Source organism: Chanos chanos, chromosome 15, assembly GCF_902362185.1.
Source record: "Chanos chanos chromosome 15, fChaCha1.1, whole genome shotgun sequence".
Taxonomy (NCBI): Eukaryota; Metazoa; Chordata; class Actinopteri; order Gonorynchiformes; family Chanidae; genus Chanos; species Chanos chanos.
This window is the reverse complement of record NC_044509.1, coordinates 15098062-15241256: the sequence shown is the minus strand read 5'-3', so window position 1 is coordinate 15241256 and position 143195 is coordinate 15098062. Positions and strand designations below refer to the sequence as shown.

Genomic DNA, 143195 nt, shown 5'->3' with positions numbered 1-143195 from the left:
TCTAGTAAAGAGAATTTCATGCAAAGTGCCAAAGTACCGCTGGATTCCTTGGGTCAAGGCAAGTTTAAGGCACTCATGAGCTCATTATCTGCCATATTAGATTTTCCACCATACTGGATTTTATCAAAAAGTGATTTTTCGCTGCTCTTCACCAAATTTGGCACGGATGATGTTCAGACCAAGCCTCACAAAAGTTATCCAATGGATTTTTGATTTCAAAAGCGTTCGTCCATCACAGCCGATCGAATTTGGTGGCAAAGTCGCCAAACAGGAAGTGAGCTCATATTTTAGCAATGCTTTGATGTATCAACACCAGACTTGGTGCACTGACTCAAAACTCCGTCCAAAGGGAGTCCAGAAAAAATTGCCCCATTTTACCACTCGGGGGTGCCATAATAGGAAAAAACATGTTTTTGTTCATTACTCTTCACATGGTTGGTCTAAAGTCATGACTGTCATTTGAAGTCATGCCTTTGTGGATGCTGAGGTCTGGACATGTTGCCATTTCGTGCTGTGCAATTGTATTCGATGGCAAAGCCGGCAAACAGGAAGTAAGGCGATTTCCTAGAATTATACAGTAAAAAGTAGTGAAATTTGGCACATTGATTAGGACTCCTACCCTGATTCTATCCCGAAAGTTTCATATCTGCCCATAAAGCACTCTAGTGCCACCAACAGGTCAAAGCTGGAGGCACATTCACACATGACTCTTTTGAAGGATATGAGGAAAATTCAAAAATGAGGTGATGCTGGATTCTTTGCGTCAAACCGTAGTCATTGCAATCAATGATGTCAATTTCTGCCACAATGGATTTTCTGCGATTTTGGTTTTTATAAAAATTGGGGGGGTTTCACGGCTCCTTAGACAAACTTTGTCCAATCTTCACCAAATCTGCAAAAGATCGTCTTCAGACTGAGCCTCACAAAAGTTATCAGATGGATTTTTGATTTTCCAAAACATTCAGCCATAACAGCCAATCGAAATCGGCAGCAAAACCGCCAAACAGGAAGTGAGCCCATATCTCAGCAATTTTTTGATGTATCTACACTAAACTTCGGGGCCTGACTCAAGACCTCACCTAAGAGGAGTCCACAAAGAAATTGCCCAATTTCACCACTTGGGGGCACTTTTATGAGGAAAAAGATGGTTTTGCTCATTATTCTTTGCATCTTTGGTCTAAAATCATGATTGTTATTTCAATTCATACCTGTTTTGATCCTGAAGTCTGCACACCAATTCAACTATTACTACAGCATGCTTTGCCCCCTCATTGCTGCTTGCAGCTATATTGGAAAATGTAATTGAAATGACATAAAAGATAAATACTATGTTTTCATGGTGGTGAAATCAGTAAATATTTCTGTCAGTCCTGATGGGGTTGTTTTTTGCACACAATTCCATGGCTACTTCCTTAATGAGTACTGTGGCCTACAAACACCAGTTAGCATATTCAGTGAGAGGATTTAAGGGGAGTGGCGTTCCATCTGAAAAAAAGTACATAAAAATGCCAGGACTGTCAACAGTCTACAGATTTGCTGCAAGTGCACCAAACAATCTTTCGTCCCAAATACCTTTTGGGTTTTCTTCTTAAAGGTAGTGTCTCATGTTTTGATTTGCAATTTACAATTTAGCATTTGGCAGACGCTTTTAGCCAAAGCGACTTACAATCAGTGCAATCGTGATTTGTTTGAGTTACACCTGATATTTTGTAAAAGATAGTAATATAATGAACTCGATGTACTAATGATGTGTAGTTTTGCTTTTGCTATTTTTTTTTTTTTTGTAGTCTGGTTTGGAGAAAATTCTTTTGTTAGAAAGGTTGTATTTATTCAAAACCAGTACTTTGATAACACTGTTAAAAAAAATACATAGACTATACTGCAACAACAGTCTGTTGACAATTTTTAATGTCTTGCTTCACTGTTGTATTTATCTTTTTCAGCTGTTTAACGCTGACAGAAAATGAATCCAGGAAATGACACAGGTGTAAGAGTACAACAGTTTACAATTATAGGTTTTGACCATTTATCTCATCAAAAGCTTCTTGGATGTCTCATCCTCATATCTTATTTCCTTACATTGTTGACCAGTGGAACAAACATATGCCTCATTTTAACAGAGAGACGTTTACACAGACCCATGTATATTCTCATATGCAATTTAGCACTTGTGGATATCATGTTCACTACAAGCGCCAGTACAACAATGATTTCAGTTCTCCTTGCTGAGATTAAAACGATTTCTTACTACTCCTGTTTTTCAAGAATGTACGCTTACCATCTCGGTGATATTACAGAATGTTTGGCATTGTCATTGATGGCTGTGGATCGTTTGGTTGCTATCAGCCTCCCATTAAGATACCACAGCATTCTCACAAATTCACGTATATTCATGCTCATTGCACTCACATGGCTTATTGCTATATGTGTCATGATACCCCCAGGCCTCGTTGCTGATAATCTTCCCTACTGTCAACCAATAATCAGATATGTGTTTTGTGACTACCCTGCAATGGTGAGGGCTGCGTGTGCAGATCCAGAACAATCATTTGGGGTATCAACAATAATAGGTGTATGGGTTCTATGTGGACAACTTCCATTTGTCTTTTTAACATATGTCAAAATTGCACACACTGTTCTAAGATTGCCAAATAAGGAAAGTCAGGGACAGATGTTCAAAACATGCACTTCTCATGTTATAGCAGTCTCCTGTTACTTTTTACCGAAAGTAGTATCTGGACTGTTAACCAGAGTAGGTGTCAGACTTAATCTAACTGAGCGGAATGCTGTCATCATTCTGTCCACAATGATTCCCTCACTCGTTAACCCAGTAGTTTATTGTTTAAGGACTAAAGAAATCAGAACACAGTTGCTGAAAACATTGTCCAAGTTCAATTATATTATGCCAGTCAAGTGATGATTTAGTTTTGATTTTTTGTGTTGATCACTAACCGTAATGTTAAACATTTGCTATGCAAGCATTGATCTACTTTTGGAAAGGCGAGGTGTCTTCACTCCCCCTATGAAATTAAATATATGAAATCCAGCTCAACCTAGTTGATTTGCCTGGCGGTTTGTACTACAACATTTCACTCCAAATCAGTAGCAAACACACACACACACACACACATTTTTTTTAGTTTTCAGGTTTCACAGTTTTAAATATTTTCTCCCCCCAATGTAGTGAGCCTCTGAAAATCAGCACATCTTCCACCTTCTGATGTAGATTTGGCTTGGCTGCATGAAGGCTCATGGCAAGGAAGGAATCGCCAAGTGTTAGGGCAAAAAAGCAGTATTGTAATAGATATTTCCTTTTCTGTCTTTTTTTTGTTGTTGTTGAAATGTGATGAATTATGATGAATATTAATAGAACCTATAATTTCATGTAATATAGTTTTTTTATGAAAACCTGTTTTGTTGAACCTGTTTTAATATATTTTAGTCTTCAATTTAAATCTTCTGATCTCCTGTTATCAGTAAAAATATCTTGAGGAGTAAAGTAAAACACTGCACTGAATGGCTTATGACTCATGTCACTGATTGTGAGAGAAGTCTCCTTTTAAAGGTTTAAAGGTTTCCTTTTAAAAGTAATAGCTGCAAATAAGTGCATTTCCTTTGAGGGCCTGTTGAGTTTTGTCCAAGCATGTGAATTTGTTCCACTTACGTAACAAGTAGAAGATAATAATAAGATCCACATGTATGTACCTTTTATGTACCTTGGTTGTGTCACAAACTGAGGGATATGCTGGATGTGTGTGAGGACAAGCTCAGTGTATATTAGACTTGGAAGATGGAGTAGAGCGGACCAGGGAGAAGAACAGAAAATAATCAGGATATACACACTTAACAGAGGAATTTCCAAAGCTTTCAGACTTAGGGGTCATCACAGACTTCTAGTAAAGACAATTTCACACAAAGTACCAAAGGAAAATGAAGAGTGTTTATTAGGGCTGGGTACCGAACTTCGATTATGGCACCGACTGAATTGCTTCAATACTATGGAGTATCGAAAAATGCCTTATCATTCAGTACCAAATTTCGATATCTAAGGAGTAAATCTTATCAGCGTCAGTGCACCAATAAGTATGCGTCACATTGTGGGTATAAAAATGTCTAAGGGTGTCTTCACATGTAGCGTCTTTTTTTTCTTTTTTTTTAATGAAACACGCTGGCCACACCTATTTTTCAGGTAGAAAGAAACACTGGCAGCATTTGTTCCAAAAAGCAGTTGAGAGCGTCCACTGTACAAGCATCTCCATGGGAACATCACACATGTGGAGACCCACAGTATTTCCCTGTATTAGCCTGTCACTGTACAGGTGCCCTGTTGATACAGGAGATCCCATCTGATAGGGCTGAATGTTCAATTAAATGACCACAAATCATTTGTTTTGGTAACACATCAGTCTTCTGCATGTCTGACAAGGTAAAATATATTGCCCTAACTTTACCAAATTTGCAGCATCTGTTTCCATAAAGCTTTAGATATATTGCAAAATGTAACTGAAATGACATAAACGATAAATGCTATGTTTTCATAGTGGTGACATAAGCAAATATTTCTATCAGTCCTGATGGGGTTGTTTTTTGCACATGACTACTTGTTTAATGAGTACTGTGGCCTAAAATCAACGGCCAGCTTATTCAATGAGAGGGTTAAAGGGGAGTGGCATTCCATCCGAAAACACACATAAAAATGCCAGGACTCTCAGCAATCTACAGATTTGCTGCAAGTGCACCAAATACTTGATAAAGGTAATATCTCATGCTTTGGTTCATTTGAAATACACCAGACATTTTGTAAAAGATAACATAATGAACACGATGTATTAATGATGTATAGTTTTGCTTTTTCTTTTTTTTTCTTTTTTTTTTCTTTTTTTGCAACCTGGTTTGTAGAAAATTCTTTCTTAGAAAGCTTGCGTGTATTCGGAGCCAGTACACTGATAACTCGAAATACGAAATACATAGACTATACTGCAATCACACAGTCTTTTGATGATTTTTAATGTCTGGCTTCACTGTTGTATTTATCTCTTTCAGCTGTTTAACGCTGACAGAAAATGAATCCAGGAAATGACACAGGTGTAAGAGTACAACAGTTTACAATTATAGGTTTTGACCATTTATCCAATCAGAAACTTCTTGGATGTCTCATCCTCATATCTTATTTCCTTACATTGTTGACCAGTGGAACAAATATATGCCTCATTTTAACAGAGAGACGTTTACATAGACCCATGTATATTCTCATATGCAATTTAGCACTTGTGGATATCATGTTCACTACAAGCGCCAGTACAACAATGATTTCAGTTCTCCTTGCTGAGATTAAAACGATTTCTTACTACTCCTGTATTTCAAGAATGTACGCTTACCATCTTGGTGATATGACAGAATGTTTGGCATTGTCATTGATGGCTGTGGATCGTTTGGTTGCTATCAGCCTCCCATTAAGATACCACAGCATTCTCACAAATTCACGTATATTCATGCTCATTGCACTCACATGGCTTATTGCTATATGTGCTATGATACCCCTGGGCCTCATTGCTGATAATCTTCCCTACTGTCAGCCAATTATCAGATATGTGTTTTGTGACTACGCTGCAATGGTGAGGGCTGCATGTGCAGATCCAGAACAATCATTTGGGGTATCAACAATACTAGGTATATGGCTTCTATGTGGACAACTTCCATTTGTCTTTTTAACATATGTCAAAATTGCACACACTGTTCTAAGATTGCCAAATAAGGAAAGTCAGGGACAAATGTTCAAAACATGCACTTCTCATGTTATAGCAGTCTCCTGTTACTTTATACCGAAAGTAGTATCTGGACTGTTAACCAGAGTAGGTGTCAGACTTAATCTAACTGAGCGGAATGCTGTAGTCATTCTGTCCACAATGATTCCCTCACTCGTTAACCCAGTAGTTTACTGTTTAAGAACTAAAGAAATCAGAACACAGTTGCTGAAAACATTGTCCAAGTTCAATTATATTATGCCAGTCAAGTGATGATTTAGTAGGATCTTCTGTATCGATTGCTTTTTTAATTTTCGTCCTGCCAAAGTAGATCAGCGCTTGCATTGCAAAGTGTCTCCACTTCCCCCTTCCACTGTGGAATCCAATTCAGTCTGGTTGATTTTACTGTCTGTTGTACTACAATGTTTCACACCATTTTAACAGTTGTTCCCCCCTCCAAACCGTGTAGTTTTCACAATTCCAAATATTTGCTCCTTTCCCCTCTCAAAACAAGCACATCTTCCACTTCTTGACATAGATTTAACTTCGCTCCACTTTCACTGTCATGAGCCTTAATGCAGTCAAGTGTTAGGATGAAAAAACAGTATTTTACTTAATGCATTATAATTTCCTGGTAATAGATATGTCATTCTTTTCTGTTTTCTTTGTAATGTGACAAATTTGAATGAATATTAATATCAACTGTAATTTCCTCTAACACAATCCTTTTATTATGGAAACCTGTTTTGTTGAGCTTGTTTTTATATATTTCAATATTTGATTCAAAACGTCTGATCTGTTGTTATCAATAAAGTTATCCTGAGGAGTAAAGTGAAACAGTCTATTGCATGGTTTATGACTGCCACTGATTGTGAGGGTCAAAGGTTGGGTATTAGTTACAACTAAGTTCATTTCCTTTGGGGGTCACTTGAGTTTTATCTGGGCACATGGATTTGTTCCACTTATGTAAGAAGAACAAGATCCACAAGTATTTACCTTTTACCTTCTTTGGTACGTATTTTTCCTATTTCAGGATTCATACTGTTTGATTTTGCCTGTTAAGTTTTGTTTTTCCTCATTAGCTTAGAATAGCCACAATAAAATGCAGTTCCCTCCAAAAGCATTATGATAAGGATGAGTTAAGTAGACTACATAAAATGAACAATGAGACCACTAGCTAAATTTCACATGCTGCTTTTTCGAGTGTATTCTTTAAGTTTTAGGGAGGATTTTTTACCCATTTTCTCCCAAATTGACGGATAAAAAAAAAAGTCCAGTGTTCTTCACAACAACCTCACCAGCTGATAGTAGTATTGTGACTGGAAATCTGAAGCCCAGCATGGGGCACCATATAATTTAATCTAACCCTAACCCTAACCACAATATTTCAGTGCACATGAGTTAATCTTAAGTGTGTGCACTGTGGCTTCCCATGACTTCTTTATTCACAAGGAAAACTATTGTATCACAGTTAAATGCATGTTACCTGTCACCAACAGTAAGAGCAGCTGTCATAAAGAAGGCAAGTCACTGCTAATCCTCAGGTCATAAAATAATAAGATCCCCTTTCAAATTATTTTAGTAAAGCTGAAGACCATATATCATGATTGTAAATTAGACATCTATAGCACTTTACAGATAGGTAATTATAGGGTAACGATATGGTAATACTATGGTAATGAGTTGTACTTATCCATAAATTAAATGGTAATTTTCTAGTTGTTACTAAATAATAAGTCAGTAATTTAAGGAGTAACAAGTCAGTAATAAAATAGTAAAATAATGGCAATGAGTTGAAATTATCCATAAATTAAATGTTTCCTAGTTATTTTCCTAGTTGTTACTAAATACATCAGTAATTATCAGGGTAATAAGTCAGTAATAAAAACGTTTAAAAAATGGTAACAAGTTAATAATTATAATTTATTTAATTACCTTAATTATCTGTGAATAAAATATTAGTTTTCCAGTCATTACTAAATAATTATTAACTGTTGCAATAATAACTGAGTATTACTAAACAATTCGCCAGTAATTGTTGCATAATTTTTACATTTTTAGGTCTTAAACATTCAGCTCTTACAGCATAATGTCTGATTAACCAACATTTCACACTAATTCTTCCAAATACCCATAGGGTTTCAAGCCATGAGGGTTATTACCCCAAAACAAATTAAGTACTTCTGCTGAAACTATGCGGTATCAGGGCTATAAAATACTAATTTACCTGTTTCCACTTTGTTTCTTACCTGTTATGTCTTTAAATGGTCAGGTGAAGCATGAAGTACAAACACAGTAATGGACTGTAATTCCAGTGAAATTAAATGGTATTGGAGCTGTAAAATGCAAACTTACTTCTTTCCATCTTGTTTCTCTGTTATTGCATCACATGTCAGGTGATGGCATCAGAGTTCTCCAAAATGGTGTGGGAAGTTGCATCGAAAATATAATTAATTAGTGCATTACAATCATCTAGTGTTATTATATTACTTTTAGATATAGGCCTACCTACAGACAAGTGTTGTTACCCAATGAGGTAAATAAACTGATATTACATGAAATCAGCGCTGGAAAATGCAACATCACATGTTCCCATTGTGTTACCTGGTAACAAGACAGTGTTACACTATTATGAAATCACACCATACATCTCTTTGTACAACCTGTTTATCTTTCCTTGGAGATAGATTATCTTTCCTTGGCGTTAGAAAAAGGAACACCACTATACACAATAATACGCTAGAATAATGACAATATTTAATAAAATGCTACTGAGCAGATTTCATAATTCTTACTTTTCAAACTATTATTTCTTTCCCCTGTGGAGAACTGCAGCAGATGTTCTGCAGAATTTGCACAGTGAGGGAAAACCAACAAACCAACCAAAAACAGCATTTTTAATAATAAAGCTACAAGCTCTTATTTTACATGCAGGTATGCATTATGTCACATTTCTTATTATTGATTGTTTTCTGACTTTGAATGTTCGGATTAATTTGGATTCTCACATCTGTATCTCAAAATGAATCATACTTCATATTTCCAGGAGTTGACCAAGAACACCATTCCTATGTTCCTTGGCCAACCAATAGCGCCATGCTATGAATGCCAGATTGTCCCTCAGTGTTTTAACAGTGATATTGCCTCTTTAATGGTATACATCCCTTTTGTAGGTTCTCCATGCTCTTTCATGACGCTGGGTGTGAACACCAGTTCTAGGATGCACAAAAAACCTACAATGGTTGACTTGGTAGTGGATGAAGCCTTCTTGCTGAAGTCTGTATGCAGGCCAGGAGTCACTAAGAGTTGTGCTTGCTGGCCTGACATCTTCTGATGATTGGAATAAGGTGTGGTGCACCTCTTCATTGGACAAACTTTAAGATTGGCCATCTGCATCTCCCTTTCACCTTCAGCATTTCAAAGACCCAACCTCGCCTTCTCCAAGTTGCCCCAAAGCATCCATGTGCATCTTGAAATATTTAATAGGACTCTGTGAGATTGTTTCATAGATTATGCTGTCATACAAGGCTGTTATTGGCAACTACATAATCCAGTGATTAATTTATTCAAAGTTCCAACATAACCAAAACAAAATGTGAGAGCCTTACCTTTCTCTTATGGCAGAATTTGCTTTTGTCTAAACTGACAGTTTAGACAATTACAATATATTCAAATTTACCAATTCAAATTTCCCAATTCAGAACTTCACAGCAAAGGACCTGAGTTTGCTAACTGTTGGCCTGAGCTGATTGTTAACTGGACCAGAAGTGTTCAAGATTGTAGTGGCTACAACATATCCTCCATGGTGACTACATGTATAAATATACATACATGCATACATACTAACATGGCAATGGTATACATAAGTTGTGGTTAATGGCTTGCAATGAATATTAGACTGAGTACTAATATCACTTAGCAATTATCATAACCTTACTTGAGAATCAGAACCTAGTTAAAATACAGTTTCTCTGGACAGCTTTTTTTATAGTTCAGCACTCTGAACACTGAACCTAGAAACTACTCAAAACAAGTCTTCATTAGCATGAACATTTATTAAATAGCAGCATTAGAGTCACAAGTGCAATAATACTCTTAAAATTCAGTTCTCTTAGATAATTGTTATGTGCACTGTGCATTTTGTTTTTTCTTGTTTTCCTCCCCGTTTCGCCTGTGTCTTGTTTTCCTCTCTCTCTCTCTCTCTCTCTCTCTCTCTCTCTCTTCTCTCGCTGTACTCTCCTTACGCAGGTATCCAGCTGCAGCGCAAAGCAGCTGTCAGTCTTCATCTGGCCTGGTGTTGCATCCTGTCTCCTTGATTCAGCCCAGCCAGCCAGAGTGCCCCTTCCAGGCCTGGCCAAGCAGAGACGGAGCGCTCAAATTTAAAGATGTCGGATTTGAAGTGTGCAGATTTCAATCTCACTTTGACCCTTCATTCTTTTGTGTTTTTGCTATTTACAAACTTGTCGTTACCACGTTTGTCTGTGTATCATTTTCTGACTTCGTTTTCTGAATTGTGTCTCGGCTTGTTTACATTTGGTTACCGTGGGAAGAGAGCAGGTGGGGGATCCCCATGGTAATTTATCACTTTGTATAGGGGTTGTGTTAGATGCGGGTGCCACTTTTGTATGTTTTGTTCTTTTAGGTTGTCAGGGAAGTTAGGTTTCCTTTGGCTCTGCCACCTTTTTGTTTTGTAGATAAGTGTGTGTGTTTTGGTGAAGGTATTTAGGGTGTTTTGTTTGCTTGGTTCTTTTCGTGGACATCGTCTGTTCTCTCCCCCCCCCTTTTTCCCTTGTATGTTTGTTATTGTAAATATTCTGTATATATCTGTAAATATAGTTTTGTACATACTATTAATATATCACACATTTTCCTTGTACATTGCTCCCGTGTCTGTGTTTTCGTTGCACTGTCCCAAGCTAGCACTGGTGGTGGAATTCTTTTATGCTGCATCCCTTATCAATACCCCTGGACACCATATCACACCTGGGACATAACATAAATTGGGGGCTCATCTGGGATATTGTTCCCCAAGCCCAGGATATTTCTTTCTCTTTGAATTGTTTGTCTTATTTTCCGCCCCGTATTTGTTTGTTTGTTTTTGTGGCCTTGCACGTTTGTGCACTTGCGTTTCTATGCCTAGTGGACGGTGTGTCAGTGGTGGGAGCAATGCCCCAGTTTAGTGTTGAGTTCCTCAGTAACCCCACTGTGGAACGGCTAGATACGTGCTGTAAGGATGATCTTTTGTTGCTAGCTGAGCATTCTAGCATTGCAGTTGGGAGGCAGGTATTGAAGAACATTATTAGGCTCTCTGTGTTTTAAGGTCTGGAGGAGCGGGGAGTGTATGCGCTGGATGCACCTGCACATGCTGCCTCTCCCACCATGGACTCTGCCCCAGTTGCTCAACAGGTTCTGCCTGGGTTTGATGTCAGCAAACATATTAATTTGGTGCCGCCTTCCCATGAATCTGAAGTTGATTGTTATTTCAGTGCCTTTGAGCGCATTGCAGCTTCACTGCAATGGCCTAAAGAGGTCTGGCCCTTATTGCTGCAGTGCAAATTTGTAGGTAAGGCACATGAGGTTTGTTTTGCACTTTCACTGGCCCAGGGCCTGCAGTATGACACTGTTAAGGCAGCTGTACAGCATCGATATGAGTTGGTGCCTAAGGCTTATAGGCAGCGGTTTAGGAGCCATAAGAAGTCAGTGAGTCAGATGTTTGTTCAGTTGGCTAGAGAGAAGGGTATTCTCTTCAGTAAGCGGTGTGTGTCAAGCAAGGTGTCTGATTTTGCAACTCTTCATGAGCTAGTCCTCTTGGAGGAATTAAAGAATTGTTTGCCTGAGCGTATGGCTTCGTATTTAAATGAACAGAGAGTGCAGTCATTGTCTCAAGCAGCTGTGTTGGCAGATGAGTTTAGCTCAACACACAAGACTGTGTTCATGTCTGCTCGTGCCCCAACTCAGAGCAATGAGAAACCACCCACAGTCACCAAATCTCAGAATGAGAAACAGTCCCGTTCCAAAGCTGATTGGAAATGTTTTTATTGTCATGAAGCAGGTCATGTAATTGCCGACTGTCTGAGTTTAAAATACAAACAGCAACGACAATAGTCGGACTATTCTAATAGCGTGGGTCTGGTTAAAATGGTCCTTGAACAGTCTAGTCACTGTTAATCCCACCCCTGACACTAGCTATACTCCTTTTCTGTGGAAAAGGTTCATGTCAAAATCTGGCAAACTGGAGGAGCGGAAACTCATGGTCATGCTGCATAATACTGGTGCAGCTCAATCATTTATATACTCTGACACGCTAGATTTCGCAGAGGAAATCGTTGGGTCATATGTCCTGGTGCAGGATATTGAGATGGGCCGTCTAAGGGTTCCACCGCACACAATTTACTTGCAGTCTGACTTTGTTAATGATTTTGTCAAGATGAGGGTAAGACCATCACTGCCTTAATTTTGGGGAATGCCCTGGCAGGTGGTAAGGTGCCACCTTTACCAGAGGTGACTGCTATGCACGCGGAGCAGCCCCAGGCTGATGGGCTTGCTCATGAGTTTCCTGCTGTGTTTTCTGCTTCTGTAATGACTTGTGCTCAGTCCCACAAACATCACAACCCTGTCGATCTGTTTGATTCATTCCTTGCCTCCTCTGATCAAAACACGGTTTTGGTGGTATCACCAGTTGCGGACTCTGTGATAAAATGTCTTAAAGATCATGCTGAGTCTGTTGTTAGAAGGGATGAAGATTTTAAGCTGCCGAACACCCATGAGCAGCTTATAGCAGCCCAACGTGCAGATCTCTCTCTCGCTTTGTGTTTGTCTGCTATGGGAGAGTCCGAAACTATACATAGCAAACCAAGTGTTTATTTCATTGAGAAAGGTTTACTTATGCAAACGTAGTCACCAGCAGTATCTGATGACTCAGGGTGGAACACGGTTTTTCAGATTGTGGTGCTGACAGAGTGCTGACAATATGTTTTACAGTTAATGTATGATCATTACCTTGCAGGACTCTGAGATGTCACTAAGACTTACAGCCGTATGCTGCAGCATTTCTTTTGGCCTGGTATGAAGTCTGCGGTGGCTGACTACTGTCGAACCAGTCCTGCTTACCAGTTTATGGGTAAACCAAACCAGACAATTCCCCCTGCGCCTCTGTCCCCCATACTAGTGATAGGAGAACCACATGAGCATGTGCTGATTGATTGCGTGGGCCCCTTTCCTAAAACCAAGTCCAGTAATCAGTACTTGTTAATGGTCATGTGTGCTGCTACCCGATATCCCGAGGGATTTCCTCTACATACGATTACTGCCCCTGTCATAGTCAAAGCACTAATGCAGTTCTTTGCCACATTTGGCAAATTTCGTGTAATCTGATCAAGGCACAAACTTTTTGTCCAAAGTGTTCGTGCAGGTTATGCAAACGCTCTCTGTCAATCATAAGGTTTCGTGTGTTTATCACCCAGAATCACAGGTATTTGGGCATTCCTTGAGAGGTCCTCTGAAGCTCCTCAAAGAGCAACTGTTAAGTGATACCCCAAAGTCCCTGTTCAACATACTGGACTATGTTAGTGAGTGGCTTCACTCTGCCTGCCTGTACACTAATAAATTTTTGTCTTCTTGCAGACAGCAAGGAAAGCCTGCCACAACCAGAGAGCGGTGCCACACTGTTTTAGCCCTGGGGACCAAGTTTTGGTATTGTTACTGATCCCTGGTTCAGCTTTGCAAGCTGGTTTTTCTGGCCCTTATGCGGTGGACTGTAAGCTCTTTGAAACGGACTATATAATTCGGACGCCTAACCGAAAGACTTGTGTGTGCCACATGAACATGTTGAAGCCCTATCATGTTCGTGGCCAGGTTCCGGGAGCTCCGTATTCAGAGGCAAAAGCTAAGGTGAATACGGCCTGATTCCTTCCCTCTGCCACATATGGAGGATTGCATCGACAGAGTTGGGTTTGCGAAGTTTCTAAGTCAACTCGACCTGTTAAAAGGGTACTGGCAGGTTCTGTTAACTTCCGTGCTGCTGAGATCTCTGCCTTTGTTATGCCTCACCATTTTCTTTAGTACTCAGTTATGGCATTTGCAAAATGCAAATGCTTCGGCTCCATTTCAGCTACTGATGACTGTTGTTTTCAAGGGGGTACTGAACTGCGAAGCTTACTTAGATGACGCAGTAGTGTATTCTGCTGATTTGCAGATGCACATATAAGTACTTCGTTTAGATTTTAGTCACTTAAACTGTGCTTCCCTGACTCATAATTTGGCCAAATGTGAATTTGATAGTTGGCAAAGCTCAAGTATGTCAGGAGGTTGCCACAGTAGAGCCCATCCGATGATTCCCCGTGCCCGAGATGAGACGACAACTCATCAGGGTAGCAGTTCTCGAGATCAAACAGAATTTTTGCCTTCACTGATTGCACTGCCACCAGGTCCTTCGCACAGAGCAGCTGGTGCTATCGGGTATTTATCAAATTCCTTTACCTGAAAACAGTGCACCACTTAACTAGAGGTCTTCCACCACGCCTGGCATGATAGCCTGACGGATTATAAGCGTGTCCTCTCCACAGCCAGAGATGGTAAAAGTAAAAGAAGAAGTACTTTTGCTAAAAAAAGTACTCTAAGTAGAGTTAAACTGAGAAGCGTTTTTGTAAAGTGTAAGTTATTTTAACTCTTCCTAGAGTGATTTTTTTAGCAAAAGTACTTCTACTTTTACTTTTGCCATCTCTGTCCACAGCTAAATCCACTTACTACTCGACAATCATTAACCTTAACCAAAATAACCCCAGGCTCCTTTTTGTCACCGTATCTAAACTAACCCAGAATCACTCACCTCAGTCAAGCCCTTTTGCAGCAAACGATTTTCTTGAATTTTTTGTCACAATCCAACCTGGTCCTTCCACTGTTTAGCCATGTTTTCCCTCTCTCCTGTTTGTGCCCTGCTTCTGGGTTCCGCTCCAGGTTTTTGCAGCTACACCTATCACCAGCTTTGTCTCAACACACCTGTTAACTATCACCTCATTAGACTGTTTTAAAAGCCATGTCTCACCCATTCAGTGCTTGCCAGATTATCTTGTCTGTTCACTGGAGATTTTCTAGCCTTTTCATGAATATTCTGATTCTTGTTCCTGTTTTTGACTACTGCCTGTTTTTTGGATTTTTGCTCGTCTTGTTCTTTTGGTTTTTGGTGATTGCCTGGAATGTTTTGCTCTCCTTGTCTGTAACCTGTACCTGCTCACTTTGATTACTGCTTTGCTCTCCTGTACCTCTGTTTTTTGTATTGGACTGATCTCTAGTTTTTTTTAAACTCTGCCTGGACTCTAACCATGTTTTTGCCTGATCCCCATTTTTCCAGTCTGTGAATTGACTGTGGATTCTGCCTGCCATCTTCTGTGTTTGTTTTTTGATCATTAAAATTTCACCTTTTGAACTCTTGCCTCAGTCTGCTTTTGGGTTCAAACGCCATGTCCCAGGCTTCACAGGCCATGACATTTCTCTTGCAAAAAAATAGACTTAATTCATGGTTATATTCAAAATGATCTATCAAATCAGCGTACCTGCACACTCTCAATCACTGCACCAGACATTAATCAGGATGTGCACTGTTTAACCTAATTTAATCCTATCCCTTTAGGCATGCTATCCAAATTGGTGCACTCTGCTAAACCAGCCCCTTGCCTACTTGAACACCTACCTACTAAACCTTTTCATAGGGCTTTTCTCTGTCCTCGACCTAACAGTGCTTAACCTTCCAAATGTGTCACTTGAATCTGGTGTTTTACCTTCCGCTTCTAAAACAGCTGTAATCAGGCGTTTACTTAAAAAAATTAACCTTGACCCTGAAGCCTTAAATAATTACAGGCTGATTTCTGATCTCCCGTTTCTTTCAAAAGTAACTGAAAAAATGTAACTGATCAGCTTATAGCCTATATGTCCTCCAACAATCTGTTTGAAGTGTTTCAGTCAGGTGTCAGGTTCATTCTACTGAAACCACACTTACTAAAGTGATTAATGATCTTTTGTTAGCTATGGACACTGGTGCTACCTCCATTTTTATCCTGCTTTATCTGAGTGCAGCATTTGACACAATCTATCACACCATATTGTTGAAGTGCCTGGAAAATCAAATCAGTATTCATGGCTTGGTGCTTTCTTGGTTTAAATCTTATCTCTCAAAGAGAAAACAGTGTGTCAACTATAATAATGTGACCTCTGAGTACTGTTAGCTTGACTACAGTGTTCCTCAGGGGTCGGTCCTTGGCGGGGAAAAAGAAAAAAAAAACACGATGCTGCGAGCAAGCGTCAGGCACAAGCGCTATGCTAGCACCAGAAAAGTACTGTGCCCACCGAGTCATTCACCGCTACTGCAGTGGTAAATGCATAGACGCAGGGGGACGGGGTTTTTTTCCATTGGACTGGGTCTATCGCCATACAGTTTTTTTTTCGTTAATGAGAAGCCAGTTATATGTTATCTAATGTGCACTCAATATTTCTGTCATTCAAATTCAATAAAACTCATTAATTGTGTATACTGCAGTCTAGGTTGTCGATTTCTTTTGCCGCAGTAATGGTATTTTTTTCCCCTTTTGGAGGTATTTAAAAGGTCTTAAAAGTCATTAAATTTGTACTTAAAAATGTGCAGCTATCCTGGTTAGTCATAAACAACAGCTCTTAGCTGCTATGCCGTCGGCTGGCTTACGTCACTTCAGCGTTCCTACTGGCGGTGCGAATGCAAACAGAAAAAAAGCCCTAGAACGTATGTAGTTCTAAGGGAAGCTCCCCAGGGGGTAGTTCCTGTCAAATGAGACCCTAGAACTGTTTGGTCTGAAAGTCCCTAATATTGCAACCATAACTTCTTACCGTTTTTCCGAAGTTACACATGATAGCCCCACTTGGCAAAAAGAGATCCTCCGGGACGAGGATCCTAACAATGGAAGCGAGCCTCCGCGGAAAAGCAGGAAGAGGAAACACCAAGGAAAATGGGCCAGAACCCAAAACAGACTGCAAGCGAGTGCACACCGTCCACCCCTGCCTGATATCGTATTTGCTAATGTTCAGGCCGTGGATAACAAGCTGGGCGATATCAGGGCCCGGGTCTGCTTCCAAAGGGACATGTGGGACTGCAACATCCTTTGTTTCACTGAGGCATGGCTCTCCCCTGCGGTGCCAGATCATGCCGTTCGACCAGCTGAAACATTCTGTGTTTCGCATGGAGCAGACAGAGGAATCTGGCAAATCTAAAGGTGGTAAAGTATGTTTCATGACCAACAACAACAACTGGTGTGATCCGAGGAATGTTTCAGCTATAAAGCCACCTCTCTCCTGGCTTTTGGTAAGGCTGACTACGTCACCATCTTTCTCATACCGGAATACAAACAAAGGCTTAGGCAGGAAGCCCATGTAACAAGGGAGATCAGATGCTGGTCTGCCCAGTCAGAGGCTACACTTCAGGATGCACTGAGTGACGTGACCTGGGACATGTTCTGGGAGAGCTCTGATAGCGTCGCCATGTCTACAGAAATGGTGACGTGTTTCATGTCCAAGTTGATAGAAGATATCTTGCCCATGGTGACTGTGAAGGTCTTTCCCAACCAGAAACTGTGGGTTGATAAAACTATCTGCAAGACTCTGAAAGCATGCACCACCGGCTCAACTCTAGGGACATGACACCGTACAAAGCAGCGTCTTACAAGCTCAGACAAGTGGCTAAAAGGCAGTGCAGGGATAAAGTGTAGGTTCAATTCATAGTACAATTGTTATACACCTTTACCTTCTGCACTGTGCATCTTGTTTACACATTTCCACTGTTTACTCCTGTATATAGTCTCTGTTATCATTTATATTTTTATACTGATTCTCTGTTACCTATATGTACCTTTTTATATTTTTTATCTCCTATTTGATTTTAATTTTACACTGATATTTAGCCTTTAGCTTTCACTCCATGTATATAGTTTATATTATTATTTATTATTTTATATTGTTTTTTTTCTGTTACTTTACCTGTGTGTAGCTTTATTTATTTTTTTCTTCTTTTTTCTCTTCTCTTCTTTAGTTAATTTTATACTGATATTTAGCTTCACGTCTACTAGGGTTTGTCAGGGTTGTTGCAATTCTTTTCACTGCTGATGTACTTGTACAAGTATGTAACACAAATATCTTGAATCTGTTAAGGGCTGGATGTCTTCAAGTTTCCTGATGCTTAATACAGGCAAGACTGAAATGCTGATCATTGGTCCCCCTATTCATAAATATCTTTTTAGTGATCTTATCCTTAATTTTGACAGCTGCACCATCTCTCAAAACTCTATAGCTAAAAACCTTGTGATTTTTGACTGTGGTCTCTTGCTAGTCACTGCTAGTCACTCATCAAAAACACAACCAAAACTGCCTTTTATCACCTCTGTGATATCGCTAAAATTAGGTCCATGCTAAATATGGCTGATGCAGAAACAATTGTTCACACATTTGTCACGTCTCTCCTTGGTTACTGCAATGGTCTGTTCTCTGGTCTGCCTACCTCTAGTACCAAAAGTCTTCAGCTGGTCCAGAATGCTGCTGCCAGAATCCTGACCAGAACAAAGAAGTTTGACCACATTACACCTGTACTGGCTTCCCTTCATTGGCTCCCAATTCAGTGACTTAATTGGAACCTACACCCCCACCCCCCAAGCCCTGCATCCTGTGCTCTCAAGGTTGTTCCAAGAGTCAAAAAGAAGTCCGCTGGCTACTGAACCTTTTCCTACCGTTCTCCCTTCCTCTGGAATGGTATACCTACAGAAATTAGGGAGGCAAACTCTCTTGATACCGTCAAAAAAAACCTAAAAACTTATCTGTTTTCTCTAACTTATGGATAATATAATAAGGATTTCACCATTGAAGGAGGCTCTGTCCATGCTTGTAGGCTGTCCTGTCATAGTTCAGTTTAGTTTCTGCTGGTTTAGATGTCTCTCACAGTTTCTCCCTACTCTCTTTCCCCTTTACTTTATGTCTCTCCTCTGTCTTTGTGAGTGGATGTCTGTGTCTTGTTGCACAGATGTGGCGCCCATCTTTAGGTCTGTGGCTTGACTTTGTCCCCATGACTTTTGGTCCCTGGTTCTGCTCGCCCTGCGTGGCCCTGCTCCTTCTACGCCTTCCACGGCCATTAGCTTTGCTGTGTTAATGCATCTATCCACTACATTCTTTATTTACATTATTAAGTCCTTATACCCCAATAATGCTCTCCTTTTCCCCCCTCATCTTCTCCGTGTGTATGTCTCTTATGCTTGAGTATGAGTGTGGCTGTCTTCCTCCCAGATGTGCCCCGCCCCCTCCCCCAACCCATTTCCCCATCCTCTTCATCTCTTCCCTGTCATTCTCCTCTTAGTAGTCATCCCCCTCCCTCTGGCTGGTGTGGCGACTTCGTGACTGGTCATCGTGCTGTGCTGCTGTGGCTGTGTCGCCTGCCATGGTCATAGCCCCATGCTGCTTTTGTCATCTTATTTTGTCTGCTAGTGTGTTTTTTTTTTTCATTATGACTATATTGTTTTTAATTGCTCACTGGATCGACACCTTTTGCACACCTGTCTAACCATGAAAGGGTCTCCTCTCTCTGTGGTCCTTCTCAAGATTTCTGGGTTTTTTAGGGGGAGTTTTTTCTTGCCCACTATGAGGATTAAGTCAGGGGGTGCCATCCTGTTTCGTTTGTTATAAAGCCCTTTTGAGACCATAAACAGTGATATTGGGCTTTAAATAAACTTGAACTTGACCTTGACTTAGGAATCTAAATAACTGAATCATTGTTCTCACTGTCCTTTTCTGTGCCTAATCCCCAGTGCAGCTCCTCATGTAATGTGAATAGACACGTCAAAAACATAGACATGCCCTTCCCTATCGAAAGCATCCTCCACCTCAGCACAAAGTATATAAAACAGGGTCTGAGTACCTGTGTGACCATTCCTTCATCATTCAGAGCATAACTGTATACAGTAAGGTACATCTTGTTCCTAAGATTACAGATTTCTTTGTAACCTGTTGTAAATGGGGGGAGGGCAGATCTGTATAATCTACGCTGTACCTTAAGTGTTGACCTGATGTGAACTAATTGTCCATTTCATTATTGCTTCATCGTTGTCTTTTTTAACATGATAAAAAAAAATCAGTGATGCTCTCAGGGAAAATAATGCAGTAACTAAAATGTGGATTATTTAAAAATCGCAAGGATGGTAAACGTGTTGTACCACTAAGTAAGCAATTGTAATATGCTTTAACACATATGATCTCTGAATCTTTCCAGCATGCTAAAGGAGAATGGGACCACCACCATCACAGAGTTTATCATTGTGGGTTTCCCGGGACTCCACTCCGACTACTATGGTCTTGTTTCAGTCACTTTGTTCCTCATATATGTAACCTCAGTGACAGGAAATTTGCTTCTGATGGGACTTTTTGTGTTCAGCCGCAGCTTTCGGAAGCCAATGTACATAATCATGGTTAGTCTTGCTTTGGCCGATATTAGTTTCTGCACTGTGACTCTACCCAAGATAATTGCCCGGTACTGGTTTGATGCAGGAGCGATTCCCTTCCAAGTATGCTTCTTTCAGAGGTACCTGGTGCATTATTTTGGTACCCTGACCTCTTTTATCATGATGATTATGGCTCTAGATCGATACGTTGCCATCTGTCACCCGCTTAGATACCCCTCGATGATGACAAATCGCATTATGGCGATTCTCAATGTTTTGGCCTGGGTCTTTGCTGTGGTCCCACCTACCATCACGACGGTACAAGCCTATGAGTTGCCCTACTGTGGGCCAAACAGGATCATCCACTGCTACTGCGAGTCAATCTCCATCTCAGCCCTGGCGTGCGCCGGCAGCAGCGTGCACAGGGTCGTGTCCCTTTCTACTGCCCTGTTAGTGCTTCTCGGCCCTCTCTCTTTCATCATCTTTTCGTACGGCTGCATTATCGTGTCGGTGCTGCGAATAGCCAGCTCTCACGGCCGCTGGAAAACGTTCTCCACCTGCAGTTCGCAGCTGAGCATCATTTCCCTTTACTACGTGCCCCGGTGCTTCGTCTACATAACTGCACTGGGGGGTTTTAAGATGAGCGCCGACTTCCGCATTCTCCTCGTGCTGTTCTACAGCATTTTCCCACCTCTAGTCAATCCTTTTATTTACTGTTTTCGCAACCAGGAGATCAGACAGAGACTGGGGAGATGGGTGAGGCGACAGCAGGCTGTTTCACAGAAGCCAATTATTCATTCTGTTTCCCAATGAGAGATGCCAAAAGTACTCTCTCCTGCACTCAGGTTCAGATGTCCTTAAAAGATCTGTTAAAAGACATTCACAGGCCTAAACTCTGTAAATGTGGCAGTAATATTGTTTGTGTCTCATGTTAAATGTGTCCATTTGCAATGGATGATATTTGCCTTATCGGGCGTAAACCATGTACTTCGGATTATATTTCTTGTTCAAATATATGCTGTTCAAATTGATACTTAGGCATTACCAAACCCTTTAACATGTATTTTCATTTTTGTCACTGGTCAGAATCAAAGTGTTGTGGTGAATAAGTCATAAAAATAAATATTTTCATCTCTGAACATACGGTTCATCCATAGTGTGTGCGGTCTGTTTTTACGCATTTTATGTTCTATAAGCATACTCACCTTCACTGTGTCTTCACATTAATAAAAGTGCATGCACGCGCGCACACACACACACACACACACACACACACAGAATTATTTTGCTCAGATAACAGTTACATGTACTTCAAGGTAAATATGCTGTAGGAAAAGGTACATCAGGAAAATCCTGAATAGAAATGTATATTCCAGTGTGTGTGTGTGTGTGTGTGTGCACGCAAACATATATACATGTGTGTGTATAGAGGCAGCCCTTTACCAACTGTACATTTTATATTGACATGTTGTTACATTAAAACAGTATTCCATTGATAAGATTAAGTTTCTCTCATGGAATATTGCCGTGTGAAATTTTACTGCTTGAAAAAAACAAGGAACATAAACAGATTCTCTGTGTCAATGATTATTTTTGCATTTGACAAAAACACAGAGGAGGAACATGGAAAGTATGATAATTAATCTTTTCATGAGAGCAATGCACACTTAAGGATTTGGAATTCTAGCTCTGTTGCCCAAAAAGAGATCATTTTCCTGCAGCATGTTTCAGAAAAGAATGTAACGGGGAAAACTGGCTCATCAATTCCTGAAGGCAGTTTTTTCCATGAACATGTAGTATTACCATCTTATTTGAACTTATTAGTGAATCAGTACAAAAATCATGTTGCAAACTATCTTGCCGAGTTTCCAGCAGTTCTTCATTAGGCTATTTGTGAAAGTGAAATGGGTTTGTCAGCATAAGTGTAAATAGTAGGCTAATGTTCTTTTATGCCGCTAATTAATTCTTCAAGACTTTCCTATAACAATCTATAACCATAATAATTAGAGCCTGACCAACATTGGATTTTTCAGACAGATACCATTAATGATATATCAGGCTATATTCTTTTTTTTTACGCTGCTGTTGAATGCATTTAATACTTCATGACTGCAGTCATGTCATATCGAGGACTTGGGACTTTAGGATTACACACACGTTTGAGAGAGAAACTAGATAACTTTGTTTGGCTACCAAGCCATGTTAGATACTTGTTCAGCTCACAATTATTTACGTGTCCCCTCTTGTTTTAATAACTACAGTAACTACAGACATGCGAGTGGCAGATATATACTTACCATTGCTTCATTTAGGGCATTACTGATAAACAGGGCATTACTTTGCTTTGTTGGTAACCTAATTTAGCAATTGACAGCGTTATAAGCTGCTGTAAGCGATGTTACCAGAGAAAAAATTTAGAAGAGACAAGGGAAAAATGACAGGACCGTTGTTTGTTTGCTCGCTAGAACTACCACGATAAACCTACAATCAAGTCTGTCAACAGCTTAGTCCACACCACTCAGCTACCATAACATTAAACGTAATTTTGATGTTTGACTGACTGTACAGGCTTTCATGTTACTGCAGCAAAGCCAAGTATGGCTGACATGAATGTCATAACATGGTTATAGGATCCATCTTTCGTCTCTTCTGGAATTGTCATTTATTGGCAGTTATAAACACTGATACCAATTTATCAGCAATTAGCTCATATCAGATGATAATATCGGCATGCCAATCTATCGGTTGCGCTCTAATAATAATTATATGAATTTCATGACAGTGCTTTGACAAATTTTACTGAATCGTAATGATCCCTGATGTGTGCCTAACTCTTTTGTTCCTTGAAAGAAAGTGAAGATATGTCAAGAAGCCTAAGTATAACCACCTTGTCCTTCATTTCTTGTAAAACAATCCCAGATTAATTTCCACTGACTGCTAGAAAGCAAGACAAGTAAGTCATACACCTAGAACCAGAGGAGCTTGCACAAACCTCCACTGTCTGTTATACCAGCGTTACCCTGCCAAAACGTTGTTTGTCCCTGTCTCTCCTCTGCCACCCAAAATTTGTATTTTGGATACACACCTATGGACAGCACAGTTGAGCCAACAAACAGGGCAGACTTGAAATGGGCAGGAGGAAGTGATACAAGTCATGCTATGTAGTGGAATTATTCTAACCGCAGTTAGAAACTATTCATAAGTAGAGCTAACCTAGCTACCTTGCCCAGTGTTGTAGAGATAGATGGTTAAGCACAGGCAAATGATGGACCAATTTAATGATTCCCTGACCAGGAATGGACTGGCCCCATGTCTTTAGGTGACTGAGGTCGCAGTGAGGAAACAGCAGACTTTTAGGTTCTATGGGTCTTGTTGAGGTGGCAGGTCATATCAGCTCTGCTTTGGACATTCCTGGGATAATAAGGAACCAGAAAGTGAGGTTAGCTTCTGCATTGTCATGAGGTTCCACAATGTTCAAAGGCTTTATGGGCTACAAGCCACAAGTGGAGCTCATATTTCTTTTACGTCCTTACCGTGTTGTTTACTCCAGTGTGTCCATATGAACATGCCAGTATCATACACCGAGTGACCGTCCAGTAGGTGTACCACAAGTCATTTCGTTGAGTCACTATCCACAAGTTCGTCTATGCCTGAAAGGGAAAAACATATTGCCCAGTATTTAACTAATTTTGTGACAGCTGTTTGCATAAAGCTTCAGAATAATGCTCCAAGTAAACACTACACAGGCATGTGGCTTTTCGTTTCTCAAATTCTGTGGCCGACTAAAGTTGTCATTCATGAACTATTCATTATGTGTGAATGAATTTTTTAAGTGAACAAACTGATCTAGCTCACTTCAGTGCACCAGTTTGTTCCTTCAGTTTTCTAAATTCTTCGTCACTCGTTAACAGTTGACATGACGTCTCTGGTGACTTTTTTATGCTTCCTTTTAGAGGATTGATCCTAACATGAACAAATGGCCTTTCAGGGGCGGACTGTATTTTTCAGCGTACCATGTTATTGGCTGCAAGAATTTACTGAATGCAAGTCCCCAAATGACGACCTGACATTTAATGTAGTGGAATCCAACGAATCCTTCGAGTCATAAAAAATCCTTGCAAGGAACATAGGCTATCACTCATTTAGCATCTTGTTGGGCTCAGTGAACTGAATCAGCTCGTTCGCAAACACTCACTCACTGAATGAAACAGGGGCATCTAGCTTATGAAAATACAATTTTGATTGTAAAAAGGTTGTAGCGACTGATAATGTAATAACTGCGCATAATGTAATAAATGCGCATAATGTAATTAAAGAATGTAATAAACACTCATAATTTAATAACATGCCTATAATGTAATAAAAATATTGATTACATAATGTAACATGTTTTTGCGCATAATGTAATACATTATTACATTGTGCCAATTACTGCATTATAAAGTGAATAACAGTTGTTTTAGTGACTTATGTAATAACTTCAATGCATAATGTAATAAAATATTAAAGTATAAATTGAGGAGCAATAAAACATTTTTAAATGTGATGAACTGGTAAAATATAAGTTTCACTTTTTACAGTGTTGACTGAAAGGACTGGACAATTAAGGTACTGCTGTTTCAGTATTGCTGCTTGATGATATTTAAAGTTCTAATAGCCTGTTTTTCAAGGCAGTTTAGAGCAGGGCCATAACCATAATACACAACATAATAACTGTCCCCTCATTGTCAGAATTTCTTGTGCTATTCAGCAACAGTCAGTCAAGAATGATCATCCAAAAGAATCGACTGCATTGGAGTCAAAAAATAGTTTGATTTTTAGAGAAAGACGTGGTGGAACACTGCTTGTCATTGCCAGTTTTCTCTGAGTCTGCCAATCATAAAAGAGGAAGCGGGATTTTTGACAGAATAGGCTGTCTTTTATCACTTATCCCAAATAAGTCAGATGAATTGGATGATTATTCTATCCGACTGATTTGTTATTTTATTGGACATTAAAGTGTAATATCAGAGAAACCGGTAAGCTAGCACCCTACACAACACAAAACGTCTGGACCAGGTCACGATGGTAGCAGGCTGAGAAGGGCAGCCCAGACATTCCTTCCCCCCGACCACATCCACCAGCTCCTCCTGGGGATCCCAAGTCGTTCTCAGGCCTGCCGAGATATATAATCCTCCCAGCATATTCTGGGTCTGCACCGGGGTCTCCTTCCAGTTGGTTGTGCCTAGAACACCTCCAGAGGGAGGCACCCAGGAAGCATCCTGACTAGATGCCCAAACCACCTCAACTGGCTCCTTTCAATGCACAGGAGAAGTGGCTCTACTTCAAGCTCTTCCCAGATGTCTGAGCTCCACATCCTATCCCTAAGGGTGCGCCCAGCCACCCTGCAGAGGAAATTCATCAAAACTGTCACCTCCAGCAATCAGTGTGCTTGTATCCACGATCTCATTCTTTCAGAGCTCGTGACCATAGATGAGGTTTGGAACAAAGAATGACTGGTAAATTGAGAGCTTTGCCTTTTGGGTCAACTCCCTCTTAACCAAGATGGTCTGGTACAACAACTGTATGACTGCCATCTGCTGTTCCACAGCCAGGGTGAAATCCACGCTGTTCCTCTTGAATCCGAGGTTCGACAATCAGCCAGTCTCCTTTCTGACACCCTGGAGTAAGCTTTCCCAGGGAGACTGAACAGTGAGAGACCCCAATAATTGAAGCATACTCTCCAGTCCCCCTTTTTAAAAATGGGAACCACCACCCCAATCTGCTACTCCACAGGAACTGTCCCTGGCCTCCATGCAGCATTGAAGGGACGTGTCAGCCATGACAGCCCAACAATATCCAGAGCCAAGATTTTAACTCAAGATTTTACTTCCACAACCATCATCACTGCAGCTATTTTGGCCTCCCAATACCTCTCAGCCAATTCCGGAGTCCCCCAAGCTAGCCAAGTCCCAAAGGCCTCCTTCTGTAGCCTGACGGCCTCCCTCATCGATGGCATTCACCACCAGGTCCTTGGGTTGCTGCCGCGACAGGCACCGACGACCATCTGGCCACAGCTCAAAGCTGCTGCTTCAACAATGGAGGCTTTGAACAGGGTCCATTTGAACTCCATGCCCCCAACCTCCCTTGGGATGAGGGAGAAGCTCCTCTGGGAGTGTGAGTTGAAGACCCTCTGGACAGGGTCCTCAGCCAGACGTTCTCAGTTCACCCTCACTACGCACTTGGGTTTACCAGGTCTATCTAGCAGCCTCCCTCTCCATCTGCTCCAACTCACCACCAGGTGGTGATCAGTTGACCGCTCTTCCCCTCTCTTCACCCGAGTGTCTAGAACATATGGCCACAGGTCTGATGAGACGACTTCAAAGTCAATCATCGACTGCTGGCCTAAGGAGCTCTGGTACAAGGTACACTTGTGAGCTGCCTTATGTTTGAACATGGTGTTTGTTATGGACAATCCATGACTTGCACAGAAGTCCAACAACAAAGCTCATCGGCGTGTATGCCATCACAGCAGTCAGAGATTTCTCCCCTGCAACCTGAAGTTACAGTGAGGCGACCCTCTCATTTACCGGGACAAACTCCAACACAGTGGTGCTCAGTTAGGGGCTAACAACTAACCCCACACCTGCTCGCCACCTCTCACCCTGGGCAACTCTGGAGAAGGATAGAGTCCAGCCCCCATTCAGGAGTTTGGTTCCAGAGCCAAGGCTGTGTGTAGAAGTGAGCCCGACCATATCTAATCGGTATCACTCAACCTCCAGCACAAACTTCAGCTCCTTTCCCCCAGAGAGGTGATGTCTCATGTGCCAAAAGCCTGTTTCTGCACCATAAGCCCAGTCCACCAGGGCCTCCATCCCAACCCGCTATCCATGTGGCATCGCAGCCGGCCCTTATTTCTCCCCTCGCAGGTGGTGAGCCCACGGGAGGGTGGCCCCATGTGGCTCATTTGGGCTGAGCCCGGCCGGACTCCGTGTCAGGTCCAGCCACCAGGCACTCGCCTATGAGCTCCCCTGCCGGGTCTGGCTCCAGGAGGGGGCCCCAGTATCCCTATTCCAGGCGAGGATTGTTTGAAAGGTCTTCATGAATCGCTTTTTGTCTGTCCCCTCACCTGAGACCTCTTTGCCTTGATTGACCCTACCAGGAACTACGTGCTCCAGACAGCACAGCTCCCAGGGTCACAGGTGCACACAAACCCCTCCACCACAATAAGGTTGCGATTCCAGGAGGGGCAATTCTAATTTCCGTAGGAGGGGAAGTTCAAACTGAGTAACATAATTTAGTTGGAGGTAACGTTAGCTGGTTACCTAGCTATGTTCTGTGTGGCACATACACTAGGAAACTGTTACCCCATTGAAAAGTTGTTCAATAGTTAAGATTTCTAAGTCGACAAAAACATGAGTGTTAAATAATGAATAAAAAAAAATATATTCGATTGTCTGTCCTATTCTTTTTTCTCAAAACTGTCGCATGGCATTGACAATTCTGATTATTAAGCAGTATTTAAACATGTAACCAGGTAATATATTCATCTTTATAGTAATAACCTAGCTACTGCTGTGTTTCATAATGTTGCTTTTTCTACGATTGCGGAAAAGGGATTGTATTTGAAAAGTTGGAATTTTCTTAGAAAAAAAAATTAATAGAAATCATATTTATCTGTAGAAACTTCAGACTTGAATGGGGTAATTTAAGTGAGTGTGTAAATGTGTAATTGCCATAGTCTGTGTTAGCTAGAAATACTTTTGTTTTATCAGCTGAACAGCTAGTCAACAGTTTGCTATCAACACTAGAAATACACTTAGAAATGGTCATTAATACATTTAGAAATTTACATTTACATTTAGAGAATGATTTGGGCATTTTATGACATTATGCGTTCAAGTTATTACATAATTCACTAAAACAACTGTTACTCACTTCATAATGTAGTAACTGGCATATGGAGGGGTGGTGGCGGGCTTAGAAAAAAAAAAGTAGTAACTGGCATATAACGAAATAACGTTTTGCATAGTGCGCAAAAATGTTATGTTACGCAATCAACATTATTATTATGTTACAGGCATATTATTACATTACGTGTTTTAATTACATTTTTATTACATTATGCACAGTTATTACATTATAAGTTGCTTCAAAAGCACTATACAAATAAACTTGAACTTATGAACAATAGGACCTTTCACTGATTGAGACAGACTGTTTGAGTGTTGAGTGTGAAAAAAATGGTTCTTTTTGTAGTCACGAACAAAAGAACATATTGTCTCAAGACACAAAGTAGTCACTCAAGCAGTTTTCTGTATGTTATCTGTGCAATTCAGTATACCTATTGTTAAATAGTATCCAACACCTCAGTAGTAGGACAAGCCGGAACTTTCACTATACAAACCGGCAAATGAATCTCAGCGAACTAAACTTTTAGTTGAACAGATTCAAAAGATTCGCATGACTGAACAGATTCAAAAGAGGCAAGCCTGCCATCCCTACAGCCTGCACAGATCAGCTAGCTCATTGAATGAGAGGATTAAAGGGGAGTGGCGTTGCATCTAAAAAATCGCATAAAAACGCCTGTACTCTCAGATTGGTTAAAGATTTTTTGCAAGTACACTAAACGATCCATCGTCCCAAATATCTTGTGGGTTTTCGTTTTAATTCATGGTATTGGTAATATCTCATGCTTTTTTTTAAATTACACCTGACATTATGTAAAAAATAATAATATAACAAATACTATTTGGCAGAGATGTGCAAGTGTGCTTGTTCAAAGGCTTTCAGTACATTTTTTCTTTACAGGGCTTTGAGTAGTCTTCAGTAATCTGCTTTTTATGATATGAAATGAATTTATATACAGGCTCTTATATAGAGAGGCAAACTTTTTGGACAGTCATAGATATGTGTATTTATGGTTGTATTTTCTTTTTCAGGTTTTTATCGCTGTGACAGACCATGAATACTGCAAATGACACGGCTGTGCAAGTAACACAATTTACAATCACAGGCTTTGATCATTTGTCCAATCAAAAGCTTCTAGGGTCTCTCATCCTCATATCATATTTCCTTACATTGTTGACCAGTGGAACAAATTTTTGCCTCATAGTAGCTGATAGATGTTTACACAGACCCATGTATATTCTCATATGCAATTTAGCACTTGTGGATATCATGTTCACTACAAGCGCAAGTACAACAATGATTTCAGTTCTCCTTGCCGAGATTAAAACGATTTCTTACTACTCCTGTTTTTCAGGTATGTATACTTACCATCTCGGCGATATGACAGAATGTTTGGCATTGTCTTTGATGGCTGTGGATCGTTTGGTTGCTATCAGCCTCCCATTAAGATACCACAGCATTCTCACTAATTCACGCACATTCATGCTCATTGCACTCACGTGGCTTATTGCTATATGTGCTATGATACCCTTAGGCCTCATTGCGGATAATCTTCCCTACTGTCAGCCAATTATCGGATATGTGTTTTGTGACTTCGCTGCAATGGTGAGGGCTGCGTGTGCAGATCCAGAACAATCATTTGGGGTATCAACAATAATAGGTGTATGGTTTTTAGGTGGACAGTTTCCAATCATCCTGTTAACATATCTCAAGATTGTGTACACTGTTCTAAGATTGCCAAATAAGGAAAGTCAGGGACAAATGTTCAAAACATGCACTGCTCATGTTATAGCAGTCTCCTGTTACTATTTACCAAAAGTAGTAGGTGGACTGTTAACCAGAGTAGGTGTCAGACTTAATCTAACTGAGCGGAATGCTGTAGTCATTCTGTCCACAATGATTCCCTCACTCGTTAATGCAGTAGTTTATTGTTTAAGGACTAAAGAGATTAGAGTGCGACTACTGAAACTATTGTCAAACTTAAGTTATGTCACAAAAGTAAAATGATTCTGCCGTTTTGTCCTGCTCCCTTTATCTCTTTACCAAAGTAGATTGAAGCTTACAAAGTGTCTCAGCAAGGGTCTGTTTTTTCTTCTTAGGCAGATTATACTGTCTCACTTAAATTGGTCACTCCCAAAAATTTACCCCTGAAATAATCTCTGATCTTTTAAAGTCAGTAAGCACATCTTGTACTTTCAGAGAAATGTTACATCAAAGTCTTCCCCGAATTTTTTTTCTTTCTGTGTTATGAGTGGTCAAGTGTTAAAAATACAGTATTTTGCTGTCTATTTCCTGATAATAGAGGTTTCCTTTTTTCTTTTTCTTTTTTTTTTTTTTTTTTTTTTGAATGTTTTTGCACTAGTTAATAAAATTTGTTTTGATGTGTTGTGAGCATTTATATGTTGATTTATATTTGATTGAACAATATCTGATTCAAGACTTTTTCTCTTCTTTTATCAGTAAAGACATGATAAGTAGAAAAGGAAAATCAATATTTAAATATTGGATGACCTATGTCGCTGGATATGACAACACTTTATTTTAAATTTAAATTCATTAAGAAAATGAATACATTCTGCCTATGTGACAATACACACAGACTAACAAGAAATTACCTCATATTTACTTTGGTAGGTATTTCCCCAGTTTCCATATTCATTTGTCTTTTTGCTTTGCCTTGCCTTTTTCCTAATTGGCTTGGAACAGCCCACAGTCAAATAGAATTCCGTCCTAAAATATTGTGAAAGAGACAAGCAAAGTAAAGTACATAACATGAACAATCAGTCTTTTAGCTTTATTTTATATGCTGCCTTTATGATCCGATTTTTTAATGTTTGGGACATATTTTCAGCCCATTTTCTCCCTGTTTGACATGCCAAGTTTCCATATTATTTAAGATCCCCATCATGGCATGGCCCTGAGAAGTTGTACATGCATCTTCTAATACAGGCAAAACCAGCCAGCATCCCAGAAAACGTAGTGAACACTTATTCTTAGTGATATCCATCCCTGTCAGTCCCAAAGCTAAGATTAGAAGTCTGAACCCTTGTGCTGAAGTGCAGTGTAATTTACCATCACAATGTCCAAGTGCATTTAAGTTCATCTCAATCTTAAGGATGTGTACAGTGGCCTCACATGACTTGTTTCTTCACTAGCTTAACTAAAGTATCATACATTAAGTACATCCATATATTATCTATCACCAGTTTTGTGTTTTATTCATCAAATTAAAAAGGATTAATACAGAGAATGTAATTATCACAATTCTTTTGTTCAACCGACTGTTGAGAGTTTGCAGGAACTGCACAGCAAAGGGCCTAACTGAGTTTGCTAACTGTTGGCCTGAGCTGATAGTTAACTGAACCAGAACTGTTCAAGATTGTATGAGGAGGTTTAGTGGCTACAACATATCCTCCATGGTGACTACATGTATACATATACATACATACATACATACATACATACATACATACATACATACATACTAAGATGGCAATGGTATACATAAGTTGTGGTTAATGGCTTGCCGTCAATATTAGACAGAATACTAATATCACTTAGCAATTATCTTAATCTTATCTGAGAATCTAAACCCAGTTAAAATACACTCTGGACAACTCTATAGTTCGGCACCCTGAACCCTGAATCTAGAAACTATTCAAAATAATTCTTCATTAGCATGAACATTTATTAAACAGCAGCATTAGAGTCACAAGTGCAATAATACTCTTAAGATTCAATTCTCTTAGACAATGAAGTTCTAGATCACCACATTCAGGAAACTTGGGAATGGTTTATCACACATTCACAGAATAGACCCCAAAATGCCATCATTTATTATTGCTGTTCCTTTTGATCGACTAGCAACGTTAAACCATAAATGCTTGCTTTTCACCAGAGTAGCATTTCTGGAGATCAGACACAATTTTTGCCTTCATTGTGTGCACTGCTCCAGGTCCTTTGCAAAGAGCGGCTGGTGCTATTGAGTATCGAAGAAATTCCTTCACCTGTGAGTAAAAATATTTACTGCAAGTAATAACTATAATTAATGCACAGTCCTGCCAAGCCAGGGTGGTGCTTTTCAGAGCACTCAATTTATGTAAATTATATTTAACGAGACCAAACTGACTTATTTTAGGCTAGATCTACAACAAAATAGGCTTGTCCATTGAGGAAAGGGAGGACTATCCTCCCTAAAATTTCAGAGAAAAATAAACTTCAAAGAGAAAAATAAATATACGGAAATTGAACAGACTCATTTGTTAAAATACTGGTAATATAATTATTTTAACACTTCGAAGTTACAAAAATCATCTCCCCATGTCAAAATACCAACAGCACCCCCCTACTGCAATTGAAAATTACTGAACAGAGGTCCGACCTCCCCAAGTCTCCCACTGATGTTGATTATAAACGGTTGTTATCCCAGCGGCTGGTGAGTCCTGGCTTTTAACATGGGGGTGAATGGCAGTAAGGGAGGACAAACTTCCCTTTGGACGGGACTAGCGAAAGGCTCTGGATTTAGTGCCTAACATCAGTGAACCAATCAGCAGGGCTGACTGCACCCAGAGTTTTGAGGTAGGGGCTTATCAATGATATCATGCAAGATTCTTGTCTTGTGTCATTAGTCACACAGCAAGGATAAGAACTGTCGTGTTTAGCTGAAGTTTTTTCTGTTGAAAGCTAGCTTTGTTGATTTGTTATTAAAGCCACAATGGAAACAGAGGACTGTTGGAAAAATATTACTCTCCTTTAAGCTAACCACTGTAGTAACCATGATAAACAATGTAACCATAATGTATTCATTATTATAGGGGTGAATCAATGTAATCGTTTATATTAACAGCTATATAACTATACAATCCTTTGTATTGTAAGAAACATCAAGTTCTCTTTGTTCAGAAAGAAAAGGCCTGTGCGGCCCTATAGAGGACAGCATGTGAGATATGGTTGCCGTTTCTGCCAGAGTTTTGAGGTCAGTCATAATATATGGAAAGAGAACGGCGCCTCTGCCAGAGTATTGTGGTCAGTCATATTATATGGAGAAGGTGAAATATTCCTGGTTTGTGCTATATCTCGCTCCACCGCTTAGCAGGGCAGTAAATATGGTAAACGTAAGGGAACTAGACAATAATTACGATAAGAGGAGTCTGTGAAGATGGGCTGGTCGAGGTGCCCCACATACAAAGAGACAAAGTAATGTGTATCTTTTTTGAGAAAACGTGTATAAAGGCTGGTGCTTTGTGAGAAGGAGTCAGTCACTCCCCGGGACCTGACTCAGTTTGTTGTATGCCTTTTGAACTCTACAATAAACTTACACTGCATCTGACTCATTATTAGACTCCTATTGTTTTGTCTCAGAACAGGTATCGTGTGGCGTTGGGACTCAGTCTCATTTGGCCCAGGCTGAGAATTTCACCCACATTTGAGTGGCGAGCCAGCCAGGAGAGGCACGGGGAAGCCAACAGCTTGGACGGATCTGCTCCTTGGATCGACGGTGGCCACATACAAAAGGTAAGCAGAGCCTTTTTCCAAAATTCTGCATAAAATTGTCGAGATCAAGAGCAGTGGATCCGCCCGGGCCAAGGCATTATCTAGCCTCTCCTCTAAAAGAATCTAAATTATAGTAGAGTCCGATGCAGTAATTTGTGAATGTGAGATTGTGTGTGTGTGTGACTAACTTTTCTGTGTTGTTTAAGTAGAAGCTGTTTACACTGCATGTGCTGAGGGACCGGTGTATGGGAGAAGGTGTTTGTTTTTGTTTGAGTGCGCTTCCAGTAGAAGCTTGGTAGCTTCCCGAAGGGCTCTGGCTTGGTGTATACCGGGCGGGAGCAGATAGGGGGGCTATCCGCTGGAAGCGGACTTCCACCCGAGGCTGTTTGGGAGGTGACGTATTGCACGGTACCTGCCTCCCGGGCCTCATTCAAGCAGACTGGGGAAACCTTGCGGTGTTAACAACCAGTCTGCTTCGGTAAGTATCCAGCCCGCTGTGAGTCCCCTTGGGGCAACGCACACCAGAGGGTGGTCTGGGGCCAACAGACCTTAAATGGGGCCCAGTCTTCTATCGGTGATTAGCACCACTCACACAACAGCACACCTAAACACCATCCTGTGGATACCGCTCCCATTGTGTCGAGGAAGTGTATCAGTGGGAGGTCTGCACGGGCAGGAGAGGTGTAGATCAAATCTAGGTTAGCTAAGGGGCCCGCTTGGGACGGCAACCTAGTAGTCGCTAAGGGGCCTAAGGACGGCGACTTAGAATAACACCAGACTAGCTAAGGGGCCTGTTTAGGACAGCAGTCTGAGTAGTTATCAGAAGCTAGACTTGCTAAGGGGCCCAGTTGGGACGGCAGTCTAGCTGTCACTAAGAAGCTTATGAGACAGTGACGCTAAACAATAAAGAGAAAACAGAAAAAAACCCCAAAAAATGTATTGTATATATATGTGTATGTGTAGGCATGTGTATATGTGTGTGTGCGTATATACATGTGTATATATATATATATACTTATTTTATTTAGACTGACTAAGGGGCCTATTTAGGACAGCAGGACGTTGTCCATGTTTTATTAAATACGCCATTTCACTCAATGGACTACAGTGAGAAGGTTAGAGTCAAAGCAGCAGGGAGACCAGTTCCAAAAATTGAGATTACCAAACCAAATGGTAAGGTCGATGTGTTCAACAGGAGAGTCGACTTCTTTTTTCAAATGAATGCCCATGCACCCTCAGTAATTAGCTTAAACCTGGCACATCCCATTCACTCTAAGACTACAAATTATCAGTTTGAATTAGTATAACAATCTGTTTTCAAATTCTAGCAATTTGGCTTTAAAACAACAACATGCAGCAATTTACCACATTTTAGGTATATTTTTATTTGCAACTCTCTCTTTCGTAGTCTGTCAATTGGCATGACAGTAGGTCCAACATTAAGGCCCGTGCACACAGTCACAATAGTAGAATCTGCAAAAACATGGGACATTTATCATATTCATGTGCTTCACCACTGCATTGTCACTTCTCACTGCATTCACCATGTCCTGATGTGCAGAATGCATTTGTCCACATTCTCTGCAATGTGGTTTCCACTAAGCTCTGTGTGTGTGTGTGTGTGTGTGTGTGTGTGTGTGTGTGTGTGTGTGTGTGTGTGTGGTTTCACCACATAGCTCTATTTCACAGTTTTCTGTGATTAAATCTGCAGTCACATGTTCAGTGACATAAACATTGATGTCCAACATTGTCCATCCATTTGTCTTCAAAGCCACATCCCTGTTCTTAGGTAGGCCTTTCAAACTCTTGATGGTATTAGCATAGGTTTTCTTGTGCATGCTACCCCAGCTAGGAATGTGGGAGAGTGGGTTAAGTGAATAAATCTTTGAAAGGCTTCTGCATCTGTGATGTTTATCTGTCACAGATCCAGGTAAATAAATCCAGTTCGTTTTCTTGCAGTTTCTTCTTGTTGTGCAGCCGAGGCTGTTTCAAAGTCTCCTCTTACTCATTATGTTGGGGGGAGGGGCACGATACTGTAATGTAACATAAACCATGACTACATTTAAATGAATGGATTACCTGTGAAAATCTCATTTTATTACAAAAGGGCCAAATGAAGTTTTTACGTTTGTTCAAATAAAAGTAATTCCCTGAATGTTTATGAACAGAAAGTCATCAAGACTGAATAACTGAATCATTGTTCTCACTGTCCTTTTCTGTGCCTAATCCCCAGTGCAACTCCTCATGTAACGTCAACAGACACGTCAAAAACATAGACATGCCCTTCCCTATCGAAAGCATCCTCCACCTCAGCACAAAGTATATAAAACAGGGTCTGAGTACCTGTGTGACCATTCCTTCATCATTCAGAGCATAACTGTATACAGTAAGGTACATCTTGTTCCTGTTGTAAATAAAGGGAAAAAAGTAAAAACTCTGCATAATCTACAGTGTACCTTAAGTGTTGACCTGATGTGAACTAATTGTTCATTTCATTATTACCTCATTTTAACCTTTTTTAATGTAATAAAAAAAATCAGCGATGCTCTCGGGGGAAAATAATGCAGTAACTAAAATGTGGATTATTTAACAATTGCAAAGATGGTAAACGTGTTGTACTACTAAACTGGCTCTAGATGGATGTGGTAGCAAGCAATTGTAATATGCTTTAACACATATGATCTCTAAATTTCTTTCCAGCATGCTAAAGGAGAATGGGACCACCACCATCACAGAGTTTATCATTGTGGGTTTCCCGGGACTCCACTCCGACTACTATGGTCTTGTTTCAGTCACTTTGTTCCTCATATATGTAACCTCAGTGACAGGAAATTTGCTTCTGATGGGACTTTTTGTGTTCAGCCGCAGCTTTCGGAAGCCAATGTACATAATCATGGTTAATCTTGCCTTGGTTGATATTAGTTTCTGCACTGTGACTCTACCCAAGATAATTGCCCGGTACTGGTTTGATGCAGGAGCGATTCCCTTCCAAGTATGCTTCTTTCAGAGGTACCTGGTGCATTATTTTGGTACCCTGACCTCTTTTATCATGATGATTATGGCTCTAGATCGATACGTTGCCATCTGTCACCCGCTTAGATACCCCTCAATAATGACAAATCGCATTATGGCGGTTCTCAATGTTTTGGCCTGGGTTTTTGCTGTGGCCCCACCTACCATCACGACGGTACAAGCCTATGAGTTGCCCTACTGTGGGCCAAACAGGATCATCCACTGCTACTGCGAGTCAATCTCCATCTCAGCCCTGGCATGTGCCGGCAGCAGCGTGCACAGGGTCGTGTCTGTTTCCACCGCCCTGTTGGTGCTTCTCGGCCCTCTCTCTTTCATCATCTTTTCGTACGGCTGCATTATAGTGTCGGTGCTGCGAATAGCCAGCTCTCACGGCCGCTGGAAAACGTTCTCTACCTGCAGTTCGCAGCTGAGCATCATTTCCCTTTACTACGTGCCCCGTTGCTTCGTCTACATAACTTCGCTGGGGGGTTTTAAGATGAGCGCCGACTTCCGCATTCTCCTCGTGCTGTTCTACAGCATTTTTCCACCTCTAGTCAATCCTTTTATTTACTGTTTTCGCAACCAGGAGATCAGACAGAGACTGGGGAGATGGGTGAGGCGACAGCAGGCTGTTTCACAGAAGCCAATTATTCATTCTGTTTCCCAATGAGAGAGCACCAAAAATACTCTCTCCCGCACTCAGGTTCAGATGTCCTTAAAAGATCTGTACAAAGACACTCACAGGCCTAAATGTGGCAATAATATTTGTTTGTGTCTCATGTTAAATGTGCCCACATACAAGGAATAAGATGTGTGTTATCAGGCGTAAACCATGTAGTTTGGATTATCTCAAATACATGATGTTCAAATAGATACTTAGTGTGATAATTAATTAATCTTACTTAGGCGTTGCCAAAGCTTTTAACGTGGATTTTCATTTTTGTCACTGGTCAGAATCAAAGTGTTGTGGTGAATAAGTCATAAAAATAAATATTTTCGCCTCTGAAAATACGGTTCATCCACAGTGTGTGCTGTCTGTTTTTACGCAGAGATTTTATGTTCCATAAGCACATTCACCTTCACTGTGTCTTCACATTAATATGAAAATGTTAATTTATGAAAATGTTGAGTTAATACATGATTTCTTGTAATGGGTATGTACATGAGTGCATGCACACAGACACACACACACAGACACACACACACAGAATTATTTTAATCTGATAACAGTGACATGTACTTCAAGGTAAATATGCTATTGGGAAAGATACAAGTGGAAAAACCTGAATAGAAATGTATATTCGTGTGTGTGTGTGTGTGTGTGTGTGTGTGTGTGTGTCTGTGTGCATGCACTCATGTACATACTTACTAAATGAAATCATTTATTAATTCAATATTTTCACAAATTCCTTTTTTAATGTAAAGACACTGTGTGCGCACAAACAAATCTACTCAGTCCGCTACTGTGTGCACCACACTGTCTATCCTGTTGCACATACTGTGTGCACCACACTGTCTATGCTGTTGCACATACTGTGTGCACCACACTGTCTATGCTGTTGCACATACTGTGTGCACCACACTGTCAATGCTGTTGCACATACTGTTGCACATGCACTTTAAAATTGTTCCACTCAGGACTGTACATCCACTACACATTCTTATACTCCTTAACTCTTATATCTGTCTTATATTTTTATATTTCTACATTTCTGTACATTTCTATTTATTGCACATATATATACACACTCCTTTATATATCTCCTTATATTACCTTTATATTTACCTTTTATTGTTCTTTCATTATTATTATTTACCTGCTACATTTTGCAAGTTGAGCTGGCCCCGAGCCCAAGAATTTCATTACTGATAATGGTGGACATCATTGGTGGATTGTTATCTAGTAAATGACAATAAAACTTGAAACTTGAAAAAAATATATATATATGTGTGTGTGTGTGTGTGTGTGTGTGTGTGTGTGTGTGTGAGACAATTTATTATTTAGGTTTGTAATTTATCTCACTACATAAATATAAATTCACTATGCAAATGAATTTTTCATGTGAACAGTATGAAAAGAGCTTGAAAATGTTTGACAGGCTAAAGTTTGAACTCATTTTTTTTAGAATCTCTATGATCACACACACACACTGTCACAGTAAGTAGTGAATTTAACCCATCCTATACACACTGGCAGTGAGCACACATGCACGCACGCACACACACACACATGCACGCACACACACACACATGCACGCACACACACACACACACACATGCACACACGAGCGGTCACAAGCCCATATCATCAGGCCACGGCTGTTTTTTTGAAACGGCCTAATACTAATTATGTAATTTTAACGCTCTATAATGACACTGATCCTTACGGAATGTTATGGGACAGCCCTTTACCAACGGTACATTTTATATTGACATGTTGTAACATTAAAACAGTATTCCATCGATAAGATCGAGTTTCTCTTGGGGATATTGCTGTGTGAAATTGTACTGTTTGAAAATCTTTACATGAGAGCCACGCATGCGGTAGTCAGGTGGTCTCTCAGTGGGCCGCTGCACAACTTCTCAGTATATAAGGGGCAGGATTAAAGGGCAGAGGCACACTGAACCCTAAAAAGGGCACAGAGAGAGGTAAGGAGTTTGACCACTTTCGTTTTGACATGAGAGCAGCGCTCTGTCCTTACAATGATCTATAATATCATCTGTTCTTCTTCATAAGAGACTGTATTTTATTTGTTTGTTTGTTTGTTTGTTTATTTGCTTGTTTGTATATTTTTGGTTTTATTCATTGTAAATGCAGATGAGCTGAGGTTGGAGTTGATCAAAACGTCTTGTCTGCATAGATATATTCTCCATTCTGTTTCATGTGCAGTGACCCATCAATGATTTCAGTAATTAAAGATTAATTTTGCCTTTACAGGGAGCCTTAGGTATACATTTTCCCAAAGCTAGTCGTCAGTCTGCTTGTGGAAACACCTGGTGCAGCAGCTTATATTTAAATCTGACATTGTGGCACTGATTAAAAATAAACCATTTATTAATGATACTACCTAGAACATTTCTCACTAATCCTCCGAAAAACTTAATTTACAGCATGTTGCAGGACAACCAGACCATCGAAGTAACTGGTTCTACAGTAAAAGAATTTTTTGTTGTGGGCTTCCCTGGGCTTCAACCAGATTATTACCACCTGGTGGCTTCTCTTTTGTTCATCCTCTATATAGCAATAGTGGCAGGAAACACACTGCTAGTGGTACTGTTTGCGATCACGCCCAGTCTCCAGAAGCCCATGTATATCATCATGCTCAGCCTAGCCCTCTCTGACATAGGTTTCAGCACCGTGGCTCTGCCCAAGGTTGTCTCCAGATACTGGTTCGGCGACGGTTACACGCCCTTCCACGTCTGCCTCATGCAAAAGCAGTTCATCCACTACTTTGGCACCTTAAATTCTCTCATCATGATGACCATGTCCATGGATCGTTTTCTAGCCATCTGCTTTCCTCTAAGGTACCCCGTGCTTATGACCAACCGAACCATGGGTTTGCTCACCGGTTTTGCCTGGACCTCGTCCATGATCGCCCCCGGAATCACCACCATTCAGACCTCCCAGATGCCCTTCTGCGGGCCAAACCTGATCCTCCACTGCTACTGCGACACCTTCACCATGAACCGGCTCGCCTGCGCCGACGTCAGCGCGCAGAATTTGGTGTCTTTCTCAGTGGCCATGTTCGTGTTGCTTTTACCTTTCTCCTTCATCCTTTTCTCTTACATAAGCATCATAGTGGCCGTGGTGAAGATGTCTAACGCCCAGGCCCGGCGGAAGACCTTCTCCACGTGCGGGACGCAGGTGTGTATCATCAGTATTTATTACGTCCCTCGTTTCTTCGTGTACGCGATGCCGTACACGATGCCGTACGCGACTCTGAACGCCGACCAGCGAATTGCCCTCGCTCTGTTCTACAGTCTCCTGCCACCGCTGGTCAATCCAGTCATATACTGCTTCAGAACCAAAGAGATCAGGCAGATCTTTCTGCAGTGGATTCCGCAGAAAAATCTGACCGGTCACAAAGGCAACATTGTATCTATTACTCAGTGAGAGTGTGACGTGATCTCTAATATCACACACTTAGAACTGCTTCTCTTAGGCTCCAATAGTACTGGCAGAAAGCACTAAAGCAAACTCGCTGCTTTCAAATTTCTTTTCCAGGACATTTCTATTTGTAAGTGTGTGTGTGTGTGTGTGTGTGTGTGTGTGTGGTTGGGAGTAGGAAAAGAGGAATGGTGCTTAATATTTATAATATCCTAAAATTATATTTATAAAGTCTTAAAATTTACCTGACAAATTTTTAAAACACACTGACAAAATGAAATATACGAGGCCACAGTGGACTTCTTTTCTGGGGTCCAGAATGACATATTAAAACATGATATTTCTCTTATTGCATGTCAGTAAGTTTCTCTGGCAGCTAGGCCTGACAGTGTATCATTTAGGCTAAACATGTATGGTCTCACTCAATTGGGTCCATTTGTGTCTGTGTGTGTGTGTGTTTTGTCCAATTAGGAAGTTGAGAACTTTCATGAGATCAGATATTCTGCTGTGCCTAAACTTCTCTAAAACAAACGTTTATATTCCTCTGCCCCACCATTTAATATTCATCTTTGATTTCAGTGCTAACTGCACTTATTCACTCATTAAATGTTTCTTGGGAAACCTCATAAGGTAGCACAGGATATTTTCTTTATCCACAAGATGGCGCCAAATATATACAATTCTTTTGAATGGTGCTCAGGCAATTTTCATCATTTCAGTCATTTCACCTGTAATGGTGGGCTACCCAAAATCTGGTCCTGGGGTGCTTGAACTGCATTGGTTTTCACTCTTGCTTCGCAATTTGATGTTTATTTTTACCTGCAGTACAGATGTACGCACTTTTCAATCAGTCAGGGGGGTTTTCTGGTTGGTATGAAAACCAGCAGAACTCCAGGTCTGGGTTTAAGCAGTCCCACCATAGCATGCCTTGCTGTAGACATACTTTATGAAATTTATCACAGTCACACCTCTCCAGTTTGAAGCAAATCTATTCAGTTGCACTCTTCTCACCTTGACCCAAAGCTAGTTCCCTGTTTTGCAACGCATTTGAGTCTAGGATTTCTATTAGGCTGCTTTTCCAGTGAACATTTCTGAAAAGAAAACGGCTTTACTTTTACATGTAAGAGATCCTTATACGCTGCTTTGTCAGAAAGACTAAAATGAACCTGAGTAGATGTTTGTGAGATGTTGTTACAAAAACCGTTACACGTGTAATTAATTCCTCCCTCATCACGCTCACACACATTCAACTACATCATGCAACCACATTAATTATCCAGAAAGGAGATCCAGTTTCACCCACCATCCCCACCCACCCACCATTTTCAATACTGAGCGTCACTAAGATTCTTATGTGTTTGTGTTTGTGGAAAAAAAAACCAAACAATAAAATACAAAAAACGACAACAAATAAAAACGACATGCTCGCATGTTCAAAAAGAACATTGCATCCATTTGAGGAAAGTTCAGCATCATTATGAAACAAGGAAACACAAAACACAAAACAGGTTTTGGACCAAGAACTATGTTGTCTAAGCAGTCCAAACTCTGGATCACTGAGCTTTTTAGCAAGATACGTAACCTTATTTTCCAGGAAATAACACCCGCAAACCAAACTCAAAACAGACAAAACACGGACTCATGTGGGATACATGCTTGGAGTGTTTCAGATATAATGGCGGTTCCACCACTGCTGCTCCTGTTTAGAAATCTCTGCTTACTTATGACAAGATTTGACAAACATGTAACCCAAGCCAGAGAGCAATACCTGATACCAGCTTTCAGTGTGTTTTTGATGTTTCTTTGATTGATTGTTGGTTAGCTTGTTAGTTTGTTAGTTTGTTTGTTTGTTTGTTGCCGGTGACTTGCAGCTGTAAACATTTAAACAAGACAACACGAACATGAAATTCAATTCAATATTCTTTATTCAGTATATAGATGAATTCCATTTGTAGTTCTGAATTTTATTTTATTTTTTTAATTTTTTTTTTTTGGAAAGGGAAAAGCGTTAGTTTCTATTTACAATCAGCTTGAAAACATCAGCTCTGTACAGATTTAAACCCTGATCAAAATATGAGAAACACTCATGAGAGCTAGTGCTGTGTTACAAAGCATAAAGCAAAAAAACAAACCAGAAAAAATTATTATCAAATTTTGAACATTTAAAAAAAAAAATGAGAAGAAAGAAGAAAAGAGGATCTGAAGAAACACAGTACAATTTTTTTTTCCCCCCCCGATCATTAGGGGTTTTTGTTGCTATGAGTACATGACATTGTCAGTGTGTGACATTTCCAACTGCTAATATGCTAATGGTTTAGACAATCATACACAAAACACCAATATATATATCAATAAGATCTATAGTCAGGTTCTATATAAGAATCATAGTAAATATGCTCTACATATATTTAACCTTGGGGTATAATTTCCATTTGAAAAAAAAAAAAAAAACGTTATACAGACTTAAATGAAACAGCACATGCTTCAGTGTTGTGCAAATGAATGTAATTATGTAAAAGAAAAAACGAAAACTTCATTTCTCTATTTAGCCTTCAGACTTTCCTGACAGATTTTTTTTTCTTTACCGTCAGATTTTGACGGCATTACCAATACACCTTAAACCACGAAAAAAAAAATAAAAAATGCACACATCGTTCCTCCTTGATGAGGAGCAATTTAAAATGTCAATGATCAAGTTGAGCACAACACTGGTTGGTCAATAAAAATGCACTGACTGTCAAAATACAGCCACCAACGTTACCAAACAAACTGGCAACAAGTAGTATTTGTCAGTTTTGTTGGAATTTCCACAGGTGACAGAGTTAAGTCTACACCATGTCTGCCTCCACTCTAAGAACTGCACTCCCAGCGTGACGGACTACCCCTACAATGGGCACTTCAAGAGGCATACAGAGGTCAGCTTAAACTAAAACAAAGAAGAAAAGAAAAAAAAAAATTCTCATTTGCTTTGATCAGGCACATCAATGCTCATCAGCATCTGTTGTGGTGAAAACAACAAGGACAACAATTGATTGATTGATTGATTGATTGATTGATTGATTTAATCAGTGGTTAAAAGATTACTGTCGTGGCGTGAAAACGATGTCGTGGAAAAAAAAAACAAAAAAAAAAACACCACGGTGATGCAGACGTGTAACCACCGCGGGCACTGCCTGGCTTTTTGACGCGAGTGCCCTCTCCAGCTTCCAGAAGCACAGACGCCACACAAGGTGCCCTCGTTCAAACAGGAAAAGACGCTCTGACCTTTCAGAGTCCCTCAAACGGCCCGTCCACACCAGGTCAAACGGATCCTCGTTCGTCCGCTGCAGGCTGAGAGTCTGACCTTCTGACCTCCTCGAGATTACTCATATTTACTATGTGCAATTATGGAAAAAAAAAAAAAAAAAGAGGAAAAGAGTGCCTCTTCCATGTGCAAACTGACTGACAGGGGAGTGTGTGTGTGTGTGTGTGTGTGTGTGTGTGTGTGTGTGTGTGTGTGTGTGTGTGTGTCGGGGGCTGGTGTGTGTGTGTGTGTAACGGTGGTCTACCATCATCCCAAGGTCTACAGGTCAAACTTGTTCAGTGTTAAAACACAAATGAGAAGTACAGGGAGCATCTGCTTAATAACACAGCAATCCGTCTGCTTTTCTCTCTCTAAGGTGTCTCTGCCCTTCCTCGTCAAAGACTCTTTCCTCCTTGTGTGTGTGCGTGAGTGTGTGTGTGTGTGTGTGTGTGTGTGTGTGCATGTGTGTGTGTTCAGCAGCATGGGACAGACTACAGAGCACACTCATTTGGGAAGGGGAAAGGGGGGGAAGGGGGCCAAAGAGGGAGTATTTACAGAATCACACAGCAGTTACTCTCTCCAGTCTTCTCCCGGTTTCTCTGCCCTGCGAGGAAAACAGAGGACCTGACGGTCGTATCACAGTGGAAAAAGGCAAGACAGTCGTTCCAACAAGCACCTAACTAAATCTCTCCAAAATCTCTTCTTTAAAATGAATACAACTGTTCCAGAATTGCTTCAGAGATTAATAAACCACACAACCCCAATATATAAACATCAAAGTGCATTCATACATAACTACCGGGTTGAAAAAAAAAAAAAAAGACATTGTACAATATCTGTGACATGACTATGATCAATCCACCAGATTTGCATAATGGAGCGAACGCATGCAGAGTGCCATGGTAGCATGTTCACTTTAACGTGGCCCAGAGGGCAAGAGCTCCGGAGTGTGAGAAACTGTCACTGAAGGACAAAACCAGGAAAATAAATAAATAACGAAATAAAACGGTCACCTTGGGAATTTGGCTCCGGCAACGTCTCTCGGGCAACTAAATGCATCACCGTGGTCTTTCCGAGAGGCAGTTTTAACGCTGCGAGAAACAAGACAAAACACACACACAGACACGCACAGACACACAGAGAGAGAGAGAGAGAGAGAGAGAGAGAGAGAGCAGAGCTAGGCTGAGTATTATTTATGAAGCAACACATCAAGACAAGGCATTGAAAAAAAAAAAGTGGCAAAGACACTTTAAGGCGAAAATAAAGCCCCTGCTCTGGGAACGTCACATCAAAAAAAGCTTCATGACAGGGGAGCTGTGAAGGGATTTATTAGGAGAGGCCTGTGTGTGTATGTGTGTGTGTGTGTGTGTGTGTGTGTGTGAGGTGTGTGCCCATGTGTGTGTGTGTGTGTGTGTGTGTGTGTGTGAGACCGTGTGTGTGTGTGTGTGTGCGCGTGTGTGTGTGCGTGTCTGTGTCTGCGTGTGTGTGTGTGTGTGTGTGTGTGTGTGTGTCTGTGTGTGTGTGTGTGTATGTGTCTGTCTGTGTGTGCATGTGATGCGTCCTGACCTGCTCCACTGACTCCAGCTCTACTCACTGTGGCAAATTCAGTGAGCAGGCCTCTTTTGCTTTCCCACTCCAGATGGTGTCAGGCACCATTATGAAAACAGACATTTTATTGGCAAAGCCCGGGTATAGCCGTGAGTGACGTCATCCTGTGCCCGTGCAACACTGAGTTCTTTTCAGTTTTCACTTATTCACACTTGTTCACTCCTGGGAAAGGGCTCACCCCCCCCACCCCACACCCCAACCCTGATCCTGCCTTCCCCTCCAAACCCCCCCCCCCCAATAAAAAAGCTGAGAAACAGTCAAGCCCTCATGCAAAGCAAAAAGCCTGCCTGATCAGCCAAAAACCCCCTCTACATATTAATGTTCCTATTCACAAATCATTTTTTTCACAGCTATTCACACAACACACATTCAAAGCTTGTCTTCAAATCTGAGTTCACAGTGTATATAAAAGGAGAATATGGTTCAAAGCCAGTTCAAACTCAGGCACCCACAAAAGTCATTGAGAAATTCAAATGGGCCATGATCAGAAGAAGAGCGCCATTCTGAGAACTCGTTTCTCCTGCGCCAAGCCCAAATCGCACAAGTCCTCTTAATACCAAACAAATCAACGACTGGTGTTTTTCTCCCAGTTGTTTTCAAGTAACACAACCATTGACGCTCGACTGAGCATTCCCAGGATAGCGATCTCTCCGATCTAGAGAAAAACAATTACAGAATTTCACAAACAATCTGGCTTTCATCTCCGTAAGCAACAACACCCTTAAAACGCAGTCTACAAACCTAACACCTTATACGACCCCAGTATTACAGCACAATACAGATAGTCCCTTTAAACAACACCGTGAGCCTCGGGTATAGCACAGTAAGGGCCCAAACTCTGAGGCAGACAGGAAGCGGTGACTAACAGACAGACTTTGAGTGTCTTACTGTGTTGAAAGCTGCAGAGTTCTTGGGTTCTTGGCTTTCTTTGCCCCTGCGGCTTTAGACCCAGATGTTTGGAAACTGGGTGAAGGCACAGACTATCCTCTGTGAATAGATTCTAATGTCACCTCTTCTCTGGTCTGTGACACACTATGCCTGGTACTCTCTCTCTCTCTCACAAACTCACCTTCCTCCCCTCTCTCTCTCTGTTTCTCTGCCCACCTTGCTAACCACTGTCTGAGGAACAGCCAAACAAAAACAAGTGTGCTTCCTGTTCTTGCCCAAGTATTTCCTCTCCTCCCTGTTCTCCTCAAAGCGGGTCTGTCAGAGACACTGTAGCCTGACTGTTCATCTGCTCCCAGCGACACCACAGAAAAAGAAAAAAAAAAAAAAAAAAACTCACGCCTGTTCGAACTATAGCTCCCTCTCCATCCAAACCAGCTACTTCACACTCACGCTTTCCATTCGGATGGACTGAAATAAACCAGCTCTCCTGACCACGTGCTTTGCCAGTTTTTGACAGTTGCTACTTTCTAATTCCAAAGTTCTACTCGGCCAAAAAAAAGATTCCAAAACTTGGCTTCATTCTGAAACGGTAATTCTGAAGGTTTTGTAGAACTTGTAATTCCATAACAGAACATTTTAAATATGAGGTTCCCACTCAAGGAAGGGCTTTTGAGAACGTACCTCCTAGCGTCACGTTGCCGTGCAAGAAGCGTCCCTGGTAGATGAGCCTCAAAATATTCGGACTGCTGACCTGCTCCTCCTCCCAATCTGTACCACAACGGGGCAAAGAAAAAGGACAAAGAGAAGAGAGAAGGGCGTAAGTCACAACTCCATTTCTATTCCCTCATTTTCGGTCAGTGTAGTACGTCAGGCCGAAGAAGTTGTAGTCGCTGACCGACTAAAGAAGAAGTTTCAACCCTTCTATGGTCCATTTTACGTTCTGTTTCACCTCTGATGACACTACATATTACATCAGTGGAGAAATCTTCTCAGACACGCAGGTGAGGCTACGTGTCTTGCTCAAGGGCAGTCTTAACAAGCCATTCTCCCTAAAACCTGTTTAATATTCCCCCCGTGTCAGAAACTGGAACCACATCCCTCCAACAGCTGCTGGTCCTACACCCTTAAGCTACCGCTACCCCAGATGTCCAGATTCAGGCACTGTAGCAGCTGCTGTTTTTGGTTGGTGTATGAGGAAAAATGTGCAATTTATCCTGTAATGGACCTCAAGAAAAGCTCTCGGTGGAAAAGAGGGAGAGAAAAAGAGAAAAGAGACGTGAAGAAAGAGTTTGAGATGAAAGAAAGAAAAGTCTGGACACCATTTGTCCTTCCTAGACAGATGAAGCAAAAGCTTTGGAAAATTACTCCATGATTATTCTGTCCATCCGTGTGTGTGCGTCTGTGTGTGTGTGCGTGTGTGTGCGTGCGTGTGTGCGCGTGTGTGTGTATAATGGGCTCCAATCAGGTATACTAATGAGGTCGTTCAAGGTCGTGGCCTTGTGGTCGCTGAGTTTCAGAGAAGTCTGATCATTGCAGTACATGTCTCAGTTCAAAGCCCTTCCACACAAAAGGAAGAAACGATGAAAATGATTTCATGTTTACGTGCAGTCCATTTGGAATTACCCATTTGACTGTTATCTCTACAGACCTAGGACAAGATGGATGACAACAAAAACACAAAAGAATGTACGACACAGCTCTGAATCGCTGTAAAAATGACTCCTGATTGGTGACAAATTTGGACATTAATGTCTTTGAGGAGAGACTCACCCATTGGCCAGTTATCGTAAACGTGCTTGGCGATATCCGCGGCAGAGTCGTTGGGCGAGAACAGGAACTCTTTCGTCTTTCCGCTCACCAAGATGAGCCTCAGATTGATCTGGAACACAGACACGAAAGAGAGAAGGTCAAAGGTTAAAGAACCCAAACAGTCCGACCCAAAGAGCCCCGAAGCTCTTCCTTTTTTTTTTTGTTACGCCCCGTCTGTATTTTAAACTTCTCCAAACAAACACAATGTTCCCGGCTGTAACTTCTGTATACGGTGGAGCATGTCGAAGGCTGGCATTAAGTCTAACTTTGATACAAACAAATCTTTACTTTAGGCTATTCCCTTGCAATTTAATGTATTCTAAACACCAGCTAATACCACTTAATCTGCTATTCCTTGAAATTGGAAAAGAGAGGGAAAAGCTCTTTAACTGCTGTGCCGAGAGAGGCTAAAATTCACTCACGCTGTGTCAGACGGTAAAACACAAGTTGCATTTGTTCTTTATGACATGAGCGGTGGTCTTTTGAGATTTGGGACTTGACTTTTTTCTCCAGAAGAGTGTCACTTAGACATATACACACACACACACACACACACACACAAACAGGAAACCAGCACAATTACACACAAGCCAATTCCAAGCAGTTCAAACTACACGAGACTTGGATAGCGATCCTACACTTTTGAGTCGGGGGGGGGGGGGGGGACAATCTTTTTTGAGGCTTTTCATTCGAAAACCTGACATCAAAGGGCTTTTTTCATTCGTTTGTTTGTTTTGTTTGGGGTTTTTTTTTTTTTTTTGCAATTTTGTTTGCAGTTTTGTTTTGCTACACTGAGAGACGGTGGCTAGAGACCGGTGCCATCTCTCCAGCTTTCATCATTAGAGCGATGACAGCAAAGACTGACGGCGCATGAAATATTCATGATTGGTTTTAAACATTTCCAAGCATTCGCTCTTCAGGAATGAGTGGGTACACATCACAAACCAAATCTGCCGCGGAACAGCAGGGGCCGTTATAGACTCCGTCTCGTCTAATGAACGCTCGTCTCCGATGATCTCACGTCATTTCTCCGTGAATTCAAACAGTTTCAGATGATAAATTAAGTAGCGAGACGAGAGAGAGAGAAAATAAAAACATCAGGCGACGCATCTGTGAAACTATGGAAAAGACCGCTGGAGTATTTATGAAGAAGGGTTCACCAGAGGGGAGGAAAGCTCCATTAATATCCGTGTGTTGGTGTCTTTATTCTGCACTGTTCCTTTAAATGCGTGTGGACATAAGCCCCTGTGGCTGAGTAAGCGCGTGTTATTGAAAGTCCAGCGCACGTGTTTGACATTACGCGAGTGTGTTTCCATGTGCCTCGACTCTATAGGGCCAGTACACTGCCCCTCCTCCACAGTGCAAACACAAACACACACACACACACGCGTGCACGCACGCACTCACACACACACACACACACGCAGAGTCCCTGGGCCGTCTGGAGTGATGTAACAGCTCTAAAACCAGCGGATTGAAATAGAGATCCTCCTAAAGCACTTTATCAAATCAGATTAAAGCCAGGAGCCAGACCAGCACACACACACACACACAGAGAGAGAGAAAGAGAGAGAGAGAGAGAGAGAGAAAGAGAGAAAGAGAGAGAGAGAGAGAGAGAGAGAGAGAGAGAGAGAGAAAGATAGAAAGAGAGAGAGAGAGAGAAATCAAATACACAGTCTGAATTCAGCATGATTGCCATGCCATTACAGCGGCACAGACATCAAACCAGCCAATAGTCCACAGAACAGCCACAGAACAGCCAAACGTTCAAAGATGAGCCAAAAGTCCACAGAACAGCCGATATTTCACGGAAAAGCCAATACTTCACAAAACAGCCAAAAGTCCACAGGCCCTCAAAGTTTTAAATTATGTTTCTTTACCAATATACCCGGTCATAGACTTAGATGGCTGTAACAAAATCAACAATACTACTACCACTAACAAAAACAACAACAACAACAATAATTATAATATACAATTAAATATATTTAATACAATTAATACATGTGAGGACACATTCATTAATCCTAAAAAACTGAAAAATGTTTTAAGTTTTACACTCTTTGTAGAATGAAAGCCATGCATAAGGCTTATGCTCCACGGATCATTTTCTCATTTTACAGCGGTCTAGCTTAGTTTTGCTTTTTTTCTATCTCTCCAGTGGTTGGTCACATTAAGCAAGAAGCCGCAATACTATGTGGCATTTGTAAAGGTTGTTTATATCCAGTTCTGTTTTAAAAAAAAATTGCTTCAATGCTAAGGAAGTATCTCTCCGTGTTTTCAGCAACGGCAACTTGAGAGAGAGAGAGAAAGAGAATCCTGCTTGGATCCTCCCTAATTTACACTGTAATTGTTTAGACATTTACTGTTCACACGTATAAACATGCATCATCGTTCACACTGTCAAATTCTGTCACAGTTCGCGGAACGCTGGGCCGCACCAGACAACGGATCACGAGAAATAACACAAGGACAGCGGAGCACCTTCCAGTTACCATGGCAATGGCATGGTTAGTAGCTGCTGCACAGTGTGAATTTTGACCTAATATCACCTGCAGGCAAACACTTTTCCACTTCCAACCCCCACCATCTCTCTCTCTCTCTCTCTCACACACACACACACACACTTTTTCTCTCCACTTGTCTTCCCCTGCTCTGTACTCTGAAGGCAGCCTTCAGTGTGTTCTCTCAGTGACTACAAATGAGTTTTCACAGAGAGGTGAGGGAAATCGTCTCAATTTTATCTCACCATGAAAAACAAAATGGTGGTTACCGGGAAGGTGCAAAGCTACAGAGCGATCTAGCGTCGCAGCGTGTAACCTCTGGGCCCGCGTGAATGTTAGAGACAGGAAGTGTTTAACGGTAAGTCCTAATGGTACAGTGACGTGATGTGAACCTGCTCATCTCCCAGGACTGAGGTAAACTCCACAGGGAAACCTCATCTCCTCTACAGAGGGAAAAACACTTCATCACAGGGAAGATCTTCCCCATTATAATCCCAGAAGCATTCTCATCATTCTCCCAAACACAAAGACACACACACACACACAGACTGCAGACAAAACGTTCCTGAGGGTTTCTTGTACGACACATACAAACACACAGAGACACAGAGAAGTAAACAGGATCTCCGGTGACGGAAACTTGTCTGTGAAGCTGAAATGTGTGCAGTGCATCGTGGGAGGGGTCGCACGACCGAGGGTGTGATCTTTCACACCAGTGCCGTATTGGCACACCAGCTCCTCTGCTGGGGGCGGCTACACTTATTCATTTTGCAGACACTTTTATGCAAAGCAACTCCCAAGGTAGGCAGAATACAAATCAAGCATATAGCCATAAGGAGCTGTCTGTTGCATAAGTGTCAACACTGAAGTTAAGTATCAGACCAGATACAAATGCAAGAATGTTGAAGAAATTTAAGAAAGTGGTTCTTTACTGCTTCTCTGCTTACTGAGTTAAAACAGTTGCCAGTCTATATAGAGTGATACTGGCTGAAAATGAGAGAGGCCAGAGAAGAGAACAGAGGTGCACACAAAAAAAAAAAAAAAAAAAAAAAAGCAGCCACAACAAACGCTGACCGCAGCGGCCGCAGCGGCCGAGGTCTGGCTATCTGAGAACAGAGGGCTGGCGGATCGTTCCAGCAATGACATTTATGCAATACCAAACAGACAGGAGCAGGGGCCTTATGCAACTGCACATCAATAGAAAGCAATATTCCAAACTCTGCCCTCAGGCCAGGATTTCTTTCAATAAGTCCAACTGTCTGTTTTAGAGAGAGAGAGAGAGAGAGAGAGAGAGGGAGAGGAAATTGCTGCAGTCTCTGTGGTGATCTAGATGTTTGAATAAGTGAATTAAAGGAACATGACATTGAAACAGAACAGCTCACCTGTGCTGTGCTAACAAAACACTTGTCCTCAGTCATTCTTTCAGACTAATTAAGCCTATTGTTGGCTTGGTAGATGCAAACAACGATTTAAAGCTCAGCATGGTTAATCATGATAGCCCAGACAAAGCATCAAGTATATACAACACTGTGAATCTTTCACTCTCAGAGATCACATAATGGATTGCAAATGTTACTGTTGAACCGTACAAATTATAATGTAAACACGATCCTTACACATTCAAAATGAAACATCTGACCGGTATGCATTCGTTATTTCAAATTTAAGGATATTACAGGACTGTGAGGTTTTAAAGAAAAGCAGAAGCTTCTACCCGGAGGAAAAACAAAATGGGAAAAAAAAAAAAAACCAACGTGTTCCATACATTAGGAAAGAGAGACAAAATGGGGAAGCCAGAGAGTGAGTCAAGGATAGCAAGGGCAGAGAGAGAAAGGGAGAGGGGGAGAGAGAGAGAGAGAGAGAGAGAGAGAGAGAGAGAAAGGGAGAGGGGGAGAGAGAGAGAGAGAGAGAGAGAGAGAGAGAAGGCCTGGGAGAGAGCAGCTTGAAGCCCATGAGTGGTGATTGATGACGTCAGGACTCTCTCTGGAAGAGCTGTCATCTTAATTTATGCTCTGTGAACCTGCGCTTCCCAACGTGAACAAACTCAAGCATACAGCTCATATCCAATGGCTTTCCTCCTCATTCCAGTTCGGAGAACGTCTTCCAAACACGCCCCAAACAGCACCGTAAGCCAGAGAGAGAGGCGGCTTTTAAGACCTCAGCAGCTGAACAAGACACAGAATGTATGGACAATCTGACATTGATTTTCATTATATTACTAACAATATCGACGCAAATGAAACGATACAGTGATTAAAGACTAAATTATTTTATGATCAGTTCTTGTAGATTAAATGGTATCGCAAGGGGAATCGACATATTAAATGATCATTTGATCGGTAGTGATGGATTAACTGAGGGAGACGTTACGTAGCGATGCTATGTAATATTCATACACAGTCACGCTTGGCAGACGTTTTCATAAATCTGCAGGCTTTGGCTGTTATTAAACCAGCATCTGGCTTTCCCACTGTGCCTTCACACAGAGCTCCAACTCTCAGTAATATTTTTATGTTTTAAAAAAATTCTTAACTTTTCCATTAATTGAGCTGATTCCCTCTGTTAAGACCTGGCGTGTTCGGTCTCAGGCTCTGTTCACAGAAGCATGAACAAACAAATAAGAGTGACAAAATGAGGATGGTGAGGGGAGGTGGGGGGGGAGGGGGTCGTCATCCATCTTCCTCTGACAGCTCGCTCTCTCTCTCTCTCTCTGTCTCTCTCTCTGTGTGTGTGTGTGTGTGTCTTGACTCACACAGGCGTGCTCTCTGTATTTGACAGCTTTGGTACGGTTCAGACGACGGCTCAGTCTTCACCCTGTGATCCGCTAGCTCTCGGTTTCGACTGCTCACGCCCCTGTCTTTTTACTTCATCTCTCCTGTGATGAGCATCACAGACCCTTTCAGAAGATCTCCAAAAGAAAAAAAAAAAAAAGTCTGACAGGTGAGGAAGGAGAGCTTCACACACCAAAGCATTTTCAAATTTTAGCACTTAAAAAACAGAATACAAAAGGCGACCCTTTTCCACAGCCTTGGGGAGGAATCAAGGCCAGTTCTGATCAGGAAGAACAATGTGGAGGGCAGTGGGGGGAAAAAAAAAGAACTACCATACTGCCACTCAACTCTTCACTGCACACTTTCGAGGACTTGAGGAGCGAAAATAAGTTTCTTCGTTTGAAGGAGGAAGACAAACTCCTTCTTTAAAACCCTCTGAGTCAGTGTGAGACGCAGACTCCGTTTAAAATCCTCCAGGGTTGAGACTCTGAAAGCAGGTGTGAATTCTCTCTTTAGAGCTCATGTAGGTCACGCTAAAAAAGCATTAGCCACACTCACGCATCACTCAGCAGCGGAGACGGGCTCATTTCATGTCTGCCCGACAGCCATGCGAACACAATAAACCAGACAGAACAGTCTTTCACAGAAAAAAATATATCTAATAATAATAATAATAATAGTGCCGATGATGGTGCAGTAAGACTGACTTTGTGGAGGAGAGACAATTTTCTTAGCGTGACTGTATCTTTATTTCAGATACTGTTTGCTCTCCATACACATTTTCCAGATAATTTCCAGAGATGTAATGCATGTTTTTTTTTCTTTTTCTTTTCTGTTCATTTCTCTTTTTTTAAGACAGTGCACACAGAGGAATGTTCAGAGGCGTCTGAAGGAGTTTGGATTCTGGCGCACTGAGATGCACTGAAATGCAAACACTTACTTACTGACATAGAGGGGGTTACTAGTCCAATGTCTCATTCAATGCTTCAGGAACAACTTCCCATAAAAAAAAAAGAAAACTGAACACATCAAGCTAACACTCTACTTTTATCACAATAGGCACATTTAACTACGAGGCCGTCTGTAAGGAGACACACAGATGCCTCTGAGCTGAGAGGGGAGGAAGCATCAGCGCGTCGTACAAAGACCTTTTTGTTCCCACGGAGATGGCCGCTATGGCGTACCACGGATACGGAAAATTAGTCGCATCCTTTCGCACCCATGTGATATCCCCGAAACCGTGCGTCAGGCCTGTTACCTTCTCATTATAAATGGCCCAGCAAAGAGGGGAAAATAGAAAAATTAGATGACATGACATGAGATCGTGAAGACAAATGAGTTTTTTTTTTTTAAACGGAGGGGTGGGGGCGGGGGCGGGGGCTGGGGCAGGGGAGGGGGGAAGAGGGAGGGGGGAAGTGGGGGGGGGGTGCGCTTCCGAAGGTGAGACAAGCGCAGCACAAGAAAAATGTCTGGTCTCTCTCTCTATTTAAACGTAACCACTTTGCCGCTCAGAAAGCCATATGAAAGCACTTATCGAACAGTCTATACTTTACAGAGCTCGTTTCTGTGTGCAGACGCACCACACTATGGGCATAACGATAAGTGATCGAGCCTCCGCTGACAAAAACACAGAGGAAATAGCAATGGCGGGGCGTTAAATCAGAGTGCATTTAAATAACAAAATACGTGTGTGTGTGTGTGTGTGTGTGTACACAAAAATCTGTTATTTTTCATCGTTCAAGCACAGTCCACACATATGTAAATGTGACGCTGTCTGTCTGTGGATCAGACGGCTCAGGCCCTGGTTTGTGATGTCATGTCTTCAGAAGCACTTTACGCTGGAAGACAGAGACAGGGTGAAAACAATGTCTTTATTTATTCTACCTTTAAGGTCAGATTACTGATAAGAGTAACCAGCATATCGCTTGCATATTCACACAAACATAAACACACACAGACACACACACACACGCACACGCGAAAGGATACATGTGCACACACATTTGCATAGTAGTGTATGCGTACAAAAACCCTACTGTGACTGATAAGAGTCTCGTCACACATGTCAGCTGTGGAAGTCGAAAGAGGAAAAACCATCGATAAGCCTTCTTTGGGGTTTCATCGAGTCTCTGCTCACCTCGCCTGGGTTTTGAATTTGACAAACTCAGTGACAAACAGTGATGACTCGGAGAGAGAGAGAGATAAGCTGACAGGCAAGACAGATACCAAGAGAGTCCGAAATCAAACAGTTCAACCTGGAGGACAACGGGTCACCGTGGGCGATCGTGCGAAGCATCTATTCAGTCAGTGAATGTGACGGACATTAATATGCAGACGTTTGTTTCACATACAACAGCAAATACATACAGTGTGAATGGAGCAGCTGGGCTGATGGCATTGCTCTGATGGAAACTGTAGTACGGTATTTTACAGCAACAGACTGTTTCACTGAGAGATCTGAGTGTTGTGACGCTAATATCAGAATGACAACAGACCCACAGGAAGATCATATTCTCCCTCCCTGGCTTAGGACAAATATCATCAGATATAGGCTACACTATATGTAATCCCAATATATTAAGTATCATCAAAACACACACACACACACACACACACAAGGATAGAGCATTAGCTCACAGATAGAGAAGAACAGGCAGCTGTCCAGTGAACAAATGTACTAAGTTGACCTTGATGGACTGAGCATGATGGGAGAGGCGGCCATCTTACCTGTCACTAACAGGCATTACAGGCTATTCTCTATAGCCATGCTTTAAGACCAGTATAAAAGCTGTCACAGTGTCAGAGACACAGTGACACTGCCTTTTTTTTTGTTGGTTTCCCATTTGCAGAATCCCAGAGAAATTCTATCACTGCCCCTCTACTCAGTCTAAGATCCAAATGACAAAGTTCGCCGCAAAAGTCACGAACAGATTTCACTGGTTCTCGGGGCCTTTAATGAGGAGGAAGCAGAGCATAAAAAAAGGTCCATCACAAAATCCCGTGTTCTGTCCGAACAAAACTGAAAAAGATCCTTTTAGCCGAAGTCGTTAGAATGTGGATGATTGCACTGTGTAGCCTTTTGATTATTCTAGACAAAGTTTTAATCACCTAGCAACCGCCCAATCACAGCGGTCGCTGCCTGCTTTTCCTCTGAACAAACGAAGTCTGAAAAGGAAGAAATGAATGTAAAAAAGTGGATGGGGACGACAGGATGTCATCGTCAGTGAAGGCTGAATATCAATTCAAATTCTTGTGGAGGAAAAAAACGATGTAGCCTAAGCGCGTAATCTGCAGTCTGGATATAATCCTTGTGCCTTGTGTCTAGATGGAAAAGGCCTCACGTCAAGGCCTGGTGCTATAACAACGAGGGACCAGTCGGGCGAAAACGTACCCAAAGTGTGAGAACTGGCTTGACCATGTCCCAATATTCTTGCTAAACTTTCTATCAAAGTTACTTAAACCATAACACACCTGAATGTGGGAATCGACACGAAATACACATAAGGTAAATGCCTAACAGCAACTTTATCGAGGTTTCACTTACACGGTAACATAACCAATAGAGGCCAAGAGAGCAAGATCACAAGGGAAAGAGGCACTTAGAAGGGCTGGGCCATGAACCAGTCATTCAAACTATTTATCCCTAAGTCTTCGTAAAAAAAAAAAAAAACTAACCACGTAGAACATTCTCCTGCATTACATGTATCTGGGTTTTCAGCAGGATGTTAAAGGGGTCTGGAGAGGTAGTTATTTGGATGTTCCTGTCCCTGTTACACCGCTGGGGTTTTTACTATGATCTTAAAAACAACTGATTGTAATTGAGACCTTTATGGTAAAATCATTTTCAAATCGCAGGGAGCAGGCCCCCGGCTTTCAGCCTAAAAAAACAGAGCAGCGCAAGAGCAAACTGGAGCACCATATGTGTTGAAAACAAATGTTCTTCAAATTGTCCTCTTAATCTCAAAGATTAAAGCATAACCGAACGCCGCGTCTGGATCACTCCCTTTCGGAACGACGGGGTAAATCTATAGTGTAGCGGACTCTCTGACGGCTTGTATCATCCATCTTCACTGTTTCTCTTCCCCCTAGCTCAAACGAGTGTATTGCATCACGTCCATTAGTGGCTGCTTCCACAGTTTTGTCACCAGCCCAGCACAACAGCAGCTGTATGTCCGCTCCATCCAGACGCTCCATCAGCAGTCCTGAAGGACATTCACACATCAGCAGACTGATCTCAGACAAAATCTGGATCCCATATGAGAGAGAACTGTCAACACATCGTCCCGTTGTTAAAATGGATCCAAGGACTCGGTTCTGTGGCGTCTACAACAATTACGCGCATGCTAAGGCTTATTTAAGGTCTCTCCTACTGTCCAACTAACTATGTGACTGCTGACTAACAATATATGTAGATGAACTGTTTATTATACATCAATTATTATACTATGAGGTCCGCAGACTTTACTGAGACCTTGATACAACACAAAACAAGTCTGACCTTGTGATCTCCTCATCAATGTTAAATGAAGTATGGAAAACACAATATTTGGCCATTATCTCTTTCTCCACACATTATGACATTAGAGGAAAAGAGAGAATGTAACAGGCAGAAAAGTTGTCGAATGAAAAGTTGGACTGATTTTGTGTCTTTTCACTACCTCGTTACCATAAAACATCTCCTGATTGCACTTGCTGGATGTAAAGATTCTGGCAGATAGCATCCAACAGGATACAATGGAAGTATGGTAGGTCCAAATTTGAGCAAGGCTTGGTCTAATGGAACCTTGACCTCATAGAATCCTCATTATTCGTAGTTATATGGATGCCATGGCTAGTATCTTCAACCTCAGCTATAGCAGCCAGCACTATGCATCAAGCTCTCATCTGCAGTTATTTTAGAGTAAGAACGCAATGGTTCAACGATGAAAAACTGGTGAATCTTGGCATGGAAACCAGCAATTCTCATAATTATTATTCTGTGGTGCAAAGCTAATTAAAAATAAATAAAAAAATAAATAAAAGAGAAAGAGAGAGAGAAGCTTAGGGCAGGAATACATTTGGGGGGGAAAAAATCAGCAAAAGAGATTCAAAGTCATTTAAGGTTGGAGGGCAGCGCACAAATTGCAGTATTCGTATTGGGAGAGGCGAGCGAAAAAGAAAGAGAGGAAAAAAAGGGAAAGGTCCAATAGAAAAAGAGATAAAAGAGCTTCATCTTTTTCCCCCTCTCTCCCTCTCTCTCTCTCTCTTTCTCTCTGCCAGTGAAAGCAGTTCTCCCCTTGCCCTACGGTCACAGGCCACGTGCTTGCTGTTGTAAAGGGCAGACATCTGCAAAGGGGCGGGGGGAGGGGGGGGGGCAGTGTTGGCAAATTGAAATGTCCTCATCGTAGTATTACCAGATGGCACAAAAAAAAAAAAAAAGAATTCCACTAACTCTTATCATCCTTCTTTCTCATTGGTTGTCACAAATGACAAAACACTTACCTCCACTCTAAAGACTGCCACGTTTTCGGGTTCTCGAGCTAGGCGAATATTTCCTTTCTTTTTATTTTTTTATTTTTTTTTTAGAAATCTGTTTCTAACCACCTGCCACATCCCAACTTTGTATCCCAGACATTCATTCAGACAGTCATTTTCAGTCATCTAAGGCCTGCATCGTTTTTTTGTTGTTGTTTTTTGTTTTTTGTTGTCTCCTGTCTAATTGATTGCCATGGCAGGAGGCTTCAAAGAGGAACCAACTGTGAAGCAAGGAAGAGGAAACTCCCTGATTACCAGACCCACACAGCTATAATGAACAACCACGGGAAATACTGACTCAAAACAATTACGACCAGTAAAGGATAACGACACAAAGTTTCCGCTGATGAACACAATGAGGAAGGGGCCAGAAAAGACAATGTTTAACTAGTTTTAAATTGATAAGACATCTCAATGGGTACTATGAATATGCAAACACATTTACTTTTTTTCTTCCTTTAATATATGGGCTGAAAGATACAGCTCAACTGTAATGATTTAAACGCATTATGCTATCCAGTAACAGGGAGTTTTAGACACCCTGGGAATTGCAAAGGTCATTGTGAAGGTCCAGATTTTAGAATAGTGCAAGAAATGAAGACAGGATCCAGTGCTTACACTGAGAAAAAAAGTCAATGTTGTTCTTCATATGAGCTGATATCAACAGTACACACAAAGAAAAACCCAAACGCAGAGCATGTGTGAGTATACATATATGTGTGTGTGTGTGTGTGTGTGTGTATAAGTATGCATGTGTATGCTTATAAATACAAATACATTCGTACATTTATATGGCTGTGTGTGTGTGTGTGTGTGTGTGTGTGTGTAACTCTGTGTGCCCCTCTCACAGAGCTGTTGTAAATTGTTCCCATTGCAGCTGAAAGACTCCTTTATTGAATGAGACTGTGGCACTTCCTCTCCCCTCTCCCTCTCTCTCGAGACTTTAACCCTTAAAAACCCAGCGTCTCTCAGGCCTGGAAACCATGCCTAAGTGCTATAACTTTAACTCTCTCTCTCTCTCTCTGCTCTTCAGACTTGGAGTAATATAGAGTAATGGGATATGTTCATATCTCTTTGTGTGTGTGTGTGTGGTGTTTAATGCAAATCTATCACATACTCAACATGAACACACGTTTTTCTGGTGTGACAGTGTTGGGGACTGACACGTAATTATGGAAGGATGTAGAATGACACAGCATTCCAGTCAGGAAATACAGGTTTATCCAAAATTTACATTAACATGTTTTCTCCTACGTGTACCAAACCCACAGCCTGTATGAGCAGTCAACTTTGCTTATCCACACAAATTAAATCAAAGAAATACGAGTCTCTTAAAAAAAAAAAAAAATATCCATCTCTGCAGAACAAAAACAACAAGTCAAATGAGACCATCAAAATAAGCCAAAACTCCACAAAGAAAGAACCAGTGAATCTGTTACATGAACTCATCGTACACAAGGGTGATGTTTCAACAAACGTTACGCAACAAACAACAACCTTTTCAAACGAATGCCTGACAGAGAAAAAAAGAAAAAAAAAAAAGCTCCAACTATACTTTGCCTAAAAGATAACGTATAACCAGACAAGTGGAGTACGGAATGGTCACACACATCAGCAGTTCAGCTGTGTGAATCTGCTGAGCAACGCTGGATTGAGTGATGGGGGGGGGTGGGGGGGGTGGGTTAGGGACAAAAGCCCCTGGGACTAACCCCTCCCCCCACGTCGCTCGCTCTGCCATCACTGTGGGAGTGCTATGGGGAGGGGGGGGGGGGGGGGGGGGGGGGGTCAGGTGGCATTTTTTTCTGACAAAAGGGACATTCCTGATGTAGCTGGCTTCCCTCTGAGAAGATCCTGAAGAAGATCATAAAGTGAAATGGTTACAGTCGGTTACACTAAATGACAGCCTCTGTCACTTAGTGTAACTCAATTTGACAGGTAGCATTTTAATAATTTGTCGTCCACGGCGAGTGATCAAAAACTCTCCAGATGTAATTGGTAGTTTCTGTTGGGGGTTTTAGTATAAAAACAAGTGAACAAACAAAGACACATAATGCAAAAGTTGCAATAATCAGTATTTGTTGAAATCTTCAGATCTTCCAACAAAGACTAAACCTTATTCAGAAGAATGCCCACACACAGATACTTGCATGCAGGCACACACACACACAAGAAAGCTCATTGTTATGGAGCCTCCCCCCCCAGTCTTCGCCTCTCTGCTTGAGACCACACAGTGATCTGATGTGCCACCTTTTGATCACCAGAGTTTCTTGTCAAATTGGGATGCCGAAAGCACCAAAAAGGGAAAGACATCAACCACATAACTCAACACATATGAACCCTCTCTCTCTCTCTCTCTCTCAGACTACTTGATGTTTATCAAATAGCCGTGTTATACATGGAGATAATGATCTAAATTTAAATTGCAACATCTCTTTGTTGCAGTATTGAAAAAAATAAAAAAAGACATTAGTACAGACCAAATACTGTACCGCTTGCCATAGAGAACACGCACGTAAAACTGCTGAGAATGCACGTCCTGACACTGCCACAGTTTACCGTGTCAACACTTTAAAACGCTGATTTAAATTCATGTTTATGCTAATATTCAATCTAATTAACCGTCGTCATGTGACCGTTAGGTCCCTGTCGACTTCTATTGTGATCAGCCAACTGCAAAGCACGTGCTCTAACCATACATCATCTTAGGCGACCATCGTCGTTACGACTACAGGCCACAAGTTCATAATAGCCATGGGCGACATTAACATAAGTGTGTGTGTGTGTGTGTGTGTGTGTGTGTGTGTATAAAGCCATGGCCAAGCACTATTACAGTCTCTTTAATTGCACAAATTTATCGGAAAATTTATCTTATAGATTCTGTAGGCAACGATACAACTACAGACTGCGTAGTCTGAGGTGACGTATGAGGTATGCATTTCTAAACATCAGTATAACAATATCAGTCAATCATACTTAACAGGAAAATACTGGACACAACCAAACTAGTAGACTCCGAATCACGAACAGCCAAAGGGGTTCATTTAGTGAAGTAGAAATAATGTAAGTTCCCTCTTCATTGGTTAAACAACTATTTGACTTCATGAAAAGGATTTTTTTTTTTTCAATCAAGTATGAGCATTTAAAAATAAAAATATGTTCTCACCATATCCGGAGGGATACTGCCTGTCATCTTTGAGTGCTGTAATTTCAGAACGTGACTTCAGAACAGAAGCTTTAATTTTCCTGGTTTGTTTCTTTTGAAGTTCTTGAACAAATATTTATCATCCAAAAATCACACTTGTAGGTATTGCTTCTTCTGCGCCGAGAGAGACGATGCCGACACGGACGGTAGTTAAACGAATATAGAAATGTACTGTCGTGTTCGTGCGATTCCTTGAAATTTCCCGTTAACTTTCAAACGATCAAACAAAATTCTGTAATAATGTAGGAGGACCCCCTCCCATCTTAAAGTAAACGATATGTTTCAGGAAAAGAGGTGCCTACGACATACAAAAATTGTGCAAGAGTATCCAAGAATTGACCTTACTGTGAGTCACTGGAGTTACAACAGAAAACAATCTTCGAGTGTATATCTCTTTATTCCGTGAACTTGGAAAAACGTAGGCTTACTGTCACCCCTAACCACTTTAGCTGGTTTGTTGATTAAAACCTAGAACATATCCGTCTTCTTCTGCGCCGTTTCTGCTGTCATCCTCTTTCACAAAAACATGGCGGCACTTCATGTGAGGGGGAAAAAAATTACTGATCGTAGAAACCAGAGCTGGTTAGCCAGATAAAAGAGCACGATGTCGTTTTGGTATGTAAATGTATACGCCTCCGTACTGGCTGAGGAAAGGGGCGGAGAATACGAGTCCTTACGTACGAAATCAATCTATGACCAAAACCTTTGCCAAAAGATTCGGTGTCGTGCCATTATCGTCAGTCAGTGGGAAACAACTCAGGAATCCCCAAATATGCACCAGAGATTTATCGTCTGCTTTCCCTTGAAGCTGTTACGGCCTTGGATTCATTCTGTTGGTATACCATTCTGTTATATTATTATTACAAATCTTTTGTCTCCCATTTATTACCGTTACAGCAATTAAATAAATAAAATCAATAAATAAATACCCCTCCCCTCTATTTATATGAAAGAAAAGCCTACGGTTATCTTTATACTTTATACTACCATACTGTTTCTTACTATACAATTGCATTTGCTTGTTGTAGTTTCAGTATCTGCCCAGATTTCGTCTGGATGATCTTACTGAAAATTAAAAGAGCAGCTACATGTTCTACTGAGTAACAACATTTTGAGTAGAAACATAAACCCAGTCTAACGTAACCTGATGTAACAATATCTGAGAACTGGCTCTTGTTTTTAATTTATATTTTAATAATATAGTTTTTTTTTTCAGAAATTCACAGTTTCTTGACTTTTCGTCTCTGTAGGTGAGGGATGACACGATCCTTGCTATTGCCTCTCCGTCAGTGTCTATGGTAAGGCTGAAAGAAACTCATCCTGCCAGCAAACGCCTGGCGCATAGATCCGGGGAGAGATTAGCTCTCTAATCTAGCGGTGATTGTTCTGGTCGCCAAAGGAAAGGCTTTGTCTTCGTCTGAGTCAAAGCTCAGGAGTTTCTCCTCAGGACAACTAAACCTTCAGATGAATTCATTCAAATCTTTACACTTCTGAACTGAGAGGGCGTTTTGTTTTTCTTTTTTTTTTACATTAATTAATTAGTTTATTTATTCTCCATTACATCATTACATATCTGAAATGGAAACAATACAGTGGGGAAAAAAAATCAATTTTCTCTCTCTCACACACACTCACTCATACGCGCACACACACACACACACACACACACACACACAGACAGAGTTCATACACAGTCAATTAATGGGGATATTATGTGACATAGTATACCGGAAATGAATTAAGATGGGAGCCCCCTTCCTTTGTCTGCCAAACATCAATCCCTGGGGGGGGTTAGTGACAGATTAGTGAGTACTGAGTCACTGAGTGACAGCTTAGTGGGTGGGAGCGGAGGTGGGGAGTAGGGGGCGGGGGTTGGAGGAGGGTGTTTACATGTGAGTCTCTGTGTGTCTCTGGCAAACTGACAAAGGAATTGCTCAAAGCCCAATAATCTGGATCTACAGAATGCACCACCCAACTTAATGTGTGGCATATTTATCACAGCTCACCATATAATCTGAGGGTTCTTTTTTTTCCATAGGCTCAGTTGTCATCTAATATTATTTATATCTGCACACATAAATGTCCATGTAAATGACTTGTATGTGTTATTAGTGTTTTAGGCATTTTGTCTGTTCAGATGGCTACAAGAATATAGAAAATTACTAAAGATATGCACAAGCCGTTGTTAGAGTAAAGATCCATAATAAAGTAATTGAGACAATTAGGAATATTGTGTAGAACAGATTGAAAGCAGTTGCCTCCAGACAGGTGGTACAAAAAATTAATGTCCATAGATGGTTAGGGTCATGTATAAAGGTGCTGGACAGGCCCAGTTATTCTGAATTTTGTTTCTCATGGTAAGAGGAAGTGATGGACTGAACTTCAGTGAAAAAATCTTCTCAGTTTGCCAAAGTTTCACATGGAACAGGTGGCTGTGGTGATGTCAACATGAAAGCTCGAAGGAAACGCGTCATTCCAGGTCCGGCGAGACAGAACAGATGAGGAACCGCTGAACCAGCTGACTGCGAACGCCAATCTATGACAGGCAGCTTCATCAAGAACTGTCAATCAAGGCCCTCACAGAGAGGAACCCTATGCCAAGCTACAGTGTGTAAATCCATTTTTATGCATTAAAAACCCATTTGTCAGTAAAGCAGTAGGTTTTTTTTTTCCACTGTGGTGAGATGTTCTGGCTGCTGTATTACTGTGAGGGTTTGATTTTTTTCAGGAGTGGTTCATGACCAAGTCCTACAGCACCATCAGTGAAACACCAAATGCTGGATTTTGTCAGGGGAAGGACAGCGTAGCCTCTCTCCAGCAGATTTCCAGACACTAGTGGAAGCCTCCATCCCATTAGAGCACATTATGTTGGTGAGGTTTTTGTTTTGTTTTGTTTTGTTTTGTTTGTTAACAGAATGACTTCATAATACACCAGTTAAAATGAGCTTTGTTAGCACGTCCTTTCCATTGTTAATCTTCTAGTGCGGAAAGATGCAGCGTTCCCCTTTAGCTTTCAGCAATGCGGAAAGTTAACTATTAACGATTCCAAAGTCTGCTTTTATCTTGGAATCTTTCCTGGACCCTGGCCTTGCTTTAAGGACAGTAGTTTAGCTTTACTTGTGGTGCTGACATCCCGCAACCAGATTTATGGCTCATTAAGGATTCTGTTTGTGTTTATGTTCTCCTTTTGGTCCTGGGTTAAGGTCAGTTTGAAGGAGACTGAAGTTCACGCCGTAAAATGTCATGTTTGAGGGGTCAGTGACATCCACCATCCTTACAGATCCATCTGTGGGATAATTATGTTTTGGTAAACGCCAATTTTTATTTGTACTTTTCTGTCATTTCTAAGCTTTATTTATTTGAGAGAAACTCCATCTGTAAGAATAAATGGATGTGTGTGTGTGTGTGCGTGTGCGTGCGTGCGTGCACATATGCACACGCTCCAGCTAAGTCACCTAGTTCCTCATCAAGCACCTGAAATTTTCCATGATTATTTTTTGTTTTGTCATTGCCATTGTGTTCATTAAGTTGTTTTGCAGTTCACAGATGACAAGTTGTTGTATTGAGTGATTACATGTAAGTGTTGGAGAAGGGACCGGTATTACAGGCTCCTGTGCAATGTTGAGTTTTCTCCATGAGCGACTACGGTCACCCTGACAACCTTCCCTCTGTCTGTGTTTTTGTTTCCAAGCTAAAGCAAACTTGTCTGGTGAGTTTTCTCTGGGTTTCCAGTGTCTCACTCTCAGCCTACAGTGTAGGCATTCTTCTGCATGCTGTAAAAACACATAGGCTCAGTGGCAGAGTCTAATGAGAAAAAAAACATAAAATGACATAAAAGCACAAAGTTTTGCATTTATGACAAAATACAGATCAATAGTACTTTTTATTTTGAAGCACAGATTTTTCCCACTATTTCAAATATCGTGGAAATTCTTTTCACTGTTTATGTCTTATATTTCGAAATTATTTAAGGCATTTGTGTGAAATTTAGACGGCTTTGTGCTGGTTTTTCTTTTTGCTAAACGTGTCAGGTTGTTGAGGAGTGATAAAAGAGTGTGTGTGTGTGTGTGTGTGTGTGTGTGTGTGTGTGTATTTAGGATGAAGCGGTTCTAGAGCAGAATTAATGTTTACAACACTAGAGCATCTTTAGTTAGTAACGACCTCATTCCATGGGCATACACTCAAATCCATTAAGCATGTACATCAAAAACAGCTTTAACACAAATTCAATATGTTAAAACTACAGGTGGATAATGCTTTAATTAAGAACATCATACAGCATAATCCACTTACCAATGCAAAGAGAATTCTCTTCGAAAGCCAATGTGTGGTGTAATTTGTAGTGTATGGTCACCTGAGTTCTTTTAAGACGAACCTCAATACATTAACTAGAATGATGCATTCATCAGCTTTTTCATAATGCTGTTACAGTCCCTCAGACATACAGCTGAGACAGTTTGTGTATATAGACGTTTCCTGGAGAATGTTCATCTAGGGAAATATGAGTCAGGCCATGTTTCCAAGGTGACTCTTGTTCAGAAGATTAACACCTTTGACTATAGCAGTCAAAGTGCACAGTCAGAGTACATATGTATGTGTGTGTGTGAGTGACACAGACAAAGACAGAGAAAGAGAGAGAGAGGTTATCTGTTGTGCTTCATTCTCTTCACTCCTTTCTCACGCCCCAAGCTCCCTTTAACTTACATTCAGTGCTTCTGTACATAAGCCCTGTCTGTGAGTGGTGAGACGGCTGTTTGTCTTCCTGTGGTACAGTTCAGTGTGACTCGCTTTGTGTGAGGTTGTTCTCTTTACACTCCAGAAAACAAGGCCTTCACTTATCACCTGCACTACCTCTGTTTGCTTTTTTAACATGCATTTTCCTTCCCGGTTTTCACCATTGTTAAAGCTGAGATCATAACCACCATATAAACCACACCCTGGTGTGCAGCAATGTCAGACATGGGTGGATCTTTCAGTTGTTTTATGAGGACACAGCTGTGGTATTTATGTGTAATATGGGGTCATTTTCTCTGTATCTGGCTCAAACTCCACTGTTGGAAATAGAGTCTGCAAATTGGACAGGCGGAAAACCCTTATCTTGAAGCTGGCTAACGTCTCACTTAGTAATGAGATGAACTTTAATTTTACAGCAGAAGATAAGAGAAGATAAGAAAGACCTCTGACTTCATGCAAACACAAACATAAAAATTCTAGGGCATGTTTTAGGTGGAAGACAGCCAAAGTGGTGATGTTTCTGTGTGTGTCTGTGTGTGTGTGTGTGTGTGTGGTGTGTGTGGGTATGTGTGAGAGAGAGGGAGAGTGTAGGAGAAAGAGAGAAAGAGAGAGATTTTCATTTACTGATACTGGTACCTTGAGAATGACCTAACGCTGGGCAGAGAGCCAATCAATATTCCAATCAATTCAGACTGATGGTGCCCGCTGCTGAGCTGAATTTGTCAGGACGGGGAGCAGATGAGGTAAGACGTTTGGAGACCAAAGTAAAAACCTGTCACATCCCCCGGTGGGTTCGGGCTGAGATCTGACACAGTTATACCAGCAGCCACGACAGACGTCCTCATCACACCTGACAGAGGTGCTGTGATCAGGTTTTTAGGGCCTGACATTTCACAAGCACAGACGCAACACAGCACACTAAGACCAACCATGGGACTGACTAGAAACTACATTAAAAATAGTTATTGTTCTGGTTTAATTTCTCATCATTGCTTTAAACTGAGTTCTTCCCTCACAAATTTGTGTATATCGTTTATGGTAATTCATGTTTTTTTTTTGTTTGTTTGTTTATCTTTTTTGTATTTTGTATTGTTATCAGCTCCTTGAGCTGAGTAATAGCTCCTGCTCAGAGGACTCCAGACTGTAGACTCGCTTCAAAACAGAGACACCTGCTGGAAGAAAGTGTAACTGCATGAAATTACATCATGACATCATACTGATAGTCATAACCAGAAAAAATTAGCGCTTTATTTAAGCTGCAACATTACGCTAAATTATCACTACCGCAGTCATGCAAACAGGATAATGTATGATTAAGTTAATATTCATTCATACTCATAGTGTTGTCATGCATGGCCCACGACTGTTTGAGAAATGCTTGAGTCATTGTCCCAGTTCAATGCCTTCTCTATTTTTCAGAGATTTCTCATCTTAAAATAGAGATGGAAAAAAAGAGTTTAAAAGATTTCTGATAGATAGATACATGTAATCTCTCGTTTTTGGGTGTGGCATTTGCTTCCATCTTTGTCAGCACATGTGAACTGATATTCGTCTTGTATGTCAACACCATTACCATCAACCCCGTTACTGTCAACTCTGTTATACTGTCAGTCCCATCACTGTAAATCCTGTGACTGTTTAGCCAATCATCTCATGTATAGCCAAAAGAGTAGCAACATTGTGATGACAAACAAAGGCGATGCAATGTTGATATGACACCAGTAATACGTTCTGAAACAAGCTCCATCCTCAGGTAATTCTGTGCAGTCGAGTATCTGTCCAAAGTTTACAAGATTCAAGGGCCTGAGTTGGTCTTTCAGTAAGTCAAACACGCTCTCTATCTGATGGAATGTTAGACGAAAAGATGGGAAACACAAGAGAGGAATATGGGGGAAAAAATATTCCAGGTTCAGTCTACTGGGTTTAGCCTACTGATAGAAATACACTCTTATCACAGCTGCCAGGGATGCATCTGTGTGTGTGTGTGTGTGTGTGTGTGTGTGTGTGTGTGTGTGTGTGTGTGGGTGTGTGTGATGACTGTAACGATTAATGAGTGTATGAACTAATTAACTGATCACGTTCCTCCCAGTCAACCTTTGTATTGTCAGAGTGGAGGGGCTGGGTTAGTGTGAGTGCGAGCATGTGTGTGTGTGTGTGTGTGTGTGTGCGTGCATGCGTGTTCTGGGCCTTTAGTGGGAAAACCCATGTGATCTGTGCTCTGGCTGTGTCCCAGCAATGGCCTATGGCCCAAAGGCAACTGCTGTTCTCCACAGCGGAGACAAGGACAGCGAAAATAGCAGCGCCAACAACCGTTCCGTCGAGTCTGCTCTGGCCAACGGGGCGACACTGTGGAATCAGATTCGCCTCTCTCTCTCTCTCTCTCTCTCTCTCTCTTCACTCTCTCTCTCTATGTCTCTCTCTCTCTCTCTCTCTATGTCTCTCTCTCTCTATGTCTCTCTCTCTCTCTCTCTATATATATATATATGTATATATATATATATATATCCTTCTCTCTCTCTCTCTCTCCCTGTTAGAATGAGCCTGGATGGTTGTGGTTGTTCTGTTGCTCAGCATAAGAGATTTGTAAAGTAACATGCATTCTAAACAGCAAATAGCCGGTTCTGATCATTTGCCATTGCCGAAAAGCTCACACAAAGACTTAAAAACAAACACAATAATCTATACATTCCACAAGCATTATTCTAATGTGAGCCTGAGACAGCTTTAGGGGCAAATGACACGTTATTGACACATTATGGAGTCTAACCGCATATGGTTATGATTAGATGAGTGTATGTTCAACAGCTCTGTGGATTTATGATGTAACTGGAGTGCATCTCAGGATCTGACATTGTGTTATGACACGAGAGATGAGTGACTAAACTGACATTTGTAAATTGACTCATTTCGCTTTGATTCACTGGCAATTATTATTAATCTCAGCTTTTTTTTTTTTTAAAGGAGAAATTGATTAAGTGTGTATTAATACCATTCTACACATCAGTACACACTATTATAGACACAGATGAAAGTGTTGAATATAATCATTGTCTCCTCCCCACTCCATATACTCACACACACACACACACACACACACACACACACACACACACACACACACACACACACACACACAGTATTCATTTGAGGAAATTCGTTTTTTTTCTCATGGTGATATGATGTAGAGCATCTGTGATCACGGATAAGATCCTCCTTCGGGGGAGATGCTGCGGAGTCCCTAAGAACTGATGTTTGAGTCTGTGAGGGTCTCAGCTCTCTGTCGCAGCAGCCAATCACTGCGAGAGATCTCTGTCCCTCATATTCTTAAATACCATTACCATTCCAAATGTACAAAACACAATTACAGCATTCATGTCCCACCTTACAGTGGTAACGTGTGTGTGTGTGTATATCCACAACCCATAATTCCTGAAGACAAATAGAAAACGATGCAATGAATTGTAGAAAGAGAGAACCAGCCAGTTCAACATAAGCTCGTCCTTTCACAGCTAACGCAAAGCTGAAATGGCGTTTCCATGCGCTGGAAACACCAAGAATAATTTGTGGACATGGTGATTTGTAAGTTGTGGTCACTCATGGAATGCAAAATCGAACTGTGAAATCAGATTTTTCTTCCCAGAGTTCTCTGGTTTTCTGGTATTTTTTTTGTTGTTGTTGTTGTTGTTCCCAAGTATTTTTGTCCTTGAGGACAGTTTCCTTGACCGTTGTGTGCTGATGCAGTTCAATGTGTAAAAGGTTGAATGTGTAAAAGGTCGATCATGACCACATAACATCACAATTTCCTTCCACAGGATGTACTCTGAAACTGTAAGCCACCCAGATATGATCAAAAATAGTAAAGACATGATATCCCATCAAGCATCCTTTCAACCCTCATCTACTCTCATTCTCTCTCTCTCTCTCTCTCTCTCTCTCTCTCTCCCTTTCTCTTATGTTCTGTCACACTAAACTCTTATTGATCAACAGATTCACTCTGAAAGCCTTCTGAGAGAAAGCCGAGTTATTGATCTGCCTGTAGTATTGATCAGTTCACAACTATTCTCTCTAATCGTGAATGACCAAGGCTCTTGTTCCAGTGCGCTCCAAACCATCAGTGGTCATTTCCTCATCACACCATCTGTCTTCTTGAAAACAACATGGCTTTTCCAATAGGTATGCAAGATTACATACACACAAAGTGTACACAAAGGTGAGGAAGGACAGCTGAAACAGTGACAGAGCACCACTGGTGCTATAATCACACTAAATGAACTCTACTTGTTTCACTAAAAAATATTAGCAATGACAGAATTAACCGATTCACCAATGGAAAATGTTCAGTCATTTCATCTATATCTTAATCACAGGTGTGCTAGTGCAAAGAACTGTACATTCCTTCAAACACAAGATATGGGTTTTTTCACAACTGTAAAATACAAAGCAGAATTATCCCCTCAAGAGGAGTGATTCACTGAAGGCAGCTATGAGTACAGAATATCCATCAGCCCACACACACACACACACACACACACACACACACACACCCCAGTGCCCACAATCCCCCAGTCATCCCCACCTCCCTCCTTCTGTCTGCTGTCCCTGCCGCCTGAGTCATGCCCGCCCAGTGCCAACTCAGGGGGAGCACAGACTGCCCTGCTGACGCACAGATCAACCTGTTCACTCAGAGACATGGAACTAACCAGATGAAGGGGTGAGTGAGTGAGTAAATGTTTGAATGAGGGAGTGTAAAAGAGAGAATATATGAGTGAATGAGTGAGTGAGTGAGTGAGTGAGTGATTGTTAGTGCATGAGTGATAGTGTAAATGTGTGAATGAGGGAGTGAAAAAGAGAGAACGTGAGTGAATGAGCGAGTGATTGTGAATGAGTGTGTGTGATAGTGTAAATGTGTGAATGACGGGGTGTAAAAGAGAGAACATGTGAGTGAATGAGCGAGTGTGCATGAGTGAGTGATAAGTGAGTGAGTGAGTGAGTGAGTGTGTGATCAATGAGTAGATGAGAAAATGTGTCTTTTATTAAGAAATTCATCTCCAGTCTAACCTTGTTTGTGAAAGCAAGGAGAATATTTTACAGATATCTATAATTATTCATGAGAGTTAAGTATTGAACAAGGACTACTCAGCGAAGCTACAACATGGCAGCTAGTATAAATCAAGCTAATAACCTCAAAGAATTGCCTTTCCTGCCTTTAAAGGGATGGAGAAAAAAAAGCAAAAAAGCAAAAAAAACAATAAATCAAGGAGCAGAGACTACGTCCCGTGAAGTTGCAAAAAAAAAAATCCACACCTACGGTTTTAGGAATAATTTATTCTTACTATCACAGTCATTACACATGACAAAAAAAACAAAAGAAAGAGACTGCCTCACACAGTAAATTCACATACCCTAAAAATGAATTTCCTCTTTACATTTAAAACGTTAGTACCACAGTGTCTGTTGTTAGGGCAAATAGCTGTAAGTTAAGAGACAAGAAAATTAAGATGAGTCACTTAAAAAAAAACAAACAAAAAAAAAAAACAGAACGCTTTCCATTTTGTTTGACGTCAATAGATGTTAATCGAATTAGAAAATGAATAAAGTTCAAAAATAGGAGATAAAAAAAAAAAAATTATAACCCACATTTGGCCCAGTGACACACCGCTAATGAAAACCAGCGCCCTGGTGGCAGTAGTGCATTCTGAATTTGAAAGGTGCAAAACTTGCTGTGTTTCTAAACTTGGTCTCAGGACAATTATATACAGGTAGGAAAATGCTCTGACTACTGGTTCTCTGTATGACATCGACGCTAGACTGTGTTTACGAACAGGAAAAGAACAAAAAAAAAAAATCCTTTTCAAGTATTGGTCCAGTCTATGGTCTCCCAAAGGAAATCGAGCATTTCACATTTCTGTTCTGTTCAATGTCGCTTCGCCCCGACGCTTCGCTAAACCGACCCGAACTCCGTCATCCAGGACTCGTACTTTTCCAAGTCGGCGGCAGATACGGATTTGGAGATCTTCTTGAGCGCCAGCTCAAAGTCTTCCATGGTAACGGGCATCTGCAGTTCGTCCTTGGAGAGCGCTCGGATCTCCTCTGGGCTCAGGCCCTGGATTCGCCGCCTCATCGCCATCATAGACGCATCTCTGAGGGCACAAATCACGTTTAACGGGCATAGTATAGACGACATGAATTAACTGCACTGATTCACAATATACCACTGAGAAGGAACCACGGGGGCAACCGCCTGTCACCTGCAGACGTTCGTGATGTCGGCACCGGAGTAACCTTCGATTTTTTCAGCGATGAGGGCGAGGTCGACGTCGGGGGCCAGCTCCACCTCCCGCAGGCTGATCTTCAACAGCTCCGCTCGCCCCTTAGCTAAAGAAAAAGACAGGCCTGAGTATGTAGTCTTAGCAGCGACTTTTACATTAAAATCTGAAGATTAGGCCACACATGCACTGTCCTCATTGTCTAACTGGAACGTATGGGAATGTATGGGAAGTAGTGCTGATTTTAGGGCTGGTAAATGTGTGTTTGTATGTCTGTACCTGTGTGTGTGTGTGTGTGTGTGTGTGTGTGTGCGCGTGTGCGTGTGCCTGTGCATGTGTGTGCGCATGTGTGTGTATGAAAATGTGTGTGTGTGTGTGTGTACGTATTTGTGCATGCATGTCGTGTGCGTGTGTGCGTGCATGCTTACTTGCATGCCTGTGTGTGCATGTATGCGGGTATGTATGTATATTTGTACTGATGTGTGTGTTTACGTACGTGTGTGTGTGTGTGTGTGTGTGTGTTATTGTGAAGAGATAGCTGCATGTCAAATGAGGATCTGTAAGGATAACAGATCACCTGTGGGCAGTGGGATGTAGATCCTCTTCTCCAGTCTCCTCCTCAGAGCTTCGTCAATGTCCCAGGGGAAGTTGGTGGCGGCCAGAACCATGACCATTTTGGACGGGTCGTCACCCTCCAACGCACCCCCCACACCTGACCAAAATACACTTCCTTTCATTTACATCATCAACCACGTCTGGAATACACATCAGATGTAAGAAAGGACAATCCAGCCAGCATATGATACACATACACACACACACACGCGCACACGCACACACACACAAACCCAAGTGAAACTGTCTCGCTCTCACCATCCATCTGCACCAGTAACTCAGACTTCACTCGGCGACTCGCTTCATGTTCGTCTGATGTGCCCCGTCTCCCGCAGATGGAGTCAATTTCATCGATGAAAATGGTGGTAGGAGCATAAAACCTTGCCTGTCAACGTGAAGCCACCATAAATACGATAAGCGTCAGAACAGAAATGTTTCTCGAAAAACATTTGATCGATCTGATCAATTTGTTCGCTCTTAACGCTGCGAGTCGCACCATTTCAAAAAGCAGTCGCACTAGCTTCTCTGACTCGCCCCTGTATTTGGAGGTGAGAGTGGAGGAGGACACGTTAAAGAAAGTGGTGCCGCACTCCGTGGCCACAGCTTTAGCCAGCATCGTCTTCCCTGTGCCCGGCGGTCCGACCATCAACACACCCTGAATCACCACACAAAAAAGAAACACGGTCACATACACAAGCGGTTTATATGAAATGACCATTCAGAGGAGCAACACACATGCGCGCGCACACACACACACGCTGTAGGCCTACTTGACATTCACGTCCAGCTTGACTTAAAATACTAGAGTAAACTTAAACTTAAGCTGAGGAAATGAAATCTTAATTGGATTTGAGTGCACATCCCGTTTCCTACCACTATGTTATGTCTTGTCATTTTTGTTGGGAGTTTTTGTAGTTTAAGTGGTTTTACTTTGGGCTGACTTTTAACGAAGTGTTGTACATAATATATTTTTTGTCTGACTTAATAAATTATTAATAACTATCCTAGACATTCCTCAAGTTTGGATTATCTTACTTTCCTCTATTCACTATCTGTTGATCATTTAATGAAGTTATATAATTTATGACCGGCAAACACAAGCAAACTAAAAGGCTGCAGTGCACAATGATTTCATGCCCATCCCAAATAAAAGAATGAGCAAATAAAGACCAATTTGGGTTTTTGTTGTTTCTTTTCTGAACATTATATTTATAGGTGCGATGTAAACATTGACAGGCATTAACCTTCCACGGGCGGCGGATGCCCTTGAAGAAATCTGGCATCCACATGGGCAGCACCACCGCCTCTCTCAGCAGTTTCTTGGCGTCTTCCAGGTCTGCAATGTCATCCCTGCAAAGAGAAGTACCACATGACAGCTTGTGCTGTTCACACTGAGAGGATCCTGAGTCATCTCCTGCCCACCCTGACTGACAACTGCCACCCGCTATCTGTTTAACAGGACAGATTTGCCACGGCAGAGTAGAACAACATGCGTGCACACACACACACAAACACACACCCATGCACACACACACACACACACCCATGGACACACACACACACACACACACACACACAAACACACACCCATGCGCACACGCACGCACACACACACACACACACACACACACACACACACACAAACACACAGAGAAACGCCTACACATACACACACACACACACACACACACACACACAAACACACACCCATGCACACACACACACACACATACACAAACACACAGAGAAACGCCTACACAGGCATACACATACACACACACACATACACACACAGAGTCACATTCACACACACCACACACATGCAAACGCATACATGCATACACTTAACCATGAATCAAACCACAACTACTCTGCTGTATGCAGATCAGGAAACTGGATCAATAGAAGTGATCACAAACCTAAACGAGTGTCTGATCCCTTATAAGCCAGTCAATGCTACAAAAACCAAATAGATTCACTCCAAAGCTCACCAGTGGATGTTTGGATTCCTGGACACAATGTCTCTCTCAAGGGCATCCACAAGGTCACTGTCATACCCAGTACCATCAAATTTCTTCAGCTCTCCCTCTCCAACTCCTTCTTGGCTACTCTTCTTACTCTAAGAGAACCAGTACAGCACTCATTATGCTACACTTCACATGATTTATTATTATAATTATTGTTGTTAGTGGTAGTAGCACTCTGCAATCTGAGCAGTGTTTGAATGACTTACACTGAGAGACAGTGAAAATACAGTAATACACTAACAGGTGAACAGTGACGGATGTGTCCTGTATTACTATGTAAACATAGTTGGTCTGTATTTGGCACTGTACATTCAGACGCTGTATTAAGACTACTGACCTTTTCATCTCTAGCTTTGCTCCCCTTGTTGTCTCTGGGACCCAGCCGGTCCTGTCTGGGGTTGGGCTGGGCTCGGCCCGTGGGCCCGCGATGCTGTAGCCCAGGTGAGTCCTTCTTCTGAGGTTTCATTCCACTGTTTGGTCTCTTCACCTGGGCAGGTCCCCTGTGGTTACAGAAAACCAATTATTAAGACAGCAATGTGTTTATGGCACTATAACTAACACACACATGCATGTGTGTGTGTATGCGTGTGTGTGTGTGTGCTAATAAATACATGCTTATCAATGTATTATCACTGCTTACATGCTTATATATATTAACTCCCAAAATGCATAGCAGTCCAATATTGCTTAAACATGATCTTGTTTACATACTATGGGGCAACTATGCCAAACACCGTGGCAATAACTTAAGCAGTGTTTCAGAGTGCACCTTAACCTCTGTGTCCATGTACACAGAACCTGCCACACCAGTTCTGACAGGTATTGTGAAGCAGGCGGTGAAGGCAGGCCCGGCCTACAGCTTAAGTTTGTGCTTTCATTCACGCAAATTCTGCAGATGACTCAACGGTCAAAAAGCTAAAACCCAGACGTCTGTCTGACCTGTGCTCTGCTGGTGTTGGCGGCGGCCAGACTGCTGGGTCCCGCGGACACTCCTCTGGCTGCGGATTAGGAAAGTCCACCGGTTTGTCCATCTTAAAACTCTCTAGTGTGGTGACAATGCTTTTTACCTGTTCATACTCCTCCACCAGCTCCTGCCTCACCTGAAACCAAAAGGAGAACATGGTACATCACTATGACCAGTAGGCGATTTGCAGGGGGGATGAGGGGGGGTGCCATCCCCCTTGTTAGCAAAATGAGCACAATGCATCCCCCTTGTTAACCTGCCATTCCCCTATATACTCTAGGGAGTAGTGTCAGTGACCACTGGGCCATCCCCCTTGTTAAAAAATAACAAATCACCTACTGACTACAACTCTTCCTTCACACTTGTAAAGAGCTGCTACCAACAAATATAAGACAACTTGTGGTGTTGAATAATGAACCATCACATTGAACTTTCTAGAAATCAATGTAAAGATTACATCCTGTGGCAAATGATTTTTTACCTGTTGCCATTTGACTTTGAGGGCAGGGTCTCTGAGAGACTGGCAGTGCTTGTGTATCTGTTGTATGACTCCTTGATAGTACACCATGGATGAGTCATAGTTTCCCAACAGCGCATATTCTCTTCCTTTCTTAGCATTGTCACAAATCTCCGTCAAATTCATGATGTACTCATGTAAAAGAGTCTGAAAAACACATTTGACTGGAAATGTTAATTCATAACTTGTGCACATAGTGTAAATTAAATTTCATCTTGTCTTTGGATTATGGGACAGAAAAACAGCGAGAGGGACATGAACATTTTATTATCTCATAACATTAAATTAATAACGGTCAGCTACTCTGGTTATTACACTGGGTAAAATGCAATGTCAGATTGTATTCCATTTCAATATGCAGTGCCATTATAATAATAACAATAATAATTATTATTATTAGCATTATTATTGTTATTATTAGCATTATTATTATTATTATTATGTTAGCGCGCAAATAGGCGTAATCAATTAGCTGGACTTTGAACATTTTTAGCATACGACTGATCATGTTCATTCTCGCTCATTCATTAAATATCAGTGCGAAGGCAGTTTAGGCGTTTGACTTTCCCTGTACAAATGTTCTCAAAATAATACAGGATTAATTATAAACGCTGACAGTTAAATAACAACGAATCTATTAGAGTATACTTAAAGAATAAAGTATCACTAACGTTCCCATTGCTTCGCTCACTGTACGCTGGGATATGTAGTTTTTTCTGAGCGTCTCCGCATAAAATTCCAGCATAAATTGTATCATATAGAACACCAATACCCATGAAACCCTTGGTAGCTACGCCCCAGATTTAGGCCGCAAACAGACGGCTTTCCATGGCTTGCATGTCAACAATGCATTATTATCTGTTCTCTTCATGTGTGTGCATGTGTCAAACAGTGTTCGGTGGTCACTACTCGTACCTTAATGTCTCAGAACAGATAATAATCTTACCTTAATCAGCAGCACTTTGTTCTCGCTCGTGAGTGCAATAGTCCGTTACGCGGTGATGTTACCATGGCCGCAGAAAGACGCTTGCGAGGGCCGGGGGGGATACGATGGGACGCATGATTAGGAGGCGGGTTGTCACTAACGTAAGACCCGCCTCCTGATGGCTGATTTTTTTCCCCTGTTTTTTTTTCTTTTGAGAAAAACGACGTAGGGTTGTTAGCATGATCGCGAAGGTCTACTGTACCTTCTAATCAACTACAATTTTATGTACTAGAGTTATATTAATCTCTTTTATATTATTATAGATTAGCCAAAGAAGTGTCGCATATATTGGGTTGAAAATCCTGAATTTGGAGCTTCATGACGTCATGCCAGGAACTGAACAACAAACAGTACTGTCCCACAATGAAGAATTCCCAAGGTCGCACCTTAAATGAGGGTTTTCAAAATATCAGCGGGAATAGAAAGCATATGCAGCAGGAAGAGACTGAATGAGAGAGAGAGAATAAGTGTCTCTGTGTGTATAATATATATATATATCTATATCTATATCTATATATATATATATATATATATATATATATATAATGTGTGTGTGTGTGTGTGTGTATAGATATATGTTAGAGAGAGAGCGATTTACTGGCTATGAAGTTAAAAAAATAACACATACCACTTGGACGTTGTGTAACTTGGAAACTGGAGTGGATTTCTAACAGAAAACAAAGCAGTTCATATCACAAAGCATCACACATACGGGCAGTGGTGGTTTCTCGCTAGCTCTGTGGGACTTGTATGCGAAAAAAAAGAAATTTATGAGCACCTGTCAGGAAGGCATTAAACATAGCACAGGTGTGGTATGTTTATGTGAAGATTTGTTAGACATAAATTGTTCTGTGAACAAGACATTAAATTAATAGAAATGTACCATCAAATGAAGTTGGATAAAAACTTCACTGTGAACGTGATGATGACAATAAAATTGGGGAATGTACTGGTTCTCTCTCAGAATCCTGTCGAGAACAGCTTAAGTGTTTTGCTGTATCAGCTCTTGCTTATGTTCCATTACCTGATGTAGTAGAGTGTCTCTCCGGTCCAGTCCTGATGATCTACAGTGATGTGCAATTTGTTTTGACCCAACTAATTGGCTAATTATGAAGTCAATGATTGGCTGACTCAGGCGTTGCCAAGCAAAAGCAATAATGTCTGTGGGTCCCGGAGAGTGGAACTGGGAGACAGCAGTAAAGGAAAAACCAGTTTACATTCACATTTGACAGTCATCTTCCTGTTTTTCCAAGTGCTAACATAAAATACCTGAATAAAGAAGGACAATGCGCACCTGGTCTAAGGCAGTTACTAAGAAGTTCCCACTCAATGTCATACAGTTGGCATACAGTTCTCAAAGTGCCTCAAAATATTTAATGTAATAAGTATATACCTTTCTCCATCACAGAAAATACGCCCATATATAAATATACAACCTAATCAAAACCAATAAATCCACTGAAGAAACCAAGCATTGAGTGAATGAGAAGTTGATGGCATAAAAGTAGCTGTATATTACCACAAGGGGGCACTAAAGTACCACCACATGTGGGTTATATAGAAGTAAGTGAACAGGTTGATGGGTCACCCAGGATTAATATTTACCAGAAGCATCTCTCGTTGGACATTTAACAAAGAAAAGATACAAGTGACGCCAATGTTACTGAATTAGAAGATATATCTAAACATCAAAACCAACTTATTAACTAAACTAACACTGTCTCTGTTACAAAGAATTAAATATTGCAAATTGAACTTTTCTGTTACTGCTACTACTACTACTGCTACTACTACTACTACTACTACTACTACTGCTGCTGCTAATAATAATGATAACAATAATAATTATTATAATAATAATTATTATTATTATTATTATTATTATTATTATTATTATTATTATTATTATTATTATGGGGAGCAGAAACTGTCCCACACAAAAGGCTGGGCATTCATTCAGTGCAGTTTTTCATCTGTTTATTTATTCCCACTTTATTCAGTAAAACAGAGGTACTGAGTGTTAAGTGTGTAATTTAGGAGCGCCAGGGATAAAGTGCCGGTGTGTGGTATGCATTCCAAGTTTTAGATTGCCCACTGAAAAAGCACATAGGGGTTGTGTGAGAAAGTTTGGGCATGCCAGCTCAGAGTGTATATCTTGTTTCTCTTTCTCTCTTCCTTGTAGACCTTGATTTCCTTGTTTTGCTGAGGAGTAGTCTCAGGTCTCCTTGACAACACCACGTGTCTGAAATCATACAGATTTTGAGTACTATTTCAACTTCTGTACTGCGACGATTATTTCAAAACTTCCATTTCTCTTTCCTCTGTTCTCTAGTTCTTCATGGTTTATTTTGGTTTATTGTCTATTGAGTTTGGTTGTCGTTTTTTTTTTTTCATATGGTTTTTTTTTTCCTTCTTTCAGTTTAAGTTTCCTGACTGACTCTGGAATTTGTTCACATTTAATTGTACCTATTCTTCATTTCACCAGTACAATTTTACTTGTTCTTCTAGACTGTCACACTACACTTAAGCATAATGGATCTACCTCTGCCCTTAACAACGGTTGGCAAGGTTTTCTTCTCCTCAAATGGTTCGACTGTTTGTGTGTTTGTTTTCTCTTTCTCCAAACCTATCCTCTGTAATCGCAGCTGAACAGTTTGATTTTTGTTTCATCATACAAAGTACATTGTTTCAGATACCCTCAGGCTTATTGGGCTTTTATTTAGACACTTTACACGATAAAAAAAACTCTTTCTACCACACAGCTCTGTCATTCAGATCATGATCATGTAAGAAATATTGTACTGTGGACTTAAGGGCAACCAACCTACTAAAACTCCCATTACTGAAAGTTCTCTGTGGATCCATCACAATGACCTGTTGCTTCAGTATTCCACCTCTGACTGGTTTTGAGGGCACGTTTTTTCCCAATCATTCATTGAATTTGCCCTTTTCATTTGTCGGTCATTTTCTCACAAATATTTCTGACAATGGAAATGATTAGTTAGAAGGATTTAACACCTCCTGTTCTGTAGAACTCCCCCTCCATTTCTGGTCAGTCTCAGTCCCACTAAGTCTCAGGTTTAGAGAAGCGTGTGGTGGCTGAACCAGACCAGAATTACCACAGAATAACCACGTTTTTAGATTAGAAGCGAAAAGGTTTCATCACAGAAATAGTCTGAAACGTTGAAATTGCCTTGACCTAGGTAATTGAAAAAAGGGCAAATCGAAAAGGTAATGAAGTAATGCAGAGGTCCTTCATGGGGAGGTCCGGTCAGGTTCTGTCTGCATTCACTGAACCACCCAATTGGACCAGCGTATTGCCAAACTGTTGCTCACAACTGTATTCTTTAGAAGGTAAATGTATTTTAAAGGAACATTTAGTTTGTATTGTCTGTCTGTGATATATCATATAGTATGCTCAGTGAAAACAGAGGCCACCTTCAACTTTTGTATTTGAATTTATCTACATTGGATTTATCTTTTGCTTGTTTGTTTTTGGTTGAATACAAACTGAAATGGTTTGATTTTATATGTGTTCTCACTCTCTTGTGACAGAATTCCTGAATTAGCTTATAGATAAGTAAAACCCCTCAGAATCGCCCAATGTTAATCGCTCTCTCTTTGTGTTACATAGCATTGAGTCACAGTTTCTGGATAAATCTTTTCTTTGTAGGTTCCATCTGCAAAGAGGTGGATTTCAAAGTAATCATGTACAAGTAGGAGTTCTCAAAATAGCCACAGGACAAGGTTTTCACCAGGGGTGCAAGAGAAAGGGGTATGTCACCACTAGTAAGCTATTAGCCCCTCTCCAAACTGGCTGAACAAGAGACCAATGGACACATTGAAAGACCTGTGGGTATTTCAAAACAAGACTGCTAAAAAAAAAATATATATATATATATATATATATATATATATATATATATATATACATACACACACACACACACGTGTGTGTATATATATATGTGTGTGTGTGTGTGTGTGTGTGTGTATGTATATGTAAGTCTTCGACCAGTGAGGAAACGTCCTGCTATCCAAGAATAGTATGATGCGACTTTTTTTCTTTTTCATTAACCTCAATACAAACATCAAGTTTGGCAACACCCACAAGGCCATCGTCCGCTCTGAAACCTAGTGGAAGTTTCATTGCTTTATGGGATGCTTCAATAGCATCTGAAGCACTTATCAGCACAGGAGAGAAAGGAAAAGGAAACCAAAATAAAGAAACTGTTTGAAAAACATCTGTGGCATAACGTGAACTCTATACTCATGATCTGTCTAGTTCCTTGTCCTCAAGGAACAAGAAAGATCCATGATCAGTCTTTTGACGAACAGGTCAAACATTTACAAGTCTATACATACAAAACGTTGAGGAAGAGCCATCTCGGCAGAAACCCCGCGGCCGTCGTTGCGTCCAAAGGTTCTCCTTCCGTCCGTCTGCTGGAGTCAGTACATAAATGATCTGTTGTTGCTCTCCACTAACGAAGCCAGCCTTAGCATTTCAACTCCGCGACTCATCTGTGACACGCAGAACAAGGCTCGTGCTCTCGTCATTTCTTTCAAATCAAACTTCTACCTGTCGGTTTGACCGTGTCTGTGAAAAGACCAAATGCGTGTGAACCTTGTCTGTGAGAGTGGAGGACATGCAATGCATTCATGGGGAAAACCTTCCCCAAGTCGTAAAGCCATGAAGCACCGACACAATAAAGCATGAGAAAACAGTAACAGGGTTGTAAACCTTTTTAAACGCTGTTAGGGAAAGAAATCAATCGTAATGCTTCATTATAGTTGTGGTGCAGACGTTGATGTTCTGTAGGGCATAGACATAAAAAAAATTAAAGACCTTTAAAATTAATCAGCGTTGCCATGTGAGAAAACTCAATTGCATATTATGTTTCTCTCACCTTCATTTCAGTAAGGCCTGCTGTTAGATTAAATTGAAATTACAGACAGTGTATTTAGAAAAAAAAATTTATTGATGTCAGAAGCATACCAGAATGTCATTGAATACAGCTGCAATTTTTTTTTTTTCCATATTGTTGCAACCACAGTGGTATCAAAGTACAGTAAAAGAAATTTATGATATGACAATTAATGAGACGTAATGTGAAAGCATAAATAAACAATAAAAAAAAGGAAAAAAAAAAGATACAGCCAAAAACTAAACAAAACAAAACAAAGAGGATATGATTGGAACGATACCCAAATGAACCAAAGCTGTGCTGTGCAGTGCACCTCTGAAAATCCATGGACTCCAGGCCACTTTGACCGAAACCCCCGAAAACTCTACCCAAGCATAGGACAGCGACTAGAGAAATGACAGTTTGGAGACGATATGCTGAGTTTTGGGGTGGTGGGGGGAGGGGAGGGGTTACATTACAAACACAGATCACACTCTTGTAGTGTTAACTATACAAAAAAAAGAGAGATTGGGGGGGGTGGGGGAGAAACTGTACAGCTTTAAAAACATATCATATACACAGCCTAGCTTTGCACTTTTTTTTTCTTTCTCTCTTTCTTTCTTTTTTTTTTTTTTCCTTTGTTTTTTTTTTTTTTTTCCAACTCATGTTCTAAATAAAGTGTACACAGCGGGGTTAAATGCTTTATAAACAAATGATCCTGTGGATGAACACGCAAACGATTTATTCATCATCATCGTCATCGTCCTCCTCGTCCTCTTCCTCATCTTCGTCGTCGTCGTCATCATCGTCATCGTCCTTCTTGACCTTGTCCAGTTTTGCAGGGGCTTTTGCAGCACCCCCTACAACTTTGCCTTTACGATAGGCAGCAATGTCCTAGAAGGGCACGGGTGAGAATAATTACTTTGTTGCTACAGACACTTAACGTTAATGACTGGAATAAATTCCATTGTATTCCCAACACTGTAACAGGAAAACCCTTAACACATATTTACAACACAGGTTTTGTCACCTGATGTAAAGCGACTGTTCGATTCTGCTTATACCTTCTCGTACTTCTCCTTCAGCTTAGCTGCTTTCTTCTCATACGGCACCTTCTCCTCTGCAGCGGTGCCATTCCACATCTCCCCCAGTTTTTTGGCCACGTCTCCAATGGATAGGCCTGGAGTTTCAGATTTGACTGCAGGTCGCTTTTCTGCACAGAAGATGAAGAAGGCGGACCTGAGGGGGGAAACGCGAAAAAAAAAAAAACCAAACAAACACCGTGTTAGGTGCCAGTGACTGAGTGTCATCACAGGTGACAGTGGGGTTGCCTCTCTAAGGTATCAGCTCTTTTCTCGCAAGGGACACAAAAGTGTGTCGTACAACATCACTGGCTCTGAATTTCTACAAACTCCTCAACTCAATAACACAAGGTTTATGCTATCTTACGGCCGACTGATGCTTAAAATCCATCATTCTTATCTGGATTGCCAAAATCCAGTCCTGGAAGGTATAAGTCTAACTGGTTTTCACGTCAACCAACCACTGTGGTGACTGACAGGCTGAAAACTGTGCACGCACGCGCGCGCACACACACACACACACACACACACACAGCGGACACTTAGGTGAAACTGAGATTCTAAACCTGAGGTAGAGGTGGGGGAAGGACTGATTTTGCCTAAAGGCGGCTAAACGTTCAGCACTGCACATCAAGAGTCAGAGAGGGGGGGGATTGTCTTACGGGGGCCTTTTGGGAGCATTGGGATCCTTAAACCTCTTCTTCTTCTCTCCCTTCGGAGGAATGTAGTTCTTCATCTCTCTCTCGTAGCGCACTTTGTCAAGTTTAGCCATGTCCTCAAACTTTCCTTTCTCTTTGGCAGACATTGTCTAATAAATGAAAACAGAAGACAGCCAAGCTAAGCGGAAAAGGGGCTTGTGAATCAGGCGAAAACAATACAGACTTAACACATAGGACTCCAATTCAACCGATGTAAGGGTTTAGTGGGTTTTTTCGCAGTGAAGGCACGGCCTACCTTCCATCGCTCTGAGCATTTTTTAGAGAACTCTGAGAAGTTGACTGTTGCCTCTGGATGTTTCTTCTTGTGCTCTTCTCGGCAGGTTTGCACAAAGTAAGCATAAGAGGACATCTTGCCTCGTGGCTTCGCAGGATCTTTACCCATCTTTCCTTTCTCTGAAAACAAATGAAAAAACACACACACACAAGCATGAAAACGACCATTTCACTTCCGTGAAAAAATTTTTAAAACACTGTTTCGGTGTTGGTTTATCCCATTTGTACTGATCCAAGCTCAGTTTCAATGACTGCGCCAAACATTGTGCCATACTGTCTAAACACTGGCGTCAAGCTAGTTTTTATTGTATGTCATTTCGCTATAATTCCCTTACAGGAAAGGGGTACACGTGACGTAATATCGCTCAGTCCAGTTCAGAAAATGAAATTTATGGTATCGGTTTTCTGTGACACATTCGATTTATTTATTTATTTTTTAACCGGCAAACCTACAAAATTCCCTGCACAATATATGAAAACTGGACGAAACGTCTATTTTATACAACACTTGAGGAATTTAAGCCCGAAAAAAACAGCTGTTGCAAGTTCCAGTTAATGAATCCAACAGGGTAAACATCCTAGTCTTTTGGTACATGGCTGCGTCAGCTAAGGTAACTTCTTAACGACGCCCATCGATTCAATATCTTGCTTTAGAACTTTACATTACCGTAACTTAAATCTGCTGCTTCCCTACGCTACGTTTGCCCTCCAAATATCTTCCACAAAGAGATTAGATAAAAGTCTTGCGTCATTTCACAAATACGTTAAAATACGTTCAAAACGTTTACTTTGAACGTTTTCCTGAGAATTCGCATTAGTTTTAACTTAAACTACGTTTATTTCTACAAGTTTTTATAGTGTTGATAAATCGCAAAATGAAGTTGCAAAAGTCGAAAAATGCACATTTATGCGATATCTACATCACCCAATATGTAAAATGATATCATTTTTGAAATTCATAAAACGCGAGAAAATGTCGATAATATTCTATGCTTTACAGGAAAAGTGCTTCAATGGGCCGAGTAAATAGCAATGGCGCACGGTCTATCTTGTTCAAGGAAAGGAGGTCAACAACGACAGCAATATTTCTTCTTCCATTTTGTGAGAAAGCCTTCTTCATGAAAGAAAGTCCTCCTAAAATGTCTCCATCCGCCTTCCTGTTCGCTTAAAAACTCCACAAACATGCTTCGAAAGCCAGCGTTCTTGACAATTTTTTCCTTCGTAAAACCCAATGCACTAGCCCCAGTGTATAGTAATACATTGGGTCTGTACTGTGCCTATGTGCGGGCTGTGTTGAGTTAGTTTGCTATGAACTCGGAATGGCCGCTTGTCTTCATCCACTAACACAGAGAATATGGCTCCTTCTCTTTGTGTCAATGCTCAGCCATTACACTGCATGCAATAGGGGGCAGAGCGACCGCGATAACCACATCATTTCAACTAAGAATTAAACACGTTATTTTTTTGCGAAAAAATACAAAACAGTGACCGTTATACAGTTGAAAGATGAAATATTCCTTTTCCACCGTTAAATCTTACACTTCTATATCAGAGTCGACGGAAAACAATGCTTGAAAAAGTTGAACCGAACTGCGCCTGTGACATACAGAGCCTCAGCGATGTTTCCTATGCTTGTACAGTCAGCCATTACAGTAAAGCGCAGATCCTGAGGTAATTTTTTCGTTCATTTCTTTGACATTTCATGATAAACCAACACTGAGACAACTACAGTTTTAAACAGTAATTTATTTACACTATTCTACCATTTTTCCGCCTATATTTCAAACACTCATGATTTCACATTACAGACATCCCAGTCTCAAGCAAATGCAATGCACTGCAATGGCTAAGGTCCACCGTTAGCGTGCTAGCTCATAAGCTGCCAGCAGCTATATCCACGGACCTTGTTTAAACGCAATTTACCGAGCTGTCCGTTGAACGGTAGGTTTGATATTTTTTTAAGTCGTAGAAAATCGTTTAAAATCTTTGTCAATTCAAGGCAAATTGTTATTTAGCTATTTGAGGAATGACTTTCATTAAAGGATTTTTGTGTAAGCCAGCAGGAAAACATCTGAACAAATATAATGCTATCTAAGGTTAGTTCTGTTTAATCTCTGTTAAAGGATCATGCTATGTGGTTCAGTCAGAAGCTCAAATTAATTATTTGACGTTTTTAAAGAATTGTAAAATTTGAAAACTGTCGAATATTTCACATTAAAAGACTGATTTACTTTCTTAGTATATTTTCTTGTATTTTATGTTGTTGTTTTAACTTACCCACACTTTTAAATTTCTGTATGACACTTACCAAAGGCTGGTGCTGGATCTCAGTGTACTGCAATGGCTGTATGTATGTGGGGGTAATTGCAATACGCAGTCTCCTCACTCACTACACAGCCTGTAACATTACTCTCAGTACGACTGCTATTCCATTGGCTACCGCCAAGCTAAGCGTTTTTCCGATTGGCCAGCAGCATTCCATTGTCCCAATATCAGACGGAATGCGATTGGCTATCTTTCGTGAAACGTCACCGGAGTTTTAAATGGCGCGGTAATACAAAATACACTGTTGGTGTTTTCGGCTTTCATGCGGGCTGTTAGTGGATAGTGTGTGCTATGTCTGTTATAGAAGAATTGAGTTGTGCGTGCTCCTTTAGGTGGACTAAATGATCAGGCTCGAGTTGTACGTTAACGCGCCCTGTAAAACACATAAGAAACGGAATGATATGTGTAGCTAACGATCACCTCAGATGAGACAATACTGTGGCATTCATTATACTGGTTAACGTTAATTTGTAAACATAATTTGCATGAACTGAATTAAAATATTGATATTTAAATTTTCTCTTTTTTGACACCCTCTGAAAGAATTTGCTTCAGTAGTGAATTCAAATACATGGAGAGACAGAGGAAAACGTCAAGAACAGATTTTTGTGACTTCTTGAGTGAGAATTACGTTAAAAATCAGTGAAGATATTCAGGGCAAACTGATATACAGAAAAGTTTGGAATATGTCAAAAAATCAAAGGACCCAGCAAACCAAGTTCATTAGGCATCGTTGTAGATACATTTATGAGAAAGTCTGGACAAATTGTACTGTTGATACACATTATCTGATTGTTTGCTGCTGAAGACACACTTGAAATAGTTGAAGATACATGTTTCCAGAGAACATACCATCTGTTTAGCCAGTGCCATAAGACAGCCAGTAGGTAATCAAAAGTCAAATACTCAAAAAGTTGGGCTTTTAGCATTTATCCTACTTCAGAGAAGTTAGCTGTGACATCACAGTCATGTACCCAGAAATTATTCTGTTTCCTCTTTGTATAGTCAGCCGTTGGTTTACAATGTATTGTAACGTCTTCGTGTTTCAATATCTGTGTACAATATCTCTTATACAGAGGCAATCAACGGTCTCAAAACAATTGGTGAAATTCAAAACTGACCATTTCCATACAGCTCCAGATTGTTCAGAGCAACCAGGCCTACATATGCATGCTAATCAGAACTGCCTGGGAAAATTATGCTAATACATTTCGTGAGGATTGAAAAGGGACAGCAGCACATACAGGAGGAGCTGGCATGAGAGGGGATAGACCCCATTGTTTTCCCAGTCAGTGCAGCTGGGTCCCTCTGATTCATTTACAGGCCCCCAACACACCCCCCCCCCCCCCCCCCCCAGCCAATACACAGACATACATACATAAATACTACAAATAAACTGAGACAAACACATGTACATACAGATACTCACAATAGACACATATACATTCATGTGCATGTGTATGTATGTGTCTGGGCAAGCCTGTATAGTGCAGGCCAGTATTTGTGTAACAGAGGGCCTTGTAAACACACACACACACACACTTATGTACATGTATATATTTATTTATAAGAGTGTTTGAATACATGCACATACTTTATTTCCTGTTCCACTAGTAGCACCTTTCTCTTCAGATCTAGAACTTACTATTGTTGATTGTGGCAAGCTGACCACATTACTATCTTCAAAATAGAATTTTATTCTTATTGTTCTCATTATTCTATTACATAAAGGATACATACGTTATAATTCACGCTGTTCTTTTAGACAATGGTAAAATGTTACAACATTTAAGAATTAAAAAAAAAAATCTGTTTATTGGACAGAGAACACCTGTTTGGTCAGGGAATGTTTGTGTATTTACTGGTTATTTTACTCATTTATTAACTCTTTATCTTAACGGCTGTGTCGCGGCTATAACGGCTATAATGACAATGACAGCAAACTGACGATTTGCGCCTTTCACATCTCCCAATGGTTAAGACTGTCAGGTTTGTATATCACAAATGTTTTATGCACATCAATATTAAATACGACCAAAGGTAGCCGTTACCATAACGTTTTTTGTTTGTTTGTTTTTTTTTCTGTCCAAAAATTAAATTCAAGGAAAGGGACGCTAACATTGAGCGGATAATTTTTATATTATTATTAGTTAATTAAGAATGCTCTGAGAAATAAATTGAACGTACGGCGCAATTTAAATTTAATTCCGTTCTCTTGTTGTTTATTTGCATTTGTGGACATGGGATTTAAAATGACAATCCACAGTACAAAATGTTCACGCCGTGATTGAGACCTAGGGCAGACGATAACGTGTAGTACACATGAGACTCCACAAGGTGGCGTTTTCTCACGAAAGGTTTGAAATGATCTGCGCGCCGGAAACCGAACGTTTCACATACGAAGAAAGACAAGGCAGGCACATGGAGGCGCAACACTAAATACCGATGTGAATGGGCTCTCTAGTATGTGCTTGAGCACTCATTCTAAACGTGGTCACTGCTGTGTCAGTCTGGAGGTAGGCCTATTTCTTGTCGACTTTAATAGCAGGTCGGTGAAATTAACACAATAACCACGAGTTGGTATTATGACTGCAAACCTCGTGGTAATGAACTAGCTAACTAGCATAGCTGCTTCGTAGTAATTGATAGCATAATGCTAACGCTATTGCAGGGAGCTCCTTTACTCACTCCAAGCTAACTATTTCGCTGCATCTCTGGTTATCTCGTTACTTAGATGTACATATAATGGAGCTTAAGCGGTTGTTACGCGAAAATGTATTTAAACGTAGCATGGTAAGTGTAGGCTTAGCTTGATGCAGTTTGAATTGAAAGTGAGCTAGTCAGGTGCGAACTGTAGGTCAAGGTAGCCACCTTAATGTTCAACTTTAATATCAAATTGTAGCGTGTTCTCTATCTCAGGTTACCTTTAATTTGCCCTGCTTTCCTTGTGCAGTAAGTGTTTGGATGGTTGAGTATGTGTGCGAAGTAGATATGCCCTACATGTTATCTTGAGTATGCTGTGACCCGAGTAACATTTGTGGACGAATCTTTTTTTTTTTTTTTTAGCGTCTGCAGTGGCGAACTGGACAGTGGTGATATGGTAATGTTGACCGAATGGCAGAGGGCAGCCGCAGAAAGCAGGATCCTCAGTGACACGCCAATGAGTGGTGAAGGCACTGGTATAGGGGTTCGAACCCCGACCCAGGCGGGGTATTTGGGAAAAGTCAGTTGAGCTCTGTTCTCTCTCACTCTGTCACTTGTGCAAAGCTGTTTTGATTTACCCCTCAATCAGAACTGATTGGTTGAACTAAACATTGAAAAAAATTGACCTCAAATGGAGGTAACGCATTACACGGAAATCTGTACTGAAAAGGCGAAAGATGTGTTCCACTTCATTGATACTCTCTCTCAGGTCTTAACCTGAACTTTGGAAAAAGTGTTTGGCTGGGTTTTTTTTTTTTCTTGTTTGTTTGTTTTTTTTAAGCTTGTTCATCAGAATCATTCATGAGAATTGACCTTTGACCTCTCTGATACTTTCTCACTGTCTGCCAAAGGAGGCAGCAAACGTGGTGTTTTCCTCTGCCCTGTCCTTTCTTTCGGGTAATTGGAATTGTTCCTTTTTATGGTCCGTAATCTTGTCCTCTGATACTGTTTTTTTTAGTCCCTGGATACCAGTGCGCTGAATGAAAACTGCCCATGGTGTGCAGCAAGAGGACAGACTTACCCCCTTCATTCATATGCCATCAGCTTTAGAGAATCCATCACTCTCTGTTCAAATTCACAGGTAAGATGCTCTCTACAGCAGCATATCACACATGCTCTGTTAGATATTGGCTTTCATCATTTGTATGATGAAGCCAACCGGATATGCAAGACATGGATAGCCTTATTGTAGTCTGTTAGCATACATTGTCTTACGTCATTACCCAGACTCCTCTGCATGAATGTAAATTAAAAGGAAGAAGACATACAGATGTTTTTTTAAAAAAAAAAAAAAAAAAAGTGGCTGCTTTGCTTAAGAAACCAGAAAAGGGAAACTGCTGGCCTAGCGTGCATGTGGTGCATTAAAATAAACTCTTGACAGAACATGCAACACATGACAAAGGATATCAAATTATCTTTTTTTTTTCTTTCTCTAAGAATTCAGTGAAGTTCGCTGCAACGACGAACCAAAGCTTACTTTGTGCTAGAGAACAGCCCTCCGGTTTTGTGCTAGTGTTTACAGTGTTGCATGGATGGCAGGTGAAAGATTGTATTTGTTTTGTTTGTCAGAAAAGGTAGGCCTGTTTATTTTTACCATCATGAGGGAAGCATGGAAAAGATGAAGCAAGCACACGCTGCTTAGTGTGTCCTTTAATGTCGGGCCATGTGATCACAAAACCGGTCTTTGAAACATGTAACCTCATTCACAAGGGAATTGCACTTAACTGGCAAATAGATGGTAAAATGTGATGCCTTGTCTGAGGAGTAGTAGTCGGGTATTGTCTAGGGCTGGGCGATATATGCCTAAGGTCGTCTAACGCTGATTGCAAAACATGAAAGGGGAAATGAGTTGAAAGGCGGCGGAGAGTTCTCTGGTCTGTCTTAGAGTGGCGTCCAACTGGCGCCTTCATCTCGTTCTCTGAAAACAGTCAGTTGTAGCATTCTGCATGATTTAGTGTCTGATTTTGACAGAGGTGGACAAAGTAAACAACTCCATTACTTGAGTCAAAGTATAGATACTCCTGGTCAAATATTACTCCAATACAAGTAAAAGTAGTTCAGTTCAATTTTAACTTGAGTTGAAGTACTGGAGTACTTGCTTTTAAAAAATACTTAAGTATTCAAAGGTACATTTTCTGTTTAATGTCATCGCATTGTTGTATTGTTGCAACAATGCATTTACAGAGTCGAATGACTCTGAAACAACCTACTGAATGCTTGTAGAACCTGTAGAATAAAAGCTTGTGGAATATGCTACAAAGTCTATAGAAACACAGTTGAACCAAATGCTTCCTCTATAAAAGACCGTGTATAGCGTCAGTTAAACAGGCACTAGGTTAACTCAGATTGGCCTTAAAAGGATAAACGCGTCAAAATGTTGTAGGCTAGGTTAATTTTCTACTACGTAGCATTGCCTGAGATGTGAAACAGCTGGATGACCATCGTCACCGCTTGATTCCCGCCCCCCTCGTCTTATTGGGACCGGGTCCTACGTGAATCCGCTGACCTTACAAATATTACTGTGTTTACCTGACAAGATTAAAACATATATCTCTGAAAGGATTTTTGTCAGTAACATTAACTTGGCATTTTCGCTAGCTAAAGGTCATCAAGACAGGCAGACGTGGGTCTACCTCAACTATTGGGTTTGCTCTCAAAGAAACAATTGCAAAAATAGTTTGAGAAGTCACGATGACACGTTGAAGGCATTTCTAGTAGCCGTCTACGAGTAGCCGTCTGGTATTGTTGATTAGTAACATTTAGCATTATTAGTTTTTACAATGTATATTTTGGGGGGGGGGGGGGGGGGTTTCTAGTAATTATTAGATGGAATTTGATGTTGAATATTCAGATTGCATTTTTTCTTGTATCTTGTTGAGTAGTAATTTCAGTGGTTACATATTTAAAAATTCTGCAACTCTAACATCCTTTCAGCTACATAACTATTAGTGATTATCATATATATGTAGGGCTGGACGATATGGCCTATAAATAACATCACAATATTTTTAGGCTATATTGTGATACACAATATATATCTCGATATTTTGAAATCTCCTCACTTCATAAACGCTCGATTTAACCCTCTGAATGCAGACATATGTTGCAGGGACTACTAGAATCATCATGCTGGTGTGATTGTATGCATTCAGACATTTTTGTTTATATTCATTAGTGGTTTCTATTGGAACAATTTTGAACTGGCATGCACAAAGGGGGGAAATCACAGCCAAGTTAAATTGGACAAAACAGTATTTATTCAGCGTCTTCTTCGCGATACCCAAACCCCTTCCAGACGATGGATCCGGTGCTGTTTATTTTCGGGAACCCGTTTGTCCGCCTCCATCTTCGACTACCGTTTTCGAACTCAACACGTATAAACTCACTTTGGCGCTTCACTTCTTTCGCTCTCTCCAGGCTCTGTGCCAGTTCCCTCCAGATACAAAAACACACGTCTCACCTATATATGTCACACACATACTCGCTCTGGAGAGTGCTCTGGATGGGTGGGCGGGTGAGTGTGTGTGATGTATGTATGTATGTGAGGTTTTTTTTCTTCTTCTTCTTTTTGTGTCTTTGAGAGGGAGAGAAGCGAAATGCCAAAGTGAGTCTCATGCCAGTAGCTTAAAAAGGTACGTGTCAATTTGTATTCGATGTTTGCGATATAGTCATTTACTACATCGCACATAGAACAAGCCATGATACATCGTGTACATTTGAAATATCGCCCACCCCTGCATATATAGCACACTTTATGGAATATACCAAAACTTATTTTATTGTGCAGACATGCGCTCTTGCTGGCAATAGTTTGAATGCTAAGTTCAGTGTAGTTCATGTGATGGTAATCTATTTTGGGCATTTTAATTTCAGTAAATATCTTGTAGATGTTGTATGATAATTAAGCATGGGCAAAAGGTTTCATTTGGCGGAGAACAGTTGCTGGTATATCTTGTCCGTACAGTGTGATGGTATTTTTAGGGCTAATGCTTTGGCAGAAACAGATCTGACAGCTGAGGTGATGTCTATCTTGAGTTTATTCCAGTTGTTTGGGTAAACCACATTGTGACATAGTGAGATTTGTAAGAAGATGATGTGACACGACAGTTTTACCACACAGAGTTAAGAGAGGAAATGGCATCCTTTTTGAGATGCACAGATGTAGGCTAGAGTGTAGAGTCTACCTCATGGTTTTCGTTGGTCACTCACTCTGCTGTGTGGTCATATTTGTTTTCCCCTCTCCTCTGTATTCTTCGTACAGTGCATTTTCCCTCTGGTCAGCAGACCGTTGGATGAAATCCGCGCCAGCCTCTCCTTGGGACGGGATGTGGAACAGCACAAGAAACGGAAGGCACTTGATCTCTTCGAGACGGAAGACGTAACTCCCTCCACCAAACGCTGCAGGGGGGACGTCGAGCATCCGTCTGAGGCGTCACGTAAGCCACGGGGCGCAGATCTGATAGGCCGCGGAGCGTTGGTCGATCTACGCCTCGACGACGAGTCGGCAAAACGTCACGGGACGTCTCCAGAACGTGGTCCCTCTGTGAACGGTGCCCAAAAAACGGTCCCAGGCGAGTCTTTCGGTAATGGAGAAGCTTCGCAGTTGTCAGCTGAAGCAGAAGAAGAGCGATCTGCGTCAGTCGGGGCGGAGACGGCCGTGGAGCCGCCCGCTGCCGAAGAAACGGGGCAGCTCCCTGACGATCTGGCCCCTGTTCCGTCTGAGCTCTTCTGGAAGAACGATAACAGCCTGTGTTGGTTAGATGCTATGTTGGTGGCACTTGTGCAGTGTCACTCAATCAAGGAGGTCCCGCCTCAGACTCAAAGAGACAGTACGACTTCGGACGACCTGCCCGTGTGGAACCTGTGTTCACGTTACGACAGGATACGCATGGGTGTCAGAGCCAAGGAGCAAGTCTGTGGAGGTGAGCATGTCAGCATTGGTGAAAACGCTGGTCTGTCAGGACGTCTTACATGTGTACGACCTTACGCTTTCTTATTTGTTTATTTGTTTTTTGTTTTGTTTTTCTGTTTTTTATTCAAACAGACGGCGTCGTTCGAGTACCTTCAGAGGTTCTTCGGGATGCGGAGAGAGAACTCTTGGAACTCAGGGCCTCTGTTTTCAGACTTCTTCAGCCTAAGCTTCGGTGCTCTCTGGGTAGGAGACGGGAGCCTGCGTCTTATACTTCCAATGAAGTCACATTTGTGTTCTTACCTTTTTATCTTTGCACTTTTTAACAGTTTTCTTTTCGGTTGATTGAATAGTCAGATTTTGAAAGTGGTCTGTTTGTTTTTGTTTGTCCCACAGGTGAGGAGGAGACTCCAGTGTTTGCACTCCCACTCTTCCTCCGTATGGATAACTGGGCACAGGATCTTTTCCAGCACTCTGTGGAGTGGCAGTTCCAGTGCACATCGTGTGGACACAGCCTCAACAGCAGGTACTCTTTTTAAACAAGCCAGTCAGACACATGCATACTTGTCTCTCTCTCTCTGTATCTCTATCTCTCTCCCCCCCCTCTGTCTCTCGTTCTCCCCCTCCCTCTCCCTCTCCCTCTCTCACTCTCTCTCTCTCTCTCTCTCTCTCTCTCTCTCTCTCTCTCTCGATGCGTTTCTCGGATCTGGAGTGTTCATCTACTTGTTCTCCTCCGCAGCTGCGAGATGACAATCACTACGTTCACCCAGATCGTGTCAAACTGGCATCCGCTCAACGCTGTTCATCGAACTCAGTGCAGCATCTGCCATCGCAAGAACCAGAGGAGGAAAATGGTGTTGAAGAGGTGGGGATTTACAGATAGATATTTTTTCAGACAATTATAAACAGAGGTAAAGGGGTGGGTTATTAAAGAGCGTGCAATGACACAAGAACCTAGCAATTACTTGTGTAAATATATATTTGAGCAAAGTGATAAACAGTGCAATCAGTCTAAGTTGTGCAAATAGCATTTGTACCTACCTTTGTAACCGGATTGTTAATTTAGCTGAAAACAGCGATTGGAAATAGTTATTATTGACTGTTCGGGTCTTCTGCTACTATGTCCAAATATACTGTTGGTGGCAATATGCCTTTTTAAGTACAAAGTGCTTTAGTCGTTTTGTTCCATTAGAGTAGTCACATAAATGAAACAATGTCATTAATTGATCCGATTTAAAAAGATTAAAAGGTTATTATGTTGACCAAGTTCATCTTTAAAATGCACACTATATTAAGTGTTCTGTTACATCTTCAGGGTATCCAGAGTCCTCGGTCTGCACTTTGTGGAAGGACTACCTCGCAGAGATGTGAGCACTTACTCCTTTAACTTCAGGGAAAAACACTATGTCGTCAAGATGATAATTCAGTATAACCAACAGCGCAAGCACTTTATTACATGGGTCCAACAACCTGATGGTAAGTGGATCTTTTGCAAATTGAAGGGTTTCACTGTTTTATGTTACTTATTTCTTGTTGGTATAGAGTTCTGGATACCTGAACATGAAATGAGTAATGTTCCACAGAGAGTTTCCCTTTGACGGATTCAAAGACGAAAATAACACACACACACAAATACCACTTAGTAGCAATTATCACTTTGATCTTGCTGACACCTTTTCTTTTTTTTTTTTTTCTCGCCCTCTCTCTATCTCCACAGGATCATGGCTAGAGTTCGATGACTTAAAACACCCACACTGCATTACTCACAAGAAGCTGACCATCCCCGCCAGCCAGATGCACGTTGTTTTCTGGGAGGGCAAGGCCAGAAACGATGGGGCACATACTGCCGAAAGCCCAGAGAAGGAAGATCGTCTGGAGGTCACTGACATGGACGAGGGTCAACGCGATCAGCCGCATTGTAACCCTGACAACAGCACTTTGATACTCGATGCGCTCGGCTTAAATGAAGACAACACGGCGACCGCTGGCGTTGGGGACGCCTCCATCGGCTGCAGCACCCTGTTAGACACATTTGAGGGTCTTTCCCATAGTGACATCATCACCCTGACTCTGGAGGAAGTGAAGGTGGACACCGATGGAACGCCAGTGGAATCCTCCCAGGGGTCCACCGCCAACGCACCAGCGGCCATCGGTCCAGAGGGCTCTTCAGTTTTGGGTAACGGCTCGAGAAATGCAGGCCCGCCATCTCCCACGATCTTCAGAGGAAGAAGTAGTTTTAAAACGAGAGAAAAGACCACTGTGCAGACCGATGACGGCATAGTGCTTCCCTCTGTGGTGATGCCTCCGGTTGCGGCAGAATCGACCCCGGCGAACGCCGCTGGCTGCAACACCGCGACCTCGACGTCCAATTCGCCGTGCTTGCAGAATTTTTTACTCAACCGCCATCCCTCTATTCTAAACACGTTTCGCCCGCCGAACGTCTCCACGCCACGGCCCCGATGCAGTTTGAAAAAGGAAGACAACGAAGCTCTTCCTGCAAAACCAGCCCAACTGTTTGGTGGATTCAAAGCTAAGAACGATGTCTCCGAGCCCGTAAAAACAAATCACCTCTCCCGTCACCAAAGTAGTCAGCTACGTTCTGGAGGCGTGGACAGCCCCTTCCTGAAGCCACGTGTTTCTCCACAAAAACCTCCTGTTCCAACTACCCTTCCTGCTGGAACTACGGAGCTCCTCAAAAAGTCAAGCAAGAAAGTCCAAGATCTCACCTCCACCCACCAACAGCCTTTAAACGATGTACAAGCACTGAGACTGAAACTGATGAAAAAACTCAAAGCCAAGAAGAAAAAGTTGGCCAAACTGAATCAGATTCTTGGAAAAGAGGGAGAACCTCTTCCCAAACCAGACAGCACTGAATTGTGCTCTCCGTACACCGTGAGTTCCACCACTTCGGCCTGCAGCAGTCCGACCTACGATCAGTTCTTCGCCGATCTCCTTTCTCCCGCAACGACGGCGAGTAACCTGTCGCCCGACAGCACGGGATTGCTGGAGTTGATAGCAAGCAGTCAGAGTGGCCATGTCGCACAAGGAAGTCTTCCAGAGAACCACGTGCCCCTGGACTCGGGCCCTGTCAACCCAGTGGCACCTGGACCGCACCTGAACGTTCCCTCTTCTAATAACGAAGACTTTCTGGAACAGTTCATGTCTGGATCAGACTTTCAGCAAACCTCAGTGGAAAGTACAGACCTGAGCGCGTTAGATCTGTTTTTTGATCACTGAGATGCGGTTAGTTCCCTCAGATACAGAAGGTTTCTGAAGTACTTGAAAATTATGTTTGGTTAATTTTGTTTTTGTGTGTGTGTGGGGGGGGGGCATGTTTTTGTACCACAGCGTATTAAAAAAAAAAAAGTCTTGTGTCGAATTGTTCTATTTTCATATGAATAAAAATAAACCAAAATGTTGGTTCAAACTTTATATTTTGTTTTGTTTTCTGCAATTATGTTATCAGCATTATCACAATGCGCTGACCTAAATTCACCAGGCAGCTTTGATCTCATGTTTTTTTCTCATGTTTAATTTTCCCTTTCTTTCAGCACAAGAACAAATGAACTGTGTCATTTGATGCCTTGTCAAAACAACACAAAACATGCTTTACTATAGAACCAAAATACATTGCGGTATACAACTCTCTATACTATGGAATGTTATGGGGTAAAACACACCCTGATTCCCCTGAATGGCAGATTGTTAATGATTGATTGTCTGATGGACACAGTCTGACGCTCTTCAGATCATCAGATGCACGTGCAAGTAATTGATTTTGTTCAGTTCTGCTGCTCTCCCTCAAAAATGAAAGTTGAACGCCCCTCATTCTACCGCACATGGCTGTAAACCGCATTTATGTTTCATCAACGTGATTTGATACAAGAATCAGTTTTGCTCTCTCTACAGATACAGATCTAATTCGATGGAAAGAGTGCTCATCTAGTATATAATAATTTTGTGTATAGCAATTCTCTCCAGTTGTGGCTGTTGGTACAAGATGTGCCCACGTATTAGTTTACGTTCGTCACCACAGACGCTACGCGCTACTGATAAAGATCAAGAGGTGTTTCCCACGCCGCGTTCATTTGAATCTCGACAACATGTCCTTTGAAGTTCATATTGTCATCGCCAGTACCATTTATTGGGAAGGCCTATCACCTGAAACACGGTTCCTCTTTGTAATAAATTTGCCTGTGGCTGCCAGTATGAGGAGCCTGCTTACCTTTTGTTGACATCTAACCCAAGTTGTATAACATAGGGTATCAGTGTCTCGATTCCAGAACTGGTATACACGGCGAAGCAGTATGTTAACTTAAGTATAAGTCGGAAGACCAAAATCCAAGATGTAGTTTGATCATCTCCATGGATTGCAGGTCTTTTTATGTTTAAAAAAATCGAAGGTGACAGGACTTCTTTAATCCCTAATTTACCAATGTCTCAACTAATGGGTTTTCGTTTGCGTAAAGCGTCATTTCACAGCTATGAGAGAAAAAAAATGACACGAGGTTGTACGGCAGCCTAAAGGAGTGGGCTGTGTGATAGCGAAGTGCTGGACCTCGTCAGTTAGGGTAAATTACAGTACAAAATAGTCCTTTTCGTTTGTGATATATCAGCTGCGTCGTGTGATCTTTCTGCAAGAGAGGCCAATCTGTTGGGTATCTGGATAACTAGATAACGGATTACAGCGAGGCAAGCGGGATATAGCCTAGGTGTTGCTTCAAGTGAGACGGACATCAGTCATTTACCTTTGTCAGCCATCCAACTGCTGACGCATTGCATCTTGAAAACATGACACAACGTGAAACATGTCAGCATATAGTGGTAATTGCAACAAACTTGTGAACCACCAACACCCCCACCTCCTGTCTCGCGAAGTATTCAAATATTCGGAATGTGTCGCACCCTGTCTGCTATAAGATGTTATCGCTTGTATATATTTGAAACAAATCACCCTCCCACCAGGAAACACATAAGGGCGAGCGCGCGGAGGGTTTGAGGGGTTATCTGTTTCATTGCGGTAGTATTGACGCACAGAAGGTTCAGCTACCCTCCGCGAGAGGAACTCAGACATTGTCGGGTCACTGTACAATAGAGCGCAATCATGGATACACCGGTGATGGGAGAAATTTTCCTTTTGGTGCTAGTTACATTGCTCAGCGTTGCGCAGAATGGTGAGGATTTATTTTTCAAATTTAAACTTTTATTTACTTAATTATTAGAATTTACGAACCTTTGAACTAAATTTTCTGACAGCTGTTCTTCCCTCTTTTAGCGTTCTTTGCGCTGAAGGTTGAAAAAGAGTGTAGAACACACACCTCCAAAACGCCAGCATTTGAGCGCGTGTCTTGTGCCAAGTAAGTCTACCTGACATCAACGCTACGCAGATGTAAATGTTTACCATATAATAATGATACACAAACTGGTTATTTTCAAACATTTTTAAGCGCAGTTTCATTACATTGCCTTGAACCATCTCACATTCATGTATATTAACAGTGACCATGTGTACTGTCTTTGTTGGTGTTACTTTGCATGTCGCCTCACAGTTTTCCATTGAGTAGTAAAGTTGATTTTAAATTTGCATTATTCTGAGCGTGAATTGATGAGGGTGACAGAAACTTCCCCTTGCGTAAACCAGCCACAATAAATCTACCAACAGTTATTAATGTTGTCCTTCAGGTTGTTTGGCTGTAGCGAATACATACACGGATATTCAAAGACTAGTAACAGTGGAGGGTCCCTCCCCCCACTTCGCCATCATTCATGACATTATCTTTACGTATATAAAAGTAACTGTGTTTTTAGAAGACAAAGTTCCAGACCAGAAATAGCGCGCGGGTTGAAGGAAGTTTTTCATACCTTTTTTTTTCTTCGCGCTTGCATTACTTCTCTCTCTCTCTGTTCTGTTTCGAAAGAGATACGTTTGTCCATTTCCGGTCACATTTTGAAGAACTGGCATAATGTAAAGACCCCTCAGGGCATTTAAAAAAAAAAAAGAACAACTTTGTGTGGCCTCTGAGATTGGGATTAAAACCCTCTGGGACTAAACTCAGTCCTGAACTGAGAAGATGGGTTGAGTAGTATGATAAAAATCTATCTAATCTACCAAGGCATCTAAATCCTGGGTTTGAAGCCAAAAAGTTTCATGCTGTCTCATACTGTTGTCCAAGCTTGGATTGCTCTGCAACAGACTAAGCATGACAGCGTACTGAAACAGGAAAAGACGTTGAAGTCATAGTTTCACCACAACTCTCGATGCTTCTGAGTTTGTAACCATTTCCTTTTGATAAACTAAGATCACAGTCATGTCTAATTTTATGATATAGATACTAACTATACTTTGTGAGAGATAGCTTTATACTTTTTTTCTGTTTTAAACCACTTTAAATTGTGGTGGAGTTGGCTAGACTGCACATCATGAATATAAGCAGCGTTTTATGTTTTGCTGAGACTATAAAGACGAAGCTGATGTTGTTTTTGAATAATGCAAAGCATACAAGTACTCATAATTTTCACTTTTTCCTCTTTCACTGAAAACGATCTTCTTCAGTCGAAACTGCATGGATACTTATCCCACCTTCCTGGCGGTGATGTGGTGTGCTGGAATCTGTCTCAGCCAAGGTAACTCCATGCTTATCTCTGTCCTATAGTTGCTGTATTAACTGAGTGTATTTAAATGTATTATTGAGGACCTTATGAACAAACAGCTACCATGAGACAGTTACTGTGTGTGGTGAGTGACAGCAAGTCATCCACAGAACACTCTGGAACAGATTGTTTAGGCATCTTTATGGGAGGTTTTGCAAATAAAATGCTCTTACTTGGTTTATGGGTTTATCCACAGTCCCTCGATCTGGAGTGATTCCATTTTATTCTGTTGCTTATGATTCAATGTTTTCAGAACTTGCATCTTTAAAACACACTGCTCATACGAACTCCTAGTGTAAGATGTCCATATATATATTCATGCACTAAACAGGTGGTTACAACTGATGTGTATAAGGGTGAATCACGAAACAAACAATCCTTTAATGAACGCTTCCTCTCTTTGTAGCCCCAGCTGCATTTGCGGGAATTTTGTACCTGTTTGCCAGGCAGAGGTATTTTGTCGGGTACATGGGACAGACATCTCAAAGGTGACGACGAGAAAATGTTTCAAATTCATGAATTCTGTCGTTTACAAAAATATGTGTAACTCCAGTCATGACATCCAAACTACAGAATTTCAAATGTAGGCATAAATATTCATTTATTTCGGCACAAGGAGAAGTGCTCACGTATTAATTAATCCAGATGAAAACACCACTCTTCAGTCACTGAATTTAGGTTTCATAGGTATTTAAAAATCCCTCCTACGATGATGACTGTGAGCGCACATAAATGTCATGTTTATTAGCTGTGTTGTCTTTTCTCCCACAGCACGCCTGGTTACCTGTTTGGAAAACGAATCATCTCCTTTCTGTGCCTCATGTGTATAGTGGGAATTTTGAACTTCCTGCTGTTGGAATACTGCGGAAGCGACTATAAAGAGTCTATCCAGACCATCACTAAAGCGGCGTCCACACTTCTCCTGTTGCCATGAGCGCAATCCGTCTCCTGTATAAACGCTAGGCCCACTGCGATATTAAAATGACATGTGTGCAGCACTGGATGTCACCTTTAGCATTGACCGTGCGGTGTGTGCTAATCTGCAACGCCCTCTGTTGATTTTAATGGTGCTTTTGCTATAAACGGATTTGAATGGCCGATTTTACGCAAAAGCGACATTTATGAAACTGATTTTTATAACTGGCTGAAATGCTTTATTAAATATTCTTGGCTTTTTGTTTGTGATAGGATATATGGATATATGCTGGGATTCATAAAATTATTGTTCCATGCATTCTGTGTCTGAATATCACACTGACTTGAAAATTACAATCTGACAAATTAATTTATCACACCATACATTTTTTATTCTCATTGACATCCTCACACAAATCATCCATTACTTTAAAACGACTAAGACTAAATACATAAGGAGTACTAAAATTGAAAACTTGCAGCAAACTTCCAAACGCTCAAGGACTCAAATGCCACACATCAAAACACCCATGTATCATAGATGCTTAGAATAAAAAAGTGCTCTTTATGAAATGCCCATCAAACAGCGCCATCTTATGGCAGATATTTACATGATTACAAAATGCAACTTCATGTTTTGCATAACAAGCTTTACAAGCACAAATACACCTTTGCAGATTTGGCAGGCGTCCCTGTCCAGAGTGATTCAAATGTTATTTACAGTACTTTGTTTTGTTTGTTTTTTTAACACTGAAAAGTGTTAAACCCCCCCCAAAAAAACTGAGTTGTAGATGTTGAGGCACGTTGTGGAACAGTGTGTTTTCAGCGCGCATTGGAAGATGGCGCGACAATTTCAGACTCTCCCCTCGGTAGAAAGGCCATTCCAGCACTCAGCGGTGGGAAGAACTGAGTCCCGGAGGAATGAGATGATGGTAGCGATGGGGATCATAGGAACTGATCCGGGAAAAGCGTGTAGAGAGGCAGAGCAGAGGAAGGGCAGACCAGAGCCTGCGGACAGGTATCGCTCCCCAAATAGCAGCCAATAACTACGAGCCCCAGGCCCAAGGCAACCAGTGCCAAGGCACCCAGTGCCATCTCTGTCTAAAGTGTCTTCTGACCTGCAAACCACAAAGCACAAAAACCACTCCTCCATTTGGACTCTATAGGGAGGAATCTTCACACCTCTTTGTACTTGTGAGTATAAACGTAACATGATAACTCACTGGAAAATATTCATAATTTGAATCAGATCATCGCGCATGCATGTGAACAAGTTACAGAAAAACTGATAATGTTCCCAAGAAAGATATGTCGGATGGATCCACACCTTCCTCTGTGCACTTGACATTATTACTGCTTCCAGAAATTCTTAATAACTATACGCCCCAGGCCCAAGGGGAGACATGCCCTCAAACGGGCTCAAAGGTTTCTGACGACCAGACCTTCCACAGATTTCTCCTGGTCTTGTGTTGATCTGACAGACTTGGCAGCGTCATAGTAAGAAATCTATTTAAACAAACAAACAAACAAAATAATCAGTTAATTAACAAAAACAACAACGTTGATTTTTTTTTTTAACGTTCATGTTAGCGAAAATAAATGGGAATAGTGGAAAGGGCAGGCAAGCTATGGTGAGTAAACATTTCAACCTTGAACTGTCGTTTGCTGAAGCCAAACCAGTGTGGGAAGTCAAAGAGGGCGTCGGAATAGTACTTCAGAGTGAAGTTTGCTTCTATCCACACTGGTGTCGCTGTCTTTCCATCTTTGAGTAGGTAAAATCGATCACTTGCCAAATCCTTCAGGGCTGCGCTGAGATCAATCTGTAATAACGAAGGAACCTCAGATTGCTGGATTTTTCCCACCTTTTACTGAAACATCAATCTATGCTAGGAGGAGCATGTCTAGAATACGATCACATCGTCCGCTAAAAACAGCAACAACAGGAAAAAGAAAATTGCCGAGTATTAAATTCGGCTTACGTTGACTTTGTAGCTCTCTCCAGCCACAGAAGAGATTGTCCAGTCCAGACCTCTCTCCATCTCCCATTTGACTAGCGGATGACTTCCATTGATGATTATCACAAAACTCCGAAACGCTGCAATTCAACGGAACATTAAAAATGTTTAGTCCACTGCCGCTCTTTTCCACAAAAACAAGTTATCGCAGAATTTCCGAACCTAAATAAAATGTTAAAAACACAGACGTCTCATACATCGTGATTACTGTTCACAGCAGTGTTAAGATTCCCTAGTGGAAGTTCCAGCTGAAAATCCAGTAGCTAGTCTATTGGGATGAACTGGTCTCAAATGGTCTGTACTGGTTTCAGTTGGTTCCAGTTGGGTTTTCAGATTCTAATGGTTTGCCCAGTTAAGAATACCAGTTGAAACCATTTAAAACCCATTTAGACCAACAGAGCCATGGGCAGTGGCTGCTTCACCAGTTCCACCCAGTTGAAACCAATAGGATGTAACTGGTGTTGTCTGCCATTTATTTCAACTGGAAACAATTGGTCTCAACTGGTCTAACAAACCAAATACCTGCACTTGGTGAGAAAGTGCTGTGAATTGAGAATGCACTCAAAAATAATGAAATATAATCAAATGAATTGTTCGATTCACCAGTTAACAATGTACAAAGTGCACTGAAGAGAATATATTGTTTTTTGAAAATGTCAAGTCATTTGTAATACGTTTTAACCGTTAGTGTTTCTTTTAAAAATAAGTGTTTTTAAATTGAACATGAATTCATATTCAATTTTAAAAAACTAATTTTTAAAGTTGTATATTGCTTAAAGAAAGTTTTCTGCCTTCCTATTGGTCAATTTTTATTTATTATATTTTGCCGACTATAAACTTCAGAACGATTTCAAAATTGTATGAGGGAGATCAGCACATGAATAAAAATAAAACAACTATGGATAGTATGGCGTAAGCAACTGATAGCCCACCGTGATTTGGATCCGTCGTATCGGATCTAGGAGGCTCGTCACTCACAGTCGCCAACACATAAATCCACCTCGTGGTTAATTGTCTTCGAACACTTGAGTACTCCGTTAAATTTCGGGTCAGGATTTTCCTATGACAATTACAAACGTTAAAATGCAATTATCTCTACTGAATGTACCATTTATATACAGTCAAATGTTAGGCTGGTAGATTACTTTTGAAGTCATTTTTTGTTTTAAATTCAGCTTACCTCCCGAGTGAATTTTGAAACATGACTTTGCCTTTAGACGACTCGAAATCGTCCATGAGCACCAAACTCTTCTCATTGGTGCTGGTTACTAATCTGCAGCCTGTGATTTTGGTCTCAACGGTGAAGCCAGGTGGTGGGTTCTTGAGAAATTCCTCGACCTCAATCACATCCATGTAAAACGGAGCTTCCATATTGCGCGGCATTGCTCTACTTTGCACGAGCTTCCCAGTCCGGTCCTCGCTAACTGTGTGGTAAACAGTGTGTGAAGAATCGATTTTAAGTAAACAAAATTGAAAGCACGTGATAAAGAAACGCCCATCCTTTTACTGGAAGCGTTAGAGGTGCGTTTGGCAAACAGCCGGCGTTTTGACGGTAAATTGTCCGTCGTAGCCTATTATAGTAAACATTCACTGGCAGTACAATAACACTTCCTCGACGTGCATGGTTAAGGTCCATGTAATTGTCTTGCAGTTACTGATTAGCTGATTACTGATTGAACATCTCCATTCTGAAGCAGGAACTTAAGAAAAACAGTAGGTTTACCGAACTTTGCCTGGTGATTATCCTGAACCCTGACCGCCTACACCCTAGACAAACACAACGCACCTAGCATCAGTTTGTAAACCCAATTTCAGGCCAAGAATGCAGTATTTTATTTATTTGCCAGTCGGACAGATTACACTAGATTATTGTACATTAGTCAATATGTAGATTATAATCGGGTTTCGATTACAAAATTTACATTGTACCCGAATTATGCATTTTTTTTTACGTCTATGAAAACAGCCACAGTAATGGCACACAATGTTAGCTCAGAAAGAACAGAGAGACAAATAATGCATTTTACTGATGCGTGAGGGAAGTACCTGGATTTACCTAAATATGTGATCTACACATAACTCACAGTGATCCACTTCTCTGTCTAAGGTGTCTTCTGACCTGCAAACCACAAAGCACAAAAAACACTCCTCCATTTGGACTCTGTAGGGAGGAATCTTCACACCTCTTTGTACTTGTGAGTATAAACGTAACGTGATAACACACTGGAAAATATTCATAATTTGAATCAGATCGTCACACATGCATGTGAACAAGTTACAGAAAATTTGATAATGTTCCCAGGAAAGATATGTTGGATGGATCCACACCTGTCTCTGTGGACGTGGAATTGTTACTGCTTCCAGAATTTCTTAATAACTACACGCCCCAGGCCCAAGGGGAGACATGCCCTCAAACAGGCTCAAAGGTTTCACTCAAAGGTTTCTGATGACCAGACCTCTCATAGGTTTCTCTTCATCTTGTGTTGATCTGACAGACTTGGCAGCGTCATAGTAAGAATTCTATTTAAACAAACAAACAAAATAATCAATTAGTTAACAAAAAAGAAAACACTGATAAAGATATGTTGGATGGACCCATGCCTTTTTTTGTGCACTTGAAATTGTTACTGCTCCCAGAAATTCTTAATCACTTTCACCAATAAAATGTTATTGTCCCCTTTTATGTAACGAAGCAATGCCTATAATATAGAGTGTGCAAGATGTGATCTTCTTTTACTTTTAAAAAAACTTAAAAAAAAAACCCAACATATTCTTGGTTGTAATAAATGCAGGAGAATACCGTGGGTCTTTGATTAGTATACAGGAGTATAACTTATTACATATTGCCTTTTCCCATTTTGTTTTGTTTCTACAGTGTCACTTTGTTCTTTTTGAATGCTTGAAATGTTCTTATAGCATTCTGAGTAATACAAAGCCACACTGAGCAGACCTCGAGCAGAGAGTGTACTATTTTTCGAATTCTGGGTTGGGTCAGATTACTTTGAAATGTGGTCAGTTACTGAATACAAGTTACATGGCAGTTTTTTGTAATTAGTAACGTAATCCATTGGATTACAAAAAATGTAATCCAGTATGAATACTTTTGGATTACTTTTGGATGACTTCAAAATCGAACACTGAAAAATACTGGACCTCATACTAGAACTGGACGCAGCCACAAAAATATGAGTTCCACAAATATTCTTTTTTTCTCGTTAAACACCTTAAAAACATTTTCAATGCATATAAAAGCAAGAATCTCCACAATGAATTTTATCAGCGCTATCCTCATGCTCACATTTGTCCACAACGCGTGGGCAAACTCTCTCAATACCTTTAAAACAAAACTAAAGACTTATCTATTTTCTCGAATTTATGCATGATATAATTTTGATTTGACTTTGTTATAGAAATGTAAAGCCCTTTGAGACTATAAATACTGATATTGGGCTCTAAATAATAATAATAATAATAATAATAATAATAATAATAATAATAATAATAATAGTAATAATAATAATAATAATAATAATAATAATAATAATTATTATTATTATTATTATTATTATAAAATGCATTTTGCATATTCAGAATTTACAGCTGGTCAAATCAAATTACCCGTACAAAAACAGGACTGGCAGAAACTACGGGCAATACTGTGCGTATTCTACAACCTGTGGGATGTTGTTTCTTTTGTGTAAGTTTTGGTTGCTGCTGTTTTTCAATCAAAGGCCACATGGAGGACTTGTAAAGCAAGAGGAACATTTACTCAACATGTTCATCTTCCACTTTCAATTTAACAATTCAAACTGAAAACTCCATTATCCATAAATCATCATTAAAAAACAAAAAGAAATATTTGTTAAGTCACCATTAACAAAACTGACAACCTGGCAACCCGAGAGGTGTGACTTACTCTGATATACAGTAGAACATATTCAGCTTTTAGAATTAGTCAAATCAAATGACCCTTACAAAAACATGCTGGCATAAACATCTACAGGTGTACCGTATTGTTTCTCTTGGGTAACTTTGTCTCTTAGTGAGTTTCTCCATAACTTTACATTTATTTATTTAAAAAAGGTATGTATGTGTGCAGGGTTATATCCAGTAGGCGATTTGTAGGGGGATGAGGGGGGATGCCATCCCCCTTGTTAGCAAAATGAGCAAAATGCATCCCCCTTGTTAACCTGCCATCCCACTATATACTCTAGGACGTTTTGACGGTAAATTGCACGTCATAGCCTATGACCATAACCATTCACTGACAGTAAAATAATACTTGCTCGGTGTGCATGGTTACGGTCAATGTATTTGTCTTGCAGTTACTGATTAGCTGATTACTGATTGAACATCTCCATTCTGAAGCAGGAACTTAAGAAAAAAAGTAGGTTTACCGAACTTTGCCTGGTGATTATCCTGAACCCTGACCTACATTTTAGGCTGGATTACACCCTACACTGCCTCTACACAAGCACAGCGCACCTGACATCAGTTTGTAAACCCAATTTCAGACCAAGTATACAGTATTTTATTTATTTGCCAGTTGGACAGATTAGACTAGATTATTGTACATTAGTCAATATGTATATTACAATCGGTTTTCGATTACAAAATTTACATTGTACCCGAATTATGCATTTTTTTTTACGTCTATGAAAACAGCCACAGTAATGGCACACAATGTTAGCTCAGAAAGAACAGAGAGACAAATAATGCATTTTACTGATGCGTGAGGGAAGTACCTGGATTTATCTAACTATGTAGTCTACACATAATGCACAGTGATCCACATCTCTGTCTAAGGTGTCTTCTGACCTGCAAACCACAAAACACAAAAACACTCCTCCATTTGGACTCTATAGGGAGGAATCTTCACATCTCTTTGTACTTGTGAGTATAAACGTAACGTGATAACACACTGGAAAATATTCATAATTTGAATCAGATCATCACGGATGCATGTGAACACGTTACAGAAAATTTGATAATGTTCCCAGGAAAGATATGTTGGATGGATCCACACCTGTCTCTGTGCACTTGGAATTGTTACTGCTTCCAGAAATTCTTAATCACTTACACTAATAAAAATGTTATTGTCCCCTTTTATGTAACAAAACAACACCTGTAATATAGAGTGCGCAAGATGTGATCTTCTTTTACTTTTAAAAAAACATATTGTTGGTTGTAATAAATGCAGGAGAATACCGTGGGTCTTTGATGAGTATACAGGAGTATAACTTATTGCATATTGCCTTTTCCCATTTTGTTTTGTTTCTACAGTGTCACTTTGTTCTTTTTGAATGCTTAAAATGTTCTTATAGCATTCTGAGTAATACAAAGCCACACCGAGCAGACCTCGAGCAGAGAGTGTACTATTTTTCATATTCTGGGTTGGGTCAGATTACTTTGAAATGTGGTCAGTTACTGAATACAAGTTACATGGCAGTTTTTTGTAATTGGTAACGTAATCCATTGGATTACAAAAAATGTAATCTAGTGTGAATACGTTTTGGATTACTTTTGGATGACTTCAAAATCGAACACTGAAAAATACTGGACCTCATACTAGAACTGGACGCAGCCACAAAAATATGAGTTCCACAAATATTCTTTTTTCTCGTTAAACACCTTAAAAACATTTTCAATGCATATAAAAGCAAGAATCTTCACAATGAATTTTATCAGCGCTATCCTCATGCTCACATTTGTCCACAACGCGTGGGCAAACTCTCTCAATACCTTTAAAACAAAACTAAAGACTTATCTATTTTCTCGAATTTATGCATGATATAATTTTGATTTGACTTTGTTATAGAAATGTAAAGCCCTTTGAGACTATAAATACTGATATTAGGCTCTAAATAATAATAATAATAATAATAATAATAATAATAATAATAATAATAGTAATAATAATAATAATAATTGTTATTATTATTATTGTTATTATTATTATTATTATTATTATTATTATATAAAATGCATTTTGCATATTCAGAATTTACAGCTGGTCAAATCAAATTACCCGTACAAAAACAGGACTGGCACAAACTACGGGCAATACTGTGCGTATTCTACAACCTGTGGGATGTTGTTTCTTTTGTGTAAGTTTTGGTTGCTGCTGTTTTTCAATCAAAGGCCACATGGAGGACTTGTAAAGCAAGAGGAACATTTACTCAACATGTTCATCTTCCACTTTCAATTTAACAATTCAAACTGAAAACTCCATTATCCATAAATCATCATTAAAAAACAAAAAGAAATATTTGTTAAGTCACCATTAACAAAACTGACAACCTGGCAACCCGAGAGGTGTGACTTACTCTGATATACAGTAGAACATATTCAGCATTTAGAATTAGTCAAATCAAATGACCCTTACAAAAACATGCTGGCATAAACATCTACAGGTGTACCGTATTGTTTCTCTTGGGTAACTTTGTCTCTTAGTGAGTTTCTCCATAACTTTACTTTTATTTATTTAAAAAAGGTATGTATGTGTCCAGGGTTATATCCAGTAGGCGATTTGTAGGGGGATGAGGGGGGATGCCATCCCCCTTGTTAGCAAAATGAGCAAAATGCATCCCCCTTGTTAACCTGCCATCCCACTATATACTCTAGGACGTTTTGACGGTAAATTGCACGTCATAGCCTATGACCGTAACCATTCACTGACAGTAAAATAATACTTGCTCGGTGTGCATGGTTACGGTCAATGTATTTGTCTTGCAGTTACTGATTAGCTGATTACTGATTGAACATCTCCATTCTGAAGCAGGAACTTAAGAAAAAAGGTAGGTTTACCGAACTTTGCCTGGTGATTATCCTGAGCCCTGACCTACATTTTAGGCTGGATTACACCCTACACTGCCTCTACACAAGCACAGCGCACCTGACATCAGTTTGTAAACCCAATTTCAGACCAAGTATACAGTATTTTATTTATTTGCCAGTTGGACAGATTACACTAGATTATTGTACATTAGTCAATATGTATATTACAATCGGTTTTCGATTACAAAATTTACATTGTACCCGAATTATGCATTTTTTTTTTTACGTCTATGAAAACAGCCACAGTAATGGCACACAATGTTAGCTCAGAAAGAACAGAGAGACAAATAATGCATTTTACTGATGCGTGAGGGAAGTACCTGGATTTATCTAACTATGTAGTCTACACATAATGCACAGTGATCCACATCTCTGTCTAAGGTGTCTTCTGACCTGCAAACCACAAAGCACAAAAACACTCCTCCATTTGGACTCTATAGGGAGGAATCTTCACACCTCTTTGTACTTGTGAGTATAAACGTAACGTGATAACACACTGGAAAATATTCATAATTTGAATCAGATCATCACGGATGCATGTGAAAATTTGATAATGTTCCCAAGAAAGATATGTTGGATGGATCCACACCTGTCTCTGTGGACGTGGAATTGTTACTGCTTCCAGAAATTCTTAATGACTACACGCCCCAGGCCCAAGGGGAGACATGCCCTCAAACAGGCTCAAAGGTTTCACTCAAAGGTTTCTGATGACCAGACCTCTCATAGGTTTCTCTTCATCTTGTGTTGATCTGACAGACTTGAGAGCGTCATAGTAAGAATTCTATTTAAACAAACAAACAAACAAAATAATCAATTAGTTAACAAAAACAACACCGATAAAGATATGTTGGATGGACCCATGCCTTTTTTTGTGCACTTGAAATTGTTACTGCTTCCAGAAATTCTTAATCACCTTCACCAATAAAATGTTATTGTCCCCTTTTATGTAACGAAGCAACGCCTGTAATATAGAGTGCGCAAGATGTGATCTTCTTTTACTTTTAAAAAAACATATTGTTGGTTGTAATAAATGCAGGAGAATACCGTGGGTCTTTGATTAGTATACAGGAGTATAACTTATTACATATTGCCTTTTCCCATTTTGTTTTGTTTCTACAGTGTCACTTTGTTCTTTTTGAATGCTTAAAATGTTCTTATAGCATTCTGAGTAATACAAAGCCACACCGAGCAGACCTCGAGCAGAGAGTGTACTATTTTTCGAATTCTGGGTTGGGTCAGATTACTTTGAAATGTGGTCAGTTACTGAATACAAGTTACATGGCAGTTTTTTGTAATTGGTAACGTAATCCATTGGATTACAAAAAATGTAATCTAGTGTGAATACGTTTTGGATTACTTTTGGATGACTTCAAAATCGAACACTGAAAAATACTGGACCTCATACTAAAAATGGATGTAGCCACAAAAATATGAGTTTCACAATTATTCTTTTTTTCTCTTTAAACACCTTAAAATAATTTTCAATGCATATAAAATGCATTTTGCATATTCAGAATTTACAGCTGGTCAAATCAAATTACCCGTACAAAAACAGGACTGGCACAAACTACGGGCAATACTGTGCGTATTCTACAACCTGTGGGATGTTGTTTCTTTTGTGTAAGTTTTGGTTGCTGCTGTTTTTCAATCAAAGGCCACATGGAGGACTTGTAAAGCAAGAGGAACATTTACTCAACATGTTCATCTTCCACTTTCAATTTAACAATTCAAACTGAAAACTCCATTATCCATAAATCATCATTAAAAAACAAAAAGAAATATTTGTTAAGTCACCATTAACAAAACTGACAACCTGGCAACCCGAGAGGTGTGACTTACTCTGATATACAGTAGAACATATTCAGCATTTAGAATTAGTCAAATCAAATGACCCTTACAAAAACATGCTGGCATAAACATCTACAGGTGTACCGTATTGTTTCTCTTGGGTAACTTTGTCTCTTAGTGAGTTTCTCCATAATTTTACTTTTATTTATTTAAAAAAGGTATGTATGTGTGCCGGGTTATATCCAGTAGGCGATCTGTAGGGGGATGAGGGGGGATGCCATCCCCCTTGTTAGCAAAATGAGCAAAATACATCCCCCTTGTTAATCTGCCATCCCACTATACACTCTAGGGAGTAGTGTCAGCGACCATTGGGCCACCCCCTTGTTAAAAAATAACAAATCACCTAATGGTTGTAGCTAAAGTAAACGTAACGCGTTACTACCCCAAACCTCTGCTGTTCATACACTGATCTTTTGGTACCCGGGGTATGACCTGACAAATTCTCTGCTTGGGGCGCGTGTATTTCTTATTCGTCAACTGGGTTTACGTCAGAGTTACGTTACAGTGCGACGTCTAACCACAAGGGTGCGCAATCTAACCAAATTGACATTAAGTTATGGACCATAAAATCCACATCGTTATCTTCGCAGCAGATATGACCTATTTAACAAATCATATGTTGATGATTTCGGCTAAGGAGTTATCACACCAACAGCAATAGATACGATGTTAATGAGTAACAGTGAAATGATATATTTCTCCGGCTTTTTCCTCTCGCTTGGTAAGCCACTGTTTTTGTCCTGTAAATTAGACTGAGATGCCGTTTTCTGTTATCACGCCTACGATCCGTTTCGGTCGTTGACTGCATTAAAAATGTGGAAAAATGCGATATTAAATAGGAAACGACTGTCTGTCTAAAGAACTGGGCTATAGATAAACGTGTTGGAATCACCGCGTTAGCTTTTCAAATAGGCCTTTATTCAGCCATATTTCGCAGCCTCATGTGCTCTGACCATGAATCTGTAGCTCGGAGACTGTTTTTGATCATGCTTTCATAGGGGGCGTGTCCCGCCATGATTTTCACGGAGTAGTTCTCTTATCAGTGTAACAACTGGGGAGGTGCTGGTCCCACAGACCTCCTCCCGCTCCCCCTCGCCCTCCCTCTCCCTCTCCCTCTCCCATGCTCGTGAGTGAATAAATACGAGAGATTGAGATTGACAAAGGTGACTCCTGAAACCGTTGATTTAAGAAGAGAAGAGAAATTTAGAAATATCTATATGAACAACCAAAACACCCTGAACTTGAATTTATATTCTAATTAAATCAATCATTAATTCATTGATCATCCATACATTTGCACACATATAGAATGGCCCGATTCATCTGTGTTATATTCAGTTGCATGTGTGTGTGTATTCAGTTGTTTGGGAATTCTTCTTCTTTTTTTTTTGCACTATTTTTAATTAAATCAAGGTGTTTATTTAAACCTCTGTCAATGATTCCCATACAGTTTTGATTTGGTTCTTTTCAAATGACATAAACTATTATTGAAGCGGAAGCCTTTTGTCTTTTACGACAGGCTTAGATAACCTTTGACAGACAGTTGACAAAGTACAGTGTATTCAGTTTGTTGGTTTGAACTCCTTGTCTGCAGCTCTCACATGCTTTATTTTCCTCCCCAATATCTCTCTCACAGGGTCTCTCATCACCATAGCCAGTCCCTGGAAGACACATACCTCTAAAGTAAGACCCGCAAGACTTTTACTTTCAAAATCTACTTAGGTTATTGTTATTTAAGACTCCATTTCCGTTTCTGTGAGGCTCACACAGCTTACCCATATTTTATGTGACTTCAGTTCGAGTGATCCCAGTTTGAATTTTCTATCAGGGAATGGAACTGTTCAAACCCTATACAAAACTTAATGTTTGTACAAACTGTACAAAAACCAAGTGTCAAGATGTCATAAGACAACAACACAGAACATGTTTCTCCAAAGTGTTTACATTGTTTCCATACTTTAGCATTCCAGAGTTTCCAAACTTGAGCAGAAATATCTGCAGTCAAAACTGTAAGCCTTTGATGTATTAAGCTGGATTTTTAAATGCTTCATTATGTATTGTGCATTTCGTGTTTGTATTGTTACACATTGCTGTTACACATTATTGTTACACATTGTCATCTAGTTGCAGATGTACTCATTGAGTAGTTATTCATCCACAGGGCGCTAGACATGAGGAAGTGTGGAAAGTTCTGGGAAACCTTAACCATTTAGCATCAGTGTTTGTTTGTGTGTCATAATGCTGTCATTGTGTCAGTCTTTTATTGTTTTATTTTATTTTATTTTTTTTGTTCCCTCTCTCTTGATAGGCGCCGCAGAAAAGTCAACAGACTTTAAACCAGGACATTGGTGAGCTGACTCATTTGAATCACAGAAAAATTCTTTTGTGTGCATATGCTTACTGTGCTAATGATGTCATTGGTCCTTTCTCATTCTTTCATTATAGAGTTGGGTGATTATTGTTTTGTCGTCTGTTTGGTTTTTTGGGGGGTTTTTTTTTGCTTTTTCTGTGTTGTTGTTGTTGTCTTTTTAATTTTTTTTTGTAACGAAAAGGGAGTGCTTTCTATAAAAACCTGACAGCTATGTATTATATGTTCGTCTCCTGATTTTACCCTGTCATCAGATTTCACTGACAAGAAATAGTGTTTCTACAGTCAGCTGATATTATATTTATGGTTGAAAAGAATGTTCTGTGTTTGAAACAATGGGAAGAGTGAGTGGGAGATTGACCAGGCTGGGACACACAGAGCTAGGTCCTTTAAATCCTTTCAAACCCAAAGTTAAACTGGGGATGGTGGACTGGTGGGGAAGAAGAAGAAGTCCTTTATTAGTCACAGACACATAAATGTGGCCTCTGCATTTAACCCATCCTAACACCCGTGAGCACGCACACACACACACACTAGAATCAGTGAGCACACACACACACACTAGAATCAGTGAGTGCACACACACACACTAGAATCAGTGAGCACACACAGACACTAGAATCAGTGAGCACACACACACACGCACACACACTACAATCAGTGAGCACACACACACACTTGGGGCTAGGAGCAGTGGGCAGCCACAAGGGCCCGGGGACCAACTCCAGTTCTTTTTGCCAGTGTCTCAGTCAAGGTCACTGACAGGGGTATTAATTAATCCCAGCCTAGCATCTGTGTCTATGATGGTGGGAGGAAACCGGAGCACCTGGAGGAAACTCATGCAAACACAGAGGAAACCCCACACAAACCCATGCAAACTTCACACAGAAAGGACCCGGGAGCACCAGGGCCTTCTCGCTTTGAGGCAACGGTGCTAACCACTGAGCCGTGAAGGGTGGGGGGAGGGGGGGGGCAGAGCAGATTAGGTTTAGCAGTTTGACTGTGGAGTTGTTTCAAAATATCTTATCTATTCATTGAGATTTTTTTAATGTAATGAAATCAGATTTAGTAAGCAAATAGTTCAGAGACTGAAATTCAGAGTGACAGATTTGGTTTCATGTGCTGTGTATTTATTTATTTATTTATTTTTTATGTCTTCGTTATTAGCCTTCTGCTTTGCTCTCTGTGAGGAGGTTGGAGCGGATGGATGGTTCTGATGGGTCTGGACCCGTGTGTGTGTGTGTGTGTGTGTAAATGTGTGTGTGAAAGAAAGAGTGAGAGAGAGAGAGAGACCTATTTGTTTATATATTTGACATATTTTGGAATGCTTTGATGCTTTCATGAGCCCCATTGAGAGGAATGCTTAGGAGAGCGTGCTGTCTGATCGTCTCTGTCTGCCAGACCCAGGGGACGTGGTGTTTGTGGTGCAGAGCCAGAGGAACCCATACCACACACGGCGGGCAGAGCAGAGGAGAGAAGCCATCCTCCATCAGGCACAAAGCCAACAGCAGGTAGCCAGACACATAGAAACAAAACCATAGCTTTGTCTTTTCTTTGACTCACATTCAGATTTTTTTTAGAGAAAAAAAAAAAACAACCCTCAAACAAACAAATCACGTCATCTTCCATCACCACCATTCTGCCACAACTGAAACTATTTTTGATATTTCAAAGGTCCACTAAAGTAATGTTATACATGAGGGGAGTGGAATTTGGTACCAATGGAATATGTCAGAGAAAACAGGATGGAAGCCGTGGCATATGGATGATTTCTGCTCAGTCTTGAGCAGTCACTGAAGGTGCCTCGGATTAGAGAAGTGCTTTAGTTTCCTTTAGATTGTTCCTGTAGCTCTGAAAATTAGGCTTATCAGTCAGAAAGAGCCCTGTTGATTTCACTGAGTGGCTTTGTGACGCTGTTTGTGATGTTGGCCACATGGTGGTGCTTCAGTAACTCTGAATGTCCAGGATCTAAATGTAAAGCGACTGAATTTAAGTCATTCTGAGGATCTCTGATGACAGTTTCTTTGTCTGAAAAAGGCTGAATTTGAATTTATGGCTATACATATTAGACAGGTAAAGCGGACCCTTGTGACTCTGGATAGCATCTTCTTACTAATCGCTAAGTCTCAAAATAGCCGGGCCCTTTAATCTCTTATGCCATAGTACGTTTTATTTTACAAGCATAAGGTCTTATGGAATTCTAATTGCCACCCTATCTCTCCTATTATATAATGCTTATAAAGTTACCTACTGTTACATAATTGTCATCCATGCCTGTTCAGGCTTTTAGATGAACTGACGGAGGCTAGCACGAGGTTCCGTTATCGCTTGTAAAACGGTTTTTTGAACAGTTTTAGCTGCATAATGAATTAATATGCTTAGGAGAGAACACCACCGGTTTAACTTTATCTGCAGCTATATAGAAACCTGACCGTCTGCGGTTACCACCAAATAAGAGTGGGAGAGAAACCGAGACTGACACAACCCGCCTAAGGCATTGACAGGACATTCATTACGCGCACTGCTAAAATTAATTTCGCGGAACGAAATGTCAAGTCGACCGTCACAATTATCGTCGAGGAAAACCCCAAAAACATTTATGACACTTCCACAACATGTATGGTTGACATCTCCTTGGGTTATCTTGTGTATTAGTCAAATTGCAGACACTTCACCTTTCTTGGTACATGAAAGTAAAAGAGTAGTTCTCTCAGTCTTTACCTATCAAAGGATCATTTCAACGCAAAGAAGAGAGGCTTGTACTAGAGCAAAGGGTCTGTTTTGCACCATGACTACGATCCCACATTTCTTCTGTTACCAGATCTTTTTCTCTCTCTCAGCACTCCAGATGGAATTCAAACGGTTAACGCTTTAGTCACCGCTTAAAAAGCCTTAACCAAGTTTTCCACACTTTTCCATGTCTTTTTCTTGACTGATTTTAGAAGCAGGTCTGTTCCTTTCTCCCCTGAAAGTCTGTTTTCATTCCTTGCTTGTTTACTCTGGGAAAAAAATTATTATTTTTTGGGGAGAGGGAAAACTTTCATCTTCTCTCAAGAAAGCCTCCCGGGATGTCTCGGATTTCCTGCAGCAGTCTGAAAATGTAGGCCTACTACAGAAATCATGTGTCAGTTGTCATACTGTCTTAGTCACTCTCTCTCACTTAGCCCCTCTCTCTCAGTCTCTCTCTCTCTCTCTCTCTCTCTCTCTCTCTGAGTTTATGCGTGTGTCTTCTCTCTCCCTATCCGTATTGCTCACTTAGTCTCTCGTTGTCGTTCTTCCCACTCTCTCTCTCAGCCGTTCCTGTTATTCAGCTCCAGGGCTGTATCCACCACCAGAGCTTGTGACCTACATCCTCTCTCAGGATGACTCGGCACTTGGCCCGCCTGTATCTGCTCTCACGCACACACACGCACACACACACACACACACACACAGTTAAACTCAGGTGGAGCCTAAAGTGTGAACTCTGCAGTGTTGAATGTGTGCTGGAAACTGTACAGAAATCTCTCTCTCTCACTTTCCTGTCCTATTAAATTGGCAACATTTTGTGTTGTCGATGAAATCCCGCTCCCTTGAGAATTCGAAGATGTAGGGAGCAACAGAGAAATGGCACGACAGGGCGCTTTAGCAAGATGAGCCATGCCCACGTTCAAAAAAAAAAGAAAAGAAAAAGAAAGAAATTCGAACCGTATGTCAAGAAAAACAACAGCCAACCAAAAGTCACCACCTTGTCCCTCATCACCTTGCGTTGTGTCCTGGTTACGGCACCGGGTGGGAGAATTGTATTTTTGGAGACTGCTTATCGCGGGCCGGTTTTCACAGCGTGGGAAGTGTGATGAGGAATTTTCAGGGAGCTACAGCTGGCGTGTTAACCTGCCACTCAGCTGCTCTGCTGCGCTTATTACAGCACTGACATATGGAGGCAAGGCAACCCCCCAGTAAACGTTTCCTCAGTGCAGCCAATCACGTCAAGGCTGTCTTGGAATTCGCTTTGGATTAAAGCGTCTTCTAAATGAATAAATGTTAACATAAAAAGACTGCATGTCGAATGTAATACCATGTCCCCCCCGTCTTCATCCCTTCCTCTAGTTCTCTCTCTCTCTCTCTGGCACCTATATGTGGATTTGTGATTGGTTTATTGCCTTTCTCCTAACCATAGAAACAATAAAACAAAAATGATTGTGTGAGTTTGTACTGCTGGCCTAGTTTAATGGCGATCGTTAAATGCCTTGGCCGTACACAATAAAAAACTGGGAACGTTAGAGCAGTCTTTCCTCTGTTGAACTGTTACCAGGTGTTTTGATGTCTTGCAGAGTTCGCCCGCTGTTTTGCTTCTCCACGAGTTGTCCGAGTCTGATGAAAACTGGGGGATTCTCCCGGCGTTACCTCAGTAAGCACAACGTTTTTTTTCCAAGCACACACGGAAAGGTCACAAGCACAAACTGTTTAATACGGCCTCTGTTTTGTAACACATGAAAGACTATTTTTATTCTCAGCTGAACAGAGTGAACTTTTTCTGTTTCTTCCCGATAGTGAAGTCCTCCTTGGAACAGATGACGTATTGTTGACAGTTTATCTGTCTTAATCCTAATGCTGCTGGGGTTTTTTTAATTTGTTTTTTTGTGGTTGTTCTTGTTTGTTTAATATGTATTCTTACAATGTTTTACACACTGTTTACAATCTTACTGTGCCTGCTGACCATTTTTAGCTTGAGCACCCACTGTGGTGGAAGATCATGGATTTTTTTCTTGGATGAGGAGACCAACGTGCATCTCCAGAGGCTGATCCAGACCCTGGGCCGGTTTGATGCCCAACAGGTGAGTCTGCTGGGGGCCAAGGTGCCCAAACTCTTCTGCCGTAGAGCATGTATGCCCTCTGGGAACACAAAATGCCAGGGCGGAGGGCACCCTCCACCAGCTTCTTCCCTCTGGCATTTTCCCGCCAACTACCATCACTTCACAGAGAGGAAAACTTCATTTCAGGTGGACAGTTTCTTTAAAGAGTCACCTTGTTTGCCATTTTATCAATTTTATTTTTATTTGACTTTTGATTAAGTGGGCTGTCATGTCACGTCAAGTCTCTAGAGTCAGTCCGAGGAAGAAGCGGCAAACTTTATGACGTCTCGTTACTCAACGTTAAAGTCCGTCACCATTTTCAACACCGCAGGCAGTGTCATGTTTGATGAAATATTACCATGTCTTGTTAAGTGAAGGGTGCTAAAACAATTCATAGCTGCACCGTCCAAAACCAATCTGAAGAAGTCCAGTAGGGCTAGTCGTCTATCTTGCCTCATTAAATAAAGCGTAAAAAAGAAAAAGAAGCAGAAGAGAATGAGAAAGAAAAAAAGAAAGAAGACAGAAACACCGTATTCATGCATACGTTAAAAGTGAACAAATCTAAAAAAACAAACCAGTGTTTTGAAAATGCAGTTTTTTGACCTAAATCATGTTCCGCCAGTTATTTCACTCGCACTTTGACCCTCTCGACGGAGCCGGGCTTTGGTTACCGCGGTGACAAAATCTTTCTAACCTCATTGATTTTTTTTTTAAACGAAAATTATTACAAGAGACCGTCCCCTTCTCCTCTCTCCACAGGAATGGTTCCTCGGTCGGTGTCTCCATGACGACGAGCCTACCATCATACACCACTTTGCCTTCTCCGATAACCCCTCCATCTTCCGCTTCCCCGACTTTGTGGCCGGCTGGGCCCTGAGCTGCCCGCTGGTCAAGAGGTCAGACTGCGGCCATGTTATCTTACCAGTCATCTGTTTACATTCTCTCCTTAAAGATCTGTAATGGAACCAGTACCTCTGGCTTAACTGGCCCTGGTATTTTCAGACTCGCCGAGGCCATCAGTCAGGAGCCCCCCAGATCTGACTTTACCATCGACCTCAAACATGAGGTGAGAGAGCCAACTCTTTTTGTGTTTCTGTGTGTGTGTGTGTGTATGTGAGTGAGTCAGAGTATTTAGGAGTCTTGATGGGGATTTAACTGAACTTTTTAAGGTTTAAGATAAAACGTTTGCTTAAGATAAAAAAATTCTGCAGATGTCAAATGCTTTTCCCTGCCACAGACGCCTCGAGACATCACCACATGATAAATCGTCCTCTTCATCCCCGTTAAACTTTGAGAGGAAGTAGCAAGATAATTCCATCTCTTTCTTCATTTCAACTCGGCTAATGTCATCTCGGATTTTAACCTCTAAATGTGTTTTTGAGTTCCCCTTGTTAAATAGGTTTCAAACGAATTCTTCATTCAGTTCTGTCTCGTGTTGGTGTGTGTACATACTGTTTGTGTATCAATAGTGTGAGGAATGTATTTGATCCTAAGAGAGGAATGAGTTTGAAAAGGTGTCATAGCCCTGCGGGGAGAACAAGACTGTCTGTTCCAAAGAGAGCTGACAGGGAGCTTTTCTCTCTCTCTCTCCTACCATTTTTTCCCCCTTCTTCTTCTTTTTTTTTTTTTATTCCAGAGCGCCGAGTGCCTGTGTGTCCGTGTTCAGAACTGTCTGGTCCCCTTGTCTTACTGACGCCTGTTTTTCTCCTCGACTTTTGTTTTGCTTGGTTCTCCACCCCCCCCCCCCCCCCCCCCCCCTCCCTCATTTACGTTACTTCATTGCTGTATTGTCTTTACTGTCCTGACTGGTGATAACGTAGACTGAGAATGCGGTTCATTCACACGTTATTTAATTGCTGGATTGTCTTTACTGTCCTGACTGGTGATAACATAGACTGAGAACGTGGTTCATTCACATGTTATTTCATTGCTGCGTTGTCTTTACTGTCCTGACTGGTGATAACATAGCCTGAGTCTGCCTGCTCTACAGATTGCTCTGTACATCTGGGCTGAGGGAAGAGGACCCGCTCTGACCTGTGTGAGGGAGCTTTGCCCCGCCCTGAGTGACTCTCCACACGCTGGCTCCTGTGCCACCGCTGTCACCAGGCATCAGCCCTCCTGTGTAAGCCCCCCCCCCCCCCCCAGGGTCTCCTGCCCCGCCCTCACCATGGCTTATCTGTGCCTCAGGCAAAGCAGGGTCTCCCGACAGATACAAAGTCCCACGGAACCAATAACGCTGACTTTCAGAGTGCACACACATTCTTTTTTTTAAATTTTTTTTTTCCTATCGAATCTGTGATTCACACAAAGTCTGATTCAGTTACCTGTTCTTGGGTTTTTTCGAAATGAAAACTTGGGTTTGTGAAGCATAGGTCTGTTAGTAAACGGTAAACAACATACCTGTTAGGTATGTTTGTTTTTTGTAAAAAAAAAAAAAAAGAAAGAAAAATATGGTGTCGGTTTAGAGAGCTTTGTTCATAGAAATGCGATTGAAAACAGCGACCACTGACCTGTCTTTAAAATGTTAATTGTTTAATCCCATTTTCTCTGGTGTAATTATGTTCTTCAAAATGATTCACCAGGTCTTCTTACCCCCTGTAATCTCTCTGCCCCCCCCGCCCCCTCTCACAGTTCATTAAAACAGCTCCGCTAACTTTTGTCCTCATGAGCCCAAATTAGCTGGGCTTTTGAAATTCTTCTCTCTGATGTCCAGTGAGAGAACTGCGTGATGGCTTTATGGGAAAGTCAAAAGCGTTACCATGGTTACACGGGCGTTTCCACAAACGTCGCAAACGCTCACAGTAACGCAGAACGATATTGTTGTAAACATTACACTTCACACTGACGCTTGTCTGTATCTGAAACCTTTTCGTTTTTGTTTCTGTGTTGTGTTTTAGGGAGAGCCAGTGAGAAGGGAGGACGTTTTTGTCGCAGTGAAAACCTGCCAGAGATTCCACTCAGATAGAGGTGAAATTGTCTTGGTTACTGTAAGAGTGTCATTCTCCACGGTAACCGTGTCTTTCCTCTTACTTATGTTTGTTCTTTAGCACAGTTTAGCAATGTCTCTTTTTTGTGGTATTTATATATATATATATGAATAACCTTAATACGTTTATGTTACGGTTAGTGTTAAAGGCCACATTTTTGTGTTCATTCTTGTGCAGTGTTGACATTGATTTTGAAGAACATCAGTTTATTACCTGTCAATGGAATTATCTCAATGTCTGATCTTTTCACACAAAACTCTTAGAAAGATTTTTGATGGTGGGCTACATAAACTAATGTGGGAAAAAAATCAGCCTGATTTGCAGTTTACACACAGATGAAATGAAGGATGTGTTAACTCTTTTGAGCCATGCTCCTGTTTGTGTAACACTGCAGAGAAGCTCAGCGTTTGAGAACGCTGTCCACCAGACAACAACTGGTTTGCACCTGACGTTCTGAATGAGTACCAGATCAGTTCAGCAAAATCTTCACTCCAGATCATAACACACTGTTCTGAGATCAGTTCACTGACTCCTCTCCCATATCAGTATGACTGATACTGCTGTTCCTGGATCAGGTTCTTTAACTTCAAATCCACTCTGAGCACAATGCTAAATATAAATTTCTTATCTCTGAGCAGCTGTTCTCCCTGTAGCGTAGTTTCCAGAACATTCAAAGAAATGCTTTCTTTGTCCTTCTTTGACATGAGATGTAGCATCTTAATCTTTTACTTTTTAAATTTTTAAACCCCTCTGATGCAATTGTGTGATACCTAAAAAAAAAAAAAGAAGAAGAAGAAGAGGAAGAAGAAGAGGAAGAAGAAGAGGAAGAAGAGGAGGAAGTCGCTTGTGATCCGTTTCAGTCATTCAGTCACAGGAAGTTTTTCCCCTAAATTTTTCTTGAGGTATAATTGCACTATTCTGTCTTTCTTTCAAAACAGTATTCAGTTCGTTGAAGACTTTCAGAATGTTTCGGCCGGCCTCTCGATGTCGAGATCAGTTATCGGCCTCCTCTGATCAGCGGCGGTTGTTAATGATTCCTCCCGGGCATTCGCAGCCTCAGAAATGCAGATGAGATCATCGGAATAGCTCAAATGTGAAATCAGAGTCTGAAAAGTATTTTTTTTTTCTTCTGTTAGTAATATTTGAAAAGACAGAAACAAAAAGAAAAGACGTCCTTTTCATGTTGGTTTGTCACGTTCCAGTTTACTATGTCCATGTTGATTACAGAAGGCAAAGACAGTACGTTACTCTTTCTTTGGGTTAGTGCCCGCCAGTTTTGCTCTCCGGCCCAGCTAATTATTCTACATTGAATTTAAATGACATGTTTGTGCGTGACTTGACAGACACACCCTTGAAGTGAATGTTTCTATAAAATATGCCTTTTCTCTCTCTGAAGGATTTGTTTGGGTAACACGGCACTCACATATCTCAATTTACATTTTGTTTATGCTACTCTGTATGGAATTGGAATGCTATCTTTATTATTATTATTATTATTATTATTATTATTATTATTTATTTCTTGAAGATTTGTCCTTGGGGTGTAATTGGTTGCGAATTATTGCGTGTGCGATGCTATAAATAATTTTAGCAGGGCTGTCGGTGTTTGAAGAGAGAGGTATTATGGGACTGTGTGTGCTGTCGTAAAAGAGGAGGGAGGAGACGCAGAGGGAAGTGTGAAGAGGGGTAACATAAATTAGGATGAGTTATAAAACAGCCCCGAGGGGTTCATAACAGGCACATCAGCTGTGTTTTTAAAGGCGCGTTTTGTGTAATTATAACAGCGCATTTCAACCCCTGTAAACGAAGAACATCAACCGTTTCCCCATTTTAAGCGGTTACAACAGATTGTATGGTTTTATTTGTCAGCTACCATAGCCTTAATGTGTCACAGTGCGAAACACTGAAAAGATGAAATATTTTCACCTCATTTGGATGCACAACAGAGTGTCTTTTTGTTACACCTTCAGGCGTGTGTTCTCCAAACGGGGGACTATGGATGCACTCCTTTAACTGAGACACATTGAGTGGGTTCAGTTTTTGATGCTGGATCAGACTTGAGCGTGTGGAGAACCTGAATTTATCAGTTACTCCTGCTGATGATGACCCGTCTGTTGGCCTTCATAAAGCATTCTGTTATGTTTTAATGGGGGATGCTGGATGCGGAAGTGGTGAACACTAACCAACTTTTCCCTGACCACTCAACTCTGTCCAGACCAAAGCGGCTGCACTTCATTCAAGCACAGTCAGACAAACATCACAAAAGAATCACAGAACAACTGACCCTGAACGGACATAACACATTCCTCTTGCTACATTCGGTGTAGTTTTATGTCAACGGAAGTCTATTACCGAGAGATGTAAAAAGATGTGTTGTCTGTTTCTTTTCCTGTTTTGAAGTTATTTTACTCTTGTTAGTTTCTGTATCAGTGGAAAATAAGATCGTCATCCAAATCCATATCACATCGCCTCCAACAACTGTCATCAGATTCATCATAGTTTCACCTCCTCTTTCAACCCTTTTTTCTAGTCAGGCAGATGGTAAAGACCAGATGAATACTTTAAAGCAGTCTTTCCTCTCTTAATGGTGTAAAAACGAGCCACTGGGCCCGCAGATTGCTCGTGAGAGTCGGTGGACGTTCCGGTCAGCCGTAATTTTACAGATTTGCATAATTACCTCAGGAGTTGCGTTTGCTAACTGCCGCACCTACAAATACTGAAAGGGTCTGGGGGAGAGAGGGTATCGTTTTTTTGCCACTTTTAGATGGGAGGGTTTTTTTTTTTTCTTTTAAGCAAGCATCAAAATACTCTTACGAATGTGATTTTTAAAACCGCGTGCAGAGAGCAAAATTACGAACTCATCCCCGAGAGTTTGTTTTAAGTCCAGGGAAACGCAATTTTCCCTCTCATCTCCTGGTTCTTTGTGTGGTATTTCATTTGATTAGATGAACTAGTTCCTCTAATACTATCCGACATAGCCTTATTGATTGGAGGGGAGTGTATCTGATCTAAATCTTTTTTTTTTTTTCTTTTTTAAATTGAACTGGTATCTGTTCTTTGTTTTAGTTTGTTTGTTTTTTTCTTGTGTGACTGATTGTATCTTGTTGCCCTCATTAGTTACGGTGGTTAAGAGGACCTGGGAAAAAGATGCTGCCTTTTTGGAGTACTACAGTGATGTTTCTGACCCCACAATACCAACTGTTGATTTAGGAGTTCCCAACACTGAGAGAGGTTTGTTATTATACCATTATAACATATGTATTTTTTACATGCCTGGCGATGGACATATTCATGGATTAGATCAATAAAGGAATAGAATTTTTTTTCCTTCAACTTCTGACCTGTTTTTATGGATTGGTTTCAGACCTTTAAAAATGTCATCTCTTCCACGTAATAGTTGTACTCTCACCATGTTAATCAAAAGATCTATCACCATCTATAATGATTATCAAAGGATGTGTATGTCCTGTACTTGTTGTGGAAGACAGTTAGATCTTTTGGAGAGAAAAGGGATCAGAATTCAGTGATGTATGATTGAAATTCTGATGGGGAGCTTTGTCGTCTAATTCAAAGGCTAGCAGTGTTTTAAAACTGGCAGTAGACTGTCTTCTGAAAGCAACAGAAAGAGGGACAGTTCTGCAGTATTTGAACAATACGGCACATAGCGAAAGGGAGAGGGTGGACCCATCTTTTCATCTAGACACTGAGCAGTCCCCTCTCTCTCTTGCTCTCTCTCTCTCTCTCTCTCTCCCTCTCTCTCTCTGCCTTTTTCTTTGTTTCTCTGTCTTTGTCTCTCTCTTTCCTTCTCTCTCTCTCTCTCTCTCTCTCTGTCTTTGTCTCTCTCTCTGTCTTTGTCTCTCTCTCCTTCTCTCTCTCTCTCTCTCTGTCTTTGTCTTTATCTCTCTCTTTCTGTCTTTGTCGCTTTCTCTCTCTCTCTTTATCTATCAATCTGTCTCTCTCATCCTGAAGAGTGCACAGACAGAGGACAGTCTTTTGTAGAGAGATCTCTATCGTTCTTGACTTCTGCCCTCAAGTGTTTTAATAGCACGAGCAAGTTGCTTTTTCCGTCTTTAAATGGAAACATGTTGGTGGCCCTGTAATATCCTCTGTTTTATCTCTAAGGATTTACTTCTGCACACAAATATAACGGTAAATAACGCAGTGGTCTCTTTCATGTTGAAAACTTGAACATCAGTCAGAGGTCTGTAAAAACAAATTTCAGCGAGCTGACGCATATTTACAGACTTTTTCATGGACAGAGGTTTTTTTTTTCATTAAGTTTAATCATTCATGTCAGTTGGCTCGGTGAAAATGCTGACATGTTTATGGTCACTTTTGTTCTGTTTCTGTTTAGAGCGTAATTGTCAATGGGGGGAGAAACAGATTGTTTATGCTAGTGGTCCAGACATGGCCATCTTTATTTTATTGTGCCCTTCTTTAAAACCAGTCAGTTGGGAGGTTTGTGGGGCCATGTCACTCTGGAGCAGATTTTCTGCACAGGGGAGAGTGCTAATGTGTATAAGGGGGAAGTGTTGGTTCTAATTTTTGAAGAATGTGTGTGTGTGTGTGTGTCTGTGTCTGTGTCTGAGAAAGAGAGCGAGAGAGACAGAGAGAGGTTCAGAATGCTAAGGTGTCTGAATGTATATAAAGTGTCTTTGTTTTTGTCTGTTTCTCAATATGGACTCTTGTTTACCCGCCCCCCCTTGTTCCACAGATCTCTGTCTCTGTCCCTGTCTCTCTCTGAACTTGTTGTTCTGCTTGTTTTGTCTTCTCCCGTATCCCTCACCCTGTCACTTCCCATCTTAGACTGACCTTCCCCGTCTCCGTTAGCACAGTGTCTTCCATTCACATGTGCTTCGCTCCTTGTTTTCCTCACTGGTCTCGTTTCATTCCGTCTCCATCAACCCTCCCAGCCCCCCCCCCCCGCCCTACCTTATGATCCCAGCGCTGCCAATACCTTGTGTTACCTGACGAGATGAAAAGCCCTCGCTCCCAGTCCCAGCGCTGTTTCTTTTTTTTTTTTTTTTTTTCGGGTACCTCACAATGTCTCTCCTGTATCTGGTTTTGCTCAGCGTGACAACAGCTGAGATCCCTCTGCTAGCACACGTTTTCCTTGTGCATTGTTTTTCGTCAGAATGCCTTCCTGCACGCCGATTTTCTCTGTCCGTAAATGAGGGAGCGTATGTAGCGCTAACGTAACGCAACTGCTGAGCCAGAACACAAAGCTAGCTAGGAGAGAACTGTCATTTACGGTGAGTTAGAGCAGACAAGTCAATACTGTAGAGCAGAGAACTCAAACAAATTAATTAGAACTAAAACATTTTGGTGTGGTAGAGGGGGAATAAGTTATGGAGGCACGCCTTTGTATACATACGAATCATGTTTACTTTAGAGGGCACCAGTTCTCAGAGATCAGTAATCTTTGATCAATACCTTTTTCATGACTCATCAAATTAGGTTACCTATGCATGAACTGAAGATAAATTTCCAAGGTTGTTTCCAAATGTCTGCTCTATTCTATTCTATTCTATTCTATTCTACTGTAGATTCCATTTTCTATTCTATTCTATACCATATTATAATAAGGCCCCATATCCTTGCTCTGTTTTGGTTTTTGTGTGTGTGTGTGTGTTTTCTTCATTTTATCTTTTGTTGTACCCCTATTTCCACACAATTAATTCTGAAATCCTAAGAACTGAAAATCAGTAGCATATTTACTGTCCTGTTCTCCTGTAGTAAAACTCCTCAAATCAAAAGCCAATTTGGGGCAGAAAACGTGTGTTCAAACAACGTCTCAGTTCAGTTTTAAGACCACTTCATTCTCAAATCCTCATGTCTAATCTTCTATTCGATTTCTGTCTGACCATGTGTGACAAGTGGTTGATTTTGTTGATCGCTTCAGCGCATAATTTGACCGGCCTTGCTGTTCCCTGTGATGTCCTTGGGAAAGGACGCGGTACAGTTCTCCTTGTTTTGGCTACAGCCTGTGCCCAGCTTGCATCTTTTTTTTATTATGATTTATTTATTTATTTGTTTGTTTGTTTACTTTGCTTGTCGCAGGACACTGTGCAAAAACGTTCGCCATCCTTCAGCGCTTTGGCAGTGGTTCTGTGAGTCATGCTGATTGGTTACTCATTGTGGATGATGACACGCTCATCAGGTAAAGCTTTTTTTTTTTTCCCATCTCTTTTCTCCCCCTCGCTATTTTTCGTTCTTGGCTATCATCTAACAGCAAGAGAAGGCAACACATAATCCTGCCAGAGATTTTTGGGGGATAATTAATGATCAGCGTCTTTATGAACAGGTCTTTTGTCCGAGTCCGTTGCAGTTTTATTTTGGTGAAATATAAGCCTGTGTTCTCGAAGGAGGACATTTATTTGCCACGTTGCCTGCAGAACTCGGCGTGAAATCGAGATTTGACGGACACTACCCTTCCAACCTTCAGTCGTTTTCAGACAGAAAACTTCGTGTCATGACCCTGTCTGTCTCCACCGTCTGACAATGAAAGAAGTCACATCCGAAAACACACACACACACAAACAAACACACACACACATACGCACGCACACACAAAACCCCATGTTCTTGAGAGCGCATATATATTAGAGAATCAAGTTAGACCTCAGAGTTAGACCCCCTTGTTTCTTGTTTTTTCGCCCAAAGCGGGATGGTTCAGGGCTGTGACACGGGGTTGGACAGGTTTGCGTTGATTGCAGAGCAGGAGTGAACTGCCTTTTTGTTCCTTTTGGCATGAGCTCTTCAGGGTGTGTTAATCCAGATTCGTAGAGTGCCTCCTCTCCCTGCCTCGGCCTCATTCGTACCACAGCTGTCACTGTGAACGGAGAGAGCTCTCGCCGCTCTGCATCGCAGCACTTCTGTTAAAACTGCTGCTTTATTCCAGCTGGCTTCTTTTTTTACTCTAATTTTCTCTGCACGTCCTTTAGCACTGATTTTAAGACACTTAGAACATCTGTTGATGTGAAATACTCAGAGCTGGCAGTTACAGACTCTGTGCTCTTCTGGCAGGATTTATCTAATGATTTGTTTGTTTCTTCGTTTGTTTGTTTGTTTGTTTGTTTGTTTGTTTGTTTGTTTGTTCGGCCATTTATGTGACCAGCATGTGTTTATGTGAACAGCTTGCCCAGACTGAGGAGACTGTTGAGTTGCTACGATCCCCGGGAGGCAGTTAGCCTTGGAGATCGCTATGGTTACGGCCTGAGCCAGGGCGGTTACAGCTACATCACAGGCGGAGGAGGGTGAGTCACGCAAGATCCCCCCCCCCCCCTCCACCCCCCCTCCACCCCAAAAAAACACCCTCTCTCCTGTGCCGTGGGCAGATGCTGTACCCTGGTGATAATGCACTGTGACCTCTTGCCTGAAATCTAATAGTGCAGTGGAATGCAACCGGCCTGCTTTACTTCTCCAAAAACTCAGTTTCTCACCGTGTTCCCTGTTGCCTGCCGCCGGTGTCCTGCTGTTGTTTGTGCCTGTCAAACACAATGCTACTTCATTGAATTAATTAGCTGACAGCTCCAGCCAACTCCAGCAATTAACCAGTGAAATCAGATGCTATCCTGCTTGGCTGGAACAACTTATTAGTTGGGATGCGGCCTCCCACAGCTTAGAGAGTGCTCCTACGTAATGCTTCTAAGGAGAACTCTGATGCTTATTATACACTGCCTGTTTTTGTAAAAAAAAAAGAAAAACTGGGTTAGCATGGACCACTGCATGGTCTATTAAGGCAACACGGTGTTCAGTCATCACGCTCTGCTTTGATGGGGACTGGGTGTTGAATTGCCGTGTTGACGCGTGCATGCTCTGCCCTGAGGTGCGGAAAGGTGTTCAGTATCCGTGTTCTCCGTTCTGACAGGATGGTGTTCAGTAGAGAGGCGGTGCTCAGGCTTCTGTCCAGCGGCTGTGGCTGTTACAGTGCCGATGCTCCAGATGACATGGTTCTGGGGGTGTGTCTGAAACAACTGGGCTTAACAGTGACTCACAGTTCACTTTTTCACCAGGTAACAACACCCCATCTAAAACCAATTCCCTTTTAACCGCTCTCTTTAAAGAACACTTTAAAACCTCCCTCTGGAACTTAGAGTTAGTTACATCGGTTGACTGCATAATCTTATTGGGAGACAAAAATAAATAAACAAATAAAAAATGTACATTAAGATGGAACAATTCCACACTTTTCCCGGCAGGCACGACCCAGCGATTACCCGCGGGAGATCTTGACACGGCAAATGTCGATCTCCTTCCACAAACACTGGAACATCGACCCTGTTACAGTGTACCAGCAGTGGCTGATGGACAGGGAGGACTGGACACAGGGAGGGGAGGCCAGAGAGGAGTTATAGCAGACTGAATGGTCTCTTTCCTTATACAGTATCATACTATAAAAACGACTGAGTGTGTTGCTTTTAAACATGCTCCTGTGTGTGTCTGCGTAAGTTGCACCACTGGCACCACTGGCCAGAAGCTGTTTCTGTGTGTGTGTGTGTGTCTGTGTGTGTTTGTGTGTGTGTGTGTTTGTTTACAAACGCCTGTTGATGGATATCTGCACCTGTCTGTAACGTCTTTTCTACACATTTAGAGTGATGCTTTCCACAATGCTGTAATTGCACTTTTTGTTTTTAATCAGATGCCAGTAAATAAAACAGCTTAAATGAAACAGTGTATTTGCTCTAATGTCACCTAAGCCTCTGCATTTGTACAATGCAGCCTCTTTTGAAAGTACACTGGGACAAAATTAAAGCTTGTGGCGATAAGAGCCATGTCTCCTTATAATAAAATATTTAAAAAAACAACATGGCGTCTGCATACGGGTCATGATCATTGTTTATAAACACTAGCCAAGGTAACACTGCGCTCTCTCCCTCACTTCCTCTACCTGGTGTGTCGCACCTGTGCGCTCATGGTACACTTTAGGTGGCTGCGCTGTCCGGACGCGCTTAGCTGGTTGAGTGTTGTAGAGAGCGTTTTCTTTTTTTCATTCTGCGGCCTTTTTAATTCTTCATTTTCCACCGGTAAGCCGTGATCATTTTCTGCTTACGATTCTATTGTGAATTGTTTATCGTATTTAGCAGGTGACACGGCAGCGGTGTGGCAAATCTGTTTTTTTTTTTGTGAGTCCGGTCCTATAGTTGACCGCTCATTTAGGAAACGTAACTTTGGGTTACTGCTGAGGTTTTCTTCCGGAAGGGTTTTTACCTTGGGATAGCTGTTCTGTTTTTCGTTTATTTAAATTTTGTTTTATTTTCTTTTTATTTTCCTATGGCGCCCGGGTTGCCCTATTACTGATGTGATGAAATTGTATTTAATGTTATTATGTTACGGAAATTCTAAAAGTCGGAATACTGCGTGTATAATTATTTATCTTAAAATTGTTTGAAATTGTTTCTTTTGGAAGCAGGGGCTCAAAACGGACCTTGAAGAAAAGGGTTTTTTTTCTTCTTCTTCTTCTTCTTCTTCTTCTTTTTTTTTTTTCGTTGTTTTGTCCTCTCTCCCCCATCTTCCTTTCACGAAGCGGAAGGCCGCTTCGTTTAACCTGGAAGAGACTGTTACCGCGCACCGACTGATCGAATTTAACACATCTTTTGAAGCGTGCGGTCTGGAATTTGTTTCTTTAGATAAATAAATAAATAAATAGCTGTGTTTGTGGTGTTTGGTTTACCATAGCTAAAGCCAGCATCATTATTATTCATTATTGTAATAAATTTATTTTTAACTACTCTGGCTGAGTGGTGGTGGATATCACCTGGTGCCCGAACAGTTAAAGTATTAAAACAGTCCCACTACTGCCACAAGCTTACCACACTTCACGTACCCTGTCACTATCAAAGATTCGCTATTTATCAGTGATACTTTGAGGTTCGTGCTTGTCACATCATACCATTCTGTAACATAAAAAGATTCTTGTGAAATGCCAAAGGAAAAAGAAAAGCAACAAAAAAAAGAAGGCAGGAAAGAAAAACCTGAGGCATGTCATTGTACAGCGTGTCTTCATCATTTACACTCGCCAGAAAAGAACAAAATGTAACAGCTGTTAACAAAACACGAGTTGTTTGTAGTTCAACTTTATTGAGTATCTTGATTCAGTTTTTCCTCTTCTACGACCCAGAAGACACAGCTGTGGAGTAAAATAACAAAACATGTATAATTCTGACTCATAATGTTTTCTATGCAATATGCCTTGTTTTACTTTCACTATTATGTAATATTTCATATTCTGAAAAGACTTCTTTACATATGTGGTCTCTCCACGGAGCCCCCAGGCTTGTGTAAAGGAACAGAGTGTTTGCAGTAGTGTTATAGAAAAACTTGTAAATGTGCTGTGTTGGGTTGTGTTGGCTAGTGTTTTCTGACAGGAGCTCTGTGCATTCCAATGATTAATAACAGTTCATAATTAATTGCACGACTTAGATACGACAATAACACCCCCGATTTGTTTATTGCTTTCCCTTGTTCTTTTCCTCTTTTGTTCAGCGTTCTCTTTCCAAGTTTTCTGAAAAATATTGCTTGTACTCACTCACCCACACACACCAGGAAGCACTTTTTATGGTGTCTTCGTGATTATTTTGAGGTAGAAATATCTTGCAGATCTTCACAGGCAAGACGCACTCCCGTCTTAATATCCTGGTTCCAAGGCACATTTCATAGGGAGATTATTACGTTTTTTGGCAAGTTATTATATTTTGGGCCTGATGCAGTAACATATCAGAATTTGGGCGGGTTATTACATTTTGGCTTCGTCTAGAATAGGTTCATGTCTTGTCAAGACTCAGCTAATGGATCTCAGATGTAAATTAAACGGAGAAATGTGCTTTGTAGATCACAGTTAAACTTACAAACTGTTAAATGTCCCAGTCATTTTCATGTCCGTACTAAGGATGAGCTGCAGGCTGGTGTGTGACGTTATCATTATTCCTTTTTCGGTTTGGATTTGACTGGCCACCTGATGACTGAAAGAAACGATTGATGCATTAAACGAAAATGAATATGTGTGTGATGTGAAAGGAGGCCTGGATGGTTTTATTTTCGATTGCATGCCACGTGTAAATAAGTTGTCTTTTCTCCCAGTGGATCTGAGAAAAAGTACATTTAGTTTGGTGTCTAATTCTTGAACTACCTTATTCGTTTAGACTGATGTGCTTTATGCAGGGGACCTGATGTTTACAGAGATATGGGGGCTCACACAGGATTCGTAATAATCGGACTGCATGGGAGTCCCTGTACATCATTCCATACTCAAAACAAGCGCAGAAACTGTAGTGACTTTAAAAACTGAAGTGAAATTACAGTAACATTAGAATTCTCAAATGAATTAGTGATGTAAACCCCTTTTTCACTGAGTTTGATGCATACTTTATCAAATTGAAAGCATTTGACTGGTTTTACGAGTGTTATTGCTTTATGGGATTTGTGCTCTTACATTATTCATTAAAAAAAACAGTTACTGAGCCAAAAATGTAATAAACTTCCAGTGGTGTAGTAAGTTATGACAAGGAGACACTGTTCACATTCTTGTGTTCAGGATTCATTGGCTGGTCCTCTCAGAAATGGACCAGTCTAGCTGGGAGGACATCTTTGATTTATTTACTAGCACCACCTGTGTTGTGTTTTCTTCTAAGCAAGCCTTAGACTTCAGCACAAATCTCTGTTAATGAAGTTTAAAAAGAACATCAAACACAAATCTTAGCAGTCAAACTGACAGTGTTTTTCACGGTTTGTTTCTATTTTTTGGTTTTGTTTTCGTCTGAATCCTTTGGAACCCAGATACTGAAAATGTGTGGGATGTGTTCGGACTCATTAGGATCATTTTTGTTTATTATTACGACATCATCATAACTCAGCTCAGTCTAACAGTGTCCTAAGGGGCTAGGCTTTATTGAAGAGATGTGCTGTTCCCAAGCTTGTCAAATCAACAGAAAGCACCAGAAACCCCACAATAAATTACTTCATCATTGCACAATGCAGCTCCCATGTGGTCCAAAACTGTCTTGACCATAATATGGTGTCCTGCAGATCTGGCTCTAAAGACAGTGCCATGTTATCGGTAAGAATGAGAAGGGCTCGATCTAGAACCAGGTATGACTACTCTTCGCATAAGGATCAGCTGTCTTGAAAATGGTCATTACTGAAAGCTGGATGAACTGTTTGTTTATTTGTTTGTTTGTTTGCTTCCTTCACATATCCCCCCCCCCAAAAAGTTGTAGCACTGCCAGAAGTAGCACTCTCCTAAGTAACCAATGAACTCTCACACCAAATGGTGATATCCATTTTTTTGTTTCTTTTCACAAACATTTATTTAGCTGTTCATTTAATCCAGGCCGTGGTAACTTGAATTCGAATTCGATCATCCACAGAGCTTTATCGGTCCTATATTTTATAGGTGGAAATTCAGGTTGAGAGCTGGTATTTGTGGTGGCCAGTGTGTTAAGCCATGTTGAGGTCTTAGAGAAGCCTGACACAGGTGACTTGACTCTGAAAAAAGCCAGGGCTTTCCATGCAAGGCAAGAATCCTCCAACCTGGCTTGGAAATCCAGGTGGAACTCTTTTGGACGTCGGTGCGTATGCCCTGCGTGTTCTTCCAGACGGAGAGGGATCTGAACAGTTTTCCGTAATTAAAATGATATTCCACACCACACATTTCATTACGAGGATTATCAGTGGATGTCACGCTTGAGTTTCACCTTAATTATTCAGTGAAAAATCAAGAGCTAAAATGTCCTTTATCTTCTCTGGAAATCTACAGTTTGTTTATTTCTTTTCTTTTCTATCAAGGAGCTGAAAAGTGTTGCATAGCTTGATCCTCAATATCTTTAACTAAATGTGTGTATCTAATCAACCATTGCTTAATTTACTTTATTTTTAGCCTCTTTTATGGCATTGCATCATTCTGATATTAATTCATTTTAAAACAAACGGAAGTAAAATATAGAAGCCAGAGGTGCTATTCTAGTATACAGACATCATTGCTACCCCCCCCCCCCCCTTCAAGAAATCTTTTTTTCCTTTCACATGGCAATTAGGAAGAGATCTTTTCTTTCTGCCTCAAGCTCTGATTCAGAGCCCGCAATGACTTTGCAAAAACCCTTATCTTTCACACTGTGTGCCTTTCTGGCAGCGTTCACACATCTAAACGGGATTTTGCTATCGCACCGGTGTTGTGCCTGCCAAAAGTCATATTTATATGTGTTTATATTTGATTGGGTATGCGGTGCCTGAAAATTACATCTGTTTTGTATTATCATATGAATGAAATATTTTCTTTCTTTGTTTTATTCTCAGGGGAAATTATTCTTTGTTTTCCAATTTCAAGGAGTACTACAAGTGGGGATTTTGTGCTGTCCCTGAAATGATCATGCGACATCCAATAAAACAACCTTGTCAAGCAACATTTAACACTGTGGCCACGAGGAAGCAAACTGACGGTCACGACAGCCACTTTGAATATGTACCCCAGGTATTTTTTGATAGTGTACTTCAATACATCTAAATTAGACAAAGGGTACATTGGAAATATAGTTTCTTCTCTTGGTCTTGGTGCTTATAAAATGTCATTCATAATGCTGAAATGTAAGGAAGACCATTCACCTTTTCCAAGACTACACACACACCCACATTTCTGACTCGATGACGTTTTTTAATGATTAATAACGACGGTATCGGTTTTATCTCACACGCATTACGTCCTTCCACGTCAGCGGGCAGTAACGGCTTCACGGTAAGAGACACGTTCAGGATTCCGGAAAGTTTGTGGTATGCTTCTGAAATATGTTGGAGCTCTGCCGACAGACGTGCGCTTAGGTGAAACTTTTAATCCCAAGGTTACTCCAGAGATAGAAGATCTCTCACGGAAGATGTTGATTGCCCCCTATGACAATAACTTTGATTAGGCTATTCATTTTATCAGAATGATCTTTATAGGTGAATTAAGGTCACGGGGAACTCAGTCAGCAAAGCCGTAAATTGAGAGACCGACCAGTCACGGCTTTACTGTTTGGTGTCAGTGTAACGCACTTTTGATTTGATCTCGTTACATTTAAAAAGCGGTATGGCAGAAACAAAAGACTGTGTTAAACATCGCTTAAAGGAACGTATACTAACTTTGTTCTTCATCTTTATGCCATGTTGGTACTAACTCCATCCTATCTATTACTGATATCATTCATTAGTCCACACTAAAATTCAGCCTCTCACAAATGACAAATATGCTATTTACTTATTTTATTTTTGGTTTGCTTTCTCTTCCCCTCGACAATATGCATTATCTCTTCCAGAACCGTCACTGAGTTTCTGAAAACTTGTGAACACGTGCCCATCTCATCAGAGAGGACTGTTCTCACACCAGCTTTGCCAGGTGGCAGAGAAGACACCATCTGAACGCGCCAGAAATAGACCTAGCACTAGATGTGTAAATGAGGACTTCCAGCGCGACAAATCATCTCTCCAATTCCTACTCAATTTAGTTCACTGGGACTCAGCAGTTTTCCAACTTCAGAAATGATACTGATTAATACATTTAATAAGCTCTGTGGCCACGAAAAAAGAAAAGAGAATCCTTGAAAAGGAGTAGATGACATTAATTGTGACACTGCATATTGTTGAAACCTGCCCGACTTGCTGTTTGAATGCAGTTTTTAATTTCTCTCTGTGATTAACAGAACAACATGTTCTCACTCATTCTGCCGAGGGATTAATTTTGTTTATCGCCCACAGGGAATCAGGCGATGGCAGTGACGGATTTCTGTCTGCGGTTGGTAGGGTTCTGTTCTGCATATTTTGTGTTCCACCCGCAGCCGGCCAGCTCTCTGTTCAGTCGCTCACAGTCCGGCCAAACTCGATCTCTGCTGAGTCATTATCGTCACCTGTAGCTAATTTGCTCATTACTCTGCCTCGTATAAACAGGACTTTCTCACAGTAACTTCTTTGCGTGGGACTGAGTGAATTTCACGCTTTACCAAAACGTTGTTTACCTGTTAGCATGTTTTCCCCTCACTCACTTTGACTTTCGCCCAGTTTGTTCGTTAACTCAATTTGTCTTTTGTCTTATTTTGGTACTCTCGTTCCATTCTGTTACGTGGACCCTGTGTGTTAAATTGACTTTGCTCTTGAATCGTGTTTTGAACTAGTTCGAAAACATCTGGTAACAAACTTTGTGTTTCTGGACGTAGCCTACATGCTAGACCGCCATCATTGCTGTTAGCTTCCTGTGTTAACTGACAGTGGCCGTCGTACTTTTTCTTCTTCCGCACAAAAATGCAAACTTACTTTTGACACGGTAAAACACGACACAGAGAGAATAACAGTGCTTTAAACAAAGCGGGCCTACAGTAGATTACTCTTTATCTTACCCATGACGCAGTCTTCAGAGCCTGTTCGAGTCACTTTTCTACTCCTTTATTTCTGTTTTTCTCTACTCTTTTTTTTCTTTTCTTTTTTTTCTGTTCTACTCCTTTTTTTCTGCTCTGCTTATTTTTTTCCAGCTCCAACTGGAAAAAAAAGAAAGCCATAATGTTTGACAGCACAGCTGTGCTGAACATAGACAGATCTACAACTTAACAACCCTGATTTCCTCCTGTATACAAACACCTGTCTGACACGAACACCTGGGTGTTTAGAAACTTGTTTCAAAGTAATCACACCCACAAAAATAGAACACCCAAAATGAAGGGATTTTTGATTCTTTGCCAAAGCAAAATCATCTCTATTTTCCCTCCATAATGAATGGCTGACACTAACCATTCTTCTCCAGTATGAATGCTGGGATAGCAATGAACTTCTCACTGCACACTTCACACTGGTCTGTTAAAAATCTTCTTTTTTTTTAGCTACAGATTATTTCCATGTCATGTTATACATGCTGCCCAGGGCTGGAAGGATTCCACTTCATCAGGAGCATTTTGTTTAATTGTTTTAATAATTGTTATGACCGAGCTGTTTCTGAAGACTGTTGCCAAAGAGGACGGAAGAACAATGAAATCAGTCCACTTTCTCTCACACTGCAGTATCTGTCTCTTCCCTGTTTATCCGGTGAGTGCAGAATCAATCATGAAGTTGTCTTCGGTTTTAAAGTTCTTGAATCTCTCTTGCCTGGTCTCATTTAGGTGCAGATCACTTCTCCTGAGCCAGTGACCCTCCATCTGAACCACAGCCAGACAGTCTCTCACGTGTGTGTGTGTGTGTGTGTGTGTGTGTGTGTATCTGTAGATGAGTGAAGTTTTTTCACTGGAAATCTATGGAAACACACACACACACACACACAAAACGCAGTCTGTAAGAATATACCGGAGACTTTTCTTTTTAATCAGCTGGACTATTTATAATGCTAATATTCCTACGTTAATGTAAGGTTTCTGAGTGTCTCAAAGACCTTGGTCGCCTTCTCGTCCTTTGTTAGTTGATGGTCCTTTTTTGGCGCACTATCCTGAGCTTGACCTTGTTGTTCGTCATGCAAAGCACTTACCGCTCATTTTTGCTCATTTCGCTGCAAAATGAAAAGGGCTTTTTTTGCACCCCGAACGCTCTCTGCCATCAAAGCGCGAGGAAAAGCGTCACATTTGTGCTGGCTTTGGGACGTGACAGGTTTCACAAGCAAGATCAAACAGGGCCTGATGCGATTCATAACTCAGGTTGCATTAAGGCGCTTTTGTTTAGTCTGAATGTTGTGTTATCAAGCTCCGGCACATTTTAATGTGACGGGTAAATCAATGCAAAATGAGTTGCAATCGATGACATTCATATTAATCGAGTGCACTCTACAAGTTGTTAATTCATGCTGCAGTATACATTCCTGGCATGCTGGAGTATAATGTACAAATCAAGGCAAAATAAAGAGTGAATCCATAACAATCAATCAAGCTTGTCTACCGTCACATCTCATCTTCTGGAGTCTAAATGCCAACTCTAATTTACAGTAAACGCTGGCACTGGGTTATAGTACGCTACGCTGGATAGTTTCCGTATGTTTTGGTTCTGAAATATCATTTTTCTTTGGGGTAAGTATGATGGACAGACAGAACTGTTGATACTGATAGATGCCTTAGTGATGGCTGAAGAAGAAGTACTTTTATTCGTCACACAGCCACACTACAGCAGTGAGTAGTGAAGTTTCAAGTTTCAAGTTTTATTGTCATTTACTGGATAACAATGCAGACATCATTATCAGTAATGAAATCCTTGGACTTAGGGCCAGTTCAACTTGTAGCAGGTAAACAAAAGTAATGAAATAACAATAAAAGGTAATATAAAGATAATATAAGGAGATATATAAAAAAATGGAATATGCCGCCTCTGCATTTAACCCATCCTAAACACCAGTGTGCACGCCAGTGCACCCAGGGGATCAACTCCAGGTCTTTTTGCCAGTGCCTCGGTCAAGGTCACTGACAGGAGTGTTAATCCTAGCATGCATGTCTTTGATGATGAGAGGAAACTGGAGCACCTGGAGGAGATTTGAACCCAGGGCCTTCTTGCTGTGTGGCAACAGTGCTAACCACTGAACCACTGTGAAGCCCTGTTCCTGTATCTTGTAGCTCTTTAAGCCAGCCGTCTTTTAGTAAATCACTCTGACATCCATAAATACACTCACAATTTCAGCGGCGTGAAAAAGAAAGTCTTCGCATACAGCGTATGAAGTCTTCAAATGAAAAAGCCTGTCAAGCTTTCCCTGTACAACAGCAACTGAGTGACGTCATGAACAATGAACGATATGAATAAATATGTAAATGCCTTTGCCGACTTTGGCTTTAAATGACAGCAACAATTTTTTGTCCTCCTAATTAAAAGATGACAGCAAAAGAAACATTTATCTGATCAGCATTGACATCAGAGATGCAGATACATTATATGTCTTCAGATACTGTATCCATTTTTAGAACAAAGCATGCTGGTGTGGTGCACCCAAAAATAGGTGAGCACTTTTGTGTTCTTTAAAAAATAAATATATAAATAAATATTTCTTATATATAAATATTGTTAAATTAAGTATTGTTGATATACCTTATTCATTCCGTTGTTTTTTTGCTAACTATAAGCAATAAACGCAAGCGTTAAGCCTTAGTTTCGCTGGAGAGAGAGGAGCAGAACCAATTAACCCAGCAGGTGTTGCGCCTAGGTTCCCTAAGGCGGGGATTTCCGCCCTCTCCTCAGAGATAATTGGGAAGAGAAACGGTGGTTTGCGCCCTAACTCTCTCAGTCGAAACATTTGTTTTTCAGGTCAGTATGCCGTGAAAAGCCCCAAAAACCTACTTCTCAAGGGTGAAAGTTATGAAGCATGAGTGTGATGAGTTTAATTAGTGAGAGTGAGTGTTGATTTTCGAGTGTATGAAAGTGTGAGAGCGTAGAGCCGCGTACGGCCGCATTATTACAAAATGGCGATCATCACTTGGTAAACTGAATGCCTTATGAGTTCGACTGTGTATTTTGAATGGCAACATTTTCAGTGTTTGAGTTCCGGACGTCTGACCGTTATTTTGATTAGGGTTATCTTTTTTTGACGGACGGACCGTTGTATAATTGATTAACGAATTCGTTGCAGAAATGTATGTAGCTAGTTAAAGTTAAGGCGGGAGCGATTTTGTGAGGTAGAACCAGACAAGTGTTGAGCTAACTGACATTCCCTGTGGAACGTGTCCAATGTTATGTGGTGAGAAGCGCCTTGAACCACTAAAATTGGCTATAAATAGATAATAAGCTAGTTTACGTTGCTGAAATGAATCTGACTGACTTAATCTGTGCAAGATGAATGAATAAATGAAAGAAAGAAAGAAAGAATGAATGAATAAATGAAAGAATGAATAAATGAAAGAATGAATGTGTGAGGTGAGTGAATGAATCAGTGAATGAGTGTGTGAGTTAAGTGAAAGAATGAATATGTGTAAGGTGTAATTTAACTGATTACAATGGAAATCAACATCAGTGTGTCTTGTTTAAATGTATCAGTGGGCAATGTAACAATGACACCATACATTAGGGAGACTCTTAAAATGTTTACTACATGTATTCTGGTTTCTACAATAAAGAGGTAATTGGCAAGAGAAACGGTGGTTTGCGTCCTAACTCTCTCAGTCGAAACATTTGTTTTTCAGGGAAGCAACAAGAAATACAAATCATTTGTTACGGTGATTCCAGTCCTGGGACCCGTAACACTGGGATACATCAGCACATTCTCTCTGGTCTGGCTGTCCATCCAGTCTGTATGTCTGATACGGCCAGGAGTGAAAAATGTCCTTTTTTTCCTTTTCTTTTTTTTTCTTAAAAGGTTATAGCTAAAATATTTTGGAAAAATGCATGCGCCATTCACTGTAACACAATACAATGACAGTGCACTTGCAACTTTTCTGAGAAAAATATTTTGACAATGTGTTTTTTTCTTTATTGGTAAACTGTAAAATGAGGCAAAAAATTCAGGAAGAGAGGACTTGAAATATTAAAGAGTACACAGATGGA

General features: G+C 40.9%; 13 protein-coding genes across 13 annotated transcripts; 9 read left to right on the top strand and 4 right to left on the bottom strand.

Moving 5' to 3' along the window:
- The first annotated feature begins 1963 nt into the window (after positions 1–1963).
- LOC115828295 (olfactory receptor 10G4-like) lies at positions 1964–2917 on the top strand. Its single transcript, XM_030792253.1, has one exon. The coding sequence runs from the start codon at positions 1964–1966 to the stop codon at positions 2915–2917; it is 954 nt and encodes a 317-aa protein (XP_030648113.1).
- Positions 2918–5063: 2146 nt separating this feature from the next.
- Positions 5064–6017, top strand: LOC115828294 (olfactory receptor 10G4-like). Its single transcript, XM_030792251.1, has one exon. It carries the CDS (start codon positions 5064–5066, stop codon positions 6015–6017), a length of 954 nt encoding a protein of 317 aa, XP_030648111.1.
- Positions 6018–20014: 13997 nt separating this feature from the next.
- Positions 20015–22271, top strand: LOC115828845 (olfactory receptor 2A12-like). The gene is made up of 2 exons (XM_030792942.1): positions 20015–20924; positions 22252–22271. Exons 1-2 carry the CDS (start codon positions 20015–20017, stop codon positions 22269–22271), a joined length of 930 nt encoding a protein of 309 aa, XP_030648802.1.
- A 6854-nt stretch (positions 22272–29125) lies between these two features.
- LOC115828293 (olfactory receptor 10G4-like) lies at positions 29126–30079 on the top strand. Its single transcript, XM_030792250.1, has one exon. It carries the CDS (start codon positions 29126–29128, stop codon positions 30077–30079), a length of 954 nt encoding a protein of 317 aa, XP_030648110.1.
- A 6187-nt stretch (positions 30080–36266) lies between these two features.
- Positions 36267–37247, top strand: LOC115828292 (olfactory receptor 2A12-like). Its single transcript, XM_030792249.1, has one exon. It carries the CDS (start codon positions 36267–36269, stop codon positions 37245–37247), a length of 981 nt encoding a protein of 326 aa, XP_030648109.1.
- A 2442-nt stretch (positions 37248–39689) lies between these two features.
- On the top strand, positions 39690–40691 carry LOC115828291 (olfactory receptor 2AT4-like). Its single transcript, XM_030792248.1, has one exon. It carries the CDS (start codon positions 39690–39692, stop codon positions 40689–40691), a length of 1002 nt encoding a protein of 333 aa, XP_030648108.1.
- A 3493-nt stretch (positions 40692–44184) lies between these two features.
- On the bottom strand, positions 44185–62848 carry ubl3a (ubiquitin-like 3a). The gene is made up of 5 exons (XM_030792558.1): positions 62226–62848; positions 48235–48343; positions 47146–47232; positions 44982–45059; positions 44185–44572 (listed from the first exon to the last, which is right to left on the bottom strand). Exons 1-5 carry the CDS (start codon positions 62250–62252, stop codon positions 44520–44522), a joined length of 354 nt encoding a protein of 117 aa, XP_030648418.1. The 5' UTR covers positions 62253–62848; the 3' UTR covers positions 44185–44519.
- Positions 62849–72939: 10091 nt separating this feature from the next.
- On the bottom strand, positions 72940–77513 carry katnal1 (katanin p60 subunit A-like 1). The gene is made up of 10 exons (XM_030793056.1): positions 77352–77513; positions 76846–77006; positions 76244–76406; positions 75871–75998; positions 75124–75229; positions 74376–74534; positions 74138–74264; positions 73842–73976; positions 73247–73373; positions 72940–73138 (listed from the first exon to the last, which is right to left on the bottom strand). The coding sequence occupies exons 1-10, from the start codon at positions 77511–77513 to the stop codon at positions 72940–72942; spliced, it is 1467 nt and encodes a 488-aa protein (XP_030648916.1).
- Positions 77514–83933: 6420 nt separating this feature from the next.
- Positions 83934–87707, bottom strand: hmgb1a (high mobility group box 1a). The gene is made up of 5 exons (XM_030792419.1): positions 87659–87707; positions 85313–85470; positions 85021–85166; positions 84341–84515; positions 83934–84170 (listed from the first exon to the last, which is right to left on the bottom strand). Exons 2-5 carry the CDS (start codon positions 85457–85459, stop codon positions 84018–84020), a joined length of 621 nt encoding a protein of 206 aa, XP_030648279.1. The 5' UTR covers positions 85460–85470; positions 87659–87707; the 3' UTR covers positions 83934–84017.
- A 2372-nt stretch (positions 87708–90079) lies between these two features.
- Positions 90080–98621, top strand: uspl1 (ubiquitin specific peptidase like 1). The gene is made up of 9 exons (XM_030793085.1): positions 90080–90191; positions 90742–90898; positions 91337–91459; positions 94640–95300; positions 95423–95533; positions 95684–95813; positions 96027–96152; positions 96603–96763; positions 97005–98621. The coding sequence occupies exons 2-9, from the start codon at positions 90773–90775 to the stop codon at positions 98522–98524; spliced, it is 2958 nt and encodes a 985-aa protein (XP_030648945.1). The 5' UTR covers positions 90080–90191; positions 90742–90772; the 3' UTR covers positions 98525–98621.
- A 1769-nt stretch (positions 98622–100390) lies between these two features.
- On the top strand, positions 100391–102872 carry alox5ap (arachidonate 5-lipoxygenase-activating protein). Its single transcript, XM_030793062.1, has 5 exons — positions 100391–100461; positions 100563–100644; positions 101841–101911; positions 102345–102426; positions 102710–102872. Exons 1-5 carry the CDS (start codon positions 100392–100394, stop codon positions 102870–102872), a joined length of 468 nt encoding a protein of 155 aa, XP_030648922.1. The 5' UTR covers position 100391.
- Positions 102873–103246: 374 nt separating this feature from the next.
- medag (mesenteric estrogen dependent adipogenesis) lies at positions 103247–106266 on the bottom strand. Its single transcript, XM_030792674.1, has 5 exons — positions 106049–106266; positions 105801–105928; positions 104833–104948; positions 104503–104673; positions 103247–104359 (listed from the first exon to the last, which is right to left on the bottom strand). The coding sequence occupies exons 1-5, from the start codon at positions 106249–106251 to the stop codon at positions 104273–104275; spliced, it is 705 nt and encodes a 234-aa protein (XP_030648534.1). The 5' UTR covers positions 106252–106266; the 3' UTR covers positions 103247–104272.
- Positions 106267–117128: 10862 nt separating this feature from the next.
- b3glctb (beta 3-glucosyltransferase b) lies at positions 117129–132100 on the top strand. Its single transcript, XM_030792247.1, has 13 exons — positions 117129–117141; positions 117329–117432; positions 120235–120311; positions 120630–120738; positions 121516–121652; positions 121759–121822; positions 122747–122878; positions 123654–123723; positions 126861–126974; positions 129804–129903; positions 130880–130999; positions 131614–131758; positions 131945–132100. The coding sequence occupies exons 1-13, from the start codon at positions 117129–117131 to the stop codon at positions 132098–132100; spliced, it is 1341 nt and encodes a 446-aa protein (XP_030648107.1).
- Positions 132101–143195: the final 11095 nt, after the last annotated feature.

Bases quoted from the DNA above. Each gene is read 5' to 3' on its own strand.
- LOC115828294 (XM_030792251.1), top strand. From the start codon at position 5,064: ATGAATCCAGGAAATGACACAGGTGTAAGAGTACAACAGTTTACAATT.
- LOC115828292 (XM_030792249.1), top strand. From the start codon at position 36,267: ATGCTAAAGGAGAATGGGACCACCACCATCACAGAGTTTATCATTGTG.
- LOC115828295 (XM_030792253.1), top strand. From the start codon at position 1,964: ATGAATCCAGGAAATGACACAGGTGTAAGAGTACAACAGTTTACAATT.
- b3glctb (XM_030792247.1), top strand. The intron at 121,653-121,758 runs GTCAGACTGCGG...TGGTATTTTCAG, and splicing joins AGCTGCCCGCTGGTCAAGAG to ACTCGCCGAGGCCATCAGTC. The intron at 131,000-131,613 runs GTGAGTCACGCA...CCGTTCTGACAG, and splicing joins TACATCACAGGCGGAGGAGG to GATGGTGTTCAGTAGAGAGG.
- uspl1 (XM_030793085.1), top strand. From the start codon at position 90,773: ATGGTAATGTTGACCGAATGGCAGAGGGCAGCCGCAGAAAGCAGGATC. The intron at 95,301-95,422 runs GTGAGCATGTCA...TTATTCAAACAG, and splicing joins CAAGGAGCAAGTCTGTGGAG to ACGGCGTCGTTCGAGTACCT. The intron at 95,534-95,683 runs GTAGGAGACGGG...TTTGTCCCACAG, and splicing joins TAAGCTTCGGTGCTCTCTGG to GTGAGGAGGAGACTCCAGTG.
- LOC115828291 (XM_030792248.1), top strand. From the start codon at position 39,690: ATGTTGCAGGACAACCAGACCATCGAAGTAACTGGTTCTACAGTAAAA.
- medag (XM_030792674.1), bottom strand. From the start codon at position 106,251: ATGCCGCGCAATATGGAAGCTCCGTTTTACATGGATGTGATTGAGGTC. The intron at 104,949-105,800 runs GTGGGCTATCAG...GTTGAATTGCAG, and splicing joins TACGACGGATCCAAATCACG to CGTTTCGGAGTTTTGTGATA. The intron at 104,674-104,832 runs GTAAGCCGAATT...TCGTTATTACAG, and splicing joins GAGAGAGCTACAAAGTCAAC to ATTGATCTCAGCGCAGCCCT.
- hmgb1a (XM_030792419.1), bottom strand. From the start codon at position 85,459: ATGGGTAAAGATCCTGCGAAGCCACGAGGCAAGATGTCCTCTTATGCT. The intron at 85,167-85,312 runs GTAGGCCGTGCC...TTCATTTATTAG, and splicing joins AATGCTCAGAGCGATGGAAG to ACAATGTCTGCCAAAGAGAA. The intron at 84,516-85,020 runs GTAAGACAATCC...TTCCCCCCTCAG, and splicing joins AATGCTCCCAAAAGGCCCCC to GTCCGCCTTCTTCATCTTCT.
- katnal1 (XM_030793056.1), bottom strand. From the start codon at position 77,513: ATGAATTTGACGGAGATTTGTGACAATGCTAAGAAAGGAAGAGAATAT. The intron at 76,407-76,845 runs GTCAGACAGACG...CTGTAACCACAG, and splicing joins CCAACACCAGCAGAGCACAG to GGGACCTGCCCAGGTGAAGA. The intron at 73,374-73,841 runs GTGATCTGTTAT...CTTTTTCTTTAG, and splicing joins CTACATCCCACTGCCCACAG to CTAAGGGGCGAGCGGAGCTG.
- alox5ap (XM_030793062.1), top strand. From the start codon at position 100,392: ATGGATACACCGGTGATGGGAGAAATTTTCCTTTTGGTGCTAGTTACA. The intron at 100,462-100,562 runs GTGAGGATTTAT...TCCCTCTTTTAG, and splicing joins GCTCAGCGTTGCGCAGAATG to CGTTCTTTGCGCTGAAGGTT. The intron at 100,645-101,840 runs GTAAGTCTACCT...GATCTTCTTCAG, and splicing joins GAGCGCGTGTCTTGTGCCAA to TCGAAACTGCATGGATACTT.
- ubl3a (XM_030792558.1), bottom strand. From the start codon at position 62,252: ATGACAGGCAGTATCCCTCCGGATATG. The intron at 48,344-62,225 runs GTGAGAACATAT...TCTGTGTTCCAG, and splicing joins GCAGTATCCCTCCGGATATG to ATCAATCTGAGGCTCATCTT. The intron at 44,573-44,981 runs GTGACCGTTTTA...TTTTCCTCGCAG, and splicing joins GCCGGAGCCAAATTCCCAAG to GGCAGAGAAACCGGGAGAAG.
- LOC115828293 (XM_030792250.1), top strand. From the start codon at position 29,126: ATGAATACTGCAAATGACACGGCTGTGCAAGTAACACAATTTACAATC.
- LOC115828845 (XM_030792942.1), top strand. From the start codon at position 20,015: ATGCTAAAGGAGAATGGGACCACCACCATCACAGAGTTTATCATTGTG. The intron at 20,925-22,251 runs GACTGGGGAGAT...GGCTATATTCTT, and splicing joins CAACCAGGAGATCAGACAGA to TTTTTTTACGCTGCTGTTGA.